General features: G+C 41.0%; 2 protein-coding genes and 1 pseudogene across 3 annotated transcripts; 1 reads left to right on the top strand and 2 right to left on the bottom strand.

Annotated features, from left to right (window-relative positions):
* The first annotated feature begins 742 nt into the window (after nucleotides 1-742).
* rbm28 (RNA binding motif protein 28) lies at nucleotides 743-41,158 on the top strand. Of its 2 annotated transcripts, none has more exons than XM_072562812.1 (19): nucleotides 743-909; nucleotides 14,074-14,217; nucleotides 14,635-14,729; nucleotides 18,205-18,280; nucleotides 18,814-18,906; nucleotides 19,079-19,150; nucleotides 19,755-19,905; nucleotides 21,450-21,595; nucleotides 21,746-21,824; nucleotides 25,231-25,340; nucleotides 26,104-26,177; nucleotides 27,117-27,252; nucleotides 28,043-28,107; nucleotides 28,645-28,800; nucleotides 31,911-32,060; nucleotides 33,782-33,856; nucleotides 36,049-36,272; nucleotides 39,554-39,671; nucleotides 40,340-41,158. In XM_072562812.1, exons 1-19 carry the CDS (start codon nucleotides 753-755, stop codon nucleotides 40,469-40,471), a joined length of 2,253 nt encoding a protein of 750 aa, XP_072418913.1. In that variant the 5' UTR covers nucleotides 743-752; the 3' UTR covers nucleotides 40,472-41,158. The 2 variants fall into 2 exon arrangements, with proteins under 2 accessions (XP_072418913.1, XP_072418914.1); XM_072562813.1 differs by having other exon boundaries at nucleotides 36,052-36,272.
* LOC140467042 (5S ribosomal RNA) lies at nucleotides 24,656-24,774 on the bottom strand (annotated as a pseudogene).
* A 57,052-nt stretch (nucleotides 41,159-98,210) lies between the features above and the next one.
* Nucleotides 98,211-102,421, bottom strand: lepa (leptin a). Its single transcript, XM_072562068.1, has 2 exons — nucleotides 102,287-102,421; nucleotides 98,211-98,588 (listed from the first exon to the last, which is right to left on the bottom strand). Exons 1-2 carry the CDS (start codon nucleotides 102,419-102,421, stop codon nucleotides 98,211-98,213), a joined length of 513 nt encoding a protein of 170 aa, XP_072418169.1.
* Nucleotides 102,422-144,179: the final 41,758 nt, after the last annotated feature.

Here is a 144,179-nt window from a genome sequence, read left to right on the forward strand (position 1 = left end):
TGACCTACTCTTGGGAAATAAGGCAGAACAGGTGACTATTCATTTCTATGAATCTATAAATAACCCTCTATCAAACTCCCTAAAATTGACACATCCAAAATTTGGGAAAATTGAACTCGAAGTTAGAAGATCATAAATTCAAAACCAATCTCATATTTTGAGTACATAATCTGGATTGACACCTCAGTGCAGTACAGAAGGGGCATTGTCAAAGGTGCCTCCTATCCGATGGGCTATTAAAAAGGCTTAGCTAAAGTGGTCATTAACAAGACTAGGTGAATCATATTCAAAAGAGCTTTTCCAACTGACAACTTTTCTTTGAGCTATATTTGTACCTTGATACTAGTGGAGAGGAAAGCATGTGTTCTTTTTTACTGATACGCTTGAGTTTTCTGTAACCAGAAGGAATTGATTTAATACTGCCATTGCTACATTTCTTTAATTACCTGTCAGAGGTAGCCAACAGATAATAGCCTTTCCAGTGACACCTATATCCAAAATCACAGATTATTGAAACGTTAAAAACCAATGAAAGGAAGTTACATGATATGCCAATATAAGTGTAAATAATATAAATTTATTAGTAATAATTAATGCAAAATCGTCTGTCAAAGAATGATCACAAAAACTTATTTCTAAGATCTACTGGGTACACACAGTATATGTAGTTCCCCAGACGTTTGTCTCCAGCCGGACTGTTTACGGTAGCTACTCTGCTCCAATCGGAGCGGATAAACTGTAACACATTAAAGATGGCCGATACCGTGGGAGAAGCGCTGCCGATGGTCAGCGGTCGTTTGACGACTGTGTTTGTACGAAATCTGCCCAAGACTGCGGTTGGTGAGCAACTGGAGAAGATTTACAGCGAGCTGGGCCCGATCAAACACTGCTTTGTGGTGAATGAGAAAGGTGAGGGGAGAGGGAGGAGGGAGGAGGGGGAACACGTGGTGAAGGAACAGCAAGCCGGTACAGGACTCACGAGTCCTGGTGATTTAGCTGAAATCTTCATAATTTCCAGAGTCAATGGAGAGGTGAACTCGGGCTTTGCCAATCGTATGGAAAAGATTTATAGAAACATAAAATGGCCACAATACAGAAGAAGACCATGAGGTTGATGGTGTTTGTGCCAATTCTAAACAAGGAAAAGCTGGGCTAGCTCCATTTCCCTTCGCCCTGCAACTGTTTTCAGGTGAAAGTGAGGGCTGTAGATGCTGGACATCAAAGTCGAAAAGTGTGGCGCTGGAAAAGCACAGCAGAGCCCTGATGAAGAGCATATGCCCTAAACGTCGACTCTCCTGAACCTCGGATGCTGCCTGACTTGCTGTGCTTTCCCAGCGCGACACTTCCCGACTTTTCAAGTGCTGATCTAATTCCTTTATGAAAACCACAATTAAATTTGTCTCAGCCACACATCTGAAGAGTCCATTCAGGTTCTGATAAGTCAGCAGTTGTTCCTCATAATGTCCTGAACTGCTATCGAGGTGAAAACAATAACTGCAGATGCTGGAAACCAGATTCTGGATTAGTGGTGCTGGAAGAGCACAGCAGTTCAGGCAGCATCCAACGAGCAGCGAAATAGACGTTTCGGGCAAAAGCCCTTCATCAGGAATAAAGGCAGTGAGCCTGAAGCATGGAGAGATAAGCGAGAGGAGGGTGGGGGTGGGGAGAAAGTAGCATAGAGTACAATGGGTGATTGGGGGAGGAGATGAAGGTGATAGGTCAGGGAGGGGACGGTGGAGTGGATAGGTGGAAAAGGAGCTAGGCAGGTAGGATAAGTCAAGGGGACAGTGCTGAACTGGAAGTTTGAAACTAGGATGAGGTGGGGGAAGGGGAAATGAGGAAGCTGTTGAAGTCCACATTGATGCCCTGGGGTTGAAGTGTTCCGAGGCGGAAGATGAGGTGTTCTTCCTCCAGGCGTCTGGTGGTGAGGGAGCAGCGGTGAAGGAGGCCCAGGACCTCCATGTCCTCGGCAGCGTGGGAGGGGGAGTTGAAATGTTGGGCCACGGGGCGGTTTGGTTGATTGGTGCGGGTGTCTCGGAGATGTTCCCTAAACCGCTCTGCTAGGAGGCGCCCAGTCTCCCCAATGTAGAGGAGACCACATCGGGAGCAACGGATACAATAAATGATATTAGTGGATGTGTGAGTAAAACTTTGGATGTGGAAGGCTCCTTTAGGGCCTTGGATAGAGGTGAGGGAGGAGGTGTGGGCACAGGTTTTACAGTTCCTGCGGTGGCAGGGGAAAGTGCCAGAATGGGAGGGTGTGTCATAGGGGGTTGTGGACCTGACCAGGTAGTCACGGAGGGAACGTTCTTTGCGGAAGGCGGAAAGGGGTGGGGAGAGAAATATATCCCTGGTGGTGGGGTCTTTTTGGAGGTGGCGGAAATGTCGGCGGATGATTTGGTTTATGCGAAGGTTTGTAGGGAGGAAGAACGCCTCATCTTCCGCCTTGGAACACTTCAACCCCAGGGCATCAATGTGGACTTCAACAGCTTCCTCATTTCCCCTTCCCCCACCTCATCCTAGTTTCAAACTTCCAGTTCAGCCCTGTCCCCTTGACTTGTCCGGACTTGTCCGACCTGCCTAGCTCCTTTTCCACCTATCCACTCCACCGTCCCCTCCCTGACCTATCACCTTCATCTCCTCCCCCAATCACCCATTGTACTCTATGCTACTCTCTCTCCACGCTTCAGGCTCACTGCCTTTATTCCTGATGAAGGGCTTTTGCCCGAAACGTCGATTTCGCTGCTCCTTGGATGCTGCCTGAACTGCTGTGCTCTTCCAGTACCACTAATCCTGAACTGCTATCTCCCATTCCACAAATGGGAATAGTTTATCTGTTTTTTTCTGTAACCTGTTTATATACCTCATTATTTTGAACAGCTCTTCGACTTTGGTTGTGTCAGCTTTGCAGAAGAGCATTTGTGTTCTTCTGAAAAGTGGTTTACAATGTGATCATGGACAGATAATCTGTTTTGTGTCTGAAGATCATTGAGGAGTGGATACTGGCCAGGACAGTTGAGTTAACACTTATGCTCTTCAAATTGTCAAAAGTCGCATGACACTGAGTTATAGTCCAACAGGTTTATTTGAAATCACAAGCTTTCATAGCACTGCCCTTTTGACACCAAATCAAAGCGCAACGCTCCTAAAGCTTGTGATTTCAAATAAACCTGTTGGACTATAAACTGGTGTTGTGTGTCTTTTGACCCTTCCACCCCAGTCCAGCACTGGCAGCTCCACATCATGGCTTCAAAAATGCACAGTGGGATCTTTTGGATCCACCTGAACAGTTAGATAAGGCCTTGGTTTAACTCATCTGAAAGACTGCCTCAGTGCTCCCTCAGTATTGTAGCAGAATGTCATGTTTAATATTTTTTTGCTCGTGACCTCCATCAAATCTCAACCTTTTCTCCTGTGAGGAGAACAACCTCCGCTTTTCAATCTATCTGTGTAACTGCATTCTCTCATCTCTGGAATTGCTCTTGTAAATCTTTTCCATACCCTCTCTAAAACCTTCATATTCCTTCCAAAGGTGAAATGCCCATATTTGACAAAATACGCCAATTGAGATTGAACATGTATTTTGTAAAGGCTTATCATCATGTTCTTGATTTTGTAATGTACGCCTCAACTTACAAAGCCCAGGATCCCATGTGTCTTTTAAACTACCTTTTCAACAGCTCTTTTCAATTTGTGAGCATTTACTTCTCTGTTCTTGAACCTTCTTTAGAATTGTACCTTTTATTTCAAATCACCTTGCCTCAATCTTCATACAAATATATAATTGGATGCTTTTCTACAATAAAATTCTATAGTATTTCTGTCACATCTCACAACTTGTCTCTGTCCTTTTGAAAGTTTTAAGTATATTCCTTCACAGCCCATAATGTTTTTGAGTTTTGGTTATCTACAGAGTTTGACATTATGGCCTTTACACCCAAATTTAGATGATTGCTATCTATCAAGAAAAGGTTTGTCCTCCTATCAGTGCCTGAGAAGCACCAGTGTTTACCTTCCTCCAGTCTGAAAACCACAGTTCACCGCTACTGTTACCTATCACTAACTTTGTATTTCTGCTGTCACTGAATTTTTATTACAGGCTTCAACTTTGCTGGCAAGTCTAATATATGACACTTTATGGATTACTTCTTGAAGTGCATATACACCACATCAATCACATGAACCTTATCAACACTCTGTTATATCATGAAAAATAAAATCAAGTTGGGTAAACTCAATTTTAAAAATCCAGATTATCATTTCTAAAAGTTTTCCCACCACTTAAATTAAGATGACTAGTCTATAAAATCTTGGATTTATCCATAAAAGCTTGTTCAAAATAAGGTGTAATGTCTGTAATTTTCCAGTGTTCTAGCACACACAATTTTAGTAGCATCTTCCTTCATGGGAATTTAGTAATTCAACCATGCCCTTTGTCTTTATGTATAACCTGCTGGTCCCTCATCATCCCACATCTCTTGCTACCCTTTTAAATTTACAAAAGGTTTTGCATTCTTTAATATTACTTCCCAGTATCTTGTATTCTCTCTTTGCCTCCTTTTGTCCTTCTCTAAGCTTTCTTCTTTCAGTCTGGTTCTACTTTGTATTATTAATCTGGTATTTGTCACTTGTTGTATTAAACTGGTATCAGTCGTTTCCTATTCATAGAGATGAACAAGGAGCAGAGCTAAGCTAGTTGTAACCCGAAAACCCACATTTCCCACCTACCTCTGATAATGTTTCACCGCCGAACAAAACTATATCCATCTCTGCTTTAAAAATATTCAAAGATGCTGCATCCACTGTCTTTTCCAGAACAGAGGTCCAAAACTTACTGCCCTTTGTGAAAAATTGCCTCATTTCTGATCTAAACACTTTTTAAAAAAAAAACAAGAGCCCCTAATTCTACATTTTCCCAATAGAGGAAACATTCTTTCCGGATCCAACCAGTCAAGCCATCTCTGGATCTTATGTTTTAATCAGGTTGTCATGTTCTCTTCCAGACTCCAATAGATACATATATCCTGTACAAACTTTCCTCACAAGGCAATCTACACATTTCTGTTAAACTTTTTTTAAACTGCTCTTAATGTATTTACATCCTTAATTAAGGTAACCAATAATATTCACAATACTCATTGGTGTCACCTGTGCCATTTTATAACTGAAGTGTAATCTCCCTATTTTTATATCCAATTTTCCATTGCAATAAATAATTCTATTAGCTTTCCTAATTATCCACTGTAACTGGTTTTGTAATTCATGTACTTGATGAAGTGGATCACTCTGCATTTTAGAGCTCTGTGATTTCTCACCATTTAAATAATATGCTTTTTAATTCCTATGAAAGGGAAAATTTAATTTCTTTGTTATTTGTTCATATCACTGGTGAGATTGCAGTTCTTACACATCCCTGTTTCCCAGGTGAAGGTAGTGGTGAGCCGCCTTCTTGAACTGTTGCAATACTTGCATTGATGTAAGAAAGAGAATTCTAGGATTTTGGTCGAGTGACAGTGAAGGATTAGTGATATTGTTCCAAGTCAGGATATCATGAAGGAGAGCTTGCAGGTGCTGGTGTTCTCGATTATCTATGTCTCCTGCGAGGAAGCGAACAGGATTGGAAAAGAGAGAAAGGGCAGCAAGTTCTGGCAAGCCAAAGGACAAGCCTCAGTTAACCTTGTGGACAGAGACCATTGTATTGCTCCCCAGTATTTTCCCCTCCACCCGTAACAATTTTTTTTTGTCATGTATGGGAGGGGTAGTTTCACAACATAGTTAGGTTTTTAAGAGTTGTATGACAATCGTTTTTAGTTGTTTATCAGAAGTTTCAATTTTTCTTTGCAATAAGTGGTAATCCTAGTTAAGTATAGAAATCTGCATTTTCTGTTCGCCTGGGTTTAAAAAGACAGATAAATTGAAAATCTTTTACATACAGTACTTTGATAAAATCTTTTTAAGTTTTGTGATGAGTCCAGAAACGGCAGAGCTTGATTTTCAGCACAGTTTGTCATCATTGTCATCCTGTTCCCCCTTCAGTCGAAGCAAAAGGCTCAGAGATAGAGTAGTTTTACCTTCCTTTATACTAGTCCCTGGAGGGAAAGAGAAAATGATCACCCATGTGTTCAGGGACATGGATTCCCGGTCTTCTCTTGAACAATGTTTATTTTTTAATGAAATGGTGTCCAGTAGTCATTTTACAGGGAAGAGCACCCAGATATGGCAACATACATTTAATTGGGTGATTGTTATAATCAGTGAGTGTCAATACTAGAGATTAAGCCTTCTGCTCTTATACAATGAATGTTCTTAACCTTGTTAATTAGCTTCACATAATTGGTACTTTTCCCCATGATAATTGATCTTACATACTGAATGTGTCCAATATTGTTTAATGGCTATACATAATGATTGCTTTTCCACCTCGTTAACCTATTACTCTTGCCTCCAGCACCCCATTGTTAACTGTAAGTTCTTATTGGATCTGACTCATGCTCAGCTGAACATCTTGTTTCACAAACCTCAAAATTTAACTCTTTCCCAACCTGCTCATTTCCTATACACATTCTCAAGTACCCCAATGACATGTGGCGCGCTCTTGTGTCTTTTAGATGCTGGATGGGCACTGAGAAGTTGGAAGTGAATTTCTCACCACATTATTGCTAGCATATTATCTGCTGTTGTAGTATGAATATAACTGGTCCATTTCTGATTAATGATAACTTCTTATTAATGTTGATAGTGTGAGTGGGTGATGGTAATGTTGTTGAATGTCAAAGGCTGATGGTTAGATTCTCTTGTTGGCAATGGCCATTGCCTGGCGCTTACGTGGCACATTTGTTACATGCCACTTATCGGCTCAAGCTTGGATGTTGTCCAAGATATGCTGCATATGGACCGAGACAATTTCGGTTTGTGAGGAGTTGCATGTAGTGCTGAACATTCTGCTATCTCTCTGTCTCTGTCTCTCTCTCTCTCTCATTGAGTGTATTTAAGACAGCTGGGTTATGGGGACAAGGCAGGACAATGGCGATGAAAAACATATCGCCCACGATCAAATGGCAGAGCAGACACGATAAACGAATGGCCTATTTCTGCTCCTATGGTCTTTTATCACTTTATTGATTATGTAAAATGGACTGAAAGGGTGGTAATTGACCAGATTGAATTTATCCTGCCTTTTGGGCATAGCGACATTTCTGGGCATTGTTCCACATTGTTGGGTAAATGTCAGTGTGGTCGCTGTACCAGAAAAGCTTTGACAGGGCACAGCTCGTTGTGGAGCATGTCTTCAGTACTTTTGCTAAAATGTTGTCAGTTCTTATTGTCTTTGCAGTAATCAGTAGCTTCAGTCTGACATATGTCCTGCTGGGAGCCTGAGGAGTAGGCTGACATGGCTTATCTACTTGGCACATCTAGGTGAAGGTGGATGTGAATACTTTAGCCTGGTCTTTTGCACTAATATGATCAACTCCCCCATCGTTGAGAATGGGGATATTTGTGGAGTCTTCACAGCATTTATTTTTCATTCGCCACTGGATGAGGCAGTCTGTAGGTTTAGATCTGATCCATTAGTTATGGGACCATTTAGCCCTGTCAGTTGTGTGCTGTTTCTAGTGTTTAGTGTCCAAGTAGTCCTGTTTTAGGTTATCATCTCAGTTTTTTTTGTTAGGTAAAATGCTGCTCCTCACATAATCTCCTGCAGTCTTCCAGTTCTGTGCGCAGACCTCGACGGCCCATGTAGCTATAAGAAGATTTGAAGGAACATTGATTATGCTTCAATTGCCATGTCTTTGCCAACTCACTTCACTTATCCATATCTTTTTGCCACCTGCCTATGTCCTCTTTACAACTTAATTTTCTATCTATCTTTGTGTCATCAGCAAATTTGGCAAACCATTCTTTCTGTCCTTTCATCCATGTCATTTATATAAATTGTAAACCGTTCAGATGCTAATGCTGCAAATAGTACTCACTACATCTTGCCAACCTGAAAAGAACCATTTATGCCTACTCTCTACTTTCTGTTAGCCAGCCAGTCGTCTTTCTATGACAACATGCTACCTCCTGCAAAATTAGCTCCTGTTTTCCATAGTAACTGTTGACGTGGCACTTCATCAAATGCGTCCTAGAATTCTTAGGTACAGTAGATCCACTGGTTCCCCTTTATCCACAACTCATGTTACTTCTTCAATGAATTCCAGTAGATCGGTTAAACATTTCCATTTCACAAAATCATGGTGACTCTACCTGAATACATTGAACTTACTTAAATGCTAGACTTTTATTTCTTTCATAATATTTGCTCATATCTTCCTTTTGGCAAATGTTAAATGAACTGGCATGTAGTTTCCTGTTTTCTCACTCCCTCCGTTTTTGACTAACGGAATTACATTTGCTATCTTCTAATCTATTGGGACCTTCTCTGAATTGAAGGAGTTTTGGAAATTTAAACCCAACACATCAACTATTTCACCTGCCATATTTTTAAGACCCTAGGATAAGGTTCACTGGGACATGAGACTTGTCAATTTGCAGCTCTAACAATTTACTCAATGCCACTTCTCCAGTAATTGTAATTTACTTGAATTCCTCCCTCACATTTCCTGATTTATAACTACTTCTCAAATGTTACATGTAGTGAAGACTGCCATTTCTTTATTTTCCATTACCAATTATACAAATTTTCTTTTTAAAGGACCAATGCTCACTTGGTTATTTCTTTCTTTTTAGAGTCATAGAGATGTACAGCATGGAAACAGACTCTTCAGTCAAACTCGTCCATGCCGACCAGATATTCCAGCCAATCTAGTCCCACCTGTCAGCACCTGGACCACATCCCTCCAAGCCCTTCCTATTCATATACCCATCTAGATGCCTTTTAAATGTTGCAATTGAACCAGCCTCCACCACTTCCTGTGGCAGCTAATTCCATACATGTACCACCCTCTGTGTGAAAATTTTGCCCCATAGGTCTCTTTTATGTCTTTCCCCTCTCACCCTAAATCTATGCCCTCTTGTTCTGGAATCCCCACCTCAGGAAAAGACTTTGTCTATTTATCCTATCCATGCACCTCATGGTTTTATAAACCTCTGTAGTCACCCCTCAGCCTCCAACGCTCCAGGAAAAACAGCCCCAGCCTGTTCAGCCTCTCCCTATAGCTCAAATCCTCCGATTCTGGCAACATCCTTGTAAATCTTTTCTGAACCCTTTCAAGTTTCAGTCAAGATTAGAGTAGTGCAGGAAAAGCAGAGCAGGTCAGGCAGCAACCGAGGAGCAGGAAAATAGACTTTTCAGGCAAAGGCCCTTCATCAGGAATGAGGCTGGGAGCCTCAGATGTGGAGAGACATATGGGATGAAGGTGGGGCTGGGGGTAGATAGCTGAGAGTGCAGTAGATGGATGGAGGTGGGTAAAGGTGAAAGGTTCGAGAGGAGGATGGAGCAGATAGGTGGGAAGGAAGATTGACAGGTGGGACAGGTCATGAGATCGGTGCTGAGCTGGAAGGTTGGAACCTCGGGTAAGGGGGATGGAGGGGAAATGAGGAAACTGGTGAAGTCCACATTGATGCCATGGGGCTGAAGGGTTCTAAGGTGGAAGAAGAGGCCCCAATGTAGAGGAGACCGCATTGGGAGCAACGGATACAGTAAATGACGTGTGAAAGTACAGGTGAAGCTTTGATAGATGTGGAAGACTCCTTTGGGGACCTTGGATGGTGAGGGGTGAGGTGTGCGCGCAATTTCTGAAATTCCTACGGTGGCAGGGGAAAGTGCCAGGAGGGGAGGGTGGGTTGTTAGGGAGCATGAACCTGACCAGGTAGTTCCGGAGGGAACTGTCTTTATGGAAAGCTGATAGGCGTGGGGAGGGAAATATATCTCCGGTGGTGGGGTTCATTTGTAGGTAGCGGAACTGTTGGCTGATGATGCGATGTATACAGAGGTTGGTAAGGTGGAAGGTGAGGACCAGAGGGATTCTGTCCTTGTTGTGGGTGGACAGGTAGTGTTTGAAAGGAGGTGCAGGGCGTGGATGAGATGCATTGGAGGGCATCTTCAACCACGTGGAACAGGAAATTGCAGTCTTTAAAGCAGGAGGCATCTGGTGTGTTCTTTGGTGGAACTGGTCCTCCTGGGAGCAGATACAGCAGCGGTGGAGCAATTGGGAATAGGGGACAGCATTTTTGCCTGAGGCAGGGTGGGAGGAGGTGTAATCCAGGTAGCTGTGGGAGTTGGTGGGTTAGTAGAAAATGTCAGTGTTTAGTCGGTCACCATTGATGGAAATGGAGAGGTCCAGGAAGGGGAGAGAGGTGTCAGAGATGGTTCAAGTGAATTTCAGGTCAGGGTGGAATGTGTTGGTGAGGTTAATGAACTGTTCAACCTCCTCGTGGGAGCAAGAGGTTGTGCCGATGCAGTCGTCAATGTAGCGGAGCAAAAGGTGGGGAGTGGTGCCGGTGTAACTCCAGAAGATAGAATGTTCTATATAGCCGACAAAGAGACAGGCATAGCTGGGCTGATGTGGATGCCCATGGCTACCCCTTTCGTCTGGAGGAAGTGGGAGGATTCAAAAGAGAAATTGTTGAGGGAGCGGAACAGTTCAGCCAAACCTTTCAAGTATCACAACATCTTTCCGAAAGGAAGGAGACCAAAATTACATACAATATTCCAAAACTGGCCTAACCAATGTCCTGAATAGCTGCAACGTGACCTCCCAACTCCTGTGCTCAATGCACTCACCAATAAAGGAAAGCATACCAAACGCTGCCTTCAGTATCCTATCTATCTATCTGTGACTTCACTTTCAAGGAGCTAAAGGAGTTATGAGCCTGCACTCTAAGGTCTCTTTGTTCAGCAAAACTCTGTAGGGCCTTACCATTAAGTGTATAAGTCCTGCTAAGATTTGCTGTCCCAAAATGGAGCAACTCACATTTATCTAAATTAAATTCCATCTGCCACTTCTCAACCCATTGGCCCATCTGATCAAGATCCCGTTGTAATCTGAGGCAACCTCTTAGCTGTCGACTACACTCCAATTTTGGTGTCATTTGCAAACTTACTAACTGTACCTCTTATGCTCGCATCCAAATCATTTATGTAAATGACAAAAAGTAGTGGACCCAGCACCACTCCACTGGTCACAGGCCTCCAGTCTGAAAAACAACCCTCCACCACCACCCTCTGTCTTCTACCTTTGAGCCAGTTCTGTATCCAAATGGCTAGTTCTCCCTGTATTCCATGAGATCTAACCTTGCTAACCAGTTTCCCATGGGGAACCTTGTCGAATGCCTTACTGAAGTCCATATAGATCAGGTCCACTGCTCTGCCCTCATCAATCCTCTTTGTTACTTCTTAAAAAAACTCAATCAAGTTTGTGAGGCATGATTTCCCATGCATAAAGCCATATTGATTATTCCTAATCAGTCCTTGCCTTTCCAAATATATGTACATCCTGTCCCTCAGGATTCCCTCCAGCAACTTGCCCACCAACAACGTTAGGCTCACTGATCTATAGTTCCCTGGCTTGTCCTTACTATCCACCTTAAACAGTGGCACCATGTTAGCCAACCTCCAGGCTTTCTTTTTAAAATATTTGTAGAAATTCTTACCTTGTGTTTTTTTTGTATTTCAGGCAAGTTTCTTTCTGTATTCTAATTTTTCCTTCCTTATTAATTTTTTTTTAGTAAATGTTTTGCTGGTTTTTATATTATGTCAATCTCCTGATCCATGGGTGGTGGGTCTGCTGCTTGGAATGCATCTATTCTGAAATATCCAGTTAAACATCTGCTACAGCATCTCTCTTGATCTATCCTTTAATCTGATTTTTTCCCATTTAATTTTAGCCAGTTCTGCTTTAATGCCCTCCTATTTAAGTTTTAAAACATTTGCTGTCCCTAAACACAAAGTAAATGAAAAGACTTCAAGCATTTAATGCAGATATGTTTGTCGTCAATCAAATTGATTGGCAGCATTTCCCACATGCTGCAAATGTGATACCTCGTCTTTTCCCTGGGGTTGGGTTAATTACTTAATTATTTTATTCAAATATATTTATTTATGTATTTGTATATTTTGTCAAACTTGCCACAAGTTGCAATACGAATTTGAACCTTGGGAATAGAATAGAGCGTAGTCACTTAGCAGATTATCATCAAGTAACTAGCTTCTTATGTAGCAGACTAATGAGCAATTCTTGGAGACTGAAGAAGCAAAAACAAAAGAGCACCTAACTCCCTCAGTTACACATCGCCCAACGTAAGTGAAACATTACGTAGAAGTTACAGCAAGGAGAAATTGGCCACCTTGTTGTTGTACCACACAGACGTGTACCTGTATTAGTTTCCCTTTTGACCAGCTTGTTCTTAATTTTCAATGCAAAGGGTAATGCACTTGACCTATAACAAACCCTCTTCGTGCTACTGCTGAAAGATTAGATTAGATTAGATTAGATTCCCTTCAGCGTGGAAACAGGCCCTCCAGCCAGAAGGATGGTAAGGACAAGCCAGGGAACTATCAAGCTGTGAGCCCGACGTCGGTGGTGTGCAAGTTGTTGGAGGGAATCCTGAGGGATAGGATGTACGTGTATTTGGAAAGGCAAGGACTGATTAGGGATAGTCAACATGGCTTTGTGCGTGGGAAATCATGTCTCAACCTTGATTGGGTTTTTTGAAGAAGTAACAAAGAGGGTTGATGAGGGCAGAGCAGTAGGTGTGATCTGTGTGGACTTCAGTAATGCATTCGGCAAGGTTCCTCATGGGAGACTGATTGATTAGCAAGGCTAGATCTCATGGAATACAGGGAGAACTAGCCATTTGGATACAGAACTGGCTCAAAGGTAGAAGACAGAGGGTGGTGGTGGAGGGTTGTTTTTCGGATTGGAGGCCTGTGACCAGTGGAGTGCCACAAGGATCAGTGCTGGGTCCTCAATCTTTGTCATTTACATAAATGATTTGGATGTGAGCATAAGATGCACAGTTAGTAAGTTTGCAGATGACAGCAAATTTGGAGGTGTAGTGGACAGCGAAGAGAGTTACCTCAGATTACAACAGGATCTGGACCAGATGGGCCAATGGGCTGAGAAGTGGCAGATGGAGTTTAATTCAGATAAATGCGAGGTGCTGCATTTTGGGAAAGCAAATCTTAGCAGGACTTATACACTTAATGGTAAGGTCGTAGGGAGTGTTGCTGAACAAAGAGACCTTGGAGTGTAGGTTCATAGCTCCTTGAAAGTGGAGTCGCAGGTAGATAGGGTAGTGAAGAAGGCGTTTGGTATGCTTTCCTTTATTGGTCAGAGTATTGAGTACAGGAGTTGGGAGGTCATGTTGCAGCTGTACAGGGCATTGGTTAGGCCACTGTTTGAATATTGCGTGCAATGCTGGTGTCCTTCCTATTGAAACTTGAAAGGGTTCAGAAAAGATTTACATGATGTTGCTAGGGTTGGACGATTGGAGCTATAGGGAGAAGCTGAACAGGCTGGGGCTGTTTTCCTTGGAGCGTCGGAGGCTGAGGGATGACCTTATAGGGGTTTACAAAATTATGAAGGGCATGGATAGGATAAATAGGCAAAGTCTTTTCCCTGGGGTTGGGGAGTCCAGAACTAGAGGGCATAGGTTTAGGGTGAGAGGGGAAAGACATAAAAGAGACCTAAGGGGCAACTTTTTCACGCAGAGGGTGGTATGTGTATGGAATGGCTGCCAGACGAAGTGGTAGAGGCTGGTACTGTTTCAACACTTTAAGAGGCATTTGAATGGGTATATGAATAGGAAGAGTTTGGAGGGATATGTGCCAGGTGCTGGCAGGTGGGACTAGATTGGGTTGGGATATCTGGTCGGCATGGACGGGTTGGACTGAAGGGTCTGTTTCCATGCTGTACATCTCTATGACTCTATGACTCTAAGCTGGAAAGATAGAATTAAAATTACTTTCCTGCAATTTCAAGCAGAAAGTTGTTGATGGTAGAATAGTGGACTTCCAATGCACTGTTATTGGATGTGACCATTACCCAGTGCTGTGTAGCAGTGTTGTCCTTCGTTTTGGTTCAGTTCAGTGAAGAACAGTGATTTGATTCCTTTTTCCTTTTCCCCCAGGGAGTCAGACTTGTCGTGGTTTTGGGTATGTGACCTTCTCACTTCCGGCAGATGCGCAGAAAGCTTTGAAAGAAGTGAAATTCTATGATGGCCAGAAACTCTCTGTTTCTCTCGCTAAGAAGAAGCTTTTGGGAAAGAAAGCTGGTGAGTGTTCCAGTATGTTAACACATAGAGCTCTGCTCTTTGCAGACAGAGTGAATGTGTACACACACTGCGCCTGTTTCAAATTGACAATATAGGTGACACCATTCTCAGGTACATTCCTCAGGTCGATGCCTTGACCATCAGAGTCAATCTGTCTGATTTAAATTTAACCAAAGACTGTCAATTAACAGTCAGTCGTCATTTAACTTAAGCATTCTCCATAATCATGCATATATCAATCAGAGTCCCATTGCCAACCAATCAACACTTTCTTCTCTGTAAAATGTTGTTTCCCTTTACATTGGTGTTCTTGCAACTGTCCCAATGAGTGGAAGAAAAAAAATTATCACCATGTCTTTTTTTCAGCAATATTCAAGTTTTGTGTTACCAAATGACCATTTTACATTTCCTTTGCAGTCCCCAAGGAAGCTTCTAAAGCCAATACAAAACAACAAGCACAGAAGAAATTGCAGAGGAAAGCAAGACTCATAGTTCGAAACCTGAGTTTTAAGGTACTGAGTCAACATTCATTCAATTTAATTTCATGCTACTTTCACTTTATTGTTTACACAGAAAATTCCATATGGGGGCTTTGTTGAGTGCATTGTTCATTTGGTCAGCAATTACATATAAATAAGAAAACTCAATCATAAAAATTAACTTTAATTAAAAATGTATTAAAACTATTCTAATACGACTAGATTAATCAGTCAGTGTGTCCACCTTGAGTACATATCCTTGTCAGCTTCTGAAAAAAGTCCTTATGCAGAAGAGACAAATTATTTTGGGAGCCAGTTTGTCCTGCATTTGAGGGGATGTAACTCATTCTCTGAATCTATCCAATAATAATTAGAGAGACAAGGGATGATTTTCACCAAGTATGAGACTGTTTACTTTAGTGTAATTATTTTAAAAGGAATGTCAGCTCATCAAATACCTTTCTTGCTTTGTTTAATAATTTCTGTATCCTCAATATTGGTTGTTATATTGATTGGTCAGCTCTGGAATGCCTTGCACATCTCTTTGTACACATACATGGTAGTGGAATGTTAAAAGTTCTTGTTTCCCAAAGTTATTTTAAAAAAAACTCCTTGAAGACTCTGTGCCGTGGTTTTTCAGTGTTGTGCATGGAAGTTTGTCTCTGAAAATGAATCCTGCAATAAACATCTCTGGTGTCACCTATGAGTCAGTTTTCATAGTGAATTTACATTGTGAACCTGCCTATGATTTTGAGAAGTGGTGACATTAAATACATAGCCCTATGTCTGCTCTTAGTTTCTATTGAATCTGTTCTGTTATTCCATATGATCGTGGTTGATCCTCTATTTCAATGTCATATTCTCGCTTTCTCCTCATACTCTTGATGCCTTTTAAAATCTAAAACAATTATTTATTTCTCTCTTGAATATACTTAGTGACTTGGCCTCTACAGCCTTCTTTGTTAGAGAATTCTACAGGTCGACAACCCTTTGAGTAAGAACTGTTTATCCTGATGAAGGGCTTATGCTCGAAACGTCGATTGTCCTGCTCCTCGGATGCTGCCTTATCTGCTGTGCTTTTCCAGCATCCCACACTCGACCTTGTATGACTGCAGCAAGACATGCCTGCATCTAACTTAAAATCTCTGTTTTATTTTCTTGCAGTGAAGGCCAATGTCATATTTGACTTCCAATAGCTTGCTGAACTTGTCTGTCTACTTTCATTGCTGAAAATGTGTTGCTGGAAAAGCGCAGCAGGTCAGGCAGCATCCAAAGAGCAGGAGAATTGACGTTTCGGGCATGAGCCCTTCTCCTGAAGAAGGGCTCATCCCCGAAACGTCGATTCTCCTGCTGCTTGGATGCTACCTGACCTGCTGCACTTTTCCAGCAACACATTTTCAGCTCTGATCTCCAGCATCTGCAGTCCTCACTTTCTCCTGTCTACTTTCATTGACTGGTGTGCAAGGATATCCATTTCCCTTTGTACATCCACATTTCCCAATCTAACACATTTTAACTAATGCTCTCCCTTTTTCTTTTTCACATTGTAAGTCTGTAATGTAATATAGTAAAATGAAATGTTAGATTTAAAATAAATAAACTCGTTGATCCGAAGTCTATTTATAGTTGGGTGGATTGAATCAAACATTCAGTGAAATGCATGAGAATTGGGGGATACATTCCACTGATTAGACACATACCTGTTCTAAAGGATTAATGCCGGCAAATAGCATCTCAGCTCTAGCGTATTGCTGCAAGATTGCCTTGTGATATTGTCCTGGAACCAAATATCTTGAGGTGCTTTGTCAATGACCTTCCTTCCATCATAAACCATGAAGTGGAGATGCTCACATCTCATTGTGCAATGTTTAGTCTCATTCGTATCTCCTATAATAACAAAGGTATCTGTGATGACGGTGCACACAAACTTGGACAGCATTAGGTTTGGACTGATAAGTGGCAGGTAGCAAGCAGGAATGACTCTCTCCAACGAGAAAGAATCTAACCATCTCCCTTGACATTCAATGACATTATTATTGCTGAATCCCTCACCATTGACATCCTCGGGGTTATAATTGACCAGAAACTGCATTGGCCAAGACACTATACTGTGACTTTATGATGGTTGAGACTCTGAATTCTGTAACAAATAACTCACTTAAGCTCTATGCCATCCACAAGGCACAAGTCAAGGGTATGATAAATTACTCTCCAGTTGCCTAGATTAGTGCATCTCCAATAACAATTAAGCTTCAATACCATTCAGGTGTTTGATTGGCATCTTAACATTCATTCTCTCCACAGCAGTGAGTATCACACACTAGATACACTGCAGCATCTCTCTATGCTTCCTACATCAGCACCTTCCAAGCATGCAACTTCCACCATCAAGAATAACAAGGTCAGCTAGCTCATAGGAACACTATCACCTGTAGATTTCCCTCCCAAGTGGTACATCATCTTTCACTGTTGTTGGATCACCATCCTGGAATTCCACCCTGCAGCATAAGGGTTGGAGAAAATCAAGAAGGTGACTTGTCACTGCCATCACTAGGGAAATTAGGAAGGTGCAATGAATACTAGTGATTTCAGTAATTCCTTGAAAGAATATATTTTGAAAATGTTGAAACCGCTTAACTGATCATGCAGTATCTGAACTGTAAAGTAATATTTGGGTTGAATTAGCTGTGAGCTAGTTTGCACTTTCCTTCACTCTTTGTGGTCCCATCCAGTGGGACTTTGCTCTGCTTTCTGTGACTTCTGGAAACCGGACAGGGTGGTCTTTGTGATGTGAAGGGTTTGAAGTTGGAAGCTCAGTTCAGTTAAATTGGTCTGCAACACTGCGAATGACTGCAACACTGACCATAGATAGTATATGTATGGGGAAGTGAATAAAATACAACGGCAAGTTACTGGCGTTTTTGGCAGGCACTAAACGATGGTTTTAAGTGATGGTTTCAGTCGTGTTAATGTTTGAGTGAAAGTCCTTTCACCTAGGTGGTGATGTCCAGCAGGCTAGGGGCAGTGGACAGCTGAAGAGAAGTCATGGAGGAAACTAGTGTGGTCTACCTCGCTAAAGACTATGAGAGGATGAGCAGAGATGATGCTCTGATCACAGTCACAGAAGTTACCATTTATCATATTTGTTTAAGTCTGTTTGAGTGCTGAACCTGAGATTCAAATATAGTCGTGGCAAACATGTGATGGGGAAAGGCATGAATTTAAAAGATTGAAGGATTTTGCAGAGGAAAGTGAGGTCAGAGATGGGGTTAGTAACATAAATAGAAGCAAGAATCAGTCTTATGGTAATTTACAAGAACAAAGGAATTGAGAATGAGATCTTTAGAAGAGTGTGTTGATTTTCAGATTATTTCAGAAGGAATTATTTCAGTATTGTTATTGAAACGATCATCTCAATATCTCCACAACCTCTGTCCAAATATTTCCCTCTTTTCAAATGTGGCCCAATACCTTTGAAAATGTAACTAATGGTTACTTTTCTTTTCAGTGTTCAGAAGATGACCTGAAGGCACTTTTCTCACAATATGGGACTGTACTGGAGGTTCACATCCCTCGGAAAGAAGGTTGGTGATAAGAGGGAGAACCATCTAATTCAGGAAGCTTGTTACTGGTCTCAACCTCCCAGCGAGACATCTAATCCAGTCTGGACTGGACTATTTGTCTGGGCTTGCAGTGTTCCAGTCAGTTACAACATGTACAGACACGGAAACGACGAGAAACTTAGAGAAGTTATAGAATAAAGGGTGAAATCATAATCAAATGAATAATTCTATGAGAAAATTGGAAAGGATTCTAATGATGTGTGAAATTTCAGGGATTGCCAGCAGACTTGCTTCGGTTCTATCATTGCCCCACCTTTGCACTCAAAACTGACTCAATGGTGAAGCATATGGGTGTCTCCATATCATGTTAGTGGCACTGTCTCCTGTATCAGTGTAAATCTTATGTGAATTCTCTCTACATTCCAAATGTATGATTTTGTTTATACTGCACAGAGATCAGATAATTTCTGTTCATTAAAGCAATGCCATATTTGATGGAATGTTTCAAATTCAAGCATCACATTTCTGAATGGCCTGTGTATTTTTTTTCTCAGATGGGAAAATGCGAGGATTTGCATTCGTTCAACTGAAGAACCTTCTGGAAGCTGGGAAAGCCTTGAAGGGAATGAACCTGAAGAAAATTAAGGGTAATGAAAGAATTTAACAGCTACTGTATTGTGGAGTAGAGGTAGGGATTGGGAGGTGTGGTATGTGGTGGTATGGCAAGCTTCACAAATGGGAGGTTATGCCTCAAGGGAGGAAAGGCTGAAAGGAGCAGCCATACTAATCCGATTGTATCTGATATCCTTTTTTGTTCAGGTCGTCCTGTAGCAGTGGACTGGGCAGTGGCCAAGGACAAGTACAACGCAGCAGTGAATCTCGAGAGTGCAGGTAACTGGAAAAGCCAAGTTATTGCAAAATCTGAAGGTTTCAATCAGTGAGCTTGCGTAAGGAGAGATTGCCCTTGAATTTTTGCTTCTTTGCTGATTTCCTTGCAGTTTGTTGCCCATCTATACTAAAAAGCTTTGATTTATATAAGCACATTTTAATAGTAACATTTCCAGGTACTTTAAGAGGACAGTTGTCAAAAAAAAGCACTAAATCACATTACCTGGAAATTAGGTCAGAAACCTTGACACAAGGACAGAAATAATATGTTTAAAGAGGGCAGGAGATGGAGAGGTTTAGGGAGAAAATTGCAGAATGTAAGGCTCAGGGATTTGAAGGATTGAATACCGGTGGTACAGTGAAGAAAACTGGGGATGAGCAAGCAACAGAAATATGAGGGTAGAGATCCAAGAAAGTTATAGGGAGATGAATGGTGAAAGCAAGAATGAAATTTTAAAAACTTGAGCTTATACCTGACCTGGAGCCGGTGCTGATAATCGAGCAAAGGACATGATGGGTAAGTGGGATTTGGTACAGAGTTAGGATGTCACTTCCTGTGAATGTATGTCCCTGTTGGAATTTACAACAATATAATCATTAATGGCAGGAGCTGAGGATAAGGATGATCTTCAGGCTGCAGATAAAAACAACGAAAGTCAAGAAGTGGCAGATAGTAAGGACCATGTGGACGAAGCAGAAAAAGAACCTGCGAAGGAATTGAATGTAATGCTGCAGCGGGATGTGGTGTCCAAAAAGAGGTAATGGAGCATAATGTCAATCCTCTCTCCATAGATTGATGCTGTGAGCTGCTTGAGAGTGGTTTCGTCCAGGTGCAGCTGGAAGTCAGGAAGTTGCAGCCCCTTCAGAAGGCACTGACCTATGACATAGATCATCTCACCTGGTTCTAACACACAGGCACTGAGCAACAGAAAGCTTGTCATCTGTAGAGGGGAGCATCACAGCTACATGTCCCCTATTGGAGTTCCACACTCACATTCCAGGATGCATTGAACATTAGAGATAGTGGAAGTCCTTATTTCCTCCTCTCTCCTCCACCAGCATGAGTTCTGCCAGCAATGTGATATGAGTGCTGCATATACTTATAGGATTCAATAAGATCACTTCTCTAACGGTATAGACCTAACTCGCTTAACTTTTCCTCATTACCTTTCCCCATCATTGCAGGAATCTGTTATCTGAACCTTCTCTGGACAGCTTCAAACACAATTCTATCCTTTCTCAAGTAAGGAATCAAAAGCTGTACATAGTACTCCACATGTGGGCTCACTAAGGCCCTGTACACCTGTAACAACACTTCTCTGCTTTTATACTTATTCCTTTTGCAATAAAGGTCAGAAGTACAATTGCCTTCCTAATAACATGTGGTATCTGCAAACTGAGTTTCTGTGATTCAAGCACTTCAATCCCTTGCATTTACCTTCCTAATTTGTTGATCTACTAAAAGCCTTAAACTTAGTAAATAATTTGTTAGTGTAGTGCTAGAGAAAATACTTTTGCTTGTGGAAACCCACAGCAAACATACAGGAATCAACTTGAATGAAAATAAACAGACAACTGCCATTTGATCCATCATGCCTTTTTGGAGCAATCCAATTGTCTTCATCTATTCTTTCTGGAACTCACTACCACAAGAAGCAAAGGAGTGATGGGGCAAATAATGTATTTGTATTCAAAGAAAGCTAGATATGTGCATGACAGAAAGTAACTGGACAATGTACTGATAAGAGTTGGGTAAAATATGATGGGAAGAAACTTCGAATCAACACTAATTTAGATTGTTTTATAGCGTTTACAGCACAGAAACATGGCATTCATCTCAAACAGAGTCCAGAATTCTAGGTAAATTGAGATAGGCTTCATGGACCTGAATTGTACATAATTTAACTATATAAGATTAATTGTTGATCTAACTAGAATCTAGTCTCTTTATATTCCTTGTCTGATCAAATCTCTGATGTTAGACTTCAACGCAGGACCTTCTAAATCCAGGGTGAGCAATGAATGATATTACGCTATAACGATTCTTGATGCTTACTCTTGGATCATCTGATCTACAGGACTCTTAGATGGATCTACTTCACCTATAATCTTCAAAATGCAAGCAGGCCTTTATGCCCCACTATTGAGTGTCATTGTTTAGGTCCTGTACGAGTCATTGGTTTGCTTGGATTGAAATTTGTTTCCTTCTCATTCTCATCTGTGATGCTGATCTCGGGCAGATTCCAAATTTATGTCTGTGATGCTCAGAGTTAAATCTGACTTGAATGCCTTTGCATTTCAGATCAACAACGAAGGAGGAGGAGGTTGTGATTGAAGCTTCAGAAGATGAAGCTGATGATGATGATGATGATGATGATGATGATGATGATGATGATATGTCAGATGAAGAATTGTCAAACGAGGAAGTATCAGAGGATGATGAGCAGGGTGAGCAATGAGTCAAAACTCCATGCAAAACATTTGTAAAATATTGGAGGAATTTGGTACCTTTACAGATAGTTGAGGGCAGGCAGATTGCTTTGAGCTTGTACTCTAAGGGACATGTGATTATCAGACACTTCCATCTTTTTCCTTCAGATGAAAAGCCGACGAAACAAGCGTTGAGAAAGCCCAGTCTCCCAGTGGATGTTCATGAAGGACGGACAGTCTTCATCAGGTCAGATCAGAAATCTTTCTTATGGAAGTTATGTGGGAAGGTGGGCAATCTAAACACAGCAGTATTCTATTGAACTCTAGCTCGCTGCTGGTGGAATGCAGCAAAGCAAACATTCAAACAGCTTTTCTGCACTTTCCTAGTCAATAACAGAGTACCAAGAATGAAACTGATTTCCAAGGAACATTTATGCAGCTGAATGTATCTTTTGATTTCTGGGCTGAAAGAGTGGTGAGGAATACTGGTACATCCAGTTCCCTGGGCAGTGAATGGACTCTGAAGTAAAAGGTGTCATTTAAGTTGCTGCTATTCCTCCAACCTGGGTCTCAGAAGGGCAGACTTCCCTTCTTCGAACTTTGGTCCCTTGTGATAGGTGTGTAAAATTCAGATATTGTTTGTTAGGTGTGTGAAATAACTGCATGGAGTCCAATATCCTAACACCAAATAGCCCTATATTTGTACCTGCACCGTACACTAGCTGTAACCAGCCAGCTCTGATTCAGTCCCTGAAGTCAGGAGATTCTTGAATCCCCTGTTTATTTTTCTTTCTTTCTTTTCTTTTTTTTAAAAATTTTTTTTCTTTTTTTTTAAAACCCCCACACTACTGCCTAACTGTGGTAGTGCTTATTTTTTCCCCCAGCACCCATGTTGAGTGTGTGTGCAGGTGTGAGACACCGTGAAAGACACAAGGTGCACAAATCTTTATTCGGTTTCCACCACCAGGAAGAAAGGAAACACCCGAGTGGCCAGTGACAAGCAGTGCCCTTCACATCAAAGGGCAATGCTGCGTGATCAGAGAGTGAAGGGGCGGGCAGGGATTAAATCAAATTAGAGTTGGAGGGGAAAATAATGCACTCCACTCCCTGCGGCACCCACCTCTCCCTGAACAACTCCAGGGTGTTGGTGGACACCGCGTGCTCCTTCTCCAAGGACACCCGGGCTCTAATGTAACCGCGGAAGACGGGTAGGCAGTCGGCCCTAACAACCCCCTCCACTGCCTGGACCTGTTTATGGCCAGTTTGGCCAGGCCCAGGAGCAGACCCACGAGGAGGTCTTCAGACCTGCCCTCCCTCCCTCCTCCGTACCGAGTGCCCAAATATCAGGAGCGTGGGACTGGAGTGTAACCAAAAGCAGAGGAGGAAACTTTTAAGAAAATCAAAAAGGGAGTGCAAACGCCCGCACCCAATATATACATGGACCATGGACTCCACAGCTCCACAGAACAAGCAGTCCGTAAACCACCACAGTTGCAGGGGACCGCTGCATGCAGCACCCTCCACCCCAGATCCCCGAGAGAAAAGGGGAGAACTCCTGTGTAGAGAGCCCCCCACTGGGGATCCCCACTGCCCGGTGGCAAATAGGCACGCCATGGCATGTCCGGACGGTGGATGAGGGAGAAGAGGTGGACGGTGTGAAACAGCAGTCGATACAGGGCCCGCCTTTTTACGTCCTTAAAAGGAACAAAATTAAAATTCCAGAGACGGCTCAGGTTGTGGGGCACAGGCTCCCGGAGGATAGCCTACTGCTGAAAATGTGTTGCTGGAAAAGCGCATCAGGTCAGGCAGCATCCAAGGAGCGGGAGAATCGACGTTTCGGGCGTGAGCCCTTCTTCAGGAATGAGGAGAGTGTGCCAAGCAGGCTAAGATAAAAGGTAGGGAGGAGGGACTTGGGGGAGGGGCGTTGGGAATGCGATAGGGCGAAGGAGGTTAAGGTGAGGGTGATAGGCCGGAGTGGGGGTGGGGGCGGAGAGGTCAGGAAGAAGATTGCAGGTTAGGAAGGTGGTGCTGGGTTGGAGAGTTGGGACTGAGACAAGGTGGGGGGAGGGGAAATGAGGAAACTGGAGAAATCTCCAATCACCACCAGGATAGAACCCATCTGGTCCTCACCACCATCCCACCAACCTCCATATACATCAAATCATCCGTCGTCATTTCCGCCACCTCCAAACGGACCCCACCTCCAGGGATATATTTCCCTCCCCTCCCCTATCAGCATTCCGAAAAGACCACTCCCTCTGTTACTCCCTTTGTCAGGTCCACACCCCCCACCAACCCAACCTCCACTCCTAGCACCTTCCCCTGCAACCGCAAGAAATGCAAAACTTGCACCCACACCTGCCCCCTTAATTCCCTCCAAGGCCCCAAGGGATCCTTCCATATCCGCCACAAATTCACCTACACCTCCACACACATCATTTACTGCATCCGCTGCACCCGATGTGGCCTCCTCTATATTGGGGAGACGGGCTGCCTACTTGCGGAACGTTTCAGAGAACACCTCTGGGACACCCGGACCAACCAACCCAACCGCCCCGTGGCTCAACACTTCAACTCCCCCTCCCACTCCACCAAGGGCATGCAGGTCCTTGGATTCCTCCATCACCAGACCATAGCAACACGACGGCTGGAGGAAGAGCGCCTCATCTTCCGCCTAGGAACCCTCTAAGGGATGAACTCAGATTTCTCCAGTTTCCTCATTTCCCCTCCTCCCACCTTGTGTCAGTCCCAACCCTCGAACTCAACACCACCTTCCTAACCTGCAATCTTCTTCCTGACCTCTCCGCTCCGCCCCCCCACCCCCACTCCGGCCTATCACCCTCCCCTTAACCTCCTTCGCCCTATCGCATTTCCAACGCCCCTCCCCCAAGTCCCTCCTCTCTACCTTTTATCTTAGCCTGCTTGGCACACTCTCCTCATTTCTGAAGAAGGGCTCATGCCCGAAACGTTGATTCTCCTGCTCCTTGGATGCTGCTTGACCTGCTGCGCTTTTCCAGCAATACATTTTCAGCTCTGATCTCCAGCATCTGCAGTCCTCACTTTCTCCTCGAAGATGATAGCCTACTGAACCAGGTATTCCCAGGTGATCTCCCGTCCAAGTACTAACCAGGCCTGAGTCTGCTTAGCTTCCAAGATCAGATGGGATCGGGCGTTTTCAGATTAGTATGGCCGTAGGCAATCCCCTGTTTATGTCTGTCAGCCAAGGCTCCCTGATTGGCCCTGGTTAACAACTTGAATCAAGGTTCTCATAGTTAATAATTCACTGAGTATTCTTTAGACTAAGCCCATGTCCCAAGCTCTGGTATTTCCTTATGGAGCAAGTTGGTCTCTCCTGTCCAGTTTTTTTTTATTGTTATGTATGCAGCTTATTCTCGAGGCTCCTGAGGAATGTGTCTAGTGCTCAATCCATGGTTCATGAGTAGAAACCTCAATCTTTCAATCTTCATATTCCTGTAGAGTGTCTGGTCATTTGATGTCTGTGTTGAGCTGTGCCTACTCACTAGCACCATCCCTGGACAAAATTTCTTCTGCGCACATACATTAATTCAGGCTTTACCATTTATCTGTTGCCTCTATACACTTGCTTGGTTTACCTTATGACTTAAGGCTTATCTCTTTAATTCCTCCTCCAGGAACTTGTCCTTTGACACTGAGGAAGAACCTTTGGGAGAGATGTTGGAGCAGTTTGGAGACCTGAAATACACTTGTGTAGTCAGGCACCATGACACAGAACACTCCAAGGGTGAGATGACCAAAAACTGCATAGCTTCTTTCTTAAAAAAAAATCCAGTGTAGTGGGTAGAAGTAGATGTCCGATTCATAAGGGATGTGTAGTTGGTGTAAAGAATGCACAACCCAGCTTTAGTTGCTGCCCTGCAATGTGTTAGTTGATTGTAGGTGGTAAAGGAAGGTGAAGTAATGTTATTATTAGCCTCAGTGATTCTGGGTTAAGGAAAAGAAAATCATTCAGCCTGATTGATCACCTCAATCCTGCTAAATTAGGGTGCACAACATCAAAATGAAGTGGCCTGCTCAGATTCTACATGAGGAATGTGCACTTGAATGTGCAGAATGTTCTGGATGTTCGTATAACTAATACCTGAAAAAAAACAGCATCTGTTGCAGTGCAGCGACCTCTCCTATCTCATTGGAGCGACTGTTTAGCTATTTGCTAAATTTTCTGCAGTGGGACTTAAACCCACAATCTTTCATTTCAGTGGAATGCACCCTATCTACTGGACTTTGATTAGTACTATGCAGAGAAAATTTAGTCCTGTCAAGGTAGAATAATGCAAGTATTAGGCTGGTTATCCCTAGTTTTGGATTTTGCCAATGATGGCCAATAACTATACAATGGGAAGATAAGTTGATGGCCATATGCAGAGCATAACTGGTACTGAGTATCCATGAGCTGTGTGTATGGTTCCCTAGTCAAGGGAGGGAAATGAATATATGCTGTTTGACTGTTTTATGTCTTATACCTTCTCGATTCCCGTTCTTTACAGGTTGTGCCTTTGCCCAGTTTATGACAAAAGAGTCAGCGCAGAAGTGTGTGGAGGCAGCAGAGAGCCAGTGTGAGGTGAGGAACTCATGCTTTTAGACAAAGTGTTGTATGCTCATTAGTCCAACCAGTAAAATTAAGACTCAATACACATCTCTGATTTTATTTCATTCCCTCCCATAATTTTAAAGCTGGGGATTGCCAATACACCCAACTTCCCTCCCTCTGTTCATTGCAAAGTTTTAAAATGAATGTTTTGATCTTTACTTCTTGATTTATAGCATCTATTTTTTATGTATTGATGATATCCTGTGCTGCGTTGATGATATACTCTAGTTTTCATTAGAAGTTGAAGAGAGTTGGCCCATTTACTATTCCTGTATCAATCCCATTGAGCAACTGTTCTACTAAGCCGGTTTGTTGATTCAGTCAAGTGGTCGAGATTGCTGGAAGGACGTACTTGTGCACAACTTAAGATTTTTAAAATATGGCATTTTTATTATTGCTTGAATTTTGGTTTTGTAACTCTTTTACAGTAATGGAGTAACTTATCTTAGCTGCCTGCACTACTTCCTCCCCTGAACCTATCTACCAGCTATAGTTCAGTGTTGTATCATGGCCTCCTGCTCCTATCCCTATCAGTCCTTTTTTTTTTCTCTCGCTCTCATTCTCTCTCTTCCTGTCCCCCATTGCTCCCCCATTCCTATGTAATATCTATTTTTTCAACTATGCCTTACTATCTGTGGGTCATTTATGAAGTTCATCACAACCCTTACAACTTGGGAGTGCCGGCTAAGCTTCCAATCTGTTCACGACCACTTTTCCCACCACAAGAAAACCTTTCCTTTTTGCTCATCCATTTGGGTAATTTCCTGTTCACTGATCATTTCCTGATCATTCCTGTCCACTGTCTGGATTCTTCCTATTGTCAACAATTTGAGGCTCTAGACTCTTATCACTGTTGGCATTCCATGGTTTTGCACATGGAAGTCTTGACAAAAAACATTTGTCTTTTAGGATGGAGGACTCCAGCTAGATGGGAGGAAACTGATTGTGACCCTGGCAGTTAGTCGTGAAGAGGCCAAGAAATTCTCCCAGAAGTCGTTGAGAAAACCACCTGGAACACGGAACCTGTACCTGGCTCGAGAAGGCTGTAAGTATTTTGGGGAAAGATATTGAGTGGATTCCTATTCCTTGTGCAGTTTAGCTTTGTGTGTAAGTTATCATGTAAATGTTGGTCTGTGACTAGGTGGGAAGAAGAGTCAGATGGCCATGGCACAAGTCCTACTTTAGAGACCTGAGCACACAGTTATGACTGACATTCCTAATGCAGTATTGAAAGACGATATCTTTTGAATGAGACATTAAACTACAGCTCCTTCTGCCCTTTCCAATGGATGCCGTCGATGATCCTCAGCACAACTTTAGAACATGTGCAGTAGGGTTCTTCCCAGTGTCCCAGACAAACAACATTAATAAAACATTATCATTTGGCTCTTATCTCCTTATGGGAGCTTGCTGTAGCTGCTACATTTTCAACATTTTAAAAATGTACTTAATTGGTTGTGAAATGCTTTGAGATATTCTAAGGTTAGGAAAAGTGCTAAATTGATTTGAGTCCTTTCTTTCTTAAATGACAAACTTTTTCCAGATTTTGGTTGCCTTTTATGTATCATACAAACCCACATGGGTAGTGCTGTAAGCAATTGAAGGTAAAGTGGAATATATGCACAGTGCAATATTAGAATATGGAGTGCATGTCTGCAAGGAGTTGTTGATGACCATTCGAGAAATGTGAAAGAAAAATTCAAAACCTTTAATGAAGTAGGATTAGCGATCTTCTTCAATATAGGACATTCTACATGTGACTGTTCTAGTTATGCCTCTGTCTCTCCAGTAATGGGACTGAATTTTAGAGGTTTACCCTTTATCATTCCTTTCAGTGATTCGAGCCGGGATGAAATCGGCAGAGGGCATGAGTGCCACAGACATGACTAAGAGAACACGAGTGAGTTGTCTGTTCATCTTTCAGAATATAAATACAATGCATATCTCCGTCTTCTCTAATACATTTACCTGTTCTCTGTTTTTCTCCTTTTTCTGATTTTTTGCTGGAGGTTTGTAAAGAACAGTTTCATCTCTGGTTTTTAAGCAAGATTTATTGTTTAGAACAGGCCATATCAGCAATTTAACACTTTTATATAGTGCACCATTCCATCATGTGTCAATTTCTTTCAATACTGATGAAGGATATCTTCTACTGTGGAAGTTTATAAGAGGTATGGTGAACAAATAAGACCAATTTATCCACTTTACATTGTGAGTTTGAAACAGCTTACGCAAATAAGCTGACAGGTTAGCAAGTTCAAGAGGATATTAGATAGATTTTTGCTGGTCAAAGGCCATTGTTATACTTGTGCACTGTACCCTGTCAGGCACTGTACTCGATCCTCTTAGCCACCAAAAACTATACTTCTTCAGTGCAAAGCGTACTGTGATAATAGATGATTCGGATCCCAGTTAATTACTGTCGTCTTGTATTTAGTTTGCGGAGCTGAAGCGTCAAAAGCTGAAGGATATGAATATCTTTGTCTCAAAAACAAGGCTGTGTGTACACAACATTCCAAAGTCGTTGACTGACCAGCAGCTCCGAAAGCTCTGTTTAGAGGCTGCAGGCACAAAGGATGCACGCTTAAAGGAGGTAAGACTGGTGCTGGAAGTGGAATCCGGAGGGGGGGGGGGGGAGAGATTTCATTAAATATGATGGGGCTACCCCATCTCTGCTCTAGGCAAAGATTATGATGGGATAAGCTGTGAATGCACATCAACATCTCTCCACTGGGCTGTTTCTATCTGAGGAAGGTCTCTAAGTATTTTGTTAATGTTAGTGGATCTTTCAGTGACCTTACTTGCAGTATGAAACATTACCTTATTTTGGTTATAGGTTTGTTCGCTAAGCTGGCAGGTTCGTTTTCAGATGTTTCGTTGCCCTACTAGGTAACATCATCAGTGAGTGTCTGGATGAAGCACTGGTGGAATGGCCTACTTTCTATTTATGTGTTTGGGTTTCCTTGGGTTGGTGATATCATTCCTGTGGTGACATCATTTCATGTTCTTTTTCTCGGGGGTGGTAAATGGGATCCAAGTCAATGTGTTTGTCGATAGAGTTCCGGTTGGAATGCCATGCTTCTCGGAATTCTTATACTGTCTCTGTTTGGCTGGTCCCAGAATGAATGTGTTGTCCCTGTCAAAGTGGTGTCCTTCCTCATCTGTATGTAAGAATACTAGTGAGAGTGGGTCATGTCATTTTGTGGCTAAAAGACATGACCCACTCTCACTAGTATCCTTACATACAGATGAGGAAGGACACCACTTCGACAGGGACAACACATCCATCCTAGGACCAGCCAGACTCACACAAGAATTCCTAGAAGCATGGCATTCCAACTGGAACTCTTATCAGCAAACGCATTGACTTGGATCCCATTTATCAACTACTGAGAAAAAGAACAGGAAATGATGTCACCACAGGAAATGAACAACACCAGCCCAAGGAAACCTAAACATATAAATAGAAAGCAGGCCCTACCAACTGTGCTTTATCACTGATGATGTTACCTAGGAGGGTGAAAAAGCATCTGAAAACGAACCTTCCAACTCAGCAGGCAAACCTACATCCAGAACCTCAACCTGAGCTACAAATCTTCTCAAAATCTTCTCAAAACTTACTAAGCATTGCAACAGTAGAATGTTCTATTCTTTCTTATATAATTGCTTATGTGATGGGCTAGACTACTATCTATTGTCCATCCCTAGTTGCCCAGAAAGCAATTAAGATTCAACCACATTGCTACGGGTCTGATGTCACATGTAGACCAGACCAGGTCAGAATGGCAGATTTTATTCCGTAAAGCACTTTATTGGACCAAATAGATTTTTACAACAATTGACAGCGGTTACACAATCACCACTCAGCTAGCTTTTATTCCAGTTCCAAATTTCACCACCTGCCATGGTCAGTACAAACCTATTTCTCCAGAACACTACCCTGGGTTTCCAGATTGCTAGTTCAGTGACACTACACTACACGTGTATCCCCCTAGCTGCTGGAATGACAACAACATCTCTTTAAAAACCATCAAATTTAATTTGATTAACTAATCACAGAGGTTGATCATCTGGAGTGTATTGTTATTGTTTTGTGTGATTAGGAGGGTATTAAATGATTGATAGATTATTGTAAGTCAGAATCCAGAGACAGTTTCCAAAAATTCTAGCTTCTGTATAAATATTTTCTGGTTTTTGAGATACATTTATTTTGAAAGATTATCTGCATATGTAGGCAGTTGCATCAGTTTGCAATATATGTTACACCTTTGGGACCTCCTGAAGTTGATGTGTTGGTTTTAATTTTCCAAAACTCAGTAGATTATGGGAAGGTTCTGTTAGATTAAAAAATAGCTAATGTAGCTCCTTTATTCCAAATGTGAGGGAGACAGAAAGCAAGGAGCTACAAATTTATTAGCTTCACATCTCTAATAGGGAAAGGTTAAAAGATTTTATTAAAGATGTTATAACAGGCCACTTGTGCAAGTTCGATGTAATCAGACACAGCCAACCCTATTTTGTTGAAGGGAAAATCATGTTTAATTTATTGCAGTTCTTTTGAAGAAGTAATTTATGCTATATCTGTATATATAGGAAACCGGTGTATTGTATTTAGACTTCCAGAAGACATTTGATAAAGTGGCACATCAAAGATTATTATGGGAAATAAATGCTCATGGTTGTAGGAAGTTACATCTTAACATGAATAGAAGATTAGCTTGCTAATAGAAAGCAGAGTCGATCTTTTACAAGCTGGCAGGATGTCACAAGTGGTGTGTACCATAGGGGTTGGTGCTGGGGTCCCAACTCTTCACAGTTTATATAAATGATTTGGATGAAGGGACTAGAGATAAGCTAAATTTGCTGTTGACACAAAGATGGGGAGGAAAGTGAGATGTGAAGAGGACATAAAGAGCCTATAGAGGGAGATAGACTGGTTAAGTGAATGGGCAAAGAGCTGGAAAATGGGTTACAATGAGGAAAAGTATGCAATTGTCTATTTTTGCAGAAAGAATTAAAAAAATTCTAAATTGTGAGATGATCTAGGTGCTCTCATGCATGAATCACAAAAGGTTTGTATACAGATACAGCAAGTAATCCAGAAAGCTAATTGAATATTATAGTTTATTGTGAGAGGAATTGAATGCAAGAATAGGGTGTTAATGTTTCAATTACACTGTGCAGTGTTATGCAGAGGGTTGTCTCTCAGAGGAAATGAGAAGTGGCAGTCAGATCTTGGCACTAAGAATGACTCTTATGTTAAGTCGAGTTTGTCAAGATTCCGGATGGTAACAAATATTAGGCAAAAATGTAATCAAAGCATTAGCTTTCAAGAAGCTTCTTATAAGAGAGGTTGAGAGAGGAATTCTAGAGTTCACAGCCTTGGCACCTGAAGGCATGGACGTCAGGGGTCTGTTGATGGCAAACAATTGTAAAAGGCCAAAATTGGATGAATGCAGACATGTTGATGGGTTACAGTAAATTACAGAGATGATGTGGCCAGAGGCCTGAGTGGATTTTAAAAACCTGGATGAATTTGGAAGTTAACGCATTGCTGATGTGTTACTGGACTGGGAGCTGGTTCAACGATTAGTTTGGGGGATGGGGTTGATTGATAAATGGAATGTGATGTAAATGAAGAATCATTTGAAATAGCTGCTGTCTGTAGTTTGCTTACAACTGTCTTTCACGTCTTTTCTTCAGTGTCGGATCATGCGGAACTTGCAGACGGCAAAGGCAGAAAAAAGTGGGTGCTCTCTGGGCTATGGCTTTGTAGAGTTCACAGAGCATAGTCACTCCTTGATAGCCCTGCGCTGTCTGAATAATAACCCAGACATTTTTGGGCCAGAGAAGGTAAGTGAACTCAAGCATGGCATGCCAATGTAACGAATCTCAGTGCTTTGCAATGGATGGAAATGCTGGCCATTGTTTTTTGTTCGGTATCCTCTGTCTGCACCAGCATGAAGTAGCTTTATGTTCAGGAACTTCACCCCCTCCTGCCAAACAATAACAAAATGCAGATTATATTCATATGATTTTGGATAATGTAGCTGGTTAGCAATGAACCTTGTACAACGTGGGCCTTCATCCTTGCAATGGTCTACTGAGATGACTGCAGCATCAATATAGCAAGTCAAACTGCTGAAGGTTATCCAGCACAACAACAACTTGTTTCATTGTTTAGTATGCTCTGAACTGCTGACAAGGAACCTGAAACAAACAGGTGGAAAAAGAAATATGGAATGTAAATTGTGCATTTCACTTTATGATCTTTCACTTAAATTGTGCATTTACTTTATGATCTTCCCTTCTTTAATCCACCTCTCCTGAAGGCACAGGCTGTGAATTATAAAGTGGGAATCTGTTTCTATTGCACTTATATTTATCACATATGCAACCCAGAATAATGGTGTGAAAGTCTTTCCCAACTGGTTGTGTGAAATAGACATGGGTAGTCATGTTCTGGATCTCAGATAAAAGATAATGTATATTGATGCTGGAGCACTTTATTGGCCTTAGTTAGAAAGATACCATTAGGGAGCAATGTTGAGTCTAAGGTGCCATGTTTGGTCAGAGTAGAGTTTGCTTTACCTGACCTGTCACCTCATATTGAGTGTTTTTATTCCAGAACAGTGAAATTGCTCACTGTCAAGACGGCCAGATCTACTAGCAAAACATAGCATTGGAGGAGAAAGGTCTCAAAAATGGGTATGCAGCACTTTGGTGTGCTGTTGGATGTTTTGGGTGCATGTAGATCCTTGGCCTGGATGATAGTGTGTAGAATTAATACAACGCCTTGCAGAGGAGAAAAGAAATATTCTCTTGGCCCCGTTGAAATTTGCAAGAATTTTATTTGTGGAAGGTGCAGAAACCTGATTTCCCCTGGTGGTCCTGTGTTCTACACAATAAGCCAAGCTGCCAGCTTGCTGCGTTTGATAATGTCAGGCTGGGTATCTCTGGTTAGGAAGTGAATTCTCACTCTTGATCATATGCGGTGACAACTGGCCTCAATACCCCAAAATATCCTGTCAACATTCAACATCTTGATGAAGGTTTTTTGGTGGAGCATATAGGGAGAAACGGTAAAGAGGTTGCACACTTAAAACAATTCCGAAAAGATCTCGAAAGCTCATGAGAATGTTTTCCTACAATCAGTTGTTAAGAGCTCATATATGCTAAATACAAGAGCAATAAAAACAGATTCCCACTTTATAAATCAGAGCCTGTGCCTTCAGGAGAGGTGGATTAAAGAAGGGACGATCATAAAGTAAATGCACAATTTAAGTGAAAGATAATTTTACTTTACCTCTTTCTTTTTCCACCTGTTTGTTTCTGGTTCCTTGTCAGCAGTACAGAGCATACTAAACAATGAAACAAGAAGTTGTGCTGGATGATCTTCAGCAGCTTGTCTTGCTATATTGATGCTGGAGTCATCTCAGCCATTATGGATGCTGGAGTTAATCAGTCCGTTGCAAGGACTGATTCTAGATGTGTGGCATTTAATATTGTACCTGCACAATATTTATTATGATTCTTGCGTTTTTCCCCCTCACCCCACCTTGTTCCTGAAACAGAGGCCGATCGTGGAATTCTCATTGGAAGATCGGCAGAAACTGAAAATCAGAGAGATGCGCAGGCAGCGCAGTCTGGTAAGGGTGTCTCTTACAGTGGTGCAATTTACCCATCAGTTGTGGACAGTTCTAACACCAAAAAGGAGAAATAGTCTTGGGGGTTGGGATGTTATGTGGGAATATGCTCTCGCCGTTCACCGTAAGGACAAGTTGACAAATTGTTGGTCTTTGATGTGCCTAGAATTATTCCAAGTTGTGTTGCCATTCTTCCAGAAAAAGTTGGAATGCAAAAGGAGGCCATTTGGCCCATTGTGTCTGTGCTGGTTGTCTGGAAGAAAGCTAAGCAAAGGCTATGGGCTTTGCCAAAAGTTCCAGCAATTTTAATGAAGCCTTGTGCTCCAGAATTTGCCGCTTCCCTAACCAAGTTCTTCAGTGTAGTAAGAACACTGTCATTAATCTGGCAATGTAAAACAAATTTGCCAGGCTATCTCCAATTTACAAAAGACAAATCCAACCCAGCCAAATACCATGGCAACCGTCTACTCTCGATCATCAATAAAGTTATGGAAGGTATCCTCAATAGTGCTATCACATGTCACCTGCTTGGCAACAACCTGCATGCTGACACCCAGTTTGGCTTTATCCAGGGTGACTCAGCTCCTGAACTCATTACAGACATGATTTAAACATGGAAGAGAGATGAATTCCAGATGTGAGGTGAGAGTGACAGCCCTTTACATCAAAGTTGCATTTGACTGAGTGTGGCAACAAGGAACCCTAGCAAAACTGGAATCGATGGGTATCAGGGAGCAAACTTTGTGCTGGTTGGAATTACCCCTGACAGATGGAACAATGGTCTTGGTTGGTGGAGGTCAGTCATCTCAGCTGCAGGACATCTCTGCAAGAATTCCTCAGGGTAGTGTCCTTGGCATGACCATCTTCGTCAATTACCTTCCCCACTTCTGACCTTATGATGAACGGATGTTCACTGATGGTGAACATTGTGCAGTTATCATCCGCAGCTCCTTAGATACTGAAGCAATCCATGTTCAAATACAGAAAATCTGGATAATATCTGGGCTTGGGCTGACAAGTGGCAAGTCACATTCATGCCACACAAACGCCTGGCAATGACCATCTCTAACAAAAGACTATTTAATCACCGCCCTTTGACATTCAGTGGTGTTACTATCACTGAATCATCCATTATCAATATCCGAGGGGTTACCATTGACCAGAAATTCAACTGGACTCACCACATAAATACAAGAGCAGGTCAGAGGCTAGGAATACTGAGGCGAGTACTCGCCTAACTCCCCAAAGCCTGTCCACAATCTACACGTCACAAGTCAGGAGTTTGGTGGAATACATCCCCTTGTCTGGATGGGTGAAGCTTAACAACACAATGTGGCTTGATTGAAACAGCATTCATTCTCCCCACCACCTACTCCCAGTAGCAGCTCTGTGTGCTATCTACAAGATGTGCAAATTTACAAATGACTCTCAGATAGTACCTTCCAAACCTATAACCACCTAGAAGGACAAAAGCAGCAGATGGTGGAACCCCACCATCCTCAAGCTCCCCACCCCACAAAAAAATCCATTCGCTATCCTCACTTGGAAATATATTACGTTCTTTCACTGTTGCTGGGTCTGAACCCAGGAATTCGCTCCCTAAGGGCATTGTGGGTCAGCCTGTAGCACATGGACAGCAGCAATTCATAAGGAAACTCACCAGCATCTTCTCCAGGGCAAATAGAGACAGGCAATAAATGCTGGTCAGCCAACGACACCCACGTCCCACAAGTGAGTTAAAAACTCACTCTGTTCTTAATCCCAAATCTATAAAAATGTTTCCTTTAAGAATATTCACCTAATTTTCTTTTGAAAGTTATTACTGAATTTGATTTAGAGCATCAATCCCTCTTCAGTTGTTTCCATGGGACAAGTAATTGGTTTTTGGCAATAGAGTGTTTGAGATACACTGAGGATATGCTGATATGTTATGTAAATGCAAGGTATTTCTTGCTTAAAGTTCACAGTAATTTTTTTCCTGCCTAGGCCTTGAAGAAAAGTGCCAAGCGTTGGACTGCTGATGCCATATTTACACATTAAATATGAACTCACTCTCTCTCTAAGTATAAATGCTGTTGTATCTTGATTCAGCCAGTGGAAGGTGCTGTCACACTGCAGTTACTCAGTTGGAGTTTCCAGCAGCTGCAGTGGTGGAGTGCAATTGTATAAGTCTTTTATGGTTTGTCTTTTGGCAGCAGATGCAGCAGCATAAAGCGGGAGCAAGAAAGCCTGTGCAGACTGGGAAATGCAGTACACATTCAAGCACCCAAGAGCAGACCACCCTGCAAACTATTCCAAAGAGTGACAAACAGTGGTCTGGATTTTGTACCACACCTGAAGTTGAGGAGGTGGAGCTGGCCAATGGCAAGAAACGAAAGAAGGTGCTCCCTCTGCCTTCTCACCAAGGCCCTAAAATTCGGTATGAATTTATCATGCAATGGTGCTGTCGATCTTGTAGCTCAAAAGGAAGCTATTTAGTTTGTTGTTCCTGTGCTGAATCTTTTAAAAGAACTATCCAAATTGAGTTCCACAGCCTGTAATTCTGGTGCCTTAATATATATGTCCAATTGCTTTGTAAAGTTCCTACCCTGTTGGGTGGAACATTCCAAATTTTAAGACTTCTGTCTATGGAGGCGAGTGGAAAATCCTCCTCATTTGATCTCTACTCATATTTTTGTCAATTATTTTTACAAATTCTCAAGCTCCTTGCTAGAGAAATGAGTTTCTGAGTACTTGCCACATCCAAAGTACTACCTGGTTTCCCATACACAAAGCCATGTTGACTATCCCTAATCAGTCCTTGCCTTTCCAAGTACATGTAAATCCTGTCCCTCAGGATTCCCTCCAACAACTTGCCCACCATCTATGTCAGACTCACCTGTTTATAGTTCCCTGGCTTGTCCTTACCACGTGTCTTAAACAGTGGCACCATGTTAGTCAACCTCCAGTCTTCTGGCACCTCATTTGTGACTATCGATGATACAAATATTTCAGCTAAGGGCCCTGCAATCACAGAGCTAGCTTCCCACAGAGTTCTAGGATACACCCAATCAGGTCCTGGGGATTTATCCGCCTTTATGCATTTCAAGGCATCCATCACCATCACCTCTGTAATATGGACATTTTTCAAAATGTCACTATCTATTTTCCCTGCATTCTATATCTTCCATCTCCTTCTCCACAGTAAACACTGATGCAAAATACTGATTGAGTATCTCCCCCATCTCCTGTGGTTCTACACATAGACTGCCTTGCTGATCTTTGAGGGGTCCTATTCTCTCCCTAGTTACCTTTTTTGTTCTTAATATATTTGTGGAATCCTTTTGGATTCTCCTTAACCCTATTTGCCAAAGCTATCTCATGTCCCTTTTTGCCCTCCTGATTTCCCTCTTAAGTATACTCCTACTGCCTTTATGCTCTTCTTGGGATTTATTCAATTTCACCTGTCTCTACTTGACATTTGCTTCCTTTTTCTTAACCAAACCCTCAATTTCTCTTGTCATCCAGCATTCCCTAAACCAACCAGCCTTTCCTTTCACCCTGACAGGAATATACTGTTTCTGGACTCTCCTCTCATTTCTGAAGGTTTCCCATTTTCCAGCCTTCCCTTTACCTGCAAAAATCTGCTCCCAATCGGCTTTTGAAAGTTCTTGCCTAACACCGTCAAAATTAGCCCTCCTCCAATTTAGAGCTTCAACTTTTAGATCTTGTCTATCCTTTTCCATCACTATTTTAAAACTAATAGCTGGCCCCAAAGTGCTTCCCCACTGACACCTCAGTCACCTGCCCTGCTTTATTTCCCAAGAGTAGGTCAAATTTTGCATCTTCTCTCGTAGATACCTCCATATACTGAGTCAGAAAATTTTCTTGTCCACACTTAACAAATTCCTCTCCATCTAAACCCTTAACACTATGACAGTCCCAGTCCAAGTTTGCAAATTTAAAATCCCCTATCATAACCACCCTATTATTTTTGCAGATAATTGAAATCTCCTTACACGTTTGTGCATTGGGTTCTCTGGAAGCAAGGTTCTAGACTCTCATTGAAGCTGATGAGGCCCAGGGAAAGAAAATAGACCTAATGCCTCACCTACGCACATGATCACAGAATCCCTACAGTGTGGAAACAGGCCCTCCTGCCCAACACGTCCACACCAACCCTTTGAAGAATGTCCCACCAAAACCCATTCCCCAACCCTATTACCGTACATTTTACCCCTAACTAACACATCCCTGAACACTGTAGGCAATTTAGTATGGCCAATTCACCTAACCTGCACGTCTTTGGACTGTGAGAGGAAACCAGAACACCCGGAGGAAACCCACGCAGACACTGGGAGAATGTGCAAACTCCATACAGACAGTTGCCCGTGGCTGGAACCGAACCCGGATCCATGGCGCTGTGAGGCAGCAATGCTAACCACTTGAGCTGTATCCCAGTGTGTATCAGATTAATAATCTTTGAAATATCTCGCCTACCGAAACACACACTAATGATTCAAGTATTCCAACTTTCTGCTTCACATCCTCTGCACCTGGCATAAACTTGTGCTCCTCTAAAATACTTCTGTTTTTGTCTCAATGGCAACTAGGGGCGGGCAATAAATGCAAATCCAGATAGCGTAACCCATATCCCACAAGTGAATAAAAGAATAGAAGACCTATTCACCCATCTCTGTATGTTTGATCACTGACCTACACTGCGTATTGGTCAAAAAATGCTTCAGTTATCAAAGCCCTTCAGTACTTTGCCTCTGTGTATATACGGGACAACCTCAGTTATCCAAATTTCAGGTTATCCGAATAAGATCTCAAGTTCCCCATGCTTGGATAAGCTGTGTTATCCAAACATTCAATTATCCCAACAAAATACTCCCCGCCTATGTCGTTCAGATAATAGAGATTACCCTGTACATTCATCCTTTTAAGATTCTCATTTATGCCTACCGCACTAAAACATTTAGTTCCATTGTGCGATTCTGTTCAATTATTTTAGATTATGCTCCAGTAAAGACTCTGGGATCTTTTACTGCAATCAAGGTGCTATAATGTTGTAATATGAAAGAACGGTAATAGCTGGAGCATCTCTTTTGTGGTTAACTTGAATTGTTAGTGATACAGATTCCCTCTAGTGGCCAAGTGGTAGTGCTGCAGCTAATGGCTTGGCTGATGGAATTATTCTGTGTCTAATTTTTTCCCTTCTAATTTGAACAGGAGCCTGTCAATGTTCCCCATTGTTGTTCTAGAATTTCTAAGTTTTGCACATTCCTCCTTGGATGTGTCTGTCTCTATCGCTCCCATTGAGCACTGAATGCTGCCGCAGACTCCAACTTTCTCTGAGCTGGATTGGCACATGGATCTACAAATAGTACAGAGTAGCTGAAAGGAATCTCGCACTTCATCAAAATTGGTTTACGTAGCATGAGCTATCCCACATCTCTTTGATCCCTTCTGCTGGAAGTTATGGGCTGAACTGGGTGGGAATGCCATTTTTCAACTGAAGTTCAGATCAAATCAGTTGGTAACACTGGTGACGATAAACCTTGTTGGTGACCATTGCTGGATGTAAAAATATTGACCTCAGTCAGGGCAGACTTTGACTTCTGCCTGCTCCTTGTTCAGGAGCATGTGTTCCCATTACTGGTAATGACAGTGATTGTCTGTATTAACCTGAAATTTCTGAATCATTTCTTGTTCTAGAAAGCGGGATAAAGGGAAACAGCAGCAACTACTAACCAAGAAGGTGAAAAAGCGACCAAGCCGGGCTGAGAGAAGGAAGATTTCAGTCATGATGAAGCAGTCTTTATCCAAAAAGCAGGTGAGGCACCATAAGAGTGAGGCTGTTGTGCGTTGGAGGAAAGGTTGGGGTTGAGGCTGTGTAAAAAGGGAGAGAGATGGAAAAGTCCAGGGTTGGTTCAGGTCCTACGTTGAGTAAGTTCTATATGTTAGTTCTCTATGTTAGTTCTGTAATTGGCACACAATACCTTGAGATCAAGGAATCGGGAGCTAAATTACCCAGAGTTCATTACTCTGCATCACTCTAATTAGGAATCCATCTGGAAACTGCTCCATCTGTGGATGTTGGGTACACCACAGTCTGGTGAGGCTGTTACGAACTGGTGCTATCAAACATTTTGCTGTTACTCTGTATGCAGTTACCCATTGAAGAGGATTCATTTTGATGAGCTTTAAGGATTAGGGAACTTCCAGGTATTATGAAGTGTTACTATGGTTAGAGTTCTTTAGTAGATGATGGGGAGAAAGTAAGCGGGAGAGTAGGAGGGCAGCACAGGGAATCAGTTGACTTTTCAACTGAGTGAGAGAATGATCTCTGGCTGGGGTCCTCACTGCTGCAAGAACACTATTGTAGTCATTGGTAGAAACCAACCCAGAAATTTGGTGGCTTGTTTATGAAATATTTCTCGGGGCTTTCATGTATTTTCAACTCTCATAAATAAAAACTTTTCTCTATTCAAAATTCTAAAGGATGCAGAGACTAACAAACAGAACAAGGAAGAGAAGAGATTTAACTCCTTGGTCAAGCAGTACAAGAAGAAACTCCTGGGGTCAGTTACAGCCTCCTGCCCCATGAAGAAAAGCAAATGGTTTCAGGATTAGAGTGGGATCAAGGATTCTGCACCCCCACCTCAGACTGACCGCAGGACTGGCCTGGGCCCCACCTCAGACTGACCGCAGCACTGGCCTGGGCCCCACCTCAGACTGACCGCAGCACTGGCCTGGGCCCCACCTCAGACTGACCGCAGGACTGGCCTGGGCCCCACCTCAGACTGCAGGATCAGTCTTGACTGTCATGAGGCATGCATTGTAGACCCTGTGCGTCTTGTATTGCCCAGCGTGGTATTCTGTGGATGTCATGACGTGATCTGCATTGTGGTGTTTGGCATTCTTATTGTTTTCAGGAATTACGGTTCAGTGTGAGGAAGGGCTGATGCTGTTTGAGGAGGTTTACCGGACACTGCAACTCGACGTGGTGGTGGAAGAGTGTGTCTAGAATGGTGATGGCCTGTATGTGAGAGTGGGTGTGTTTATGGACAGTGCATATGTTTGCAGTTGTAGGTGTTTGTGTGTTTTGTATTGTGTTTGCTGGTGATTTCTGCTGTCAAACCTTTGAGAGGGTCAGAGACCAACTACCCTACGTGAAGAGTTGGAAGTTCCTTCGAATTTAAACTTGCTGTGCAGCCAAAACCAACCCTTCAAAATGTTTTGTTCATTTTAAGTTTAACATGTGAATGTGGGAAAGGAATACTTGTAAATATATAAAAGTTTTCATCTGGTTTAATCACAGACCCATTGTAGCAGTAATATGTCAATTCTAGCTCTGTAGCTTTCATTGTTATCTTCTTGAGCGGCTTAGATGCACATTGTCAAATCCCTGAGCCTGATCTGAAGTTTAAATTCACCTTTCTCTTTCACTCTTGTATGTCCATATTTGTGAAATCTGTGTCCTGACTTAAATTTCTCAAACGTTAAGTGCTGGGGGTAAAAGAAGAGCTACTCAAGTTAACTTCACTATGAAGGAGACCATCAAATTGCACTTAACCCACTTTCAGTTGAAATGAAGTTATTTTGTGTCTTATCTACAGATGCTATGCATCTGTCTGTATATCTTCAAAACTGTAGTCTGTCCGATGAGTGTATGGGTAGATTTGTAAACAGTGAATGCATTCTTCCCTAAAATATTGTTACCATTGGGAGTACAAGGGCTGCATTTGCACTACACTTGTACAGTGCTGACTTAAATCTCCTACAACTCCTGGTTTGAATTTGTCAGTCACCAGAACGGAGCAGCAGGGTGAGACTACCTGGAGATAGTTTGGGCCTCCACTCCAGATTTACGTTTCACCAGCTCAGTTCTTTACAAATTTCATATTGCATCATTCCAGCACCAATTTCCTGCCTAAATGCAGAGTCTCATTCTTTGCAAAATATTTGTGTCTTGGTTAGTCAGCCTTTGTTTTAATCCAGAGATTACTCTCTCAAATAAAATAAGAGAAAGTTACTTTCTCCTTTTTCCTCCATCAAGCTCAGCACACACTGTGCTCACTTATGCACCCAGTTATTACAATGTCTTCCTGCTCATCTACTGTCCGAATTCCCCACCCTCCCAACTGACATCCCAACCTTTGCATTTTCCCTCTTTGACGTATCTTGCCTGGCTACACCTACGTGATTTTTTTTTCTTGAGAGTTGATATTCAAAAGCACTCACTGTAATAGGTGAATTTTTAAACCATGTCCCAATTTGTAACTTGAAAAGGTTCTTGTTATTGTAAATCTTGATGCTGGTTATGTCTCTGGACTACACCAAACAGTACTTTTATTTATTTTTCCTGCTTCTTCCCTGGTGCCGAGTGGCTTAAATTGTCACTGTGTAATGATGTTACTCAGATTCTTTCCCATTCCCCTGCTAGACTTCCGTATAAATAAACAACTTAAAATGGAATAGGCCTAATCGTAAGCCTCTTAGTCACAGGCACACACTTGAATTGTGCTAATGTGACTCTTAAAGTTTAAATCTAGAGCACATAGAACGCATTTATAAGAACAAAGCACAGATGGAGAAGCATCCTGTTTAGTTCATTAGTTGCGTAGACTGTACAGTGAGTCCTTTTGTGTACTCCTATTCATTGCATACACTGTGTACAGTACACTCCCTTGTATCCCAGTTTCCTGCACACTGTACAGTCTACTCGAATTTGGATTCTGCCCCCAACCCAGTTCACTTTCTGCAAGGATTCCCCCAGATTGAGCAAATTTAAGGCTTTACCTACACAATCCAAGTAATTCATTCTTGATTGATTGTTTCCTTTCCTCACCAGGTATTTCCCATGTCCTGGTTGCTCACAAGCCATCCTATTCCCTAACCAACCTCACAGATGATCCAGTTAGATCTATGAATGCTACAATTAAAGGGTAAAGAATTCTCCCAGTGTCATAACTAACAATCCTGTACCAAGCGCTACTACAGGAAACAAATTGAGTGATAATTCACTTTGTGATAATTGCAAGTAAAATAGCTACCACTTTGCCTACATATCTACACCATCCTTTTAAAAGGAGCAGTTCTATTGAAATACGTTGAGACATTTCTGATCTAGGCTAAAGTTTATCCCTCCCTCTATCCTTCCTAAACATTACTGGATATTTATACAACTAAGTACTCCTAAACTGTTAAAGGGCAACAAGAAATGGACAGTATTAAAAACTGCATTTAAAATGAACTTTAAAAGTAACATGAAAGGACATGTAATTGAGATAGATCAAACAAAATAATAATTCCTCTTGCATAGAGCAGAATCCCATCAAACACATTAAAGATGTGACATTAAAAAAAACTAAATATCTGGTTAAGATACCTTAGCAAAGTGAGGATTGCAGATGCTGGAGAACAGAGTCAAAAAGTGTGGTGCTGGAAAGGCACAGTGGGACAGGCAGCATCTGAGGAGCAGGGGAGTCAACGTTTCGAGCATTAGCTCTTCATCTCTTCCTGATGAAGAGCTCGTGTTCAAAACACAACTCTCCTGCTCCTTTAGATGCTGCCTGACCAGCTGTGTTTTTCCAGTGCCACACTTTTTGACTCTGGTTAAGATACCTTGATGATTATTGGGGATTTAGGATGCATGGAACAGCAACGATCGTGATTTTTCAACTGAAAAGTGGAAAATAGTAATATTTCCTTATTTTATTCCTTCCATTTTGACCGAGTAGCACTGAAGAGACAGTGATAGAGTTCCATGGCAGGATGGAATGTGGCTTTAGAGGGGTTGCCTGTATTGATGTTGTTATGTATCTGGTCCCCTTATAATTTCAGGCAGTAGAGGTCACAGGTTTTGAAGGTTCTTTTGGCACTCTGACTTGAGCCTCACAGGGTGTGGAAAAAAATCAAGAGATGAATTACTCTTCACAGAATTCAGAATGCCTGACCTGCTGTTACAGTCATGTGTGGTTGGTCCAGTTAGGTTTCTGATCAACGCCTGGTTAGGATATTGATGATGGGAAAACTAATGCTAGTAATGATATGGAGGCATGGTAGATTGGGGAAACCGAACAGAGGCTACGGCAACGGATGAATGGGCAGCGCACAACATTCAACAGACAGGAGTGTTCCCTCCCAGTTGGTCCGCGGCATTCAACTTCGGACCTTCGGGTGACCATCCTCCAAGGCGGACTTCAGGACAGGCAGCAGCGAAAAGTGGCTGAGCGGAGACCGATAGCTAAGTTCAGTACCCATAGGGATGGCCTTGGGTTCATGTCACACTACAGGTGACCCCATTGCACTATATACACACACAGACTCCTACTAAGTGCACACAGACACTCTCTTCTCACAGACACTCACAACACACATGTGAAGAAAGGCTTATGTCCGAAACATGGATTCTTCTGCTCCTCGGATGCTGCCTGGCCTGCTGAGCTTTTCCAGCACCACACTTTTCAACAACACACACACACACATACAAGTTTGTGGGGTGAATTTGTATTTGCAGAGTTACATTGTACTTTGCTCAAAAACCGCATGAATTCATGTAAGATTCTGTTAACTCATTTTTTTTAGATTAGAATCGGTCTAGATATTGTGGCACAGACAGCAGCACAGAGGGGTGCTAATACCCAACACATTGTCTGGGCTGACACCAATTGTTAAAATTCACTTGAGAATGTAACTTTTTAAAAAAGGTTTTGCGATTTACATATGAAAGAAGTGAAACTATCATGGTCATTCTAACAGATGAGAGACTTAACAAACAATCAAGGTATTTTTCAATGTATAATTTCAGTTACATCACACTGTAAACTTCTGCTATAAATTTTGTGTCTTACAATCTTATACTCCACAACCACCTGATGAAGGAGCAGTGCTCCGAAAGCTAGTGCTTCCAATTAAACCTGTTTGACTATAACCTGTAGTTGTGTGATTTTTAAAAATGCTAGTAATGTAATTGAATGCACGGGCAGGTGGTTAAACACGTTCTCTGTTTGGGATGTTCGTTACGTGCCATTGTGTGGTGTAAATGTTAGAGCCATACAAAACATTACACCACAGAAAAAGACTATTCACCCCATTGTGTCTGAGCCAGTTGTAAAAGGGGAAACAAAACTAGTCACCTATTTTTATCCCACTTTCCAGTCCCTGATCCATGGCCTTTCAAGTTACAGAATTTCTGCCTTGACTACAAAAGCAGACAGTAAATTCCAGCCATCCATCTCCCTCTCAGTGAAAACATTTTTCTTCATAAACCACTGAATTCTTCTACCAATGTACCTTAAAACCTTTCCCCCAGTAATCCATCTCTCCACTAGGAGAAACTGACCTTTCCTGTCTTCTATATCTAGGTCCCTCATAATTTTGTGTACTTTAATAAAGTAACGCTTGGCCGCCTCTGTTCGAAATAAAACAACAATAGCCTATCCAAATCGTTCTCATCGCTGTAATTTTCAGGTCCTGACAATAGTGTTGAAAATCACCTTTGTATACTATGGACATGAGAGGAAGTATATCCTTCCCGTAATGTGACCAGAACAGTAGAAACATATTTCAGTTGTGGCTTAACCAGGATTTTATATCATTCCAGTATCTTGACCTTGCTTTTGTGTTCTGTATTCAATCCGATCACAAAATGCATGCCATATAAAAGCATTAGAAATAGAAACACAACCCGGCCATTCAGCCCCTCAAGCCTCCTCTGCCATTTAATAGAATCATGGCTGACGTTCCTCATGTCCACTTTTCTGCCCTTTCCCTGAGCCTTCACTACTAAGCTTTTTACAATATTTATTGTTTTTTTGTTACTGTTGCAGGCTTTCTTTTTCAACTTTAACATACTACATACGCTTCTGGATAGACAAGAAGCTCTAGATTTGGCAGTGGAGAAAGTGAGGACTGCAGATGCTGGAGAAGGGCTGATGCCCGAAACGTCGATTCTCCTGGTCCTTGGATGCTGCCTGACCTGCTGCGCTTTTCCAGCAACACATTTTCAGCTAGATTTGGCAGTACCAACTTTCTTTTTGTGGGAATATGGAAACTGCTTGTAGAATCTCTCTTTTGAATGCTTTCCACTGATTTCCTTCAAGTAGTTGTATCCAGTCTGCATTTTGCCTTCAGCTGTGTAAAATTTGTGTTCCTCTGATTTAGAACTTTTCGTTTAATGTTGAGTCTGGTGAATCTTCATCGGAACCAGACTTGAAGCATTAACTCTGCTTTCTTCCTACAGGTGCTGAATTTTTCCAGCAATTTCTGTTTTTGTTTCAGATTTCCAGCACCTGCAGTTCTTTGCTTTACTTTGGAACTTTTGGCCATGTTCTGTCTTTGCTCTTTTCCATAATGATGCAAAATAGCTTTTATAATCACGCTGTCCAAAATGGTCACCCACTGCTGCTTCATCAACATGTCCAACTTCATTTTCTAAAACTAAATCTAGAATTACATCCCCTTACATTGGGTTTGCCATGTGCTAGCTAATGAAGTTTTATTGGATATCTTTCAAGTATTTTGTGTGCTTCTCACATTGTTCAAATTCCAATTGACATAAGGGTGGTTGAAGTCCACTGTTATTACTTGCCCTATCTTTATTGTGCTCAGAAATATGCCTACATATTTTCTCTCTGTCTCCCTTCCATTATTTGGGAGTACATAGTACACTTGTGGTAGTGTGGCTGACCTTTTTGGTGTATTTCTGATATCAATCCATATAGCCAAATTTTGTACAAAAACAAATTGCTGGAGAGTCTGAGCAGATCTGGCAGCATCTGTGGAAAGAAAGCAGAGTCAACATTTTGGGTTCAGTGATTAAGAGTCAGACCTGCTGAGTTTTTCCAGCATTTTCTGTTTTTGCTTCGGATTTCCAGCATCTCAGGCCTTTGTTTTATTTTAGCCTAATTTAGTGATTCATTTAGTAAGTCATTTCTCACAGCTGTAATTTCCTGAACCAATTATGCTATTGCCCTACTTTTTTAAACTTTGCATCCAGGGATGTTGAGGTGCCAATTTTGCCATCCTTTCAGCGAAGTATCAGGTATAGTCCTGATATCTAGCTGCCACACGTCCTCACCTTGTCAGCTTTATTTGTTATACACCTTGCCTTTTAACGCTTGCCAAATTCCTGTGCTGTACTTTTTTTAACCTTTGCTTTGACTTCAGTTTTTCTTGAGCCCTTCTGTCACGTTCAATCAAATGCTGCCATGTTGTCAACGGCAGTCATGTCTGGGATTTTGTTTGGTTAGTTTGGCTGGCTGGTTTGTGACGCAGAGTAATGCTAACAGTACAGGTTCAATTCCTGTACCAGCTAATGTCCCACAAAAGCCCTGCTTTCTCGACCTTACCTCTCACCTGAAGCCTGATAACCCTCAGTCATCAGTTGACACTCCGTTAGTGAGAGAGAGTACCTATGGTCCTTTAAGTATATGGCGAAATTCAATTGTAGCTTTGTCCATGTTTGGACCAAAGTAGCAATGAGCTGAGTAGGTCTGGTGGAACCTCACCAATATCACCTTTTTTTTTAGAAGATCTCTTTAGTTGTCATCTATTCTTGAGAGCTACACTTGTGTATAAGTCATTTCTGACATCCTACTGATCAAATTCTTTGGGACATCCTGAAATTCTGAAAGTGCTCTGTGAATGTATCATGATTCTGGGTATTATCTTTAGGGGAGAAAGGAACCTTTAGATACGTACAATTGGCTGGGTTGTAGAGTTCATGATGTAGGGCACGATGGAATTAATGAGTAGAATGATCTTTTCTTGACTCCTGCATTGTGCTTCTTGAGACCGAAACAGCACCATTGCCCGAGCAAGATCTTCTGAGCTTTCAGGACAGTCAGGTGAGTGGAGAAAGTTTGCGTGTAAAAATAATGCAAGCAATTAAAGTGAGATGGAAAGTTGCCTCACCTCCCTACAGGGCAGTGAGTTGGAGCCACTCCCTTGGCAGCTGGATCCTGTGATGCACCCTCTCAGTAACCACAAGAGGACACACCTCCTTTCACTTTATTAACACATTCCAGCTATATTAGGTAAATGACATGGCCTTTTAAATCTTACCTACATCATTGTGGGCTCCCCACACAGCCACTAAGTTGTGAATTAATTGCAATAACACTTGTATTAGTTGTTTTCATATCATAATTCAAAAGGAACCACACCCTGGAAAGTTGCCTATGTGATCGTAAGTTTGTCTAAAATGTAAGGACCTGGTCTTTTTATTTTTATTTTGACTTGAGTTTTTGAATATCTCAATTTTTTACTTGGTGGAATTCCCATTGTTTTGAGACAATCTTACTACCAGCACCACCCAGAGGTAACCAGCAAAGGATTATTATTAAAGAAAAAATGCAAAAGTAACGTGTAATCTAGCAAAAAAAATCAAATAAATTGTTAGATCTCCAACAAGCAAAAAAGGAGATTTGCAAAACCAAATGTGAATCCCTTAGGGACTGAGAAATTGTAATGAAGAATAAATAAGTGGTAGAAATGTTAAACGAAATGTTGATCACCAGAATAGAGGACATTTATCAGAAATATGGAGAAATCAAAGATCTAGTGACAGTGAGGAACTAATTCATATGGATAAAGAAGAAGATAATAGGAGCTACAAGCGTTATCCCCACTACTTGGTAGGATCTATGTCCTGGGTTCTACAAAAGGTGGATTGGATGCATTGGTTGTGAACTTGCAAAATACTTTAGATTTTGCAATAGTCCCACTGATTGAAGTGCAATAAATGTAACACCACTATTTGAGAAAGGAAGGAGAGATAGAAAACAGAACTTCAGTTAGTCGACAATTATTAGGAAAAAAATGTTGGAATCCGTTGTTTAAACAGTGACAAGGCAATTAAATTGATTTAATTTAGACAAAGTCAACATAGCTTTTACGAAGGGAAAATTGTTTTATATATTTGAGTTTTTTGAGGACATTACTCACAGGTAGATGAAGGAGAATCCAATATAGTTTTCCTTTTAATTTTCAAAAGAAATTCAATAAGGTGCCACCACAAGTTTTGTTGAATAAGGTAACCCCTAATGATTGGAGGTAATATGTTGCCATAGATAATTTAAAAAACACAGAAAAAGGTATGAGGCAGGTCACTTACAGATTAGCAGACTGTTAATAGTAGGGAGTATAAGGATTTGATGCTTAGACCTCAGTTATTTACAATATATATTAGTGACTTAGATGAATGAGCTAAGTATAGAAAAATAGTATCTTTAAGTGGTGAATGGCTGTAAATTGTTAGTGTTCAGAGGGATTTAGGTATCAAACTCCACAATGAGGGAAATACATGTGAAATATTTATATTTTGTATAAATTAAGTAGATTGGGAGGCAGATTTTGGAAAGGTGCAGAAGTAACAGGGTTGTTGTCATGGGTGACTTAAACTTCCCTAACATTGATTAGAACCTCCTTAGTACAAATAATTGATTTGTCAGGTGCACACAGGAAGCATTTCAGTTTGTAGACAGACTGACTAGGGGAGACCATATTGGATTTGGTGCTTGGCAATGAACCAGGTCAGGTGTAAGATCTCTCAGTGAGAGAACATTTTGGTGATCGTGATCACAACTCCCTGACCTTAGCGAGTATGGTATGGGAAAGTATTTAATTGAGGAGAAGGTTTTACGTTACTATTAAGCAAGAACTGTGGAGCATAAATAGGGAGCAAATATTCTCAGGGAAATGCACAGCAGAAATATGGAGGCTGTTTAGGGAGCACTTGCTGCAAGTACTGGATAGGTTTGTCCCACTGAGGCAAGGAAGGAATGGTAGGCTGAAAGAACCTTCAGTGACAAGGGATATGGAACATCTAGTCAAGAGGAAGAAGGAAGGTTGAGGAAGCAATGATCAGACAGGGCTCTCAAAGTTTACGAGGTAGCCAGGAAGGAACTGAAGAATGGGCTTAGGAGAGCTAGGAGGGGGCATGAGAAAAGCTTTGGCATGTAGGATGAAGGAAAACCCCAAAGCGTTCTACACTTATGTGAGGAATGAAAGAATGGCCAGAGTGAGGGGAGGGCTGATCAGGAATAGTAGAGGGAACTTGTGTCTGGAGTCAGAGGAGGTTGTTAATGAGCGGGATCTTGTCATTTGTGAGGATAGAGTGAAACAGGCTGATATGCTCGAACAAGTTGATGTTAAGAAGGAGGATGTACTGGAAATTTTGAAAAACATGAGGATAGATAAGTCTCCTGGACCAGATGAGATATACCCAAAGTTATTACGGGAAGCGAGGGAAGAGATTTCTGCGCTTTTGGCAATGATCTTTGTGTCTTCACTGTCCAATGGAGTAGTACTAGGTGATTGGAAGGTGGCAAATGCTATTCCCTTGTTCAAGAAAGGGAATAGGGATAACCCTGGAAATTACAGACCTGTCAGTCTTACATCCGTAGTGGGCAAATTATTGGAGAGGATTCTGAGAGACAGGATTTATTATTATTTGTAAAAGCTTAGCTTGATTAGAGATAGTCAACATGGCCTTGTGAGAGGCAGGTCATGCCTCACAAGCCTTACTGAATTCTTTGAGGCTGTGACAAATCACATTGATGAAGGTGGGTGTAGTGTATATGGATTTTAGCAAGGCATTTGATAAGGTTCCCCATAGTAGGCTCATTTAAAGTAAGGAGGCATGGGATACAGGGAAATTTGGCTGTCTGGATACAGAATTGGCAGGCACCTAGAGGACAGGGAGTGGTTTTAGATGGAAAGTGTTCAGCCTGGAGCTCGGTGACCAGTGGTGTCCCACAGGGATCTGTCTGGGACTTTTGCTCCTTTGTGATTTTTATAAAGCAGTTGGATAAGGAACTGAAGGGTGAGTTAGTAAATTTGCTGATGACATGAAAGTTGGTGGAGTTATGGATAGTGTGGAGGACTGTTGTAAATTGCAGCAGGACATTGACAGGATGCAGAACTGGGCTGAGAAATGGCAGATGGCTTTCAACCTGGAAAAGTGTGAAGTGATTCCTATTGGAAAATCGAATTTGAATGCAAATTACAGGGCTAAAGGCAGGATTCTTGGCAGTGTGGAGGAACAGAGGGATCTTGGAGTCCATGTCCATAGATCCCTCAAAGTTGCTATCCGCATTGATAGGTTGTTAAAAAAGTGTGTGGTGTGTAGGTTTCCATCAGCAGGGGGATTGAGGTTAAGAGCCACAGCGTTATGCTGCAGCTGTATAAAGTCCTGGGTAAACCACACTTGGAAAATTGTGTTCAGTTTTGCTTGCCTCATTATAGGAAGGATGTGGGAGCTTTAGAGAGAGTGCAGAGGAGATTTATCAGGATGCTGCCTAGATTGGAGGGCATATCTTATGAAGAAAGGTTGAGGCTTTTCTCATTGAGACGAAGAAGGATGAGAGGTGACTTGATCGAGGTGTACAAGATCATGAGGGGCATAAATCGAGTGGATAGCCAGAGACTTTTCCCCAGGGTGGAAATGGCTATCACAAGGGGGCATAATTTCAATGTGATTAGAGGAAAGTTTAGATTAAGTTAGATTCCCTACAGTATGGAAACAGGCTCTTCAGCCCAACCGACCCTCCTCACTGACCCTCCAAAGAGTAACCCACCCAGACTCATTCCCCTACCCTATATTTACCCCTGACTAAAGCATCTAACACTCTGGGCAATTTAGCATGGCCAATTCACCCAATCTGCACATCTTTGGCCTGAGGAAGGAAACCGAGCACCAGGAGGAAACCCACAAAGTCACGGGGAGCTTGTGCAAAATCCACACAGACAGTCACCAGAGGCTGGAATCAAATCCGGGTCCCTGGTTCTGAGAGGCAGCAGAGCTAACCACTGAGCCACTGTGCCACCCCTCAGATACATGATGAAGTTTGTTTGATCAGCATTATTTCTTTCATGTTGTCCCATAAACTTCCCTATCTCACAACCTTTCTTACCTGTACCAAAAAATCCTTTCTGCCACCATGTTTAGTGGAGATGTCAAAGGTAGGTTCTTCACACAGAGAGTGGTGGGTGTGTGGAATGCACAGACAGCAGTGGTAGTACACTCAAATCCATTAGGGACATTTAATTGACTCTTGGATAGGCACATGAATGATGGTAAAATGTAGGGTATATAGATAGGTTAGTTTGATCTTAGAGTAGGATAAAAGATAACACAACATCGAGGGCTAAAGGGCCTGCCCAGTGCTATACTGTTCTTTGTTTTAATGTTGAGGTTCCTTGAACATTTGTTTGGTTACTGGATAAAGCAAGCAAGTTTTGAGATATGCTGATAATAAATGAATACTTACAATACCTTCACACTCAAGAATGAAAGTCTATATCCCTGGGTCTGTATATGATTCAGAACTCTGGCATTGTCTACGTCCTTTCCTTCCATTAACAAAGCAATTGTGTCAGTGATCATCATTCATTATTTTGCCTAAGTCCAACGCCACCAATTTTCTCCCTCCTTCCCGTAAGATACTGATGCTAAAAGTACCTTTTGATGATGTCACCTCCATTATTTCCATCTGGTAACATTATTGGTCTTGGCACTTCCTCATCAAAGTTGTAATCCCACATTTGTTTATTGAAGAGATTTATCAGAAATTGTTCTTAATCTCACTTTTCAGAAAACCCAAGCCTTTACAACATTGTTCCCTCAGATACACGATGAAGTTTGCTTGATCAGCATCATTTCTTTCATCTTGTCCCATATATTTCTCTATCGCACAAACTTTCTCAAAAAATCCTTTCCCTCACCATGTTTAATTTCTGCTAGCACAGATTGTTTTTCTGTCTTTCAGCCCTATGATCCTTTCCATGGAGGTGCCGGTGTTGGACTGGGGTGGACAAAGTCAAACATCACACAACGCCAGGTCATAATCCAACAGGTTTATTTGGATACAAGCCTTTGGAGCACTGCTCCATTGTCAGGTAGCTGACGAAGGAGCAGGCCTCTGAAAGTTTGTACTTCAAAATAAACCTGTTGGACTATAACCTGGTGTGTGATTTTTTTAACTATAATCCTTTCGATATCTTAACTGTCTCAACCATACACTAAAATCTATCTCTCTTTCATTATACTCTGCAACCTTCCTTTTGATAACCCTTCATTCTTTAACGGCTCTCCATCTCACCTTTTCCCTGAAATCTCTCTATATGTCTCCTCAGTAATCACTCTCTCAAATCTCCACCTTTCTCATATACAAAGTCTTGTTCAAAGCTCCTTATTTTTCTTTGTTACTGATACAATTTTAGGCATTAAGCTTAGATCAATGGTGAGCTAAGGCAGAATGTTTAAGCCTCACTCCAGATATTCAAGCATGTAGTCTCAGCCATCAGAGTGCTGCACTGTCAGAAGTGCTAATTCGAGGTCCCATCTCTCCCGCCATGTAGATGTAAAACATCCTATCACACTAAATGAAGAAAAGCAGGTGTGATCCGATCTCCTGGCCAATATTTATCCCTCAACCAACATTATAACTAAATTATTTTGTCATTATCTCATTGTTGTTTATGGTAACCATGCTGCACATTAATTAACTGCTGTGTTTAATGTACGGTATTCCAAATGACTGCACTGGCTATTAAATGACTTAGAATGCAGAATTCCAAAGAAAACTAATCTCAGTGTTAACTCTGTTCAAATCTGCTGAGTTTGTCTAGCATTTTCTAATTTATCTCAAGTTTCTTATTAGATATATATTTAATTCATCACACCGGATTCTAATCTTTAGTTTCTTGCCCATCAATGACGATTGTAGAACGTTTCACATTTCTCAACTGCAGTATATTCTGTTCATTCAATCAGCAGTCTATAATATTGCAGTTTGATCTTCTTAACTAGTGCTCCTTATTTAGCTCATTCTTTCCTGCTGCTTCAAGCACCAACTTTGGTAGTTTGGATGAATACCTATATTTTATATGTCAGGCTTGACATTAAATTTTGGCAGGATATTTAAAGGTGTAGGGCATTATAATGAAGCTTAATTCTGTCCTAATGACATCTACACATGGGCATTTCATCGTGGCGATGTTTTTTACTGATCACAAATACAATTCAGTGAATACTATTGAATTGTGAGATAATATAAATTTGGCTTTGACACTCATCAAAGGAATAAATCTTTCTATCTAACCCATGCTGACAATTACTGTGATTCCATTCTAACTTGTGCTGTATTTGCACTGGGAGTGTTTTACAGGATAGTGTAGAGGAAGCTGTCCTCTGCATCTAACTTATGCTGTGACTGCCATGGTAATATTCGATGTTACTGTCGGATACAAAAAACACAACTATTTCCATTTGTTTAAGAATGACTGCCCTCATCTTGAACAGATTCCAAATCTCATACTATATTTTCCAGTATCCTTGGATACCGTCATAAGGACACTCCCAACCCCCACCCTGCTAGCAGGGAGACCAGCATATTTAAAAACTCATCACCCAGTCACTGAGTCTCAACGTCAGTATATGCTTTAAGGGATGTTGATTTTCTCATACAGGCACATTAAATCGGTGACTAAAATGTACGGGAGTAAGTCTGTAACTTGTGTTTTGACACTGCTCACAGTTTATTGATGATTAATTCTCCCACTCATGGACTGAAACCTCTGGTCCATGATCCAGAAGATCAAACAGAAGTGAAGCAAGGGCAGTCGTGCAGAATATTCCTCCCGCAGGCAAATATTTTTACAGTTATGTTTGTCTTTGGCAGCTGATCATTTCTGTCCAGGGTGGCTGGAGGCCAGTAAGCACAGGAAGAATTCAATTGCTGGGAGTTTTAACTACTTGCTGTCCGAAACTGGAGGCCAATGCTATAGCTATGTTGCGCTCCACCATGAACTACTTGTGAGCAAGATAAATCTTGCATGAGTAATTAGCTCTAATCTCCTCAAACAGCCCCCACCTCACCCCAATTCGAGCTTCCCTCCTCCACCCTTAGAAATCTTTGAAATTTCTGTGCCTTACTAATTCTGACCTCTTGTACATCCTCAATTTTAACTGCTCGCTGCTGAAACCTTGAACAAATGTTTCCTCTGATTTCCCTTAACTGTGCGTGGCCCATTTATTGCAGAGTAAGGACCCTTTAAAGATTGCTGTGTGACCTCGCATGCGCTCACATTAAAGGGACTGCTTCCTTCTTGCATCCTATTTGTTCTCTAGATGGCAAATCCTGAATTGCTGTCCAACAGCACAGCCACACAGCTTTGGGAACTTTGCACTCAACACTAGAGTTCCCTTCATAAACTTCCCTCTAGCTTCCTATTAAAGTGAGCACTTCTTTCATCATCAGTCCTAACATCTCCTGATGTAACTCTTTTTTTTGGGTAATGTTTTTGTAAAGTATCTTGGGCCTTTTTACTGGGCCTGTTAAAAATATTAAGATAAATACAACAACTTATTGTAGAATCCCCAAATTTAAGACCAATTCACAATCTTTAAGTACACTCAAACATTTTCCATTGTCATATTTGCCCAAGGCATACGTCAGTGGAATGTTTAATTTCAGGATTTTCCATCTGTATATTTTATCTGCCTTTTTAATTAAAACAGTAGTCAGTTTTTATGATGCTTCATTCAGTATTTAAGCACTACTTATCCCACAAATTACACCCCAGGTCACGTTAGATCAAACCAGGGAAATTGCTCATTGGCTTTGACTATAACAAAACAATATTTGGCAGTATGGGAAAGGATAGTGTTTAATACAATACAGTACAGGGTTATTGCACCCAGTGAAAACACAGACGATTTATATTCTGTAGCATAGGCTGAATTTTATCAGAAACTAGCTAAGTGTCAATGTTTGTGGGCTCCGTGGATGATTTCTCACTGTGAGACCTAGGCAGGATTTCTCTCTCTATTTTCCAAATGTTGGGATCTCATGGAATTCCTGGCATTGGCACTGTTCTTAAAGCCCAGCAGTGAATTAAGTTAAGTGCAATCAACCAGGAGCTGTTCTTTACTGTGTATGCAGTGTGAAGGAACCAAAAACAAATACTTTTCTGGGTACATGGGTGGGACGGCTGATACTCCATTGCAAATACAAGTTCACATTCATAAATCTATTGCTACTTTTATTGCTATTTAAGAAACAGATGATGCAGCATATCTGTCCTAGGCCTCATTCCATCTTAGAGACTTGTTTCTGGCAGTGCTACTCTGCCTGTGTAGCCTCACATCATCTAGTCATTCAATATGGATCCAAAACATGCTGGAAAACCTTCAAATGGTTGAAAACATTTACTTTTATTAACAGTGGCTGAAGTGAACAATAAACAAACAGAAGTTGCATTTGTCTCTGAGAATATACAGGAATTGCTTGCCTTTTTGACTAACAATAAATTTACAGTCAATGAATGATCAATGCACCCATCTCTTGTCGACAGGAACCAGCTGTCAATTAAGTCCTACCTGGCTCAGTGTAAGCCTTTAATGATTAGTTGAGGGTCAGAGCACAAAATGACAAGGAAGGAGTACTACGAGCATCCAAATAGATGCAAAGTTAATAACATTAAGCAAGCAAGCAGGAAAACCTGAGGTGCACCTTAGCTGGTGGTCTATGCCTGTGTGAGAAGACAGCAATATTCTCATGAAAGGTGTTGGTTCAAAGTGCACTATTGAAGTGCAGAACTGTATTAAAAATGGATTGGAGATGTGCCATGAAGATGCGGTAGAACTGGAATGTGTCCAATTACAGCATCCGTGGACAGGAAGTGTGGGCGGTCGCTGCCCTTGGAACGTGCCCTGAGATGTTGGTGACTGCTGTCCAAATTGAAGGCCCAGGGAACAAAGTGATGAGCTGGAGTTGGGAGGTAACTGCTTTGGGTTTCATGTTAGGAATTGTTGCTGTCTAGTTTCTATCAATTGGGAAGGAGAATGGGAATCTGTAGGTAAATGAGGTAAAATTAGGTAGTAACAACATGAAAATGGACGCAAATAGATCTCTTACAACTCACCAGTGAGATTTATGTCTCACTCTTCAAAACATGGTGGAAATCCAGAATTTCTGCTCTCAAAATTGAGAATTTCATTGCTGCCAATCTTATCCCATCTTCTAAACTTGCTTGCCAATGCCTGTGTCATTCAGGGGCTGGAAAGATTCCCCACCTTGCAGATGTAGTTCATTTTATTTATTTTGAAAGACTTTATATAATGCATTTTATGATTTCTGGAGATCAAATTGCACATTACAACACATTAATTGCAATCACTGATGATAAGAAGCATGGCAATAAGTTTGCAAAAGCAACATTCCATGAACAGTGAGAATAGCAGCTCAGTGGTTAGCACTGTTGCCTCACAGCGCCAGGGACCTGGGTTCAATTCCAGCCTTTGGCGACTATGGAGTTTGCACATTCTCCTTGTGTCTGTCTGGGTTTTCTCCGAGTCATCCAGTTTCCTCTCACAATCCAAAGATGTGCAGATTAGATGGATTGGCCATGCTAAATTGCTCATAGTGTCTAGGGTTGGCCATGGGAAATGCAGGGATGGGTGGGATGCTCTTTGGAGAGTCAGTGTGGACTAGGGCCAAGCAGGCTGTTTGTACACTGTAGAGATGCTGTGAAACAGTGGTGAACCAAATGAGGAGATAATATCTTTTTTTTCTGTTTGGTATGAGGGAAAGATGTTGGCCAGAACTTCTGTGCTCACCTCCAAAGGCAGATGGAACTTTGATTTATCAAAAAGAGAGCACCTCAGTCAGGTACTCCATCAACACTGTACTGGTGCATCAGGTTGGATTATGTGCTTCAGTTCAAATCCCATTCCTTGAAACCTAGCACCTACTCCGTGGTCAGAATGCTATAACTGAGAAATGACTGACATTATACACAGGCACACATGCATGCAGACACACATATATTTGTTCATTCATTCATTCTTTAACTTTGCACAGAAGTTGTTTAGATTAAGTGAAGACGTAATAAAGTTAGTTTGGAGTGTGCGAAAAATTGGACCAGTACATACACAATATAATTGGTAGTGGGCGGCACGGTGGCACAGTGGTTAGCACTGCTGCCTCACAGCGCCAGGCACCCGGGTTCAATTCCCACCTCAGGCGACTGACTGTGTGGAGTTTGCACATTCTCCCCGTGTCTGCGTGGGTTTCCTCTGGGTACTCCGGTTTCCTCCCACAGTCCAAAGATGTGCAGGTCAGCTGAATTGGCCATGCTAAAATTGCCCATAGTGTTAGGTGTAGGGGTATGAGTGGGTTGCACTTCGTTGGGTCGGTGTGGACTTGTTGGGCTGAAGGGCCTGTTTCCACACTGTAGGTAATCTAATCTAATCTAATTCAATGCCCATTTCCAAGTTAAACAATGAGCCCTTATCTTTATAGCTATTTTGTATTGATAGCTCACTCTTTGACTTGTCTTTTCCAGTTGTTAAATCTAATTGCCAACTTTATAAAGTTGACGATTGACACGTTATAAACTTTATAAAGGGTGGCACAGCGGCTCAGTGGTTAGCACTGCTGCCTTACAGCGCCAGGGACCCAGGTTCAATTCTACCCTTGGATGACTTTCTGGAGTCTGCACATTCTCCCTGCATCTATGTGGGTTTCCTCCAAGTGCTCCAGTTTCCTCTCACAGTCCAAAGATGTGCAGGTTAGCTGAATTGGCTATGCAAAACTGCCCACAGTGTTCAGGTATGTGTAGGTTAGGTGCATTAGTCAGGAGTAAATATAGGCAGGGGGAATGGGTCTGGGTGGGGCTACTCTTTGGAGGGTCGGTGTGGACTTGTCGGGCCAAATAGCCTGTCTCCACACTGTACGGATTCTATGATAAAGTGTAACATCTGCTGTCCCTATTTCAATGAGGATTACTTAGTTAAACTTGTCACATGATAATTCCATAGATGAGCCAAGATGTTTATATGTCAAATTGGTCAAATTGTTTTTGAAAATCTTGATTGCCATTTTCCATCAGTAACTGACATTTCAAATATCCAAAGACAATTGAATATTTTAGGAAGATCCAACTGTACAATTTTAAGAATAACAAATATATTTAGAGAGTATCAGTTGACACCCCAAAACACCCTCAATAAGCATGAGTAAATGTGTATGTGCAGTACCTGCACCAGTACAGCCATTCACTCATATTTATTGTGTTCATTTGGGTGCAGCCACTTTATTTACTGTCAGAATGTTTTATAAAATGTGCAAGTGCAGAACATTCTACCTGCACAGCGATAACATTTCAGGGTGTCAGGAGACGTAGCCTTGTATTCATCAATTGTATAATCACTTATTTATTTTGTCTTTTAATGTTGCCATTAAAGTTTTACTTGGAAGCTAAGACCATTCCCAAAAGTATTAACTTGAATTTAATATTCCTGCCTGTAGCTCATGGGAACCTAAGCTAGGCACCAATTCTGAGTCCTGAATCTTGCATGGCTTTTTATGTATTTTGAAAAGGTATGGTGTAGTGATTAGAACCAGGGTGATCTCATTGACTACGAGATCATTGATTTGTCAAGGTAAACAACCCCAAGCAGGAAAGCCCCGGCTGACCGATATAGAGTCTCCTCAGTTTAAGGGATTGACTCTATGTGGTTGGGCCATAGTTAGTGTGTCACTGCCGCTGGTCTCTGAGGAGAGAAAGAGAGAGAGCAAGAGAGCGAGAGAAAGAGGGAAAGATGGCTTGTAGCACCAAATTCTGTTTGTAAAGCATTGCCAGTCAATCAGAATTTTATGACATTTTCCTATTCTTAGGAACTATCATATTCTGTTCATCATTTAAGCCTCTCTTAACACATTTGTCCTTACAACCTTTAGCTATGTTCCTAACCAGATATTGTACATCTTTTTTTTCTTTGAAGTGTGATGTTGGGCATTATTGTGTGATTCAGACAATTTCAAAGATCCAGTATTTTGTCAGAAAATATTCCTTTCAATCTAGTTTTACTGGACACTTGTAAATTTGTCCTCATGATCTTTAGTTCTTTGCATAATTTTCATAAATAGAATACAAAAACAAATTTGTATTTCAAGGAACTGGTTTTGGCAGCACAGAGAATGCAAATTTATGACTGCGAATCTGGATAAAGCTCTCTCTTGGCCTCTTGAAGAAACTGTGATGACAGATCAGATTAAAAACAAACATCGGAACACAGACAACGCAAAGGAGGATATGCTTCAAGGACACACTAAGACCTTTGAGCAATGCAGTACCGTATATCCCTTTCATCTTTTGTACGGGATATGTCCCTTTTTAACTTTGACTTTTGTGCCTAAACTTGGCATTGCATATTTGGTCTGTTTTCGTGAGGTTAGTAAATAATAAAATTGCTCTTTCTTTCACTCAAGAAAACCTTGTAATTTGATCCTTACTTACCTCATGCTAAAAAGAATATAAATACTTGATGTGACCAACCAAGGGTTTTAAAAGACAGTTAATTTACTCCTCCTCAACTGGTTGTAATAATCTAATGATTGTTCATACTGGACAGCAGTTGTAGACAATCTAAGGTTACCAACTCTCTAGGAATGTCTGGGAATTTAAAATTAATCTCTTGCTAGTAATGCCTGGGAGAATAGCCAAAGGAGCGCAAGTTTTATTATTATTTTCTTTAAAACTGTTGATTTGTTCTAAAAGTGCTGTAGAAAGATGTTGAAAAGCTATTTGGCTGACTGTCGTGAATTGTATAAAAAAGAATCCATTCACCATACAGTTGTTGTGGGAAGGTGGTGCATTGTAAACAATCAGGCAGCCAATGGTGGGATACAGTGCAGGCTGGTTGGAAGTGGGTGATGGCTTCGATGGAACTTCCAAAAAAACGCTGAAGCATAAATGGCAGCCCTACCAGAGACCAATATTGTGAAATCAATTGTCAGCTGAATATATGTCGACATAATTATTAACCTGCATTAAGCAATGCCTTGCAATTTCTCTTCTGCTTAGCTGGCAGAATCAAATTTGTAATCTGTAATTGTTGGTGCTCTGCTGTCGGTTTATGGGGTGCTTGCTTCACAACTAAAGAAATTGTTCAGCCTTGGAAAATGAAGACCCTTGTGGAAGTGTGTTAAGTATTACAAATAGATAGCAAAGGTAAGCTCAAAGCAAATATGTTGAGAATATAAAAGCATCAAAATGAGGAGCTGGAGTAAGGCATTCAGCTCCTTAAGCCAGCTTGCGATTCAGTGAAATCATAGCTCATCTTCAATTTCAACACCATTTTCCTGGACTTTCCTTGTATCTCTTGATATTATTTAATATGTAGAAATCTCTGAATCTTGAGGATCAGAAAGCTGCGAAGGACAAATTTAGGGCCAGTAAAAGGAAGTATCCCTTTAAACAAAATGTGATCAATAGCTAAAACTAGTTACTAGCAAGGTTCAATGCCAGGACACGGCTTATTTCAGAAACTCAAAGATATTGTAATGGAGAAATGATCAGATTGGGATTCTTCAACAATGGAATAAATTGAGTTAAAGGCTTTTTTCTTCATCCTGAATGACTGTGTGATCAAGACTCTGTTCACTGTTCTAGTCAAATGGAGATAATATCTTCTTTGATGTAAAATTTATGGTACTGGATATCAAGCATAGGTCATCAAATAGTGAGAAGGACAAAGTGGCAAGTTGCAGAAAACATCACTAATTGGAGAACAGTGATAATGAGGCATTTAATGTATCCTAACAGTGGAGTGGGATATTATTAGTGTAAAGAGCAAAGCAAGGAAGGAATTCATTATAAAGTTGATCGATGTGTTTCTAGCTGAGGAATGAAGAGGTTCTGGTGAATGAAATAGGGCAGGGTGCTTCAGTGTATGTTCATTTTAAAAAAATTAATGAAGCATAAAATACTTAACATAGGGGAAGAATGATGTCAGTGAATTCAAAAAGCATTTGCTCAGGTGGATTAGAATCAAACAACTGATAGACAAAACAAAAATTGAGTAATGGACAAACTTCAAAAAGAGGAATTTGTGGAAAGAGTGAATTCATTCTCAAGGGTAAAGGAAAAACATTGGTTAACTAAAGATACTAAGAATAAAATAGGACAGAAATAGGAGGTTTATGACAATTAGAAGTTCATGATACAATAAAGAACCAAACTGAACATGGGAAGTTTAGATGACATCTGATAAAGGAAATTAAAAATGTGATGTGCAAATTTAAGAATGGATTAGAAGCTAACTTAAAAAAGAACATGGAAGACTTGTTTTGTAAACACATAAATAGTAAAAGGGTGGGTCAAATAGGGACCAAAAAGTCAATTTTCTTATATAGACAGAGGGCATAACTGAAATAGGAAATGTGTATCTTACAACTGCTTTCATCGAGAGAATGTTACTGCCAATATTGCAGTAAAGAAGGAAGCAGTAGCAATACTCAAGGGGATACAAATTGGTAAAAAGGATTAACCTAAAAGGATTGTAATCCACAAAGTAAAAACATCATTTGTTTCAGATGAAGTGCACCTTCAGTTAGTCAAGATAAAAATTGCAGACGTGTTGGCCACAATAAGACCATAAGACATAGGAGTGGAAGTAAGGCCATTCGGCCCATCGAGTGCACTCCGCCATTCAATCATGGCTGATGCGCATTTCAGCTCCACTTGCCAGCGTTCTCCCCATAGCCCTTAATTCCTCTAGACAACAAGAACCTATCAATCTCGGCCTTGAAGACATTTAGCGTCCCGGCTTCCACTGCACTCCGTGGCAATGAATTCCACAGGCCCACCACTCTCTGGCTGAAGAAATGTCTCCGCATTTCCGTTCTGAAATGACCCCCTCTAATTCTAAGGCTGTGTCCACGGGTCCTAGTCTCCTCGCCTAACAGAAACAATTTTCTAGCATCCACCTTTTCAAAGCCATGTATTATTTTGTACGTCTCTATTAGATCTCCCCTTAATCTTCTAAACTCCAACGAATACAATCCCAGTATCCTCAGCCGTTCCTCATATGCTAGACCTGTCATTCCAGGGATCATCCGTGTGAATCTCCGCTGGACACGTTCCAGTGCCAGTATGTCCTTCCTGAGGTGTGGGGACCAAAACTGGACACAGTACTCCAAATGGGGCCTAACCAGAGCTTTATAAAGTCTTAGTAGTACATCTCTGCTTTTATATTCCAACCCTCTTGAGATAAGAGACAACATTGCATTCGCTTTCTTAATCACAGACTCAACCTGCATGTTTACCTTTAGAGAATCCTCGACTAGCACTCCCAGATCCCTTTGTGCTTTGGCTTTATTAAGTTTCTCACCATTTAGAAAGTAGTCCATTCCTATATTCTTTTTGCCAAAGTGCAAGACCTCGCACTTGCTCACATTAAATTCCATCAGCCATTTCCTGGACCACTCTCCCAACCTGTCTAGATCCTTCTGTAGCCTCCCCACTTCCTGAGTACTACCTGCCTGTCCACCTAACTTTGTATCATCGGCAAACTTCGCTAGAATGCCCCCGGTTCCCTCATCCAAATCATTAATATATAATGCGAACAGCTGTGGCCCCAGCACCGAACCCTGCGGGACACCGCTCGTCACCGGCTGCCATTCTGAAAAAGAACCTTTTATCCCAACTCTCTGCCTTCTGTTAGATAGCCAATCCTCAATCCATCCCAGCAGCTCACCTCGAACACCATGGGCCCTCACCTTGCTCAGCAGTCTCCCGTGTGGCACCTTATCAAAGGCCTTTTGAAAGTCCAGATAGACCACATCCACTGGGTTCCCCTGGTCTAACCTACTTGTTACCTCTTCAAAAAATTCCAACAGGTTTGTCAGGCATGACCTCCCTTTACTAAATCCATGTTGACTTGTTCTAATCAGACTCTGCTCTTCCAAGAATTTAGAAACCTCATCCTTAATGATGGATTCTAGAATTTTACCAACAACCGAGGTTAAGCTGATTGGCCTATAATTTTCCATCTTTTGCCTTGATCCTTTCTTGAACAAGGGGGTTACTACAGCCATCTTCCAATCATCCGGGACCTTTCCTGACTCCAGTGACTCTTGAAAGATCTCAACCAATGCCTCTGCTATTTCCTCAGCAACCTCTCTCAGAACTCTAGGGTGTATCCCATCGGGGCCAGGAGATTTATCAATTTTAAGACTTTTTAACTTTTCTAGCACTATCTCTTTCGTAATGGCAACCATACTCAACTCAGCCCCGTGACACCCTTTAATTTTTGGGATATTACTCATGTCTTCCACTGTGAAAACTGACGCAAAGTACTTGTTAAGTTCTCCTGCTATTTCCTTATCTCCCATCACTAGGCTCCCTGCATCAGTTTGAAGTGGCCCAATGTCTACTTTTGCCTGTCGTTTGTTTCTTATGTACTGAAAGAAACTTTTACTATTATTTCTAATATTACTGGCTAGCCTACCTTCATATTTGATCCTCTCATTTCTTATTACACTCTTTGTTATCCTCTGTTTGCTTTTGTATCCTTCCCAATCTTCTGATCTCCCACTGTTCTTAGCCACTTTATAGGATCTCTCTTTTTCTTTAATACATTTCCTGACTTCCTTTGTCAGCCAAGGTTGTCTAATCCCTCCCCGGTTAATCCCTCTTTTCTTGGGAATGAACCTCTGTACGGTGTCCTCAATTATACCTACAAACTCCTGCCATTTTTGCTCTAGTGTCTTCCCGGTTAGCCTCTGCTTCCAGTCTATTTTAGTCAGTTCCTCTCTCATGCCCTCATAATTACCTTTATTCAACTGTAACACCATTACATCAGATTTTGCCTTCTCCCTTTCAAACTCCAGACTGAACTCTACCATATTATGGTCGCTACTTCCTAAGGGTTCCCTTACTTTAAGATCTTTTATAGAGTCTGGTTCATTGCAAATCTTACAATTCTCCTTGGATATGGAACTGGTACCAGAGAAAAATTACAAATGTCAAAACTTTATTTTGAGAAAAAAAGGATGGATATAAATATGACAACTAAAGGGCTCTATTACCACAGGTGTCGTGTCCTGACCTCTGGGCCAGGAGGCCTGGGTTCAAGGCCTACCTACTCCAGATGTGTGACATAACATGTCTGATCAGGTTGACTGTTATAAAAATAAACTGTGGAGAAATGGCAGGGAGATGATTGTAAACCCAGATTGTATAATGGAAATAGCATTAAACTCTCTCTTAGGATCTCACAGTTCAGGAGCAGTCACGGGTGGGTTTGTAGGACACAGAAGGAAAGACCCCCAACTTCCAATTCAACTTGTCAATTAGTAACCACAAGCATCAACCCTAGGGATTGCGTGCAGAAGACTGGTATTGGAACATCCAATATTTTGATTCGACAAGATGTGTACAGTGAAACAAAATGTCATAGTCATGAGTCAGAAGACCTCATCAATCAGAATTACATGAAAGCAGGAGACAGTTAAATTCTGATGTAGAGCCAAAAATGTTATTAAAACCCAGGCAGACATTGGAATTGTTTTGAGCCAAAACATCTTCCATATAGCAATAAAGAAATGAAGAGATAGTCAGTAAACTTGCTCACTGAAAGATCTTTTTTTCCCAATCTCTACGAGGTCAGTTGGCACCCCTAGCTTATTTTGTCTTCAAGCTGTAGAATCATTCCTGTTCAATGTTTTGAATTTCCATACATAGCCAAAGATGACAGTAAAACAAAGATCTTGTATGCAAATATAATCTCGTACAAACATGCCAAAAGGAGTGGGAGAATCTATTGGCCTAGCTTATCCGGGCATGGTGCCAGGAGCAAATCTGACTCACCTTCTTACTCATATAATCTCTGGGGAGAAGCAAAAATCCTGAGGCCAATTTAGGAAAACCTCTGGAAGTTTCCCATTCAACTCCCTGAGGCCATCCAGCAAAAGAGATGATACTTAGCCATAAATATTTCTCAACCCAACTTTGTGTCTATAAGCTTGAAGCTCGAGAGTGAAAATCTACTCAACTGCTGGAATCTATCTGATGTGGCATAAGACCAGACATCATTCTGGCCACTCTGTTCCTTTATCCAGGATCTCAATACCTCCTACTATGTGTGAGGCTTTGGTGTAGCATTCTTAACTTTGCATTGTACTGTCCTAGTAATAAAATCTTAAAGCCCAATTTGATTTCTCAGCTGGTCACCATTGTTTCTGGAGTTTTAGTGGTTTACCAGCAGTGATCCCCTCGGTCCTTCTCTTGATCTGTATACTCCAGCAGGTGGGTACATGCTTGAGATTTTGAGTCCTTTTTCCTCTCTTAGCTAAATATTTCTACAGTCTTATGCAGCTTTTGTGTGCATTCTTATTAAAATCCATAATGAAGATGATGAATAGCACTGAACTCAAAAATAGAAGTTGGAGAAGCTCAGCAGATCTGGCCACATTTGTGAAGAGCAATCAGAGTTAATACTTCAGGTCCGGTGACTCTTCCCAGAACTAATGGTAGCTAGGAAAGTGTTAATTTATATGCAGGAGATAAGGTGTTGTTGGTGGTGGAGGGTGGGGGTAGGGGGGTAAGATGTAAACTGTAGGCGGGGATAGAGCCCAAAGAGAGAGAAGAACAGTTGGACAGACAATAAGGAGTGGATAACTAGAGAGCAAATAGCTGTTAATGGAGATTGTTAGTGGCTTACAATAGGTAATGTGTAATGGCAGACTATGTGATAACAAGGCCTGGTGTGTGGGGTTGGGGGCTAGGGAATGGGAATGTTCAGGTCCTAAAATTATTGAATTTTATCGATATTGATTCTGCAGGGCGACAAGGCCCCCGAGTGGAAAATGAGGTGTGGCGCTGAACTCAATCAGTATCAAGTAGAGAAACTATCTTAAGAGCTAAACTAAACCATTTCCCATTAATGATTATTTGCTTTGCCTCAGTTGGTAACACAATTTCCTCTGAATCAGTAGTTTGTCGGTTCAGAGGCAGGAATATAAAATTTAAGCTGACACTTGAGTTCAACACTGAAGCAATGTTGAACTGTCAGAGGTGCAGTGTCTCAAAAGAAGTTCCTGCATTATCAGCTTCACATTAAGTGATTTGAAGAAGATCAGAGAACATTTGATATCACAAAAACATGAGTATAAGGTATAGGTGCTTGTCGTGGATGCGATATATTAGTAAGGATACAGGACTGACTAATAATCAGGAAACGGAATTAGTGTAAATGGGTCTTTGTCCAGTTGGCAAACGTGGAATGAAACTGGGATCAATGCTGGTGCCTCAACTATTTATGATCCACACTAATGACTTGGATGAAGTGATCCATATTATTTTGTAGCCAGATTTACTGACAATACAAAGATTGGTACAAAAACAAGTTCCAAGGCTGGGTGCAAAATGTTTGCATAAGAAAATAGCCAAGTGAATAGGCAAAAATGGGCCAGATGCTGTCTCATGTTATAAAATGTAAGGCTGTCCATTTTGGCAGGAAGAATAGAAAAACTGGATATTATTTAAATAAAGAAACTGCAGAATGTTTTGCTACAGCAGTATCTTACACATGAATCACACAATGTCAGCATGTAGATATAGCAAATAATCAGGAAAGCAAACAGAACATTGATCTTTTTTGCAAAGTGTACAAAGTATTAATTGGAATATCTTACTATAACTGTACAGGACATTGGTGAAACCACATCTGGAATATGGTTTACGGTTTTGGTCACCTTACTTAAGAAGTTTCAAGGTAAAGCTGCTGTTGGCCTATCAGACCATAATGTGTCCTGTCATTATAGAGAGATGACTTGTGTGGTGGTGATTTAATCTGAGGGTCACCACAACTCAGATGAGGGGAGATGTTGAGAAGGAACCTCACGCTGATATGGGATTAAACCTACACTGTTGATATCACTCTGCATTACAAATCGGTTATCCAGCCAACCAAGCTAACTGACTGCCAACTTAAGGGATAAGGGCATCTGTGTTGTTAAATTTAATTCGTCTTTTCTGAAGCTGCCATGAAATAAATCATAAGGTAAATTGAAAACGGAAACAGAGCAGGTAAAAATGGACAGAGAAACTGACCCTCCCAGTTTCTAAAGAAACAAAAACAAGTAGGTTTGAAACGACAACATTTGGTCAAACTGACCCTGGTTGAAGGAAAAAAAAACGCGATGCAGGGAAGTAGCAGTTGATGAACAGAATGGTGCAGCACGGGCAGACTGAGGAGGACAGATTCCAGATCCAGAAGCTAAGAGGAAGTCGAAGCTGTTTCTGTTACTGAATGATGGTATTGGTGGGTCCAGCCCATCCCAGACACTGCTAAAAAGATTCTACAGTCTTGTGCCACTCGTAGTGAAGATTGTGTCCATGGAATTCTGATTTTTTGCACATTGAGGTTAGCTGGGATCAAATAAGCTCCTAGAAGGGGAGGAGCTGAAAATTCCTCAGGAAGAAGATCACATTCTGAAAGATTTTGTGACTGAATTTAATCACTCGATTCTGAGTGGACTGTTGAGTTAATTCAGAAGACCTGTCTTAGCTGCCATTTCCTCTGTAATGTCTTTGTTACCAGGCAAAGCCAAAAAAAAATTAGGATCACTACTAGGAATTCTTCCTTGCATTTGGCTACTTGACTAAAGTGTTCGCTTCTATAAGCCATGAGCTGTGTGGATTGTTCCCCAGAATTTTGGATTTCAAGACGTTTCATTGCAGTCCTACATCTGCTTCATGATGATATAACCACATGAGGTTATTCACCTCATCAAGAGTCAAGTGCCCTCTGGCATGAATATTAACTCCTGCATAGATGGAATATACTTAATTCTCAGTCACCACCTTGCCTAACTAAACTGATCGCCATAGACATATGACTGTGCTAGCATTCCTATCTTTAAACCAGAGCTTCATGTTCAAGTCCCACACCAAGACATAATCACCATGGAAAGAATGACAAGACATGGCTGACAGGTTGATTATCAATGTAGAAATTCTATCAACAATTCTCTGGCAGACAGTGAGAGCAGGACAGTTTCCAAATCAGCCAGAACCATGTGGTATCTGTAGCAGAACAACCTTGTCTTATTAAAAGTCTCCAAGCACAGCAACTTGCCATGAACAAACATCTGAGAGATTTCTTCTTCGGCAGGTAGAGGATGATTATCTTTCACACTAGATTGTAGATCCTCAAATGGGTAAAGGTCCAATATTGGATCCACAAACCCTGCTGCAGGGGGAGAGGTGGTATTTGATGAGGCTGGTGAGTGGGAAACTTGGGTTTTTGCAGGCTCCTTCCCCCATTTCTCCATAACATTTTCATCTGGGCCTGTCAGAAATGAAATGAAAAAGAGCACTGGTGCAGTGATGCAATCTTGCTTGGCCTAAGTTAGTTCTCATATTGAGACTGTAGTGGATCCATTGGTGAGGCTTACATGTGGATGAGCCGCAGGTGGAGGATGGAGACGATAGCCAAATTTGAAGAGGACATTCCATATTCTTTCCCAATTGACAGAGCCAAAGACCTCTGTGAGGTCAAAATAAGCCATTCATAGCAATCTGCTACTCTCTGCATTTTTCTTGGACTTGTCTGGCTGTGAAGGTGCCTCTTGATAGACAGAATCCTAGAGTGAGCTGTTTAGCCACTTGGAGGAGGCTTTTGAGAGGGATTCTTGCAATGACCTTTTCTGTGATGACAGCAGGGAAGACCCTCTGCATTTGCCACAATTGGAGTTATTGCCTTCTTGAAGATGATTGTGATTATGGTGCCACAGCATTCCCTAGGCATGTTCTCCTCCTTCCAGATAATAAAGTTGGGGTCATGTACTCACTTCCACCATTTTTCAGTATCGTCACAGGAACTCTGTCTGCACCAGCAGCCTCATTGATTCTCAGATGTCAAATAGCCTTTTCACCTCACGTCAGAAGAGGGTTATGCTGAGGCCATAGTGGGTAAGATGTTGTGGGAGGTTGTTAAGGGGACTCAATCAAGGACTGAGTCTCAGTTGAGGAGATCCATAACATGCTGTTTCCAATGACCTCTGACTGCCTCTTCTTGAAGATTGCCATTCTCTTCTTAGCTGTTAGTTGGGAAGGTCCTTGGACCATAGATGATTTTGAATCCGCTGAAGAATCCATGCAACTGATAGTTGTCAGTGAGTTGCTGGATTTCCTGTGCTCTTTCCACATGTCACCTGTTCTTTACAATCACAGGATTCTTGTTGGACTTTGACATTCATTTGTCTGTGGATGTGCTTCTTTTCCCGTAACATTTGGTGGCACTTTCAGTTCAGGATTGCTTTGCACTTGTGATTTTTTAGTTCCTGCATCTCTAGTTTGCTCTCATCAATGATATTTCCAAATAGAGAAACTAATAATATGTTCGCTGTTTATGATGGATTTAAAAGTACACCAGGCATTCTGGACGTTCTATGGTTTATGATTATCGAGCACCACCAGATTGACTGTGAGGCACCAACTGACTTGGTTTGCCTTTGAAAAGGCCTTGAGTCCACTAACATTGAAAATCCTGCAACAGTACCTCTTTCATGCTGTTGGAGATAGTAGACCTGATTAGGCAATGGTCCAGCAGTCATTACTTCCTGTCATCATAGAATCCCTACAGTGTGGAAGCAGGTCATTTGGCCCATCAAGTTCAGACTGACCCTATCCCTGTTATGCTGCATTTCCCATCACTAATCCACCTAGCCTGCGCATCCCTGAACACTTTGGGCAATTTCCCATGGCCAATCCACTTAACCTGCACATCGTTAGACTGTGGAAGGAAACCAGAGCACCAGAGGAAACCCATGCAGACACGGGGAGAAGTTGCAAACTCCACACAGAGTCACTCCAAAGTTCTAATTGAACATGATCTTCTGGTGCTGTGAGGCAACAGTGTTAACCACTGACCCACCATGCCACTCATCTTGGCATGGGTGGCATCAAATTCCCTGCAATCCCTCACTAGGACAATGAATTAGTCAAGCATGTGCCAATGCCTGGAGCAACAGTATTATCAGGCAGCCTGGTATTTGCCTGTCTGACAAAACAGGGTGTTCACTGTGATCAGACCATGCTCTTAACATTTCATTAGGACTAAGAATCCATTGGTGTTTCCTTTACCTATTCTTTCCTTGTCAATTGCACCTCCCAAATCTGACATTGAAATGAACAAGAAGAATCACCTGATCTCCTTGTGGACAATGGGATAATGACAGATGAAGCATCGACAGAATTCATTGTTAACCTTGTCTATTGCTTCTAAGGTTAGGATTATCACTGACTTATTCTGGTTTAGGATGAGCTGAATGGTCATGAGGTGTTCACTTATACCAAAATGGCACTCACTACTCATTAACTAGTATTTTATGGTGAGACAACCCCACAGAGTCAGTGTTCATCTACTGGCTTAATTTTCCAGAACAAAGTGTGTCCAACCATCTTGGTGTTTGAGTTGACTCACTGTGTCTCACTCACAGTAGTGACACTAATCATAGCACTGTAGTTCCTGGGCTACATGACATTCAAGTCTATTGCTGCTGTCGTTGTCATGAGAATTCTGAAACTTCAGCTCACAAATTGCTTTCTCGGGAGTGTGGGGGTGGGGGGAGGTGACAGGGCAGTGGTGGTGTGGTTGATGCACACTGACGACCACACAGTCCTTATGGAAGACAGTCTTTGTCCAATAGCAAAATGAGCTGAGATAAGTGGAGGTCATACTTCATTACTCCATTGCAACTCCACAGCTAGTAGTTCGTAAATGCTACCATATTATCTTAAAAAATAAGCAAACATGCATTCACATGAACTAATAGCAACAACCACTCTGAGTATCTCCCCCTGTGGTTGAAAGGACTCCTGACCAGGCCTGTTTGATTTCACACATTTCTGCCTTCATTGTTCTTCCTCCATCTATTTATAGATGGGAGGGAATTCAACTATTTTCACTATTAAACTGAGACAAAAACTGACAAAAGTTGAGGAATTCAGAGGAGGAGAGTATTGAGCAATCATTGAACTTTTTCTAAAGAAGTACTGTACCATTTACAAGTACAATTTTTCCATTACCAATCCTACCTACCTCACACCACTTCCAGAACCTTTCAAAATAAATTTGACAATCTAATGTCAAATTAGGATCCATTTTATATGAAGTCTGTACTGGTCAGAAAACATTTACAAGTTATAAATTAATCTTATACACCACCTAGGATAAAGAGGGCAATATTTATTCCATTCATCTATCTGCACTGAAGTTGAACCGAGAGCCAGAGTTAAAGAATAGGGAAGGCAAAACAACTCTGTCATATGAACACTCTGACCTGTGGACAGTCTGGATATCTCTTGAGTGATTTGATTGCTATTGAGTGTAGCTTAATTGGTTGGCAAGAATATTTTTCATTCTTCAACAATCATTGCTACATATATTTCTGCATCAGATTTAATTTAGTGAGTTTTCCTGAAGTGTTCCATTTTGCGGTCAGAATGCAGCAAGGGTAAGAATGGTAATAGTGGAGCCCTAACAAAGGTGAAGCTGGTGAGGAAGACAGGATCCAGGGGAAAAACAAAAGCAGAGGAGATTGACGAAGGAACTCAAGCATTCCAGGGCAAGTGACTGAGATTTGATGATGGCTTGAAGGGAGGGGGATGAGAGTTCAAGTGATCAGAGTTGGATGGTCAATGCAATCGGTGGCGAAGAGTTGGTGGAGTTTGCAAAGTTGAAAAGAGGACAGATGTCAAATTTGGAACAGAGGATGCCATTCAGTCCTTTGAGCTGTTCATGCCATTCAATTCTACCCTGGCTAATGTGAATCTTAACTCCACATACAAGTCTTAGTTTCACATTCTTTAATATTAGCACATAAAGTCATGGAGGTATAGAGTCATACAGCATGGAAAATGGCCAGTTGGTTCAATTTGTCTATGCTGATCAAGTTTTCCAAAACTATCAATCCCAAAGTTTTGAAATGTTCAATTAACCACCACACTGAGCAACTATTTGGCACAGGAGTTCCATTTCCATTCGTGTGAAAAAGTACAAAGAACAAAGAACAACGAAAATTACAGCACAGGAACCAGCCCTTCGACCCTCCAAGCCTGCGCCGATCCAGATCTTCTATCTAAACCTGCCGTCAATTTCCTGAAGATCTGTATCCCTTTGCTCCCTGCCCATTCATATATACCTGTCTAGACACAGCTTAAACGATATTATCGTTCCCGCCTCCACCACCTCCACTGGCAACACATTCCAGGCCCCAACCACCCTCTGCGTAAAGAACTTTCCTCACAACCTGCCCTAAAACTTTCCTGAAAAGTATTTCCTGACACTACCCCGTTGGCAAAAGTGACGACTGCAGGTGCTGGAGATTAGAGCCGAGATTGTGGTGCTGGAAAAGCACAGCAGGTCAGGGAGCATCCAAGGAGCAGGAGAATCGACGGTCCAGCTAAAACCCTTCATCATCCCTGATGAAGGTAGTGAGGTAGTTTTTGCCCGGAATGTTGATTCTCCTGTTCCTCGGATGCTGCCTGACCTGCTGTGCTTTTTCAACACCACACTCACTACCCTGTTGGGCCTATTGTAATTTTTAATACAATGCCCCCTTGTTCCAGGCATTCCCAGCAAAGAAGTTATTGCCTTCCAGCTATTCTTTCAAAATCTTTAATAATCTTAAGCAGCTCAATTAATTCACCAGTTAATCTTCTCAGAGGAATGCAAGTTTCCTTACACAGCTTGCCTCATAAATTTACAAATTAATGCAACAGTTATGTTCTACAACTTAATATCTACTTTTAAAAGAGTGTTTATTAGAAGGCTGAATATAAAAGTTTTCTTTTCAATTGAAGTTTTCAGTGGAAAGTTCATTTTATTTAATGATGAAAACTTTAGCCAATCTACAAACTTTCTTTGACCCCAACTGATGTACACTGCAACAACTCATCAAGCCTTTTTCAACAAGAAACCCGTCAGAACATCAGTATTTGCAATCTCCCTCCAAGCCACACACCATCCTGACTTGGAAATATATCATCACTCCTTCGTAATTCTTGGGTCAAAGTCCCAGAACTCCCTTCCTCAGAGGTTTATGGGTGCAGCTATATCAGATAGGCTGTAGTCTTTCAGGAAGACTCACTACCTTGACTTGGCACTCATAACCCTTGAAAGAAGGGAAAATCTCAATAAAGCTATGTCCAGGCAATCCCTTCAAGCACAAAATCTGTGAAATCGTTCAAGTACCTCAAGTATATGTGTAATTATTGTTATCACTTTCTGTACGTCATTGTATGTAATGAAGGAAGTTGGCTAAGGGATTGGAAGAATTGACCTTTGAGGTGATTAAGCCTTGAGATTGATGTTCATGGTTCACTTTGACTCTCCTGTCACTGTGCTATGCTGTTGTATAAGACAGACATCATTGTGGTTCAGTTAGTGGATCAGAAATGTTGAAATAATTTTTTCTATGACTATGACAGTTAGCGTGAGCTAATACAAAATAGTTAATAATGACTAAAAGGATATCATTCAATTGCATGATTTAAATGACATTCACTAATCATTTGGTATTTATCTTGTGGCTTATAATATGCCATCTACCGCCCTTGGTTGAATAACTAGCTGATTAATCACCTGCGGGCATCTATAATTCCATTTGTAACTCACTGCTGGGATATGAATGGTTTCATTGGTATTCCTGGCTGGATCCTGAGAGGATCCACATTTCCTACTCATCCTCCAGTGTGGTTGCTTTTGATCCCTTTCAATTTTTGCCTACATCACTCCAACATTTTAAAATGCTGTTGTCAACTTGGATATCTATTTTGAATATAAACCTAACTAAATTCTAGGACAAACTAGAGAAACTGATTGATCCTCCACCTCCTGCTCTTATGTCTGCCATTCAAATTGTTTGCTGAATATGTTGTGATCATGAGTGTGAAGATTGCTGCCAATGCAAATGTTACTTTTTACAAAAGTGCCATTTTGTTGTTACAATGGATATGTAGATTAGTTATCCGACTCCAAACGTGTGCAAAAACCTCAGCCAACTAGGCCCTAGTGCCAACTTTGGCACCATACCCATTTTATAGGCAAAGTATTTGCACGTATACACCTAATGTGGCAAGGGCATTCTGCATCAAGTATGCACTGCCCATCATATTGATCAAGGGCCCTCTATGTGTTTAGGGCCCATATCTGAAACAGGAACAAAGACATGTACACATACAAATTGAGAGATAAAAATGAAATTGGCTGAAGATTAGAAAGTAGTGGGGACTTGTTGGAGGAGTTACCTTGGCAGATGGGATAGTGGAAGTACTGAGTTGGTTGAGTAAGAGATCGATTTTGGATTCCTGACTGATTTCACTTTTATATTGTAATTTTTTGAGTTCAGAACCTCAATGCAAACTGGTGAAGTTTGAGGCAGTAGTTAACTTAAGGAGTTAGCTCAGAAACAAAAATGTTATTTTAGTCCAGAGAAGAAGGGAAGTGGAACAATGGCAGTTGAAATTTAACACAGATAAACGGAAAGCCCTTAAAATATGAAGGAAAAGTAACAAAAAGGTTAGGAAGCTATGAAAGACGGATTTTGAAGGCAACCTATGTGTTTCAGTAGATGCAACACTCACTCTGTCAGAGTTCAGAGGAGCAGCAAATATTAAAGTCAATGGGAAATTGATCTATAAGCATTTCAGTGAAATAGAGATCACTGGTTATCGTTAAATTACCTAATGCTCTGTCTAGACAATACCTTTAGTAATCTCAGCTGTAAAGCTGAATTCATCGAAAATATTGCTATTCATATATGGTGGCTCAGTGGTTAGCACTGCTGCCTCACAGCACCAGGGACCCCTGTTCGATCACAGCCTTGGGTGACTGTCTGTGTTGAGTTTGCACATTTCCACGTGCCTGAGTGGGTTTCCTTCAGGTGTTCTGGTTTCCTCCCACAGTCCAAAGATGTGTAGGTTAGCTGAGTTGGCCATGCTAAATTGTCCATAGTGTTCAGGGGTATGTAGGTTAGGTGCATTAGTCAGGGGTAAATGTAGGGGAATGCATTTGGATGGGATATCTTTCAGAGGGTCAGTGTGGACTTGTTGGGCTGAAGGGCCTGTTTCCACACTGTAGGGACTCTGTGATATCCTAGCAAGCAAGTCCCATTCAGACATAGCTCCTGTGCTAGTGGGCCTAATCTGGCAATACTTCAATTTGAACAACCTCACCCTTGATTTGAAATCCCTCTATGGCCTCAACCTTCAACTGTGATTTCTCTAGCCTTATAACTTTCTAGCTTCTACTGCGTTCCCAGTTTTATACATTCCATTGTTGGCAGCTGTACATTTGACTGTCAAGGGTGAAAACTGTGAAACACCCTCTCAAAATCTCCTTAAAGCCTACAAAGCTTTTATTCACCTGTCCCAATATTTCAGTTTCAAATTTTGCCAGGTAACAATTCTACAAATGTTTGACAATCCGCCACTTTAAAGCAACATCATAGAAGCAAGGTTTTGTCTTCGTATTTATTCACAGACTGTTGGTATCAGTTGTACCAAAGGGCTGAAAGATTTGGGGATGTGCAGGAATGTAGAGTTGAAGTTAAAATCAGGTCAACAAAGGTCATATTGAATGGAGGAGTAAGCTCAAAGGACAGAGTAGCTTACTCTTGTTCCTTGTTTGCACATGCATTTGTATGTAGTAATAGAGCATTTGTTGTCCATTCTTAATTTCCTTTGACAAGTTGGTGGTGATCTTCCTTCATGGCCAGTCATGGTAAAGGTACTCTCACAGTGTTGTTAAGGAGGGAATTCCAGGATTTTTACTCGATAAAAGAATGCTAATTTTTTAGCAAGTCAGGATTGGTGTGTGACACCAGCCCCAAATTCTCTTTGTTGGAGAATGATGCTCCCATGCAGCTGCTGCTCTTGACCTTTAAGGTGGTAGAGAGTGTCATTATGTAAAATGCTATCAAAGAAGCCTGAGCAAATTGTCCACCCTGTGCCAATGGTTGAGTGAATGTTTTCATTGGATATCATGTTTATCCAATTCCAGTCCAATTCAAGTGTACAAGTCTTAAATTGAGCTATGATGTCGATCTCTAGTTTTACAAATTATGTTTTATGTTCAATTTGGAAAGAAAGCTTTCCGAAAGGTAATCTACAGGCATACAAAAGTCTGGTAAATGTAAACCGAGAAAATTGCCTCCAACCAACAATGGCAGTGTGATGAGACAACACAGGTGAAATACATGAACTGACATTTAGGACTTATGTCAAGAAATTCACCTTAGCAGTAACATGCTAATTCTTTACAACTTTCAGAAGCAAATGAACAAACTCGCTGAGATGAAGGTTTATCACTTAATATTATTATATGGGAACTTGGATTCTAATGAAGTGGTATGTGGCTTTTCTTTAAAGGAAAAGGTCAGAAAATCATATAGGACAGTGAGCTTAAAGACTGCCTTTCTAAGAAATCATATGACTTATGTTGAATGATTCAATAAGCTAAATGGTACGATAAGTGATATTGACTTGAGCTTTTATGACTTACAGATAGGAAGGACAGGGACCCAGAAGCAGGTTGCAGTTGAGAAGAAAAGATCCATACTGGTAGATTAGCTATTTAATAGCATTCAAAATAGTCAATGCCTTGAATTAATTCATTTCTGTTCAGTGAGAGCAATTGGTGAATAAGTCAGATTAGCTGTGTATCTTGGGAAAATTCTGTAATGGAGAGCACTGCATTTGGTAAAAGTAAAAGTAAAAAGGAAACACTTGTTTCCTTATCAAGTTAAATGAGAAATTAAAGAGTAAAGATGGGAGCGATACTTCACTTGAGTGTCTATAAAGGATTGTGCTGAGAAAAAGAATTGAACATTTTTGCTGTTCATGACAAGATTGTTCCATATTGTCTTATATATAGTTTGTTCTTTTCCCTCTTTTGTACCATGAACATTTTTTCTTTTGTTAAAAGTACATTGATAGCCTTATGCTAATATGTTGAGTGATCAACCATCATACTAACAACATTTCAGAAATAAAACTTGTGGTTTATTGAGACAGGTTTCACTCTGGAATCTGACATTACCGTTAGCTGGGATCATGTCACTACTTAAATGATTGAATAATAAACTGCTGAAAGAAGCCATTTGATTCATAGTCCGGAATAGAGTGGTGCTGGAAAAGCACAGCAGTTCAGGCAGATTTTCCTGCTCCTCGGATGCTGCCTGAACTGCTGTGCTTTTCCAGCGCCACTCTATTCCGGAATCTGGTTTCCAGCATCTGCCGTCATTGTTTTTACCTATTTGATTCATAGTGCCAGTGTATGCAATTTGGTATATCTAGGCAATTCATCCCTTTTTCATCAGCACATGGACTACAGTGGTTCACAAAGGTGACTCAGCACCACCCTCTCAAGGGAAATGAGGGATGGGAAATAAATGCCAACAATATCCACATCCCGCAGAAGAATTAAAAAAAAATTCCCTTGCTTTCTCCCCAGAGTCTTGTAAGTTTTCTTTCACAAGTTCCCTTTTCAACATTACTATTGAATCTGCTTTCAGTGCATTTCCAGGATAACAGCTCATTGTGTAAGAAGTATCTTTCCTCATATCCCCTCTAGTTTTTTTTTTGCTGATAACCTTAAATCTGTTTTTTCTGGGTTCCATTAGAAAAGGTTTCTCCTTATTTACTACTCCAAAAAGGTTCACAATTTTAACATCTCTATCACAGTCTCTGAAAAGCTGTGGCTACAAGATCAAGTCAGAAGCTAGGAATTCTACAGCAAGTAACTCGGTCCCCAAAGTATATCCACCAACTACAGGGCACAAGTCAGAAGTGTGATGAAATGCTCTTCACTTGCCTGGATAAATGCAACTGTAACAATACTCAAGAAGTTTGACAGCATCCAGGAAAAAACAACCCACTTGACCATCACCCCATCTAACGCCTTGAACATTCACTCCCTCTCCTCTCACAGTGGGAGCAGTATGTACCATCCACAAGATTCACTGCAGCAATGCACCAAGGGTCTTTCACATCACCTTCATAACCCATGAATTTACCACTTCAAAGGACAATTGCAGCAGATATATTTGAACACCTGACAATTTCCATCTAAGCCACTCAAGAGCACTATGGGCGCCCCTACACCACATAGACTGCAATGGTTCAATAGGGCAATTCATCACTACCTTCTCCATGACATCACCAATGGGCAATAAATATCAGCCTATCTGCATCCAATCACTGAATTAAAAAGACCTCTTGACCTTCCCTCTTCCCCTAACTTTATCCTTGAGCTGTAGCCAAAACTTTCTCAGTTTGAACAACTTGATGATTTGTATCCAAACTCTCCTGGCTGGAAACTTCACAGACTGGAAATCACTTCTGCTGAGATGACTGATTTCCCTGACCTAAATCAAAAATACTTGATTCTTCTTCTCAGAGAAAATTTGTTCCTTTCTGAAATGAACTGAAATGTTGACATTCATGTATCTAGGTCAAAACTAAACTAATTGCCTTAATGTCTGTCAAATTCTGTCTGTCAAAAATCTAACAGTATAAGCATTTTATCCAATACACTAAAGTGATTCTCTTAGTTACTAACTATAATCATATGCCTTCTTAAAACTGAGCACGTGACTCATTGTCCAAATGATTTTTTGATTTTAATTTTAAAATGGCCTTTTCAGAACTAACTAAAACCCCCTATTTTAAAAATATAAAATATTTTTTTTAGATTAGATTACTTACAGTGTGGAAACAGGCCCTTCGGCCCAACAAGTCCACACCGCCCCACCGAAGTGCAACCCACCCATACCCCTACCCCTTATCTACACTAAGGACAATTTAGGATGGCCAATTCACCTGACCTGCACATCTTTGGATTGTGGGTGGAAACCGGAGCACCCGGAGGAAACCCACGCAGACACGGGGAGAACGTGCAAACTCCACACAGTCAGTCGCCTGAGGCAGGAATTGAACCCGGGTGCCTGGCGCTGTGAGGCAGCAGTGCTAACCACTGTGCCACCGTGCCACCCACTAATATAATATATATTTCATCTCAGAAGGCTTTCAGAAACAGTAATTCAGGACAAAATTATTAGTCATTTAAGGAAATCAGCAAGGATTTATTAAAGGCAAAACATATGTAGCTAATTTGATTGCGTTTTTAATAAAGTAACAAAAAGGGTTCATGAGAGTACTGCACGTGCTGGGGTGTATGTGCACTTCCAAAAGAAATTTGATCAACTGTCACAAAAGAGGTTTGTGAGTAAAGTTGGAATACAAGAAGTGACAGTGGTGGCACAGATAAATATTGGTTAAGTGACAGCAAATGAAGATTATTAGTGTACAGTTATACAGTTATAGAGCTGTACAGCAAGGGAACAGGGCCTTCAGTCCAATTTGTCCATGTCAACTAGATATTCTATGGATTTGCAAGACAAATTCCCAGCTCGGCGAACAGAACCACAACAGATATTCTAAATTAATCAAGTCCCATTTGCCAGCATTTGGCCCATATCCCTCTAAACCCTTCCTATTCATGCACCCATCCAGATGCCTTGTCAATGTTGGAATTCTACCTGCCTCCACTTCCTCTAGCAGCTCATGCCACTCATTCACCACCCTCCACATGAAAAAGGTGCCTTGTAGGTCCCTTTTAAATCTTTCTCCTTGCACCTTAAACCTGTGCCCTCTAATGGACTCCCCTACCCTGGGGAAAAGACCTTGACTATTCACCCTATAATTATGTAAGTTGGCTTGTTGAGCTTGAAGGTTTATTTTCAGACGTTTCATCATCAGAGAGAGTCTCCAGTGAAGTGCTGGTGGTATGTCCTACCTCTCTATTTATTGGTCTTGGTTTCTTAAGGTGGATGATGTCATTTCTGGTTCTTTTTTTCAAGGGAAGTTAGATAGGATCTACGTTGATGTGTTTATTGATGGAGTTCTGGTTGGAATGCCAGGCCTCTAAAAATTCTCATGTGTGTCTTTGTTTCACTTGTCCTAGGATGTGTGTTGTCCCAGTCAAAGTGGTGTCCTTCTTTGTCTGTATGTGTGGAAACTAGTGATAGTGGGCCATGTCTTTTGGTACCCAGTTGCTGTTCATGTATCCTGGCGGCAAGTCTCCTGCTAGTTTGTCTGATGTAGTGTTTTTCACAGTTCTTGCATGGTATCTTGTAAATAATGTTACTTACTTATTGTCAACCTGAGCTACAAATCTTCTCAAAAATCGCTATTCACCATATCTATGAGAAAATAACCACAGCCTATTCAGCCTCTCCCTATAACTCAAGCCCTCCAATCCTGGCAAAATCCTTGTCAATCTTTTCTGAACTCTTTCAAGTTTCACAATATCCTTCCAAAGCAGGGAGACCAGAATTGAACGCAGTATTCCAAAAGTGGCCTAAACAATGTCCTCAACATGACTTCCCAACTCAGTTCACTGACCAAGAAAGGTAAGTATACAATGCCTTCTTCACTATCCTGTCTACCTATAGCTCTACTTTCAAGGAACAATGAACCTGTAATCCAATGTCTCCTTGCTCAACAACACCCCCCATGATCATACCATTAAATGTATAAGCCCTGATTTGCCTTTCTAAAATGCAGCACCTCACATTTACTTAAACTAAATTCCATCTGCCACTCCTCAGCCCATCAAATCATCTGATCAGGGTCCTGTTGTACTCTGAGGTAACCTTCTTGGTCGAATTTTTGATGAGAGAATGTGTGTGCAGTGTTAGTCAGCTCAGATATCTGGTTTGTGATTCAGAGTGACAGGAACAGAATGTGTTCACTTCCCACACTGGCTGAGGTTGATTGTGATGAAGGACTGTCCTTCCCACACTCTACCCTTGCATGAGGTGTGGTAACCCTTAGGTTAAGCCATCAGCAGTTATCTCACTCTAATGAGAAAGTAGCCCTATGGTCTAGTAGTGCCATGGTGACTTTTGCCTACTTTTAGTTAGGATCTGGAATGCACTGCCTGAGAGTGGGGTTGTGATAGATTCAATTGAGGCTTTCAAAAGAGAATTGGACAAGTCCCTAATTAGAAAATATTTGTAGGGGAAGTGGGGCTAGTTGTGTTGCTCATACAGAAAGTAGCATGGGCATGTTAGGCTGAATAGCCTTCTGTTCTATAATCATTTTTCAAATATTCTTCTAAACTGATCACAGACTTGGATCCATACATTTTTAGAGTTTCTTGTTCCTTCGCACATTTGAAGTTGTATCATTTAGATCATATCGCCTTTCCTAATTATTTTTCTCTCAAAGCATTTTATTCACATGTTTCTGTATTGATTTTCACCCAGAAAGGATCATCTCATTTTACCAAACCTTCCATGTCCTCTAAAATCTGCCAATATTCTTCTCGATGTTTACTGTTTTTTTGGGGTTTAGTACTACCTGCAAACTTTGAATTTATGCTCTAAAATCCTAAGTCTAGGTCATTAATATTTTATATCAATAAATTATATAATAATACAGTCCGATATCCTTAATTGAAAATGGGATGTAACTGAATTGGAAGTAGTTCATTGAATGCTCCTTTGACTTAATCCTGAGGTGAAGAGCTTGTCTTATGAAGAAAAGTTGAACAGGATGGGCCTTTATCTGTTAGAGTTTCGAAGAATGAGAGGCAATTTCATTGAAGTACACAAAATCTGGGACTTTGATGATGTGAATACTGAGATGGGGAGAACGCAATATGTTTCTTCCTGCAAAGACACCAGAACTAGGGGACACAGTTCAAAAATAAAAGGTGTCCTTTTTAATATATAGTTGAGAGGGTTTTTTTTCGCTCAGAAGTTATTAGCCCCTGGAATCCTCATCATGGGTTAGATAGAGACAAGCGCATCAAGTGTTATGGCAGGCAGACAGCAAAGTGGAGTTAATGTCTTAATTACAAATACCATGTACTTATCAGAGCAAGTATGAAGGGCTGCAAAATGGCTTTTTAATGCTCCTAACTGCGATATTCCATATTCCTATAAATGCATATCAAGTAGAATCAATTTCATGACCATATCATTACCGTCCTCTTAACCTCACAGGCTTCAACTTTGCTGGCCAATCAATTAAAATGGGAAAATCAATGTGACTATGACCAGGAGAGGGAAAGTGGGTCTAATTGGATAATTTGTTCAAAGACAGAGTCAATGGGATCAATGACCCCTTTCTATACTCAGTGTTCCTGTAATAGGTGAATAAATGAATGAAGACAAAAAACTTAGAATTATCTAAGGACAGTTGGATGAAGTAGATGCATTGACTAGATGGCCTTTCTCATCCTCATCTATAATTGATTCCTAAGGCATGCCTACAATGCAGAATATTGGCTCTAGAATATAGTTAGTCCAGTTGAACGTTATAATTTGAGAGACTGGAGTATCTCTTGCGAAGCTTTTGATTGAAAGGAACTATCTTCCTCAAAATACTGTTGAAGTTGAGGGGTCAACTGAAGATTTCTGAACTGAGATTAATAATGTTTTGTTTTGTCAGGTTGTTAAACAAAATGAAGCCTAGGTGGATGAATAGAATTAGGACACAGATCAGCTATAATCAAGTTGAATTTTGGAGTAGGTTTAAGAGGTTAAATTGGTTCTTCTTCTGCTAATGGACTAATCTACCTCGTGGGACCACAGCATCAGAATAAGGAATTTTACCTGTGAGAAGGGAGGGGTTAAAATTGTAGACTGTCTCGTACGTCAGTAATAGCGTAATTCAAGGATGTTCCATTGCTTTATACACATTTTTCCCAATATCCTAATCCCTAATTTGTCTTGCCCAAGACACTCAGTCTTGTTAATATAAAAGTAATATCCAAAGAGTATTTCCCTTTACTGTTTTTTTAAGAAATATTGACGTAGGTCAATTGCAGCCAATTGACTCAGTTTCCTCAGACCTCCCGAAACTGTGTGAACTCTGCACTTTGTGTTCCCTCAACCAGGAATGTTGGCAAGTAATCGGAATGTTGCTCAATCTGTGAAGTTGTAGGTTCGGCTGACTATCCCTTGCATTTGCCAAAACCTATGAACCTAGGTTTCAGACTTTACTGGGAAAGGGACCAACAGGACATTACAAACACGCTTCCTCTCTTGCAGTGGGACCATTGAGAGAACACAGATTACAAAATAACTCAAAGACATCAACACAAAGGGGAATCATTTGAAAACTTTCCTAAATACTCGTGTTTCATTTGGAAAACCGTTTAGTGTGAATAGAATATTTTTCATGCATTGTGCAGCTAAAAGGTTTGGTTGAAACACTTTAGGTGCATTAAGTGCATATGTATATAATGATTTTATAGATTCATAAAAAGTTTACGGCACAATGAAATGCTACTTAGCACATCATGCCTGCACTGGTAGAGAAACAAGCTACCCAACATGATCCCACTTCCAGAATTTGATCCTTAGCCCTGCAGGTTATAGCACATGTGGTACATATCCAGACACCTTTACATGAGTTGAAGGTTTCTGCTTCACCAACTTTTTCACTCAGTGCAGGATCAGCCCAGATCCCTTCCACCCTCTGGTTGAAAATATTTTTTTCTCACTTCTCTCTAATCTAGAATTTGTATTAGTTGAGCTCAACGTCAAAGAAGTAATATTTTGTATCATCATCACTTGGGTCAGCAATGACACAAGTTAAATACAATGAAATTTTTTTTTAAACTGTCTCATATTCAGATCAGGAACAGCCTAACTTAGATATAGACAAAAACTCTATACAGCCCAGCAAATTACTCCCAGGACAAATACAACTCAAGGATGTTAATAAAGATTTGAAGATTGAGATTTCCCGTCACCATTTCGAATTAGACTATTGGGGTTTGTTTCTGACACAGTTAACATTGTGGAACTGATTTGGAGATGAAAAGTGAGGGTATTGCTGATGAAATGAATGTTCTTGGCTCAGGCTAAATTTTACAAAAGTTATCTTGGCTTTTGAGCACAGCATTAGTTTTCTCTCTAGTTTCCCTCTGATCTCCCTTACCCTGACTCTGTCCAAGCTCACCTTGCCCATGAAACACATTTCCTTTAATATTCTTACTAAAAGGAGACTAAATGGGTTGGTTCAATCCAAATAAAACCAGAAGCTGCCAGACAAACACAGCAGCTCTGTCAGCACCTGTAGAGCGATAAACAAAGTTAAGATTTGATATGACTCTCCTTTAGAACTTATTTTGTTTCTCTGTCCATATATGCTGCTAGACCTGTGGAGTTTCTCCAACAATGTCTGTTTTATTTCAGACTTCCAGCGTCGCAGTATTTTGTTTTAATTTGGGTTAAGTCCAAAATCAGACACAATCAACTGAGCCCTAGTTCTTTGCTTCCTATAATGGACTCTATCTATTAATTTAATCTCCTTGCATAATTTATGTAAACCTTATACTATTATGGGGAATTGGTTTAGCTTGGTTGGCTGGATTAGATTAGATTAGATTACTTTACAGTGTGGAAACAGGCCCTTCGGCCCAACAAGTCCACACCGCCCCGCTGAAGCGCAACCCACCCATACCCCTACATCTACCCCTTACCTAACACTACGGGCAATTTAGCATGGCCAATTCACCTGGCCTGCACATCTTTGGAGTGTGGGAGCAAACCGGAGCACCCGGAGAAAACCGGAGCAGACGCGGGGAGAATGTGCAAACTCCACACAGAGAGTCGCCTGAGGCGGGAATTGAACCCGGGTCTCTGGCGCTGTGAGGCAGCAGTGCCAACCACTGTGCCACCATGCCGCCCACGATACTAAACTTCCTGATAAGTTGAGAAACCTTGGAGCCACATCTCAATGGCTCCTTGGTGACGCACAATTTGTTTTTGTGAGGATTGTTGGTTTACAGTGTAGTATGATACCAACAGCATGGGTTCAACTCCCGTCACTGGTTTAAGATTACCATGAAGGACTCTCCTTCTTAACCTCTTCCCTTGCGTGAGGCCTGGTGTCCCTCAGGTTAAATCATGACTAGTCACTTTTCTCCCTAAAGAGAAAGCAGCCCCTATGGTCTGGTAAGACTATGGTGACACAATGATACTTTCATGATCTCCAAGCCGACATCAGTGTTTCAAAGAATAGATGTTTTTAAAATAAAAAATATAATTCTAACTAATATTTACCATTGATTTATAATGTGTTATGCAAGTAAGTTTTATTAGATTCATAAGTGTTCACAGATCAAAACTGAAGATATTAGCAATAGTTTATGCATTTGGGAAAGGCAGCTGTTACAATACCACTTTTCACCAGCAAAGGGCAATATTGAGCTAAGTAACTCTTTCTCTTGGTCATTTGCTCACTTGTGTAAAGAGCACTCGTTTTCAGATGGGGGTAGATAGCAGAACTGCAGGTTTGGTCACCTTTCACCCCCTAGGTCCTATTTTACTGTGCTGTAATTTGGTGACAAGTCTGCTAATAAACTGGAACAGATTTGAGAGGCGTCATGAAAAACAAGAAACAAGCAACCGAAAGAAATGCGAAATGCTGGAAATTAGAAACGAAACCAGAAATTGTTGGAAAAACTCAAGAAAATCAGTGGAGAGAAAACAGAGTTAACATTTAAGATCCAGTGACTCTTCTTAAGTACTGATGGTAGCTAGGAAATTGCTGGGGTGCTTATGCAGAAGATGGGGTGAGGGGAGATGGATAGTTGGAGATAGAAAAGAGAGAGAACACTAGTTGGACCAGTTCTGGGCTGCACACTTTAGGAGAGGCCTTGAAGGCTTTAGTGAAGATATCTGTTCAAGTCATACCAGGGTTGGAAGGCTTCTGTCATGTAGAGATATTGGAGATGCAGGGATTATAAAGGTCAGCCTGAGAGAATGAATAGCTGCTAATGGGGTTAGCTGTTAGTGGCTGATAATGAGTTGTGTGTGATAGCAATCCTTATGATGCCAAGACGTGGTGTGTGGGGACTAGGCTAAGGACATGTAAGAGGGGGTCAAGCCCTAAAATGTTTGAACTCCATATTGAGCCCATAAGACTGCAGAGAGTTTTCAAGCAGTGAATAAGACATCCATAATCAAGACTCTAATGATATAACTTTTAAAAGTTTGTTGCCTTGATATTTCTCCTTTTCACTCAAATTGGAAAACCAAGAAACTGATTTGCAGCTGTTGCGTGCAATTGCAATTAGGCTCCTCTCTGATTATTTTCACTATCAGACTTCTAACTGACACTGTGAAGAAATGTCACTTACTGGAGATTTGAATGGTTGCAATGCACATTTAAGTAAGACATCTCCTTCAGATGGAGGGAAAGGGAGAGAATCTGAATTTGAGTCAACATCTTCAGGACAGGAGTGAGAAAAATTAATTTAAAAAGATTATATCAGATGGAAAGTTCTTTGGATTGGATCCATGATCCACACAATTATGAACAAATATTCCAGTTACTAGGCTACATGATTCCTTGTCATGAATAATAACCGCCAGTTATTTACAGCAAGTTGCAACATCTCCAAGTTGAATGATGAATGAGATGTGCCCACTCACATGTAAGACAAGCCCTCGATTCCAATTAGTGGTCAGATCAGAATGTAACGATAATCTATAATATGATGATGACTAATTCAGTAGATAATTAACAATTTTCTTTGAACTAAATTTCATTTGATACAACTCGCAGAGCCAGACTAGCGTATAGTTGAATGTGAAGTAATTATATAAAGTAAATGCATTAAAATGATCAGGTGCTTGTGCAGAACTATGAACATGATCAGATCAGTATTTTAGGTCCAATACTCTAAATCATGGAATCAAGTGGCTATTCAGTTCATCGTTCCTGTACCAGACCTTTGAAAGTGCAATTTGATTTGTCTCACACCCCTACTCTTTTTCCCATAGCCTTCCGTGTTTTCCAGGTGTTTGTCCATTTCCTATTTGAAAGTTGTTGCAAAACCTACTTTTACCTCTTCTGGCAGTACAATCCAGTTCACATCTGGATACAGATTGCTTGTGTTAAATAGTTCTCCCCACCTTAACTCTAATTCCCTTGCCAATTATCTTAAATATGTGGTTTTTGCTCATACCAACTTCCTACCACTGGAACAAGTAGCTCCCTGCCTATGTCAGATTTTTTAAACTTCTAATATTAAATCCCTTCTGAGTGTTTTCCGCTCTGAAGGCAATAATCCCTGCATCTCCAATATCTCCACATGACAGAAGCCTATCAACCCTGGTATGACTTGAACAGATCTCTTCACTAAAGCCTTCAAGGCCTCTCCTAAAGTGTGCAGCCCAGAACTGGTCACAATATTCCGACTGGAGGCTAGCCAGTGATTGCACCGGGCGCTAATAAGATCAAACTACTAACACACTCCAGTGGGCAATCAGTGGCTAATTCAATGTTCTTGTCAATTTCAGACTCTAGAAAGTTACTTTTTATTTCAAAGACTGGAAGAACAGGTATGAAGCACTTATAAAAACTAAAAGAACTGTGGATGCTGTAAATCAGAAACAAAAACGGAGTTCGATGCAAACATTCAGTGGGTCTGGCAGCATCTGTGAAGAGAAAGCAAAGTTAATATTTCAGGTACAGTGACCCTTCCTCAGAACCCTGAATGAAGCATTGATTCTTTCCATTGATCAGAGCAATCATGTCTAATCCGTGACCTAATTACTTACCACAAATGCCTTAAATGATTAACAATTACCTATCACTCTCTATTTTAAATTAACAATTGGTCGAGCACAAATTGCCATTTTAGTATTTTCCAGAAGTGAGTTCCAAAATTTTATACCTTTTGTGGAAGTATTTACTGAAAACTCTGGCTGTAACTTTCAAGCCGTAGCGACTCGGCTAAACTCCAACCAACAGAAATAATATATCTTCATCAAGCCTATCAGTTTCCTGAATATCTTGAAAATTTAGATCAAATTCAATGGACAATTAAACAACCAATAGGAGGAAGAGTGTCCACAAATAACCTCATTTTCAATGATGGGGATGCCCAACTCATTAGTTCAGTGGACAATGCTGAAGCATTTGCATATATCTTCAGCAAGGTGTGCTAAATGAGTAATCAATTTTGACCCCATCCTAAGATGCCCAGCAGCACAGGTGCCAGTCTTCACTCCATGTGCTTCATTCCAAGAAATAGCTGAAGACACTGGATACAGCAAAAATCTTAGACCGAGAAAACATTGCACAATAGCACTGGAGGCTCATGCTCCAAAAGTAGCCAAACTGTTCCAGGACAGTCAAAGGATGACATCGATGCAACAATGTAGAAAATTACCTTGGTATGTCCTGTCCACATGAAAAGAGCAGGACTAATATAACAAGGTCAATTACCAATCCATTAGTCCATTCTCCATCAACTGTAAAATGATTGAGGAATGCAGAGGGTGGTACGTGTATGGAATGAGCTGCCAGAGGATGTGGTGGAGGCTGGTACAATTGCAACATTTAAGAGGCATTTGGATGGGTATGAATAGGAAGGGTTTGGAGGAATATGAGCCGGGTGCTGACAGGTGGGACTAGATTGGATTGGGATGTCTGGTCGACATGGACGGGTTGGACCGAAGGGTTTGTTTCCATGCTGTATATCTCTATGACTCTATAAGTTGTCAACAGTGCTGTCAAAAGGCTTTGCAAAGGAATAACCCACTGACTGATGCTCAATTTGGGTTCCACCAGGGCCACTCACCTCCTGACTTCATTACAGCCTTGATCCAAACATGGAGAAAACAGCTGAGCTCCAGAGCTAAGGTGGGATAGACTCTCCTTGACATTAAAGATGTATTTTATACTGGGTTTGACATTGAGGAACCCTAGCAAAACTGAGGTTGATGGGAATGGGGGAAAACACTTCACTGATTAACGTCATTCTTTGCACAAAGACAATTGGTTGTGGCTGTTGGAAGTCGATCATCTCAGTTTAAGGACATCTCTGCAGGAGTTCCTCAAGGTAATGTCTTAGGCCCAGCCACCTTTAGCTGCTTCATCCTTCAGGGAGAAAGTAAGGACTGCAGATGCTGAAGGTCAGAGTCAAAAGTATGGCGCTGGAAAAGCACAGCTCCTCAGATGCTGCCTGACCAGCTGTGCTTTTCCAGCACCACACTTTGTGACTCTGCTTCATCCTTCACCTTCCTTTCATCAGGAGGTCAGAAGTGGGGGTGACCGCTGATGAATATGAAATGTTCCACCCTATTCATAACTTCACAGAAACTTAAGCAGTCCATATCCATATGCAGAAAGAACTGAACAACATCCAAGCTTGGGATGATAGCTGACACCAGGTTTGGTGTAGAACTGGAGTTGCTGGGTAACTGCTCAGACTTCCATGTCATGAATTCTTGGTGTCTAGTTTCATCATGGTGGGTGGTAAAATAGGAGGTTGCATAATAATAATGCGAGGTGTGCAGTTAATGAGGCTTCCAACAAGCGATAATTCTCCTTAATAGTCATCTTGCTACTGCCTAATGAGAATGTCATTTCAATGTCCAGACTGCTGTTTAAAAATGCATCAAATTAGGACTTTACTTATCACAGTATTCCCCCAGATTTCTCACTTCAGTCCACACTGTTCAGGGCCTTATTGAAACGCTGATCAAGAGGCCAAGAGGCTCAAGTTCTTTACACTGCATAAAGCTTTCATGTAATGACCTTAGAATATACAGTGAGCTAATATTTTCTCCACACTGCAAATGCAAAATATACAGAACTATGCCAGTATTTTCCTGATGGTCAACTAGTTGTTTCTGCAACACTGACTTCAACGGACATTGTGAATTGAAAAAAACCTCTTTTCCTGATCAACCCATTCAGAGATGCTATTACACACTCCTGGAACAGGTGGGACTTGAATCAACCCTGCTTGGGTCAGGAGGAGGGGCACTACCACTGCACCACAAGAGGGTCCAGATACTGTGCAATCTTAATCCTACACAGCAGACTCTGAGATAACTTCTCAGGAAATGGAAGATTTAAAAGTATCCATTTACATTGGAGAATTCAGAGCGTTCTGCAGCCATTAGTTGTTAGCCTGGAAACATTAAACAATTAATAACATAGCAAAACTCCTGGGGAACTATTTCACTGACCCCCAACTTCCTATTCACCAGCCCCCAACTACAACTCGTTGAGGAGGCGACACAACATTTAGCACTGCTGCTCAGAGCACCAGGGTCTCAGGTTCAATATCAGCCTTGGGTGACTGTCTGTGTGGAGTTTGCACGTTCTCCCCATGTCTGTGTGGGTTTCCTCGGGTGCTCCGGTTTCCTCCCATAGTCCAAAGATGTGCAGGTCAGGTGAATTGGTCATGCTAAATTGCCCATAGTGTTAGGTGCATTAGTCAGAGGGAAATGGGTCTGGGTGGGTTACTCTTTGGAGGGTCAGTGTGGACTTGTTGGGCCAAAGGGCCTATTTCCACATTGTAGGTAATCTAATCTAAATTCTTACATCTTTTGGAGACTTACATATCTCCTTCCACACCCCAAGACCTGACATTCCCCCCCAACACCCTCATCCCTCACCCCTCTAACCCCTTGCCTGACATTTCACACCCCTTTGTCTGAAACACCACCCACCCCTCACCCCATTAGACCAGATTCTCTCCAGACCCCTGCTAAACACTCAAATCATGGGCAGTGCCCTACCCAAGTCTAACCTCACACTTGGCACACATCCTACATACTCACCTGTTCACTGTCAAAGTAGTTGTCTGTATTGTTGGGTATTTGAAACAGACCATATGGCAGATACTGCTGTGAGAAAGGGGTACAGTTTGTTCTATCCTTCTGAGGGACAGGATGTACATGTATTTGGAAAGGCAAGGACTAATTAGGGGTAGACAGCCTGGACTTGTGCGTGGGAAATCATGTCTCACAAACTTGATTGAATTTTTTGAAGAAGTAACAAAGAGGATTGATGAGGGCAGAGCGGTGGACGTGATCTTTGTGGATTTCATTAAGGCGTTTGACAAGGTTCCCTATTGGAGATTGGTTAGCAAGGTTAGATCTCATGGAGTACAGGGATAATTGGCCATTTGGATACAGGACTGGCTCAAAGGTAGAAGACAGAGGGTGGTGGTGGAGGGTTGTTTTTCAGACTGGAGGCCTGTGACCAGTGGAGTGCCACAAGGATCGGTGCTGTGTCCACTGCTTTTTGTCATTTATATAAATGATTTAGATGTGATCAGAGGAGTATAGATGACTCCAAAATTGGAGGTGTCATGGACAACGAAGAAAGTTACCTCAGAGTACAACAGGATCTTGATCAGATAGGCCAATGGGCTGAGGAGTGGCAGATGGAGTTTAATTTAGATAAATGCGAGGTGCTACATTTTGGAAAAGCAAATCTTAGCAGAACATATACACTTAATAGTAAGGTTCTAGGGAGTGTTGCTAAAGAAAGAGACTTTGAAGTGCAAGTTCACAGCTCCTTGAAAGTGGAGTTGCAGGTAGATAGGATAGTGAAGAAGGCATTTGGTATGCTTTCCTTTATTGGTCAGAGTATTGAGTATAGGAGTTGGGGAGGTCATGTGCGGCTGTGTAGGACATTGGTTAGGCCCCTTTTGGAATATTGGAAGTATGTTGTGAAACTTGAAAGGGTATAGACGTTATTTTAAAGGATGTTGCCAGGGTTGGAGGATTTGAGCTATCGGGAGAGGCTGAATAGGCTGGGGCTGTTTTCCCTGGAGCATTAGAGGATGAGGGATGATCTTATAGAGGTTTATAAAATCACGAGGGGCATGCTTGGGGTAAATAGATAAGGTATTTTCCCTGGGGTGGGGGACTCCAGAACTAGAGGGCATAGGTTTAGGGTGAGAGGGAAAGGTATAAAAGGGACCCTAGGGGCAACTTTTTCACACAAAGGGTGGTGCATTTATGGAATGAGCTGCCACAGGAAATGATAGAGGTTGGTACAATTACAGCATTTAAAAGGCATCTGGATGGGTGGTTGAATAAGAAGGGTTTAGAGGGATATGGGCTAAGTGCTGGCAAATGGGTCTAGATTGGGTTGGGATATCTGGTCAGCATGGACAGGTTGGACTGAAGGGTCTATTTCTGTGCTGTACATCTCTATGACTATGATTCTATGATTGCTTGCATTGACTACCTGCAGATTGGGCAAATTTTGAGCAAATTATAATGTTTCTGCAAATGCAAATTCACCCCATAGATACATATTGTGTGTGCGTCCATGAGAGAGAGAGTTTGTGTGTGTGTTTGCGTGGTAAAATATGTGTGTGAGTGAGATGGAGTATACGCTTGTGAGTCAGTGTGAGTGTGGGGGGTGTATGAGTGTGTCTGCGTGAGTGTGTGAGAATGTGTGTGTACGTGTGCTTGTGGGTGTGTGTGAGAGAGTCTATAATGTAGTGGGGTCACCTGTAGTGTGACATGAATCCCAAGTCTCAGTTGAGGCCATCCTCATTGGTTCCGAACTTGGCTATCAGCCTCTGCTCGGCCACTCTGCATTGTTGCATATCCCAAAGTCCACCTTGGAGGATAGTCACCCAAAGATCCGAGGCCGAATGTCCCTGACCGTTGAAATGTTCACCGAACATGCTTGTCTGGCGATTATTGCACAACAGAAGATGGAAACTAGGCTGTGCGTTTCTTTGGAATCCGTGATCACAATCACCAGCCAGAAGTTAGGAGCTTGTTGGTTTTAAAAAAAAAAGGAGCGAAAAGGACTGTGATTACCATGCCTCTGAAAATCCGGCCCAGAATGTATGCAGGAAAACAAAATCCAAAAATACCCCAACTATCCAGCTGCCCAATTTATTTTGCACAATTTTATATTAAAGCCTGCTCTATCTAAAGCTAGAAACTTAGCATCAATTTCATGTGCTCCTTAACAAACTCTCCAGTGATTTCAATCATATAATGGTCACTTTCAGATTATTTTACATTTGTAACAATGTGTGACAATGCAGACTACACAAGTTGTATATGAACCAATAGATATACCCAGAGAGGTGTTGGTGCTCGTGGGGAACAAAATGATTTTGATCCTTTGGTTCCCAATGTGCTCAGGTGAAACTATATGGGCTGGAATTGACTGTTAATGTGAGACTGTGTGGTCTGCCCTCTTCCACTCTCACTCTCTCAACATCAAGAACCAAGTGGCTGGAGCTCAGGCAGCAGCTGCCAAACAGGAAGACAGTCAGTTTGAGTTCGTGCGGGACAGAGCAGTGATTCAGTGTTTAAGGAGAGTACACCTCCGAAAAGCTAAACATTGCTGCCTTCACTAACACTGCCCGCTGCTGCATGTATTCTTTCTCCATTTGCAGCCCTTCCCTCTTGCTCGTTTGTGGCTTCCTGGTGTAAACCGTTCCCAACGTTTTCCCTGTCTGTGGGACTACCAGAATATTGAGAGGACAATTCAAAATTGCAATCAATCTTCTCATTAAATACAAAAATAGAAATTGTTGGAGAAACTCTGCAGGTCTGACAGCACCGATGCAGCGAAAGTAGAGTTGTACGTGGACAGTCTGGACAGGAACTCAAGGCACTGTTGGTAAGTTTGTAGGTGACACAAAGATAGTTGGAGTAACAGGCAATGTTGAGGAAGCAGGGAAGCTGCAGGAGGTCTTGGATAGGCAGGGGAGAGCAGGCAAAGAAGTGGCGATAGAGCATAATGTGGGAAAATGTCAGGTTACGCACTTTATTAGAAAGAATAGGGGCTTGGACTATTTTCTCAACAGGAAAGACTTGAGAAATCCAAAGCACAAAAGGACATAGGAGACCTAGCCAAGGATTTTCTTAAGGTTAGCATGCCGTTTCAGTTGATAGTTAGGAAGGCAAATGCAATATTGGCATTTATTTTGAAGGGACTAGAATCCAAGAGCAAGGATGTACTGCTGAGGCTGTATCAAATGGGCAAATGGGCTGAGGAGTGGCAGGTGGAGTTTAATTTGGATAAATTTGAGGTATTACATTTTGGTAGTGCAAATGGGGGCAGGACATAAGGATCTGGGGATTGTTGCCGAATAAAGAGACCTTGGAAGCTCCTTGAAAGTGGAGTCACAGGTAGACAGAGTAGTGAAGAAGGTGTTTGGTACACTTGCCTTTATTGGTCAGTGCATTGAGTATAGGAGTTGGGAAGCCGTGTTGTGGTTATACAGAATATTGGTTAGGCCACTTTTAGAACACTGTGCTCGGTTCTGGTCTGCATGCTTTAGGAAAGATGCTGTGAAATTTGAAAGGGTGCAGAAAAGACTTACAAGGATGTTCCCTGGGTTGGAGGGCTTGAGCTACAGAGAGAGGCTGAATAGGTTCTATGTCTATATGACTTTAAGACTCTGGTCAGATTGTATTTGGTATGTTATAAGCAGTTTTGGGCCCTGTATCTAAGGATGGACGTGCTGACCTTGGTAGGGTTCCAGAGATTTGCAAGAATAATATCGGGGATAAAGGACTTGTCATATAAGGAGCAGTGCAGAGCTCTGGGTCTGTAATTGATAGAGTTTAGGAGGATGGAGTTGGTTCATTGAAACTTACAGAATGCTGAGGGTCCTGAATAGAGTGGATGTACAGAAAATGTTTCCACTAGTTCTTTGGTCTCTGTATTTATGTGTAATCTTTAACTTACAGTTTTTCAACATGTGCAGAGGCTAGAAATTCTTGATTGTTCCCTTGAAAGTAGACAAATATAAGGAGACATTTAAGAATGGTATTCAAAATTATGAAGGGTTTTGATCAAGTTAGGGCGGACCTTCTTTAGAAGGTCAGTAACCAGTGAACAAAGATACAAGCTAATTAGGAAAAAAGAAAGTGAGGACTGCAGATGCTGGAGATCAGAGTTGAAAAGTGAGACTCTGGCAAAGCACAGCAGGTCAGACAGCATCCAAGGAGTAGGAGAGTTGACATTTTGGACATAAGCCCTTCATCACGAATGTTCCTGATGAAGGTCTTATGCTGGAAACTTCAACTCTCCTGCTCCTCAGATGCTGCTTGACCCGCTGTGCTTTTTCCAGCACTACACTTTTCGTCACTAATTAGGAAAAGAACCGGAGTAAGACGAAGACAGTTATTTTTCACAACCAGTTGTTTGGGCATGAAATGTACTGTCTGAAAAGGTGATGGAAGTAAATTCAGTTTTAACTTTGCAAGGAATTTGAATTTGAAAGTGAAAAGTGAGATTTCCAGGATTGCACAGAACAAACCAGAATGGAATTTATTCGGTTAGATTTTCAAACGTTGGCATGGAACTGATGCTGAATGGTTTCCTTTGTTCTGCAATTCGATAATTATTTAAAATTGTAGGAAATACTTTAGTGCAGAGCTGACTTGATATGTACTAGCAGTCAGGTACTTCTGGGTCCCATTACCAGAATGAAAAAATGGACAGGGCTGTGTGGGTTGGACAAGATTTAAGATCCCTCAATGTGATTTGAATATGGTAGGCATAAATGAAATATATAAATAAGACAGCAATATTTAAATATTAAAGTAATGCATTTATTTTTAATAAGTTAGAAATACAAGCATCAATCTTAAAATCTACATTATTATAAATAAGTTACATTTTTCCCAATATAGAAGCAACACAGTTCACTTGTTCTTTTAAATCCTGTTTCAATTCAATTAGGTAATATGTATGCATCTAAAGGTCCACTGTACATATTTAATAAATACAGAGTGCGAACAGAGAATAAGCAATAAGAGAAAAGGGAAACCACAGGTTTCAGAGCAGGATAATGATGGGTGGTTTTAGACTTTCAGTCTTACAAATAAATATGGATTTTATTAGAGCAACAGTAGGAGTCAAGCTTGATCTGTATTGGAGAACTTCATGCAATAAGTAGGTTTCAAATGTACAGCACCGGTAAGACTGTGAGACTGTGTCACTATGTTACACACAGCAATGAATTACTGTTTGGCTCCAATCCTTGGCAATGAACAACTCTAATGAAGAATGGAGCTAAGGCACTTGGTTGGGTGACTGCAAAGGAAACTTTGTTTTACATGGAATCTTAGAAAAATAGAACTCAGAAATGTTTCATCTGGCAGCTTAGGCCATGTTACACCTGATCAGTTGATGTTTAATACTAATAGTGGATGTAAAAGGTAGAAACACTATTTAGTTATTGCCTTGAGAAAGGATTTCCTGACAAAGAAATGGTATTGCTTCTAAATCTTGTCTATATTGTAACGTATACCTGCTGTAAATAAATAAATAAGTTACCAAAACTGGTGTGTGAAATATCAAGAACCATCAATGTTTTTCCTCTGGCTGCATACTTCCAAAGGATTGACTGACAAAGAAATGGTATCACTGTGAAATCTTTCCTACCGTGAAGTCTACTTGCTGTAAATAAATAAATAAGTTACTAGACCTGGTGTTTTAAACATTAAAGAGACATCAATGCACTTTCTATAGCTGCATAATTTCAGTTTAACAGGAAATCTCTGGTATATTACCAAATTGCATATTGTATCAGTGATAGCATTTGAAAATACTTCACTGGAAGTGAAGTGCTTTCAGATGTCCTGAGGTTGTGCAATGTTCCATTTAGATCAACAATTAGATCAGATTCCCTACAGAATGGAAACAGGCCCTTCAGCCCAACAAGTCCACACCGACCCTCCAAAGAGCAACCCACCCAGACCTAGTCCCCTACCCTACATTTACTCCTGACTAATGGACCTAACGCTATGGGCAATTTAGCATGGCCAATTCACCTGACCTGCACATCTTTGGACTGTGGGAGGAAACCGGAGCACCCGGAGGAAACCCACGCAGACATGGGGAGAATGTGCAAACTCTACAATTGCCACCCCAAAAGACTTGCAATTGCATCATGTCATTACCTTAGTAAAAAATCTCCCAAAGTGACAAAATTTGACATTGACCCTCTGAAGGAAATATTAGGGCAGGTGACAAGCATCTTAATAAAGGATGAATTTTAAAACTGAATTAAAGGAGGACAGAGGGAAAAAATAAAAAGATTTGGAGAGCGAATTCCAGAGCTGAGGACCTATGGAAAAAGAAGATCCATTCTCCAATGGTGATGTGATGAAAACCACAGATGTGTGAATGATCATAATTGGAGAAATGCAGAAATCTGAGAACGTTGGAACACTGGAAGAGATCACAAAGGTAAGGACAGGTGAAGTTACAGACGGATTTGAATACAGGACTGAAAACTTTAACGTTGAGATGTTGCCAGATTGGGAGAATTAGATGCCAGCAACCACAAGGGTGCTAAATGAATGGGTCTTGGATGAAGTTCAGATTCAGGCAGCAGAGTTTTGGATGAGTTTAAGTTTACAGCTGAGGGCTAGGTAGGCAAATTAGAATCAATGGAATATATGTAATTTAAACATATTTCTATATTTTTGATCTCTGGCAGTGGAAGGTGGTAATCAATGGATTGAACAAACTTTTCTCTGTTTCTGCTACTATTTCCAGGTATGTTTAGTGAGATTAACATATCTCTGAGATCCAATTATAACAGTCCTATTGCTGGGTAAAGATTATGGTATTAGTTTATATGCAGCTAAGAAAATGCCATGTCTCTTTAATATACGTTGTTGTTGATGCATTTTTCAAATGCTCTTATTATGCATCCACTGGACCTGTTCATAGATTAAGAAGCCCTGCAGCTCTTGGGGTTATCCAAAGTCCTGAGAAGCCTAATCAGGTATTTTTGGAGCCTGTCCAGAATCACATGTCTAATGGTAAAAACAAAAGCAGAATTCTTCTGGAGAAACCTCTTCAGGCGATGTGCCTTCTCACATCTAGAGACGGAGCAGCCGTACGAAGTGGCCAAAGACCTGACCAGGACTTTGAGGTTCTTCACGTCAGTTTGGATCTGCAGTGTGTTATCCATCTGGAGTGTGTCCAGACTCTCAATGAAGCAGCCCAGTGCCTCATCCACAGTCCCAAGGTTCTCTAGGTTATTCCCTTTGAGTGGCTCCGGAATGAGGTCTAATCCACTGAAAATGAGGCTTGGTGCTGGCTTGAACTGAAAAAAAAACATATGTGATTTTATCTATCAATACTATCAATTTAAAAAAACTATCTGTCTACCAGTATCATGTAAGCACTTACTTGTCTATCAATTATCTACCACGTTAAAAACTGTCATAACTTTGCATTTGGGTTAATGTTACAAATGACACAGGTACAGGAAGTTTTAAGCTTTCATATTGCAGCAACCAATTTGTCGAACATGATACACACTTCATAAATCATCATTAACTCTGAACAAATGACCATTTTTTCTAAATATTGAGGAATCACATCCTTTGTAATTCTAGTATTTTCCCGACTACTGATTTCAAGCTAACATATCTGTAGTTCCCGGTGAGCAAAGATTCAATGGATTATCACCAGGGATGGCAGGACTCTCCACTGAGGAGAGATTGTTTCAACTTGAAGAATGAGAAGTGATCTGATTGAAATGTATAAATTTCTGACAGGGCTGGACAGACTAGATGCAGGGTGTAAGTTTTCCCTGGTTTGAGAGTCCAGGAGCAGGGGACATAATCTTGGGATATGGAGTAAAATATTTCTGTCCCATTAATGTTTCCTTACAACCCTTTCTTTTAACTACTGCTAATTTCTTTTACTTCTACATTTTCACTAGATCCTTGGACTGTAACTATTTCAAGGATTCATCCTATGTCTTCCTCTATGAAGATAGACACAAAGTACCTATATAGCTTCTTTGCCATTTCTCTATTGCCTATTATACATTCTCCTGTTGCTGGATGTAATTGACACAGGTTTGCCTTTGCTAATCTTTTCCTTTTTACAAATTTACAGATGCTTTTACAATTCAATTTTATATTTCTTTCTATTTTACATTCATATCCTATTCTGTTAGTATCAACTTTTGGTCATCCTTTGCTGAATTGTAAAATTTTCCCATACTCAGGCTTGCAACTTCTTGTGATAATTTTTGTGAGTCTTCTCCTCTGATCTGAACCTATCTTTAACTTCCCTTGTTAGCTATGAATATCTCATTTTTTCCATTCTGTATTTTTGTCTTAAAGGAATGTATAATTGTTGAAAGCAAAACTCAAACTCTTTAAATATTAGCCATTGCTTATCTGCCAACAAGATCCAATCTACCATACTTTGGAGACGCCTGTCTTGGACTGAAGTGTACAAAGTTAAAAATCACACAACACCAGGTTATAGTCCGACAGTGCTCCTAAAGCTATTGCTTCCAAATAATTCTGTTGGACTATAACCTGGTGTTGTGTGATTTTTAACAATCTACCATAGCCCTCCTTAACTTCCTCCTCATAATTGCCCTTGATTAGATTTTAGACCTTAGTTCCAAATTGAACTCATCTTTTTGAAACTGAATGGAAAATTATATAACAGTATGGTCACTCAAGATCTTTTTTACAAGATTATTAATTAGTCTGTTGTGACTTTAATTCTTCATCTAACTCCTGCCCTGGCCCGAGTCTCCATGCACTGCTCAAAGACCAGCAGTTCAACCTTCCTCCTGACGTTTCCTGTCCTAGTATTGAACTTTCTTCACCCAACGTTCCCACAATTGCAAACCGAGCAGGCGTCAGCAAGCGTTGCCCCAGTGTAAGGTGTGTCCCTTCCCTAGCCCAGAGGAACTTGCGCAGTGTAACTAACCCTATCGCTGTCCCAAGCCAACTCAGGGACGAATGCACAATAAGGCATTGCCGACCCTCGGGATTCTGCCTCATGAGTTACAGGCTGGAGAAAATTGAAAGATTTAATGTTCTTGCCTCGCGAGTTAGTTTGTGTTATTTTAACGAGCAATTGCACGGTTCGGAAAAGACGGAGAGAGGAGTTTAGTCGACGCTGGTGCTCCGATACCAACGTGTTAATCAGTGCCGTGTGTGATCTCACATCTAAACTTCCCAGTCTCAATTTCTATAGGAAAGGGAATTCCTTCCGTCACAATAAAACTTCCATCACTTCGGTTTAAATTGTTTTCTAGCTTTTCACGTATAATTCCTACCGAACCTTTGTTTTCATTTCCCGGGTTTGCCTCTTTATTTTTAAGTTGGAATGCGATTTTTAAAAATTCAGATTTTTGTTTCACTCAACACGGTTGAATCTACTCTAAACGGTTACGCTATAGTTTCGTCCGTTCTTGCTATTTTCGCTTCGTCAATCGGATTGAGTTTCAGCTGAGCTTCTGAAGTTAGCTCGGGCGACCTGGAAATAGCCCTCATGCAGGAATTCGCTGACTAAACCGACAGTTACCTGCACATGTCAAATATATGAATATTGTTTCAAGATCGTTTCAGCGAAAGATTTACCTGAAATTGACGGAAGCTTGTAATTACAGGGGTAAATTCCCAGGATGGAAAATACCTTGATATGGACAATGAGCGATTTCTAATTCCAACTCGTTCTTCATTTATTATTGCGGCCTCTTTATTATTCTCCCTCTTTTCTCCTGTATCTTTCCTGTTCCCTGTTCATTTTCCCTCTGTTTTCTGTTACTTTCAATAACTTTGCGCAAAACTTCCTTACACCATCTCTCTCTCTCTCTCGTTTTCTCAGGACGATCTGTTATTTTACTGAGGTTTCCGCAGAAGATGTTTTAATTATTGAAGATGCAGATTTATGTGGTTTACATGCAGTAACCGGAACATTGAGGGCCGCCAGGCTAATCCTTCCAAGTGAGATTGCTGGAGTTTTTTCTGCACCGACATGAAACGTTTACCGTTTAGACGTTTCTGTGGTTCATGTTGAAAAGGAACGGAAAGGCGAAACTTGGGTGAAGATCTCGGTAAGTCACTGGGTGAATCCCTGGGTGAATCATTGGATAAACATCTGGGGGAATCTCTGGGTAAACATCTGGGTGAATCTCTGGTGAACATATGGATGGATTTCTGGGTAAACATCTGTGTGAATCTCTGGGTAAACATCTGTGTGAATCTCTGGTGAACATCTGGGTGAATATTTGGGTAAACATCGGGATGAATCCCTCGGTAAACATTGGGGTGAATCCCTGAGTAAACATCTGTGTGAATCTCTGGGTAAACATCTGGGTGAATCCCTGGTTGATCATCTGGATGGATCTCTGGGTAAACATCTGTGTGATTCCTTGGGTAAACCACTGGGTTAATCTCTGGTGAACATCTGGGTGAATCCCTGGGTAAACATCTGGGTGAATCTCTGTGTAAACATCGGGGTGAATCCCTGGTTGAACATCTGGGTGAGTGCCTGGTTGAATCATCCATTGAACAGCTAGGTACACAGTTGGGTGGATACCTGAGTGAATTTCTCGGCGAATGACTGAGAGCTGCAACTTTAAGCATAATTTTGAAGTTTCTCAGATGATTTCATTACCCTGTCTGCTCATTTCCTTCTATCCCTTTTCCCACGTCTGCTTAATTTGCCGATCACACTGATTCTTGCGGGTGTTATAGACAGCCGGCACTAATGGAAGTGCAGGGAACCACTCCGGAATCCTGGCCAACAGTCCTGCCCCAACTGACAGCGGTACAAACAAATGAACCTGAAGACGGTGGGTGCCGCCTACATACCACTCATTTGAAAGTTGTGTAGCTGTCATGGAAGTAGTTGTATTTCACCAGCGCCTCGTAACTTTCCTTGCAATCCCAGTCACTGTGTTCCTATCCCTGTGCCAAACTTCCCTTTCCCCCCACCCCCACCCAGCAGGATGTGGCTCGGAGAGTGGAAATGTTGCCATACCTGATTGTTGGCCTCCTGAATGCGGCTGATGACGGTCCGGGCCAAGAGACGGGTGTCTCTGATCAGTCTGTCAGTGGCGGTGGGACGTCCTGAGCACAGTGGAGCCAATAACCACAGAATGGTCCACGCGGACATGGCGAAATTCTTCATCCTGAAGAATTGGTCAGACGATGGGCGAATCGGGAGAAGAAAGTTGAATTTAGAACAAATGCAGGTATGTACGCCGTTTATTCATTGTCAGAGAGTGAAACATGAATATTATTGGAGAGATGCCTCCCCAAACCCTCACTGCACTGGCCAAGGCCCTTCACTCACCTGGAGGGAAGAGAATCCGTCCCTGAAGAGAGTCCAATTCTTTAAAGTGACACCTCTCTTTCTGACGCAGCTTGCTGTCCCATGGCACCATTCTGTGCCCATGCCTCCCTCAACACAGGGTAGTTCCCCAATGGTTCCTCAGAGTCCTGTCGTGCCTGGTCAGGACGCATCACATTGCTCTGACTGGGGGCTAAGGGCAGGGGATTGAATCACACAGCTGGGGCAACGCTGCATTAAAATGAAGTGGCGAGGGGAGTGGGGCGAGACTTGGTTTCTACCTCACTGGGTGCAACACGATGGTCACCGAGACGAATGAGAATGTGTCAGTGACATATTCCCACTTCACAGCCATATTTCACTCTCAACTTCCCGAAAGAGGAGGATCAAGACATTGAAAGGTTCGTTGAAAAAGAAAAGATTGGAAAACGAGGCAGGGTGTTCGGGAGACACGGTGAAGGGGAACAGAAACGGGGAGAGAAGGGTTATGGAGGAAGAGACTGAAAAAGACTGAGCATGGCAGAGGAATAGAACAGGACAGGGTGACGGACGGGGCAGAGAGATGAAATGAGAGAGAATGGAAAACAATAATCCCGAAATGAGAGAGAAATTGAGGAGAACTTAGCAGAAAGACAATGAGGTCGATAGCGAAAAAAAAACAAGAAAACAAACAAAAAGGGAATAAAATGAGTGAGGGCGAAAAGTTAAGAAAGCAAAAGAGAGTTTGAGTGAGGAAAAACTAAAAGGGAAAATAAAAAAGTTCATGTTTGCAAAAGAAGACTAAAAGCATAAATATGACAAAAAAGGGAAGTCTGCGGGAAATAGGTGAGAGGTCCAAATAGAGAGACAAAAAATAATAAAAAGTAGTTTCAAAAATGTTTAATATAAATTCCCCTTCTCAGCCCTGGTCCCGGGCGGAGTTGAACTCAGTGACAACACTGATAGGGCAGGAACCTGGTGCATTTACAGCTGCAAGGGTAGCAGGATTCTACAACAAGAATCATGTGCTGTTTGAGTAAATCCTACTTATGTAAATGAACATCAACAACTTAGAGAAAAAAAAAGCCTGTCTCTACATCTCACTTCCCTTTCCGAATACCAAACTGCCCACAGCCCGTCTCTGATCGGGAATCTCTGACTCCCTCCCTCCCCAGTCACAGGCTCCGAGTTTTCTTACCTGTTCACTGGCTCGCCGCCCGACTCTTCACTCTGACCCCGTGGAGCCGCTCCTTCTTATATTGGGAGTTCCATTGCACAATGTGTGTGTGTGATTCATAGAATTTTTAGCATTTTGGAAACCCAACCTTACCCCAGTTATTCCCGACCTGGAAAAACTTCATCTTTAATTAGATGAGCAATATCAAGGGTTTGCAGAAAACGCTTGTAAGACAAGAGAGAGAGAAAGTTAAAATCAAATCTTGGAGTTGGGCCGAATTGTCGATGTCATACAGCAGCTACAAAATTACTGAAGATTTCAAACATTAAACAGACATTTTTAAAGAAAAACCAAGTTGTGGTAATCAAGAAGATGGTTTTGAGAAGGATAGGCTTTACTTTGCTAAGTTTTATTAAAGTTTTCTCACGGTTGATATATTGCGGCATTTATATGTTTTTTTTATTTGCAACTGGTTTCAAGATAACTTGTCAGATTGACTTAGTCCATAGTATATTCCCATAGAATAGTTTAAACACTACCCAGAACCTTGAGTACAAGGCTGACTCTATTGTGCTAACCTGAGGAGGTGATGTAGTGGACAGCGAAGAGGGTTACCTCAGATTACAACAGGATCTGGACCAGATGGGCCAATGGGCTGAGAAGTGGCAGATGGAGTTTAATTCAGATAAATGCAAGGTGCTGCATTTTGGGAAAGCAAATCTTAGCAGGACTTATACACTTAATGGTAAGGTCCTAGGGAGTGTTGCTGAACAAAGAGATCTTGGATTGCAGGTTCATAGCGCCTTGAAAGTGGTCACAGGAGGATAGGAAAGTGAAGAAGGCGTTTGGTATGCTTGGGAGTTGGGAGGTCATGTTGTGGCTGTACAGGACATTGCTTAGGCCACTGTTGGAATATTGCGTGAAGTTCTGGTCTCCTTCCTATCGGAAAGATGTTGTGAAACTTGAAAGGGTTCAGAAAGGATTTACAAGGATGTTGCCAGGGTTAGAGGATTTGAGCTATAGGGAGAAGCTGAACAGGCTGGGGCTGTTTTCCCTGGAGCGTCAGAGGCTGAGGGGAGACCTTATAGAGGTTTACAAAATTATGAGTGGCATGGATAGGATAAATAGACAAAGTCTTTTCCCTGGGGTCGGGGAGTCCAGAACTAGAGGGCATTGGTTTAGGGTGAGAGGGGAAAGATATAAAAGAGACCTAAGGGGCAACTTTTTGATGCAGCAGGTGGTACGTGTATGGAATGGTGGAGGAGGTGGTGGAGGCTGGTACAATTGCAACATTTAAGAGGCATTTGGATGGGTATATGAATAGGAAGGGTTTGGAGGGATATGGGCTGTGTGCTGGCAGGTGGGACTAGATTGGGTTGGGATATCTGGTCAGCATGGACGGGTTGGACCGAAGGGGCTGTTTCCATGCTGTACATCTCTATGACTCTATGACTCTAAGGGCTGCAGTGTCTAGGGAAAAAAATTGAAAATAAGACGAGGTTACAAGTGGCAAAGAAATGCTGAATGACAATGAGAAAAGGTAAATCAAAAGTATTTGCGTTTCTATATTGCATTTCACACAGTGTATCTAAAGGCACTTTGCAGACAGAGAAGGACTTTTAAAGTGTAGCCACATGCTCACTACAGGCTCACACAACTGCAATGAAATAACCTTCAGACAAATTGGTGTCTCCCTACATTCTTGATCCCTATCTCCACTACCCCCAACCACCCGTTCCTCATCCACCTGCTGCTCCTCTGCTTCGTCTGAAGCACAGAATTACTCTTCACATGGATGCTGACAACACAATGGCAAACCTCACTACCACCTCTCTTGATTTCTCCACTGTTACTGAGATAAGACTGCTTATCTGACTTTCAGGACTGGATGTGCAGAAGTTTCCTTCTCTTTGGGAAGACAAATTGTATTGTTTTCTGTCCCTGCTCCAAATTCATATTTGACCTGACGTACACTTCCAATCGCATACACATGCTATCACTGAGACCATTTATTTATACTTTTGTAACAGCTCACCAGTGCTGAAACCCAGAATCATGCCTTTGTTAGCTCTAACTTTGAGAGGGTATAGGTTTAGGGTGAGAGGGGAAAGATATAAAAGAGACCTAAGGGGCAACTTTTTCACGCAGAGGGTGATCAGTGTATGGAATGAGCTGCCAGAGCAAGTGGTGGAGGCTGGTACAATTTCAACAATTAAGAGGCATTTGGATGGGTATATGAATAGGAAAGGTTTGGAGGGATATGGGCCAGGTGCTGGGAGGTGGGACTAGATTGGGTTGGGATATCTGGTTGGTATGGACGGGTTGGACCAAAGGGTCTGTTTCCATGCTGTACATCTCTATGAATCTATGACTCTATTCTAATACATTCCTGCTTAATTTGTCATGTTTACCCTCTGTAAACTTGAAGTCACCAGAGTTTTGTGGCCTTTGCCTTAACTTATAACAAGTCAGTTTGAAGACAATAGCAGTGGAAGGGTGTTTTTTGACTGGAGGTGTGTGACGAGTGGTGTTCTGAAGTGATCAGTGTTGGGATTCCTGTTATGAGGAGACTGCAAATGGTCTGATTAGTAAGTATGTGGAAAACACAAGGGTTGAGAAAGCTGCTGATAGTGCGGAGGATTGCCAGAGGATACCGCAGAATACATATAGTCTGGACAATTGGGCAGAGAAATGGCAGGTGGAATTTAATCCTGACAAATGTGAAGTGAATTGTTTTGGAAGGTCTGATGTAGGAGGGAAGTATTGAGTAAATGGCAGAATCCTTTGAAGCATTAACATAAAGAGGGATCTAGGCATACAGGTCCACGGTTCACAGAAAGTGGCAACACAAGTTGGCAAGATGGTCATGAAAGCAGATAGCATGCTTGCCTTCATTAGTCAGGGCATAGAGTATAAAAATTAGTAAGCTTTTTTCAGCTGTATAGAACTTTAGTTAAATCACATTTGCAATGTTATACACAGTTCTGGTCCCCACACTACCAGCAGAATATGAAGACTTTGGCAAGGGTGCAAGAAAAGATTTCCAGAATGTTGCCTGGTTCAGAAGGCATTATCTATGAGGAGAGATTGGATGAACTCAGTTTGTTTTCACTTGAACATTGGAGGCTGAGGGATGGCCTGATAAAGGCTTACAAAATTATGAGTGGCATGAATAGAATGTATAGTGGAGTCTTTTTCCCATGTCAGAAATGTCAATTACTAGGAGACATAGGTTTAAGGTAAAAGGGGAAGAGTTCAAAGAGGATGTGAGAGGTAAGTTTTTTTTACACAGAGGGTGGTAAGTGCCTGGAATGTGCTGCCAGAGAAGGTGGTAGAAACAGATTCAAGAACAACATTTTAAGAGGCATCTTGACAGATGCATGAATAGGCAAGGAAGAGAGGGATACAAACCATGTGGGTCAAAAGGTTTTTAGTTTTGAAAAGGCATCATGTGTTCACACAGTCTTAAAACTTTCATCCTAGATTTCAAATGCTTCCATTACCTTTCCATCCATTTTCTAATCTCATCTAGTTCCACAACCCTTTGAGTTATCACAATTTATCTAATTCTAGTCACTGTAGCACCCTTGATTTCAGTTACACTATTACCATTATTGGTGACTCTGCTTTCAGTGGTCCAAGTATTATGATTTAGACTTCCCTCGTGAAACCTCTTGACCTTTTTACCTCACTTTTCTCCTTTAGAGACTGTCCTAAAAATTTACACCTTTGACCACTTCCTTTCATCATCTAACATGTTATGTGCCTCAATTTGTCTCATCATCATGGGAAGTGCTTTAGGACATTATATTATGTTAAAGACACAATTTAAATATGAATTAGTGTTATTGCAATGCATGCTTTTATAAAACTGATGTTGGTTGAAGGCATGCATTGACCAGGACAATTTTCTTCAAACAATACCATTGAATCTTTTACATACACCTGGTAGTGGTGATGGTGGTGGTGAGGGGAGGTGCAGACAAAGCCTTTGTTTAATGTTATGCAAAAGACAGCACTTATACCAATGCACTACTCCTTCAGTGCATCACCATAATGCCAGTCTGCATTACATGCCCTGCAGTGGGTCTAGAACAACATCCTTCCAACTCAGAGACAAGTGTGTTGTGTGTTGTGTTATTTCAAGGTAGAAATAATAAAGTATTTAAACAAGGATAGCAACAATATTAGATTCCTAACAGGAGAAGCTAGTCAATTTTTAGCAATGATTTAACTATGGAAAGGCATTTAATCATTAGCTTGCATCCAACATTATAGTTAAGTATAAGAGAGTTAAGAGAAATTTGACAGTGGTTGAGAGTGACATGAGTGATATTACGATAAAGTGAAGGAATATTTTAGGTAAATTAGATGAAAAGAAGATAAATCATCAGGGCACAACAGGATATATCCTGAGATCCTGAGAATGGAAACAAAGGAGGTTTCTGAGACCCTGGACATTATATATTAAAGGCATTGCTGAGTCTGATTGTGCTGCAGTATTTGAGAGTATTCATTTTAATTCAAGAAACTGAATTTTCCAAATAATAGCACGCTGGTTAATTGAATATTTGTGATGGAGAGAAGTTTGGTAAGGGGTTAGTTTACCAGGTATCCATGTAAAAAGAAAATAGCCATGATCCTATTGAATGGTGAAGGAGACTCAAAGGGCTGAATGGCCTACTACTGTTCCTAATTCTTATGGACTCCTTATAGAGCGTTCTTCTTAAGAAGGATAACAAACCTGAAAGACTTCCGTGAGGAATTTTCAGACACGATGAATGGACAACTTGTAATGTATGGAGTGTACTTGAGAATACCTCCCCACATCCAATCACTCTGTAAACTGTCCTTAACTCCTATTACATTTTCCACCTTTCTCACCAATTTCTAATCTAGTTTTCTATCACCACCCAATCTTAATTTCATGTCTTTATTCTACCGCAGTAATGTTCTACTTTGTCAGATTTCCTAGGGTCCACATACACTGCTTCACCATAAACACAAGATTAATGCAACAGAGTTAGAACAGAGGGTAGGATAAATGTTTTTCAAGAGATATGAGGCTCTGAAAATCACTTCCCGGCTAATGGTTGAAGCAGCAATACTTAGAATTCAATGAAATAAGTGAATAAAGGAAACAGATAAGACGTGATATGAGAACAAACATATAAATGTAATTGGGACTCCTTGATTGAATTGAGGATAAATTCAAACATTTGGCACTTCCTTACATCTCAAAATCTGTCTCCTGTTTCTGAGGGACAAGACTACTGTGTAGGAGAATACTCTCCACTTATCCAGGTGAGTGCAGCTTCAACTCAAGAAGATCAATACCACCCATGTCAAAGCTACCTGATTGATTGACACTCCTACAGATCAACTTAGACATTCATTTCTTGCTGTCACTAACATACATTAATAATAGTATATACCACTTACAAGGTGCACTGCTGGGGTCCTTCAACAGTATCTTCCAGCCCAAAAGTTTCTAGCATCTAGAAGAGCAAAGGGCATAGGTATTGTGCACAGAACTGATATCAATGCTCCAGATGCTATCAAACCAGAGCTCTGGACAATTGCAACATCACTTCAATTTCAATGTATTACAGCCCCCTTGATATGAGGAGAACACTTCATGATTTTTTAAAAGCCATCCCCTTTATTTCCCCCACACCCACCTCCAATCCTGAAGAAAGTTTTTTTTTAAATTTTATTCATTGGGATGAGGATGTCACTAGCAGGGCAGCATTTATTGCCCATCCCTAATTGCCCAGAGGGCAGTTCAGAGTCAACCACATTGCTGTGGGTTTGGAGTCACATGTAGGCCAGACCAGGTAAGAATTGCAGTTTCCTTCCCGGAAGGACATTAGTGAGCCAGATGGGTTTTTCTAACAATTGACAATGGATTTATGGTCATCCTTAGACTCTCAATTCCAGATGTTGTTGAATTCGAATTGTACCATCTGCTGTGGTGGGATTCCAACCCTGGTCTCCAGAACATGACCTGGGTCTCTGGATTAACAGTGAGCTGCACCTCCCTTCATTACACCCTGAAAGTCTGTACCCAAACGTCGATTTCTCCACCTCCTGACGCTGCCTGACTTGCTGGGTTCTTCCAGCTTCCTGCCCATTTCTAACTTTTAGAATTTTTCTTGCACTTGGGCCAGCAATTCCCTGTTCATTTACAGTTCCCAGCTTCCTATCATTTAGAAAGTTTTTCTTAAGGCCCAGAGCGATTGACGTGAGAGTTTGCAATATTGAACTCCATCTGTCACAGCCGCGTCCATTCGGTTAATCATTGAGACACGTTGAAAGGAAATGGTGGGAAATGCGTAAACCCGCATATTTGGTCTCTGTGGAGTTGACAGCATCTCTTTAATGATCTCTTCATAATCCTCACCCATGTGCTCATGGAGTTCCCGGAAACATCCTTCTCCAAACATTCAGCCGGAACGGCTTCTTTGGGAACCATTTCCAGGAGATCAGGCAGTAAAATCCATGATTTGAAAACATTAACAAAACAAATATTGCTGGCTCATAAATCTGGTTGCAACTATGGTTGGACGTATTTCTCGAGGTCCCCTGACATCTCTCCAAATTCCAATTGCCTGCCCCTAAAATTACACGGCCGCTTGGATGACACTTGATTTTCAGTCAAAGGGTACTCTCCCCCAGTCACTCATTAACAACTATGTTCAAATGAAATACTTTAAAAGACTACGTTTATTTCTCGTGACTTTTTCTCCTCGTGTTTCTCCCAAGGCAACAGAGGGTGGTTGGCAAGCATTATTCTGAATTCCAGAGAGTTACTCCCTTCATAGTTCTGAACCCCGAGTGCGAGCTCACAAAAATGTACTTCGTGATGTACTGTTTGAAGCAAATCCTAAAACAGTTTGTCAGTTTCTAATCAATATCGTGGTCCTTTATTAAACGTTTTGTTTTCCTTTCTGTTTGGCACGTCGCGTCCAATCATTTGTTAAATAAATACAATCGTTAAGATGCTACACTGGTCACCTGACGAAGGAGCAGCGCTCCCAAAGCTTGTGCTTTCAAATAAACCTGTTGGATTGTAATTTAGTATTCTGTAATCTTTAACAGCAGTAGCTAACAGTGTTAATCCCTCCATAGAAAATTCCCTGTTTTAAAATGGATCGCTACTAAGTGTTTGCTAATCTGAAACAGTGTGATTCCAATTTAAATATGCCTAAATATTGTAGATTAACTGGTATATTATGGGAATAACTTATACGAAGGTATACCATACACAGTGGATGTAACAGTACCGCTATTTGTGTCACCATGTTGTTACACTGTGTTGAATCTGAATATTTTCCTGTTACTTGCCACTTGGGTTCAATACTTGTTGAAAGAGTTGGCACTGGGACTCATGGATCGTACAGTGTTAAATGAAGTGAATTTGACTGAGTGAATTTTACTTGCTATGTGCTGTTCCTGAACAGAAGCTGATACTGAGAGATATATGTGCTGTATAGTACCAGATTCAAGTGAATTATTCCATTTACCCACTGTGTACTGCACTAGGATAAGAGATCTCACCGGAACGAATGCAGGCTGTATAGCACCAGGTAGGAATGAATTTTACCTGGCCTGTGTGTACACATGCAGGAGTTGACACTTGAGTTACACTCAAGCCGTACGGTACCAGATGCGAACAAGTGGTCCTTTGGGGGAGCTGACTGTGAGACTCACAAGAATCGTTTAGCACTAGACAGGATTGAATCATTCTCGTTGACCCATTTAGTACTGTACATGGATGGCCATCACATGAGCTGTATACTCCAGACAGGAATGAATCATCCCTTTTACATTTTGTGTACTGTGTATGTACAGGAATTGCCACATGTGCGGTGTAGAAGGAGCACAGAGGATTTAATGAATCCTACTGCCGTCACCGGATTTTAAGTTCGGTAACGCTGTCATTAAGGATCATCATCCTCAATATCCGCGCAGGAAGTGAGTGAGAACGGTTTTGCAAAGATCGTCTTACAGCTTGTATTAATTTCAACAGGACATTGTAAGACCTAACACAGTAAAATTAGTCACACTGTAAAATACGAATGAATCCAAATGAATCCATGCTGCAGCTTTGACCGTTTCCCACACTGGACTTCAGCACAGGAAATGCACAATTGTAACTGTAAATCTTCACTCTGCAAATTGAATCAAATTCGAAGACAGCGCTTCCAAACGGATTTATTGCCCTGGCGTCAATTTCTTTGACGCACTTTATTGAATTATTTGCATTAAAGCACAATAATGGCTTGGTTTTAGAGCCTAACCTACAGAGGTAACATTTTCCCTTCGTTGGAGACAATGAGAGTTTGGAATACTCTTTTTCACCATTGTTTGCAAGGGCAAAGGGTTCAATGTTTTAAAGACATTCCACCCATTCCGGTCAATAGCGCTGATCGTGACGTCCGACAATCTCTGCATTGCTCAGATTGAAAAACAAGATGGAAATAAATTTCAAACACAAAAGGAAGCACCCGGGCTGGAGACTCTCTGCTCTCTTTAATCTGTCACTCACAGCCGCATGGGCGGGAGAGGGGGGGGAAATCCCTGACGTCACTCAGCCTGTTACCATGGAGACTCCGGGCTGGCGTCTGGAAATAACAAAAGGGGTGGTTCCGGGAGAGGCGCCTGTCAATCAGCCCAGCACCGCGACCATTCAAAAGGCTTTCGTACATTCTGCTTTCGTTTTAAAACATCACCCGAGTACAATCGCAGTGAGAATTTTTAATATAAGAAATCGTTCATGAAGAGCAAGATAGATGTTTTGCACCTTGCGTAATTCAGCTTCATTACATTATTAATTGATTTATAATAATCAATTAGTGATCGGTTAATGGACTGATATACAACATTACGTAGAGATTTTGATAGGTTAAATGAATCGTCAAAATGTTGGCGAATGGAGGCAATTATGTGGTCACCCACGTAGGACCAAATAAGGACAGAACGGGGTTCTTTGTAAATGAGAAAATACAAGAACAGACACTTTGGAAGAGGGAGAGAGCTAGCCCTCCATTTATATAAGTCTTTAACATGTTTTGAACAGATACAAAAACATACGAAGACATTTATGGGAGGCCTAGGTAATGCTAGCTTTTATAACTGGAGGCCTAGAATATTAGCATGTAAGTATCATGTTTCAGGTTCACAAAACTATAATTGGACTACATCTACCAGCAGTAAATTCTTAATTTAAGAATAATGTACTTGTTTTGGAGGGGGCACTGTGTAGATTTATCAATATGATAGCCAGATTCCAAGAGTTCTATTATAAACAGAGATTACACAAACTAGGATGAAATTCCTTGGACTGCAGAAGATTAAGAGACAACTTGATTGAAATTCCAAGATATTAAGATGCTAAGAGAGGATAGATATTTAGCTGATCTGGAAGTCTTAGACGAGGAAGGATAGTCCAAACATTAGACTCAGATCTTTCTAGAGTGAAACTAAGAAACACTTCACATATAAAAGGATGTAGAAATCTGGAACTCCCTTCTACAAGTATAATTGATGCAAGATCAATTATAAATTTTAAATGTGAGATTGAGGGATTTTTATCATCGTAATGGATAAGGGGCAAAGGCAGATGTATGGAGTTAACTTGAATCCATTAAGATCTTACAGAATAATGAGTAAGCTTTTGGGGCTAAATGGCCATCTCTTGTTCCAATGTTATTTTGGAGGGAAGAAAGATGACTTTCAATTCCAACCAATTTCCCTCACAGATGGGAGAAAATTAGAACAGTTATGAATTGGGATGGGTATAAACAGGGGTGGGTGTAATTTGGCACAGGTGTAAATTGAGATAATGTCCCAGACCTAGTTTTGTCCTCAGTAAATTTTCATCGAGAACCAAGTAAAAGCAATAATGGGAAAAAAGTGGAAGCTGTTGATAATTGATACATTTTATTTAGCATTATAGAACAAGGAATGAATACAGTACAGCACTTTCAAAACACTAAAATGCACACTGTTGTTAAATTACAACTTTGTCAACATTATACTCCTACTTTTGCAGTACAGCCCAGCAGAGGTTGTAAAATAAACTGCTCAAGCCAGTGCCTGATGATGAGATGCTTACAGCCTCTGCCTTCTGATTTTGAAACCCCTTTCGCTCCATCCAAAGTCTGCTGTCACCACACTTGTTCAGGGGCACTCATAGTTACTGGAAAGTGGAACAGCATGTAGGGTAATGAGTGAGAAGGAGTCAACAAGTAAGAAGTGAGCAAAGGCCCCACTTTTATGCTTCATCTCTATCCTAGGTCAATGACACCTCATTTTGCAGATCAGCCTGGTGGAAATCAGTGATGTTTTGGAAAGTCAAATATAATATCATTCCTGATGAAGGAATTTTGCCTTCTCCCACCTCTCCTAGGATGCTACCTTACCTGCTATGCATTTCCAGTGCCATACTTTCTGACTCAATCTCCAGCATCTTCAGTCCTTACTTTCTCCCATATTATCAGACATCCTATTTATATAAGGAGCATATATCTCTATATGGTTATTGCCATGGTCTACGTAGACTCATTTGACAGTCTGCCTTGAAGTGTCTAGAAGATAGTGATATCTGCAGATACTGGAGAAGTCAGAGTCAATAAAGTGTGGTGCTGGAAGAAACACAGCAGGTCAGGCAGCATCTGAGGAGCAAGAGAGTCGATGTTTCAACTCTCTTGACCTGACCTACCGGTCCATTTCCTTCCCAACTATCTGCTGCACACTTTCCACTGACCTATCACAATCACATCCTACCTTTGCCCACCAATCGCCATCCCATCTACCTTTCCCTTCCCCCATTTATTTCTCACTCCCTTCCTCCTCCCCAACTCTGATGAGGTGTTATGCTCAAAACATCACCTCTCTTGCTATTCAGTCTTCCTTGAAGCTCCATGTGAGCAGACATTCTCTCAATTCCCTGTTTAAATTAGAATACTTACAGTGTGGAAACAGGCCCTTTGGCCCAACAAGTCCACACTGATCCTCCGAAGAGCAACCCATCCAGATCCATTCCCCTACACTTACCCCTTCACCTAACACTACAGGCAATTTAGCATAGCCAATTCATCTAACCTGCACATTTTTGGACTGTGGGAGGAAACCGGAGAACCCGGAAGCAACCCACGCAGACACGGGGAGAATGTGCAAACTCCACACAGACAGTTGCCTGAGGCGGGAATTAAACCCAGGTCTCTGGCGCTGTGAGGCAGCAGTGCTAACCACTGTGCCACCGTGCCATCCACAAATCAATTGATCCATTAATTGTTATGGAGAATATGCATGGCATGTCTGATAGTACTTGTCTATTTTGCTGATGTATCTTTAATGTTCTCTTTGTCGACAATGACCTCTGGGATTCAGCCTTTGTGTGCAGCTAAGAGGATCTCAGAGAGGATTGTGCTTCTCCCTGAATACCCCACCCCCACACCACTGGCAAGGGCTCTCTGCAGCTCTTCCTGCTATCAGTGATCAGGTGCATCTTCAGTTGTGAGCTGTGAACCACCAGGTAACACCCAACTACCTTTCTAACTGGACCCTTTCAATTGCTGGTCTATCCAATGTGTGTGCTCGCAGGAAGAATGAGTCCATTTGATGAATTGTCCACACGGATGTCCACCAAAATTTGCTACATGGACAAAAGCCCTGGAAAATAAAACAAATAGAAATAATTTAATTGTGACAGAATCAGTTTTTTGCCTATCACCATACTCAGTCTTCATATCCCCATCTTTGAAGATACAGAATCAGCATAAGTATTTCTGTCATATTTTTGCCATCATGACCATGCATACAAGTCCCTCCATCTCTGATGAGAGAGACATGAATTTACATAATTTATCTCTAATGGTTCCTCCTTTGCAATGGTGAGCTATATGATTCATTGGGAGGTACATTCAGACTTCTTCACTCTCGCTGTTGTGAAGCACGATGGAGCTTAGTGCACAGGATATATTTGACTCATCAAATGTACTTAAGTTTCCTTACCTGTCTAGGCCATTAAAGCAATTATAATTCTATTAGTCTTAAAATAGTTAGGGAAAAGGATAAGCCTTCCATATAAGTTAAAGATTTTAACTGAAGTAAGGGAAATGTTAATGGTATGAGACAAGAGCTGTCAAAAGTTGATTGGAGTAGTCTGTTCACAGGTAAAAGAATGTCTGACAAGTGGGAGGCTTTCAAGAGTGTGATGTTAAGAGTTCAGAGGCATTATGGCCCTGTTAGCGTGAACGGTAAACTGGTAGGATTAAGGAACAATGGATGAATAAAGATATTGAGGGTCTAGTCAAGAATAAAAGAGAATCTTATTTTAGATATAGACAACTTGGTTCAATTGAATCTCTTAATCAATATAAAGAGTGTAGGGACATTCTTATAAAAGAAATCGAGAAGGCAAGGAAGGGATATGAGATCACATTGGCAGATAAGGTTAAGGATAATCCAAAGAGATCCTACAGGTGCATTAAGAGCAAAAGGGTAAGTAGAGAGAGAAGGTAGGGCCTCTTAAAGGTCAAGGAGGCCGTCTTTGTCTTGAACCCCATGAGATGGGAGAGAAACCAATTTAATATTTTGTGTCATTTTTACTGTGGAGAAAGAAGTGGGGGCTAGAGAATGCAGAGAGATAAAGTTTGATGTTTTAAAAACAGTTCACACTACAGAAGAGGAAGTTTGGGAGGTCTTGGAGAATATAAAGGTGGATAAATCTCCGGGCCTTGACGTAATATATCCCAGAATGTTGTGGGAAGTAGGGGTGGAAATTGCGAGACTCCTCGCAGAAATATTTGCATCTATAACTACAGGTGAGGTGACTGATGACTGGAGGGTGGCTAATGTTGTACCTTCGTTTAAGAAAGGTTGTAAGGAGAAATCAGGAAATTTATAGACCTCTGAATCTGATTTCAGTTGTGGGTAAATTGTTGGAGGTGATTTTAAAAGATAGGATTTATGAACATTTAGAGAGGCAAACATTGATTAAAGATAGCATAGTTTTGTGCGAGGAAAAGTCATGTTTCACAAACTTTATTGAGTTTTTTTGAGCAAGTTACCAAAAAGATTGTTGAGGGTAGAGCAGTAAACATTATTTACTTGGACTTTAGTAAAGCCTTCGACAAAGTTCTGCATGGTAGACTAATCAGTAAAATTAGGTCACATGGTGTTCAGTGTGTGCTTGCCAATTGGATACATAATTGGCTTAACGGCAGAGATAGAGAGTGACGATGAAGGGTTGCTTTGCGAACTGGAGACCTGTAACCAGTAGTGTTCTGCAGGGATCGGTTCTGGGTCCTCTTTTGCTTGTCATTGATGTAAATGATTTGGATGAGAATATAGAAGGCATGGTTAGTAAGTTTGTGGATGACACCAAAATTGGTGGCATAGTGGACAATGAAGAATATTTTCTAAGATTACAAAGGGATCTTGATCAAATGGGTCAATGGGCTGCGAAATGGCAGATGGAGTTCAATCTGGATAACAAAAAAGTATTGCATTTTGTTGCAACAAACAAGGGCTCATACAATTGATGTTAGGGCCTTAGAACTGTGTTCTAGAACTGAGGGGGACCTTGGGGTTCAGATACATACTTCTTTGAAGTTTGCATAACATAAAGACAGGGTCATTAATAAGACATTTAGCATGCTTGCCTTCATTGCTCAGTCCTTTGAATGTAGGAATTAGGATGTCATGTTGAGGTTGTACAGGACATTGGTAATGCCTCTTCTGAAATGCTGTGTCCTGTTCTGGTTGCCCAGTTGTAATAGAGGGTTCAGAAGAGATTTATCAGGATGTTGCCAGGTATGGAAGATTTGAATTATAAACAAACTGAGATTCAAAGATAGGCTGGGATATTTTTCACTGGAGCATAGGAGGTTGAGAGGTGACCTTATAGAGGTTTATAAAATAACTAGGGGTATAGATAGAGTTAATGATAGTTGCCTTTTCCCGAGGGTGTGGGATTTCAAGACTAAAGGGCACATTTTTAAGCTGAGAGGAGAGAGCTTTAAAAAAGGCACGAAAGGCAAAACTTTACACAGAGGGCATGTGTGGAATGAACTTTCTGAGGAAGTGGTGGATGTGGGTACAATTACAGCATTTAAAAGGTATTTGGATAAGTACATGAATAGGAATGGTTTGGAGGGATATGGGCCAGAAGCCGGCATGCTGGACTAGTTTAGTTTGGAATTATGTTTGGTATGGACTGGTTGGATTGAAGGGTCTGTTTCCTTGCTGTATGACTCAATAACAATGACTCTATGTCCAATGACTGGGCACCACCAATGTTGCACCCCAGCACTTAAGATGGAGGCCTTTTCAGATTAATATCAGACTAATATTTCTGAACAGATTAAGTGGGTGAAAGGTGTCAGCAAGTGTGAGAGCTGACTGATACCCAGTACCATTACTGGAAAAGAGTGTGTGAGGAGAATGTGAAAGGGCACTTGTGGGTTAAACTTGTTGTTTTCCTGCAATTGTGAAGCTTGCCAATGTTTGTTATCTGGACCTGCACTTGAAGGTTGATCTCTTGGACAGAGCAGTGAAGCCTCCTATGCTTTCTAACCTCTGCTCTAGGTCTGGCAAGCATTTGAAATTAAAATTCTCATCTGTGTGTTCGAATCCCTCCATGGCCCAATGCCTCCCTTTTTCTGTAACCTCCATCAATCTGACCACCTTCCAAGCTATCTGCACTCCTCCAATTTGGGGCTTTGGCAAATTCTTGATTTTAATTGCACCATCATTCGTAACTGTACTTTCAGTGATCTTAGAAGCTAAGTTTTAGAGTTCCCTCCTTCTTCTTCTCCACCCTTCTACCTCCCAAACATCTTTAATCAATTCTTTGGTCACCTGAACTACTATCTCCTTAGGTGTCAAGGTAGCCTTGATCATTCTCCAGTGAAGCATCTCAGGGAGTTTTACAATGTTAAAGGTGCTATATAAATGCAAATTGTTATTTTGACTGTGCAGTACTGGTGAAACCAACAGCCACCAAGGAGACAACATATTCCAGAGAGGAAATGACAAAACTGAGAGTTTAAACTATACAAAAGACATGTCATTCTATGCTGTTTGAAATTTATTATCTGTACGATGCAGTTTTATTGAAAGTGCTTTCTCAACTTTGCTTGGAGAGAACTACAAAGGATCTGATCTGTCCTCAACAGCCTCATTTACCAGAAAGCCAATGGCACGGTCATTGACAAGGCAAAGTTGAGGATTCAGAGAATTTACCTTTGCCTGAAAAGAGCTCAGAGAGTCTGCTGTTGAAACATAAGCTTCTTTACAAAGTCAAAAGAAAGTGGGTTTCATTGACCTCCATTGATGTTCAATGAATCACAGCAACTATCTGTGGTGAACTAATCTCCTGGGGAGGCCATTGTTTCTTAGTCGGTGGATGAGTCGTAAATTTCAAGGTCACCAAGGAATGAGGCACATGTTTCCAAGTTCTTGAAACAACAAAAAAAGTCAACGGGGCATTTAAGGAGACGGAATTCCTTTAATTGTCAATTCACAGCCCAAACTGAAGCCCAAAGAGAATCATTTTACTTTTCAATTTTCTGTCAAAATTTACAAATCTTGTTATGGCCAGTGCAATGCAAATGACTGTCAGGAGGAGTAGGATATCCAGTCAAATGTTACATTCAGCTGAGACTACGTGATTGGGCAATGTAGGTGAAGTGGGGTGTGGTGATAATGTTACACAGTTAATAATCTCAGTTTAAAGGTGTTTAAATCCCACTACAGCTGAAAAAAAAACTGAGCTGATATCAGTAAAAATATGAAAAAAACCTGCCAGATTGCCATAAAAGGCCAACTTGTTCACTCGTGTTCTTTATTAAAGGGAAGCTTTCATGCTTATCTAGTTTGGCTCGACAGCACAAATGACTCCAGTCCCACATCCAATGTGGTTGAATGTGGTATCTTCGTAAGTGACCGTGCAAACCATTCATTCATAGAAGGGCAACTTAATTCAGCCTGGCCTGTGAAACAAGAACGAATAAAGCGATAGAAGTATTTATAATAAACTTCTTTTGATATAGCTGCATAACTAAGTGACTCATCGGTGTATATTTGTATATGGGATGTTTGTGACAGTTATTGTGGCAGTGCATGAACTCAGGATCATGGAAAAAATGGTGATGCATCTGAGACTGATTTTAACTTTGGACAAATAGAAAGCCAAGCAATTGAAAAGTCATTCTTTGCTCCAGAAATGTCCACTCCCCACTGCCATGGGCTTTTTGCCACACTCCCTGTGTCTCCTTTCAGTTCTGTTGAGAGGGGTGGTGATGTTAGGATCAGCTTCCAGAAGTGTTTTGAGCTTGTAAAGGGAGGGGATTGCTGAAATGTGGAGTTGGGAAAGATAAGCTTTCAAGTAGGGCCTCCATGGGCACTTCATCCCCTCCTGGCCGCGCAGGGGAAGTTGTGTTTGGGACTCCCCTAGCCACGGGGAAAGTGAGGACTGTAGATGCTGGAGATCAGAGCTGAAAAATGTGTTGCTGGAAAAATGTGTTGCTGCAGCAGATCAGGCAGCATCTCCACGCACATCATTTACTGCATCTGCTGCAACCGATGTGGCCTCCTCTACATTGGGGAGACAGGCCGCCTACTTGCGGAACGTTTCAGGGAACACCTCTGGGACACTTGCACCAACCAACCCAACCACCCTGTGGCTGAACACTTTAAATCCCCCTCCCACTCCGCCAAGGACATGCAGGTCCTTGGCCTCCTCCATCGCCAGACCATGGCAACACAACGCCTGGAGGAAGAGTGCCTCATCTTCCGCCTAGGAACCCTCCAACCACAAGGGATGAATGCAGATTTCTCCAGCTTCCTCATTTCCCCTCCCCCCACCTTATCTCAGTCCCAACCCTCGGATTCAGCACCGCCTTCTTGACCTGCAATCTTCTTCCCAACCTGCCCCCCCCACCCCCTCCCCTTCTCCACCCTATCACCCTCACCTTAACCTACTTCCACCTATCGCATTCCCAACGCCCCTGCCCCAAGTCCCTCCTACCTACTTTTTATCTTAGCCTGCTTGGCACACCTTCCTCATTCCTGAAAGAAGGGCTTCTGCCTGAAACATCAACTCCCCTAGCCACACCTCCTTTTCTATTCTTGTCTGCACCTGACACAAAAGTTGCCGCAGCTGCTCAGCTTATCCAGTTAAAACTAAAAAGATCCTGAAATTGACTTTAGAATGTGTGACCTTGTTGCATACACAATAAAGCTGGTTAGATCTTAATACCCTGGAGTTCTGATGCCATTCCAAAGGTTGAGTACACCCTGTGAAATCTGATTGACAGATAGATAGGATTAAACACTCTCCTTGAGTCAACTAACTCCTTCAAAGAAGAGAGTCATTAATATCTGGTTATAATGACAGATCATATTAGGTGGGGACAATAGTGGATCCAAGAATTTATTGATACTGAATGAGGACCAGCGGATTAATCCATTACCTCTATCTCTTGAGACCAGAATTCTCTCTATCGTGGCTCAACTAACTTTACTTCAATTCATTCTGGGGCTTGTGAATTGTTGACAAGACTGAGATTCGTCATGGCCCTGAGAAGGTGGTAGTAGACTTTAGGCCTTCCTCTTGAACTTCGAGCTGCACAGCCACTTCATAGGGTCAACTATGTTGGTGTAAGACTGGAGTCACAAATAGGCCTAGAACGGGTAAGGGTGGCAGGTTTTTGAACATGGGTTAGAGTGCTTTTCCAGTTCCACAAGGATGCTATAGGCTCCCCAGATACTAGAAAGCATTATCGGCATTTAACTATAATCTAGCAGCTTTTTAGCCAATTTTAATTGTTATTACTATCTGATATTTTATCTTTGATTCAAAATTATTTTTTGATTTTTTTTCAGCTTTATTTGAATCCTCAGTAGAACTGGTGAGATTTGGAATCATGTTTTGCTGATTATTAGCCCAGGTCTCTGGATATCTAGTCCAATAAAATACCCATCAAAGTACACCCTGGCCCCAATCAAGATGGTACAAATGTGATGTTGTTTTATGTCCTACTTGAACGATCCTATCCCATCTTGGGGGGAGTCAGAACAAAGGCATGTCCTTCAAATTATACTAAGTATGTTCTTATGTGATGTTGGAAACTATACCTTCATACTAAATGCAGTGGAGTTTTGAATTTTGAATTCCTGAATTTCAATGGTCATCTCTCTAATGTAGGAGCAGCCCTATGGTCTGGTAGGATAATGACAACTTTATTTGATCTATATCCACAGAATATTGATCTAAGTTTCTGGTTTGCTAGTTTAGTGACATTACCATTACATTTCCTTTTGTCTTTCTTTTGTGTAATAAATTTCTAATTATTTTTGTTAAAGGTACAATGAGAGCCACTTGTTACTATGTTCAGTGACTGACCCCCGTAATAAACAACAGCAAAAGTAAATGTTATGTACTATGAAGATGAGTGTCACCCGGAGATCTGACATACCCAATATCACCATCAGCTTGAATCCTAACAAATAGGGTCTCTTTGTGGGATTGAATTTCATTGAATTTAAGAAATGTCTATGAATCTTCATGGAGGTCCTAAGCATAGATGAAGATTTTGTTGTGAACTATGTTACAAGGTTTAGCTTTTCAAAAAAGCTTTGTCTGTTACTAAGACTTTTCAGAGAGGAGAAGATGTTACAGTAGGTTATATTAAATTCTTAAGTAAAGCTAAACTGAAAGATTTAGCAGACAAACTGAAGGTAGACATAAACACAGGATCTTGTAAGGGTGAAATACAGTGTTTAGAATTCAAATGAGAGAAACCAAAAATGATTGAGCACTGCCAGAATTAGCTAATATTCAGCTTGAAATATATATATTATAAAAAATTATGATTTGGGGAAAAGTAAAGAGAAAAGGAAATGAAAAATGAATTGGAAGTAAAAAACAGAAATGGAAAATGAAAGAAAAAAGAGATTGACATTAGAAAGCTTGAATTGAGAAGACAGGAGAATGAAAAGGAGAATGAATCAGCAAGGCGGCCTGTATGTGGAGTCGCAGAAAATGGGGGAGATACTAAATGAGTATTTTGCATCAGTATTTACTGTGGAAAAGGATATGGAAGATATAGAATATAGGAAAATAGATGGTGAAGTCTTGAAAAATGTCCACATTACAGAGGAGGAAGTGCTGGATATATTGAAATGCATAAAGGTGGATAAATCCCCAGGACTTGATCAGGTGTATCCTAGAACTCTGTGGGAAGCTAGGGAAGTGATTGCTGGGCCTCTTGCTGAGATATTTGTATCATCGATAGTCACAGGTGTAGTGCTGGAAGACTGGAGGTTAGCTAACGTGGTGCCACTGTTTAAGAAGGGTGGTAAGGACAAGCCAGGGAACTATAGACCGGTGAGCCTGACCTCAGTGGTGGGCAAGTTGTTGCAGGGAATCCTGAGGGACAGGATGTATAGGTATTTGGAAAGGTAAGGACTGATTATGGATAGTCAACATGGCTTTGTGCATGGGAAATCATGTCTCACAAATTTGATTGAGTTTTTTGAAGAAGTGACAAAGAGGATTGATGAGGGCAGAGTGGTAGATGTGATCTATATGGACTTCAGTAAGGCATTTGACAAGGTTCCCCATGAGAGACTGGTTAGCAAAGTTAGATCTCACGGAATACAGGGAGAAATAGCCATTTGGATACAGAACTGGCTCTGGAGGGTTGTTTTTCAGACTGGAGGCCTGTGACCAGTGGAGTGCCACAAGGATCGGTGCTGGGCCCACTTCTTTTTGTCATTTACATAAATGATTTGGATGTGAGCATAAGAGGTATAGTTAGGAACTTTGAACCTGCACTCCAAGATCTCTGTTCAGCAACACTCCCCAGGACCTTGCCATTAAGTGTATAAGTCCTGCTAAGATTTGCCTTTCTAAAATGCAGCACCCCACATTTATTAAATTAAATTCCAACTGCTGCTCCATTGGCCCATCTGATCAAGTACTCTGAGGAAACCTTCTTCGCTGTCCACTACACCTCCAAGTTTGGTGTCATCTACAAACTTACTAACCATATCTCCTATGTCCACATCCAAATCATTTATATAAATGACATTGGACCCAGCACCAATCCTTGTGCCACACTGCTGGTCACAGGCCTCCAGTCTGAAAGGCAATCCTACACCGCCACCCTCTGTCTTCTACCTTCAAGCCAATTCTGTAACCAAATGGTTAGTTCTCCATGCATTCCAGGTTATCCAACCTTGCTAACCAGTCTATCATAAGGAACCTTGTTGAACGCCTTACTGAAGTCCATGTAGATCAAGTCCACCTTTCTGCCTTTCTGCCCTCATCAATTGTCTTTGCTACCTCTTCAAAAAGTTCAATTAAGTTAGTGAGACGCAATTTCCCATGCATAAAGCCATGTTGACAATCCCTAATCAGTCCTTGTCTTTCTAAACACATGTAAATCCTGGCCCTCAGGATTCCCTCCAACAACGTATCCACTACCAATGTCAGCAATGGACACAGCAGTCACTTCCCTAGCTTCCCACAAAGTTCTAGGGTACATCTGACCACTTTTATGGGATTTATCCACTTTTAAGCATTTTGAACTAGCCATCGTCTCCCCCTCTGTAATGTAGACACTTTTCAGGATGTCACTATTCATTTTCCTATATTCTATGTCTTCTATATCCTTTTCCACAGTAAACATTAATTTGAGAGAAAATGTTTGAGCATATGTGGGAAATATCATGATTATGGAAGGATTGTGAAATAGATTTCAGCTAACATTAAAGACTTATTGAGATGAGCTGCAGTTCTGTTGAATACCTGTGATATCCCACACAGTCACAAGTGGGGAAATGTATCACATAGGAATCACAAAGGAAATTGATGCAGTAGGAAGCCTGTGAATGAGAAATGTATTAGTTTTAGGTGAAAAACAGAGGATTTGAAAATAATAAAGAAGAAAGGCTGGAATCTGAAAGTGGTATAAAGGAAATAATAGGATTCCATTATAATAGAATTGGATGCACTAAAGCTAATTACGAGAAGGTAAGTGGGAGACCTATTGTAGTAGTATGATGTCTAAGGAATCATTTGAATTGTGTGTATCAGGAAAGAAATTTGTTTTAGAACTATACCAGCAAGAGAGATAGAATATGTTTCCTCAATCCCTGCTAGGAGTAGGAGATGGCTCAGGTCAGCCAAGGAAATTTGCCTTGATCAGTGCGGAAAAGAATCAGACAGTTGGAGGTACTGATTATCTTATTTCAAAGAGAGAGGTATTTCCTTATTCTTATAATCAAGGAGATAAACCAGAAAAGTTATTGAAAGTCACTGGAGCAGGTGTCTGGAAGATGATACAATTGTTCTCCAGAGGAGTAATGAGAGGGAAATATTAATTGAAGGTGCACACAAAGGTTAAAAACTGATCCTATTACATAGAATTGGAATAAAGACTAACCTAATAAGTAGAGAAATTGTAGCTAGTGTAACAATTAATCCTAATTAAAGGATTTGAGTTTATCTTGGGAAATAACTTGGCTGGTTCAAAGGTATTGGCCTGGATTATTTCCTGTCTGTGTTGTGATGAGACCTCAGATCTGCAGAATTATACTAGAATTATATTCATTCAAAAGGAAGACAATGTAGAAGTTCAATTATCTGACAGTATTTAGAAAGAAAACTTAAATGAAAAGAGGAAGGTATTGAGAATATGACTGCTATATTTAGGCCATTTTCTTAATTAGAAATGCATCAGACAGTAAGCTGAGAGACCTGTGTCAAAAAGCCTACTCAGAAATTGAATCAGAACAAACACCTGAGTGTAATTATTTAAAAGATAAAATGTTTTTGAGGAGAGACAGATTGTCTCAAATATCAGGTGATGAGGAATGGGCCTTAGTTCATCAGGTAATCTCTCCATCTTAGTGTCATTGGAGATTTTATTAGTGGCTCATGAAAATCCAATGGCAGGTCTTGAAGCATTAGGAAACTAAAATATATTGGAGTAATTTGAGAATGAATCAAGATTGAAAATTCTAAAGTTGACTATCCAGTAATAAAAATGGAAAATATAGAGGCTCTTAGACAAATTAGATGAAATCCAATACTTTATCCCAAAAAACTATCAATCTTTGGTCATACATGATATTAAAGTGTGGGATTCATTCCTCATACAACACATCCTTACAGAGTCAACTTAGAGATGATAGCTGAAGTGAAGGAAAAGAGTAAGTTTATGATGGTCAATGACAGTATTGAATCAAATCACAGAGGGTGGAGCTTACTTACTGTGGATGGTGCCAAAACCAGATAGAACGGAACAATTGTATATCGATTATTGCATGGTTAATGTATCAAATGCTGATTCATATCCAGTTACACAATTGGAGAAATGTATTTATGAAATTGGATAAGCATGGTTTGTTACAAAAATGTATTTGTTAAGAGATATTGTTAAGTTTCACTGACTGATACTGTCAAAGAAATATCAATTCTTGCAACCTTGAATGGACATTATCAGTGCAAAGTTTATTCAGTGTGAAAAATGTAAAAAGTTTTCAATGACTACCCTAAAGATCACTGAAGAAATAATCAACTATTTGCATGTATTGATGACTTGGGTATATTTAGCCAAACATGGAAGGGACATTTGCAACACTTGTATAGACTGTTTGTTCAAAGTTACAAAAGATTTGGTCATGAACTTGGCTAAAAGTGAACTTACCAAAGCAAAAATGATTTATTTGGATCATATTGTGAAGCAAAATCAAGAGCTATCTTCAATTTTCCAGTGCTCAAGTTGACTTGAGTGGACTTCCTCAAAATTCCTCAGAATTTAAAGAATTCAACACTGTTGTGATTCCTTTGACAGGTTTATTGGAGAAAGAATAAAAACATAATCAGGAAGTAAATATCGGGTGCCCTTGACAGCATTAGTTTCAGCAGCACCCAAATTAGACGAAGCCTTTTAAACTGACAGCAGCAACAATGACACTGGGATTAATGTTGCTATATCACTAGGAGGCAAGATGGAGATTGAATGGCCAGTTAGTAATTTTTCACATAAACTGAATATATGCCAACAGAAATGTTTGCATACTGTGAAAAGATATTCTGAGTTTGGTATTAGTTCTACAACATTTTGAAGACCACATATTCAACAACTCTGCAGAGTCTGTTTATACGAATCGCAACCCTTTGTCTATTTTTGAAAAATGTCATACCAAAGTTCCAATATTCTTTTGTGGGAGTTTAATATCACAAACATACAACTTAGAATAATTCATGTAGCCAGAAGGGACAATATCATAACAATGATTTATCAAGAGTAAAAATGAATGGAAACAAATCTCTTCATCAGAATGGACTTATGTAGAATATAATTGTTATGAAAAATTCTTGTATATTTAATGCAAATATATTGTAATGGCTGAAGTATAACCTGTATTAAAAATTGATATGATGATAAGAAAATGTAACAGAAAAATTAAAATGCTTTTTCAAGATACCTTTGCATTATGTTTCTGTGGAAGTGCAATGAAATTCATGATATATTATGATTTGAATATTTGTGTTCTGAAAGGGAAGAATAATGGATAGCTCAAGTGTGATTGTTATTTCTGTATTGTGTTTTAGGATGGGGGCAGACATGCTTTTCTTATTGACTTTAGAGTTTGAGTTGTACACAGCATATTTTTTATTTTTGATTGTGGACCAAAAGGGAGAAGGACTAGTTTTAGAATCAAAAACTGGGAATGATTGTGCTTATGACAACAAATTACTGAAACTCATTGTGAGTTGTGGTGACAGTGTTGCTATGAAAGCAGTGGGGAGGTATAATAAAACAGCACAACACTGGTGTGATCTAAGTGAAGTGGGATTTGGCTGACAACAAATTGCTGATTGGATTGTGCAATTGTGACTAGTGGATAAAAAAGACTTCAGCCCAAAAGCAACTCTCTGACTGGTTTGTAAGTGCTGAACAGCTTATGTGTATGTGAATGATACAGTGGCAATAGGTTTTCCAGACTGGAAGAAGCAAGGTCTGTCTCTGTAACTCTCAGCAGGTAACAGTCAGTTATGTCATGCCATCATTTGCTGCAAGCTGTTGCCACTAGTCAGTGAAACAGAATCAGTAGAAAGTGAGGATTGCAGATGCTGGAGATCAGAGTCAAAAAGTGTGGTGCTGGAAAGGCACAGTCGGTCAGGCAGCATCTGAGGAGCAGGACAGTTGATGTTTCGAGCATAAGCTCTTCATCATTCCTGAACCATTCATGTGTAAGTCACCTTTGTCTTCAATAAAAAAAATGAGAATCTGGAAGGAAGGACTTTAGAGAATAGAAGATCTTGGGAAGAAAGAAACAACATCTTATTGAAGCCTAAGGATTGGTACTATTGAACTGTGTTTCTCTTTTTTTTCTCCTCTATCCAGAACATAATTTTTGTTTGTTTGTCTGTATCTGTCTGCATGTGTATTTAAAAAGGGCACTAGAATTTTAAATAATAGAGTTATATATTGATAGTTCACAATTGTGTATATATTTATTTATTTAAAATAAATATGAGCTTTTGGTGAGTACTGAAGCAGAGAAGTGTTTTCAGTTAACCTGATTCTATCAGGCAGGCAAATTAAGGATTTTGCTTACTTGGATTAAATCATTAACTTTTATGTCAATCACGGGAGAATGGGGCTTGAGAATCAGTATGCGTTCCTAACTGGGTCATAACAGTGTGGTGTCAGGGTGTTTGGAATTTTTGCTTGTTTACATGCATTTTAATGAGGTGATGAATTTCTTGAGGTGAACAGTTTAGTGCATTAGGAAAAAAAAGTAGAAGAAAAATAAACTATTCTTGCCGAGGAACAGGTGTTCCAATATTGTTGAAAGACCTAAGCATTCAAAAATAGTCAGTGATTATGTAGGCTACAATCAGAAAAAACACATTGGTAGCAGAAAAGCTGCTCTTAACCTAGCAGTTTCCATACAGTCTCGGCTGAAAAGAAGTCCTGTGTGATTTAAAAGTCAGTACAAAAAGCTCCAGTGCAGAAATTTGTTGAAGAGATGAGGTTAAGAGTCATATGTTCAATAATAAGTGATTAAAGGTAGCAACTTGTTTGAGAGGCTTAGGAAGGGACAATAACTGAAGAAAGTCGCATCCAGTGAATGCAGATCATTGCACGAAAGAAACTGATTACAGTTTTCCCAAATGAAAATGATTTAAAATTGTGACAGCTTGATCCTTCACCTGATTTGAGTGCCTGTAATGTTGTTGTGGGTTAAAGGATTGAATCTTTTTTTCTGATGATTGTAATAAGTTCATTTCAAATCATTCTTAAACAGTATAACATTGTTGTTTCTCTTTTATGTAAAAAACTTTGACTTATTTTGTTAAAAATACATTGACAGCCTCTTGTAAGTATGTTCAGTGATTAACCATCATGATAAATGTAAGCAAAACAAAATTCAAGGTCTGTCAGGCCAGGTCTCCCTCTGGATCTGACTTGTTCAGTACTACCATTTGCTGGAATTAAAAGATGTGATCTACAGAAGATAAATGTAGCAAAAGATAATTGTAAATGAGAATTGTTTTGAAATAGTAAACTCATTAATAGCCCCTTAACAAATGTATTTCATTTCAGCATGTATCCTTTAACTTGGCCATGGATGAGTTGACAAGATAGTGTAACGGCAAAAGATGTCGTAATTTGGCATGGAGGATGCTAGAGTTAAAGGGGGTAGATAGATGACATAGATTTTCATTGAGGGGGCATGGAAAGTGTGTGGTTGGGTGTGAGGGTGCAGGCTTTGTTTTTGTTTTAGCCTTTATTTCTATATCTTGGACAAAATGCCACTTCACTGAGACAAGCTTTCTGCCCAGCTCATTTCCTTCGCTAGCAGCCTCTGAACCCTTTTCTGGGTTGACCACCAAAGCTCCCAGAAAACCTGCTCCCAACAACTCCCCCAACATGAAATTCTGAAGTTCTCCTGGGTCAAATATGGGAATTGTCCTGTGTCTGTGCTCCTAACTTGGGAGAGAAATTTGGGCTGAGAGGTTTGTGCTTAATCTTGCTGCACTCCACAAAGGTTAGGTCTTATAAAGTATTACCCTTTGATGAGTTTAACAATCTTCAAGAGCATTGCTCTGAGTCCCCTGCACTTCTCCAACATCCCTCCCAGCTGAATTATTCCTTTACTGTGGTCTGGCTGTCTAGTCTGAGCTTCCACAGAACCTGTCTGTGGTTGGCAGTTACGTGAAAGAAATGAATTCATTCGATATTCCACTCCTTGACTCTCAGCACTGGCTGCAACAGGAAAAGTAGTCACCATTTCAAAGGAAAACTCAGGAAAAGCAGATGTTTTCTTACTTAAGTCACTCTTTACATTCCTCAACTTATACAACTAACTCAACATCATCTATTGCTTTTAGCTTGGTCAGTTATCCAAAGCAGGAGCCAGTTCAAGTATCCTGCTCTGATACTTCAAGTATGTTCAGTGTGAAAAGGAGAGATTCACCCCAATTTAGCATGATACAGGTCACACATGATCCACTGTCAGCTCCTGTATGGGTAAAGTATATGGAGAAGATAAAAGGAAACAATTCAACTCTGTCTAGCACAGCACTGCTTGTGTAAGTTTTAGTGTCAACCTTTGTATGTGAGAAGTGTACTTTAAGTAAAGAGGAGTGATTCACTACTGTCTGGTGGTGTATGGTTCGTTAATGTCTCAGTGTCAGGCCCTCTATGTGTGGACGATCCTTTAGACAAAAGGGAGTGATTCATTTCAGCAGATATTTTATGGTTCATATGCATCTCTCAGTTTCTGTATGTTTTACAATGTGTGAAAGAGGATGTTTCATTCTCAACCAGTTGAAGACAATGAGATCTGCATTGTCTTCTATGTACAACACAATAACAAAGAACAAAAAACAAAGAAAATTTACAGCCTAGGAACAGGCCCTTCGGCCCTCCAAGCCTGAGCCGATCCAAATCTATTGTCTAAACCTATCGCCCAATTCCTAAGCATCTGTATCCCTCTGCTCCCCACCTACTCATGCATTTATCCAGACGCATCTTAAATGAATCTACCGTGCCTGCCTCTGCTGGCAACGCGTTCCAGACACCCACCACCCTCTATGTAAAGTACTTGCAGCATGTATCCCCCTTAAACCTTTCATCTCTCACCTTGACCTCTCGTTATTGAATCCTTCATCCTGGGAAAAAGCTTATCTCTATCTACCCTGTCTATACCCTTCATGATTTTGTAGACCTTAATCTCCTTTTTTCTAGTGAAAACAAACCTAACCTGCTCAACCTCTCTTCACAGCTAGCACCTTCCATATCAGGCAACATCCTCGTAAACCTTCTCTGCACCCTCTCCAAAGCGTCCACATCCTTTTGGTAATGTGGCGACCTGAACTGTAACTCTAAATGTGGCCGAACCAATGTCTTGTACAATTTTAACATGACCTGCCAGCTCTTATACTCAATACCCCGTCCATTGAAGGTAAGCATACCATATGCTTTCTTGACCACTCTATTCACCTGAGCAGCAACCTTCAGGGTACAATGGACCAGCACTCCCAGATCTCTCTGCCCATCAACCTTTCCCAAGACTCTCCCGTTCATTCGCTCTAGAATTAGACTTGCCTAAATGCATCACCTCACATTTTTCTGGATTGAAAACCACCTGCCACTTTTCCGCCCAACTCTCCAGTCTATCTATATTCTCTTGTATTCTTTGACAGTCCCTTATGCTTTCTGCTACTCCGCCAATCTTCATGTCATCTGCAAACTTACTGATCAGACCAACAGTGCCCTCTTCCAGATCAGTTATGTATATGTATAACCACAGTTTGTATTATATTGCACCTTTAATCATCAAGTAATTAAAATTCAAGGTCTTTCATAAGAAGGTTAGCAAAAAAAATGCAACCACATAAAGAGATCTTGCAAGATGATTATTCTGGGCACTCCCTAATTTTGAGCCTACATTTACAGCACACACTTCAGCAACTTACCAAGACTCCTTGCAATGGTGCAAACTCTATCACCTACAAGAACAAGGGCAGCAGATGTTGTCACCACCAAGTTTCCAATCAATTGCAATCTACTGTAATATGGAACAATAACGCTAGTCCTTCAGTGCCACTATGTCAGAACAATGGAGCTCTGTAGGTAGGCCTACAAAACATTACCTGCTATGGTTCAAAAGGTGGTTTGCTAACACCTTTATCAATGACAATTAGGGATGAACAATACTTCTTGGTGATTTGCTGTGACCAGCAAGGATCAGTGCTGGGTCCACTGCTTTTCGTCATTTATATAAATGATTTTGATGTCAATATAAGAGCCACGGTTAGTACGTTTGCAGATGACACCAAAATAGGTGGTGCAGTGGAAAGTGAAGAAGATTATCTCAGAGTACAACAGGACCTTGATCAGATGGGACAATAGGCTGAGGAGTAGCAAATGGAGTTTATTTTAATAAGTGTGAGGTTTTGCATTTTGCTAAGGTAAACCAGGGCAGGACTTATAAGGTAAATGGTAGGGACCTGGAGAGTGTTGCTGGATAAAGAAACCTAGGGATGCAGGTGCATAATTCCTTGAAAGTGGAGTCTTGGGTAGAACAGAGTGGTGAAGAAGGTGTTTGCCTTCATTGGTCAGAACATTGAATATTGGAGTTGGGGTGTCACGTTGTGGTTGTATAGGATATTGGTAAAGCCATTTTTGGAAAACTGCATACAATTTTGATCGCCCGTCTATAGGAATGATGTTGTTAAACTTGAGACGGCGCAGAAAAGATTTACAAGGATGTTGCAGTGACTGGAGGGTTTGAGTTATAGGAAGAGACTGAATAGGCTGAGGCTTTTTTTTTCCCTAGATCATTGGAGACCGAGGGGTGAACTAATGGAGGTTTATAAAATCATGGGGGGAACAGATAGAATGAATAGCCAGGGTAATTTTCCTCCAAAACTGGGGGAGTCCAAAACCACTGGGCACATGTTTAAAGAGTGAGAAAAAAGATTTTAGAAAGCCCTGAGGGGTAACTTTTTCAGACAGAGGGTGGTGCGTGTATGGAACGAGCTGCAAGAGGAAGTGGTGGAGTCTGGTACAATTACAGCATTTAAAAGGCCTCTGGATGGGTAAATGAATAGGAAGTGTTTGGAGGGATTTGGGCCAAATGCTGCCAAATGGAAGTAGATTAATTTAGGATGCCTGGTTGGAGCAGATCAGTTGGACCAAAGGGCTGAATAACTCAATAACTCTATGATTGTATGGTATGCCCTAAGTATGTGCATTCTCAATTATAATTGGCCATGTCTTCATTGTTAATGTCCTGGGATCCGGAATACCTCCTCAACCTTAGGGTGTCAATTTGACCTGTGGTAAATGCAAGCAGATTCTTAAGGAAATCAGGTCCCAGTGATAGGCTTAGGGAGCAGGTTGATAAATGGATTTACTGCCTCCACATTGGGAACTCAATTTGCTGCAGACCTCTCCAGAGTGCTTTTCTGTGAAAAACATCAATATATACTTCTTTTAAAAGATGTCTTGCAGTTAATTGCTTTCAGTAAAAAGGTTAATAATAGGTGTTTTTAATTAAAATGAAGTTATATGTTAACTCTGGTTTTCAATGAAGGGGTTAATAGTTTTTTTTAAGAGTAAAGTTATGTTTTCCATTACGTTACATTATAAAAGGAGTGAAGGACTGGAGTTTCCCCAAAGTTGAGGTTGCTGAGATAGAGTAAAAGAGAGGGGTCGTATGAGTATGGATATGCCGATTGAAATAAATAACTGGGAAAGGAAGATCACAGAAAAAGTCCTGTTCTGCTCTCAACTGGATGAGAGTGCCTTTACTGTACCATGGCTTTTCATAATCTATTTCACAATGTTAACACAACATATTCTGATCCAAAATAATTGAACACACTTCCTAATTCAGCAAACATTCCCATTCAGACAGAGATGTTATTTGATTCAGTCTGTTCTCTGGGCCTATTTAAAAATCCCATGAAGACAATTTCTGAAGTACTCCATAATTTCCCTTCCTCAGTTTTGCACATTGTTATTGGCTTGAGTTTTGTGCAGTTTTATACAGAATGGAGCTCAGAGATGTGCCAAAACAAAAATCAGGTTATAAATGCCTTGGTTAGACATTTAATATTAAATAAGGCAATAATGTTATAAACCAATCCTTGTTCAGACATTATATTCCATACCATCCAGACCTCAGACCACAACAGATAATGATTTGTCATACAGGAAGGTGAAAGTTGCAAATTGGTGCAGAATCTTTAAGTCTTGTTCACACACATTATCTTGCTGTGGGATGAGAGGGAGCTTTAAAGATGAAAGTCCAAGGATTCATCAGTATCTTTCATTCTACCGTTCAGCCTGATGCAAATCAGCTGCAGTCGATAGCTATCACAATAAAAACTAATGTTTACTGGACTCCTGACACTGTGACTATAGAACAGAGAGATGTTTCTCTGTGTATGACTAAATCAATTTTTAAAAATCTTTATAATCAGGGAAACTCTTTGTACCTTCTGACTCAGGATCATTTCATTTCACACAATGTGCAGACAAAATGCTATTCCTTTGATAAAGTGTGTGTGAGTTTAAAGAAATTCTCCAGGATAGAACCCTATTTTGAACATGTGGGATAGAGAAAACAGGACCACCATCTAATGAATTCCCTCAGAACAGAAAACACACAAAAGGCCCAAACCATTGTTTCTTTAGAATCAATTTCAACCCCATCTTCTGTTCACATATTCTTCAATCTGTTGCTCCACATTAAGCTTGTTCTTAAACAGACCCATGCTTGATTGAAAAATAACTGGAAAAGGTATTAATTGTTGATCTTCAGAGGTCATTGTGATGTAGGGATCTCTTCATGAAGAAACAGTCAGGTAACAGTAAGTCAAGGGATCTGATCTTTTACAGTTATATGGTTATGTAGCAAGGATGTCTATCTCCCCTTCTCAGTTTTCATACCATTCTAAACATCCTGAGATGTTCTACTGATTTCCATTTTAAACATGTAATCTCAGAATGGTGTGTGATGGTTAAGAAAACATACAAGATATTTTTCTTTATTAGTTAAGGTACAACATGTAAGAACAAGAATATTAGGCTAGAACTGTACGAAAGTTGAACTGTTACTCAAGTACATCACATTTTCGAACAAAAGCTTGGACATACCCTTGGAATTCGGTATCCCAGATGGTTAGAGACCAACAGCTGGAAAGTGGGATTAGGTGGTTTCTTTATTCTCAGACATCAAAGGAAATGGAACCAAGCCAAGTAGATGGATTTAAAACAGATATCAGCCAGCCTGAATGAACTGAAACAGACTCAAGGGGCTGAAAGGTCTCCTTCTGTTCCTATATTCCTTCCTAAATATCCATGATTATCTGTGTTTTCTATTTATTTCTGTCTCATATCTCTGAGAAATACTTGGAACTCATAGCTTGCTTTCCCCCCATAGTTTGCACTTTCTTAATGATGTGGACTTATTTCTGAAAAGTGAGCCATCCAGAGGATTTTTCCATCTAGGTTTGTTCAGTGTTTCTTGGTGGTTAAATGAAAGGTGAACCGAATTCTTGATACGAACATTGTTCAAGATGAAGAAAGAACATTACAGAATATAGTCACAGAGGTAGCCAGTCAGCAATGAGCTACAATATTCCACATTGAAACTCAATGATTTCCACAAATCTGGGATAGCAGTCAAAGCCTTCAAATATGGGATTCTCAGTGGAAAAACTTATGACAGAGTCCAAAAGAATATTCCATAAATCACAAGGTTAGGGATCTTAGCAGGTTGAAGATAACATTGAATCATCATAAGGATCATGCTTTGAAGGGCCAGGTACCTTATTTTGGGAATGTGAAAAACTCAGAATAGTATCTCTAAGTGATAGGGACAATAATATCTGAGGAGGTCTCATTAAAATCTCATGGAAATGTAATGTCCCTCCATGATTTTTCTTCATTACGTAGTAACCTGTGCAATTATATAATATGAGTGCATATGCCTCTTGTGATAAAAAAGTTTGCTCTATCTTTATCCCTTTTCCCTTCCCATTGGCTACTGATCTCCCATTTCAACTTTCCTTCCCTCCTGAAATCTCCTTCACCTCCATGTTCCTTTACTTCAATAGGGAAAACCTACTTGTGGAAAAAGAAATGATTTATTTTGCTCTGAATGGGTGTTGACATTCTGCCTCTTCTGAATCCTTTATTAAGATGCCAATTACATTTGCTGGCTGTGTAGAGTGATGCCTCATTGCAGACTGTATCCCACGCAAATACTTTTTGGGGTAAGGGCTTCCTGATTGTCAGACAAAGGAACAGCAAGCCCAGACCGCAAAAAGATTCAAGAGAGAAAACTTGAGCTGGTTTCACCTTCAGCTCCTCAGTGATGAAAGTTCTGTTGATCAGACTGTGGAGAACAAAAACGAAACATGAGTTAGTTCCCTTTTCATTGTCACTTTTGTTACCTTTGTGTTGTAGTCATTGACATTCTGAAAGCTTGTATTTAAGGTCACGGAAAACTCTCTTATCTCGGTTCCCCTTCTTTAAGTGTGACTGTGCACAGTAAGTGACTGTAAGATCTTTGACCACAGAGGGGCATCTCAACAGAACCCAAGTCTGTCCTCACCAAATACTTTTTAACAAGTGATGCTAATCAGTGATTGGGAGATTGCTGATTAGTTTCCTTCCAATGCAAGAGGGTATAATAACGTCATTGTGAGCTCAACTAGCAAGTCTGGACTAATGGATTGCAATTTTATTTCTGAATTAGAACATTATGGGGTTGGGTATCACTCAAGTCGCCCTATTATATGAAGGATTTTATTAAATTGGAGTGGGTTCAGAAATGATTTACCAGGATGTTGCCAGGAATGGAAGGTTTGACATATAAAGAAAGGCTGAATAGGCTGGGACATTTTTCACTTGAGTGTAGGAGATTGAGCGGTTACCTTATCGAGGTTTATAAAATCATGAGGGGCATAGAAAAGGTGAAAAGCAGAAGTCTTTTCTCTAAGGTGGGGGAGTTCAAAACTAGGGGCATTTTTTTTTAAGGTGAGAGGAGAAAGATTTAAAAATGACATGAAGGGCAACATTTTTACACAGAGTGAAATGTGTGAGATGAACTGCAAGAGGCAGTGGTGGATACAGGTACAGTTGTAACATTTAAAAGTCATTTGGAAATGAATAGGAAAAGTTTGGAGGGATAGGGGACAAATGCAGGCAAATTTAGTTTTGGAACATGGTCAGCTGGACTAGTTGGACCGAAAAGTCACACAGCATGGAAACAGACCCTATCAGTCTAAGTGTCTTGAACACCAAAATCAAGGTTCTAGATTAGAGTGGTGCTGGAAAAGCACTGCAGGTCAGGCAGCATCTGAGGAGCAGGAAAATGAACCTTCTTCAGGCATAGATAAAAGGCTTTTGCCTGAAACGTTGATTTTCCTGCTCCTCGGATGCTGCCTGACCTGCTGTGCTTTTACAGCACCATTCTAGACTCTAATCTAGATTCTGGTTTCCAGCATCTGCAGTCCTTGTTTTTACCAAATCAAGGTTGACATTCCAGGTCAATACTGAGAGAGTGTTGTGTTGTGAGTGATACCACATTTTCAATGAAATACAAAACAGAGACATGACTCCTATCTTAGATGTAAAAGATCCTGTAGGCACTATCTGAAGAAGTCCATGCAATGGTGAAGGTGTTCCTAAGGCATTTATATCCATAAAACCAACACCTAAAATAAATAATCTGGTTCTTTTTCTCATTGCTGTTTTGGAGGTTGTGCTGTGTGTAAACAGATTAGTATATTTTCTACTTATAGGTGGGATGCTATAAAGGGGGCAGCATGGTGGCTCAGTGATTAGCACTGCTGCCTCACAGTGCTAGGGACTCGGGTTCAATTCCCCTCTCAGGCAACTGTCTGTGTGGAATTTGCACATTCTCCCCACGCTTGTGTGGGTTTCGCTCCGGTTTCCTCCCACGGTCTAAAGATGTGCAGGTTAGGTGGATTAGCTATGGGAAATGCAGGGTTAAGGGGATAGGGTGGATCTCTTTGGTGGGTCAGTGTGGAATTGATGGGCTGAATGGCCTGTTTCCATACTGTAGGGATTCTTTGAATCTATGAATTTTAGTTCCAGTCTCTTACGAGAAGCAACTGATTCAGTTATCACTGATTGTAACAAAAGGCCTGACCCAAGCCTGATGGGGCAAAATTGGTTGAACAAAGATTCACCTTGATTGGCTCAACATTTTTGATTAGAAAATGGCAACCTGAGTGAAGTCCTGTTTAAATACCCGGATATTTTCTAAGAAGGTCCAGGGACTATGAAAGGAGCCAAGGCCACCTTGGGTGTTGACTAAGAAGCAATTCCCTGATTCTGCAAGACCCACCCAATGCCATGTGCCTTACTGGAAAAAGTAGAGGCAGAAATCAAAAGGCTGGAAAGCGAAAGAATCATCAAATCAGTCGTTTACAGAATGGACTGCACTGGTCACACTGATTGTGAAGTCCAACAAATTGGTTCGCTTTTGTGAGGATTTTAAACAAATGGTAAACAGCTTTTCATAGCTCACAAGTGAATTTATATGCAAAGCTGGCATTATGGGGGGGGGGAGTTATGCTGTCTTTCGTGAGGCTGGATGTGAGCCATGAGTACTGGCAATTGCAGTTAGATGAGGATTCCCAGCAGTACACTACAATTAATATCCATAAGGGTTTGTACCAATATATGAGACTCCCATTTGGGATATCATCAGCCTGTGAAATTTTTCAGTGGACAATGGAAAACATTTTGCAAGGCCTACCCAGGCCACTATTTATCTTGATGGCGTGCTAGATTAGATTCACTACAGACCCTTCGGCCCAACTAGTCCACACCAACCCTCCGAAGAGTAACCCACCCAGACACATTCCCCTTGACTAATGCATATAACTCTATGAGCAATTTAGCATGACCAATTCACCTAACCTGCACATCTTTGTGACTGTGGGGAGAAACCCACACAGACACGGGGAGAATGTGCAAACTCCGTATAGACAGTTGCCCAAGGCTGGAATTGAACCCAGGTCCCTGGAGCTGTGAGGCAGCAGTGCTAACCACTGAGCCACTGTGCCGCTTTGTGCTAATAACAGGAAAGACCAATAAGGAGCACTTTTAGAACTTGGACATAGTCTTTAGATGTTTCTCCCTTAGAAAGGAAAAATGAATGTTCAGGGCACCCCAAGTGACAAATCTAGAGTAAAAGAGCTGACAAGATTAGATTATACCCATTGGAAGAGTCTGTAATGCTTCTAAATTTTCTGGGCGCACTGCCAGTCACAGCTGACAATATCAGACTTTGGATGCAGAAAGATCTGGTCCTGGCAAGACTGAAACAGCTGGTGGTGATGGGGGAAAGCAAAAGGGTTGTCACAACCAGAACTGAAACTGTTTTGGACCTGCACAGACCAGATCACAGGAGAGGACGGCATATTATTATGGGGAGCAAGGGTGATTGTCCCCCTGAATTCTACCAGGGTCATCCAGAAGTTTCAAAAATGAAGATGTTGGCGAGAAGTTATGTCTGGTGGCCAGGATTGGATGCAAACTTTGCTATGTTGGTGAGGCAGTGTCCAATGTGCCAACAAGGACAGAAATTACCATCAGCAGTTCCCGGATCCATGGGAATGGCCAGGTAAACCCTGGACTCAGTTACACATTGACTATGGAGGTCCTTTCATGGGCTCAATATCTTCGTCATTGTGGCGGCCACATAGTATTTGGACATGCACTGCATTCATTCATCAAACATGGGGACAACAATAGAAAAACTGCACTCATCTTTTGCATTTCAAGGATTCCTGCAAGTGTTGGTCACAGAAAATGGGCCATCATTTTCCAGCAGGGAATTTGAGTATGTGGTAAAGCTGAATGTCATTCAACGTATAAGGACTGCTCCATACCATCTATCATCCAATGGTCTTGCAGAAAGAACAATCCAAAATTGCTTAAAGAAACAGCCTACAACTTCATTCAATACTAAACTGTCTGGTTTGTATTTATTTATAGGACCACTTCTCATGCAATTTAGGGATACCTCCAGCAGAGTTGCTAATGGGGAAAGCATTCTGTACCAGGTTAAAAATCTGATCTTCCTGGACCTGGGGGGGCAGGGGGGGGTGCGCAGAAACTCAGGAAGGAAACTGCAGGGGATGAGCACAATTGAAATGTGGAGGTTGTTCAAGGAGCAGCTACTGTGTGTCCTTGATAAGTATGTACCTGTCAGGCAGGGAGGAAGTGGATGAGCGAGGGAACCGTGGTTTACTAAAGAAGCTGAATCTCTTGTCAAGAGGAAGGAGGGGCTTGTATGAAGATGAGACATGAAGGCTCAGTTAGGGTGATTAAGAGTTACAAGTTAGCCAGAAAGGACCTAAAGAGAGAGCTAATATGAGCCAGGAGGGGACATGAGACGTCATTGGCAGGGAGGATCAAGGAAAACCCTAAAGCTTTCTATCGGTATATCAGGAATAAATGAATGACTAGAGTAAGGTTAGGATCAGTCAAGAACAGTAGTGGGAAGTTGTGCAGGGAGTCCGAGGAGATAGGAGAGGCGCTAAAAGATTATTTTTTGGCAGTATTCACACAGGAAAAAGACAATGTTGTTGAGGACAATACTGCGATTCAGGCTATTAGACTAGATGGGACTGAGGTTCATAAGGAGGAGGTGTTAGCAATTCTGGAAAGTGTAAAAATAGATAAGTCCCCTTGGCCAGATGGGATTCATCCTAGGATTCCCTGGGAAGCTAAGAGAAGAGATTGTAGAGCCTTTGGCTTTGATCTTTATGTAGCCATTGTCTACAGGAATAATGCCAGAAGAATGGAGGGTAGCAAATGTTGTCCCCTTGTTCAAGAAGGAGAATAGAGACAACTCTGGTAATTATAGACCTCTGAGCCTTACATCAGTTGTGGGTAAAGTGTTGGAAAGGATTTTGAGAGATAGGATTTATAATCATGTAGAAAGGAATAATTTTAAATGGGGATAGTCAACACGATTTTGTGAAGGGTTGGTCGTGCCTCTTAAACCTTACTGAGCTCTTTGAGAAGGTGATCAAATAGGTGGATGAGAGTAAAGTGATGCATGTGGTATATATGGATTTCAGTAAAGTGTTTGGTAAGGTTCCCAAGGTGGACTATAGCAGAAAGTACAGAGGCATGGGATTGAGAGTGATTTAGTGTCTGATCAGAAATTGGCTAGCTGTGAGAAGACAGTGAGTGGTGGTTGATGGGAAATGTTCATCCTGGAGTTCAGTTACTAGTGGTTTACCGCAAGGATCTGTTTTGAGACCACTGCTGTTTGCCATTTTTATATATGGCTTGGATGAGGGTGTAGAAGGATGGGTTAGTAAATTTGCAGATGACGCTCAGGTTGGTGGAGTTGTAGACTGCACAGAAGGATGTTGCAGGTTACAGAGGGACATAGATGAGCTACAGAACTGGGCTGAGAGGTGGCAAATGGCATTTAACGTTGAAAAGTGTGAGGTGATTCACTTTGGAAGGAGTAACAGGAATACAGAGTTTTGGGCTATTGGTAAGGTTCTTTGTTGTATGGATGAGCAAAGGTTGGTAGGGTTGTTAGGAAGGCATACGGTGTGTTAGCATTTATTGGTAGAAGAACTGAGTTTCACAACCATGAGATCATGTTGCAGCTGTACAAAACTCTGGTGCGGCCGCACTTGGAATATTGCATACAGTTCTGGTCACCAAATTAAAGAAAGGATGTGGAAGCATTGGAAAGGATGCAGAGGAGATTTACCAAGATGTTGCCTGGTATGGAGGGAAGGTCTTACGAGGAAAGGCTGTGGGACTTGAGGCTGCTTTCATGAAGAGAGAAGAAGGTTGAGAGGTGACTTAATAGAGACATACAAGATGCTCAGAGGATTAGATAGGGTGGACAGCGAGAGCCTTTTTCCTTGGATGGTGATGGCAAGCATGAGGAGACATAGCTTTATATTGAAGGATAATAGACATAGGACAGATGTCAGAGGTAGGTTCTTTACTCAGAGAGTAGTAAGGGCAGTAGTAATGGAATGCACTGCCTGCAACAGTAGTAGACTCACCAACTTTAAGGACATTTAAATGGTCATTGGATAAACATATGGATGATAATGAAATAATGTAGGTTAGATGAGGCTTAGATTGGTTTCACAGATTGGTGCAACATTGAGGGCCTAAGGGCCTGTACTGCGCTATAGTGTTCTATGTTCTATGTTCTATGTTCTAGAACCCATGAGTTCTCCCTCTCCATCAAATATTGAAGAAACCTCAGAAGCTGAGACAGACAGAGCAGATGTCACTGCCTTGACTACTTTCGCTGCTTGAAGAAGAGAATTAATTTTTTCTGAGACATTTCAGCGCAAGAGGTGGGCTACAGTGTGTTCCGCGCCACCTGTATCAGAGGCAGAGTTGGAGGAACCTGACTCGGTGCTAATATGCACCAGGAGGAGCTCAAAAAAACGGTCTGTGTCCTCAGACTCAGTGGGAGAGGGATGTAAGTGATCATAATGTGATTAGGGCTGTTAATTGGGTCCAATCAGGGACCCCTAGATCAGTGTCAGTAAAGGGGTAACTTAGAGACACAATACTGGCCTCTGTGGTGTTATTTCAGGAGGAAGTGCAAGAGTTTATGGGAGGGATTGCAGAGAATGAGGTATTGGTGATCAAAGGCACAACTGCCAATGCACAAGAGACAAGGAGATTGCAGACATGAGGGTGAAGGAGCAACCATGTGTGAGTTTAGATTTGTGGATAGCATTTTAAATTGTGAGGTGTTGACAAATGAGTGTCAGTGGAGGTTGGGAAGGACTGGGGTAGTGGGTAAGCAGGTTGTGGTAGGGTATAGAATTCAGTTGGCAGATGATTAGGTGAGCTACAGTTTATTGAAGATTCAGAATAGGTGGCCAGCCAGCTCAATATTTCAGTCATGATGCTTGGAGATAAATTGTCAATGGATTATAGCTGGACAGAGCTAGACATTGTTCGTAGGTAATGCTTTTGATAGAGAGAATAGGAGGTTAGAAACTCAACTTAAAGTTGATTAGGATGTGAGGTTGTGAACAATTTGATTCAGGCCATATCAGTGAAGGAATCTTTGAGCAGAATTTATGGTGGAGCCAAAGACAATCATTTCACTCTTCCCAATGTTTAGTTGAACGAAGCTACAATTTATCCAGGATTGGATGTGAGACAAACAGTTTTAGTGCAGTGGCAGTGGATGGCTTGAAAGAAATGGTAAGAATGGTAGATCTGGGTGTCACCAACAAAAATTAGATACTGACATTATAATGTTTAGGTGCTCTCATCAAAGATGTGTGAAAAAAACAAATAGAAAAATATTAAGAGGGAGTAAGATGAGAGGAGTACGGATATACTTAGAATAAGCTCTGGAACAGATTAAACTGAAAGACACCTTCAATACAATGTGCAGTTCCTCATACTGCCCTTAGAAATCATCTTCATTAAGATGCTCAAGTTTATAAAGGGAACTTGAACCCACAATCTTGAGACTCAGAGGCACAAATGTGAGTATTGAGCCAAAGTACAATGCGGAGCTGACAATTCAGTGACATAATGGGGACTAATCATTTCCTTCTGTGCTGCAGTTTCCATGATTCTAAGAACAGAAAACTTACCTGTTTCTTTCATTAATCCTTGGATCTGTTCACCCTTTAGCGAAATCATAAATTGATCCAATTCCATTTTGAATGCTTCACCTGGTTCACTGGTGAACACTCCATTCAGGAATCACCTGGGTGCTATTCCATAATGTAGTTCATTGCCTCTTTAACTGGCAATCCTCCACTAACTGGTTATCCATTCCTGGTTTTGAAAGAAACATTGCCAATGAGTAATCTGATTAATTTTTGAGAAGCATCAAATCATTTAAATCTGAAATTCATTCATGACTTAAGCCCTTGACAAACAAATGAAGAGGTTTTCCTAATCCTTTCTGAGGATTATTCTACCCCTTTAAGAATTTGAATCACATCCTTCTCATACATTTTCTTTGTGAAAGTGTATTTTGTTTCCATAGCTTCACCTCAAAGTTCAAATAACCCAAAGGCTGGGATTACATTTACTGAATCATAGAGTAAATTCAATGATGCTTTGTTTCTGACATGAAACATGTCTGTAGGAATTTGGTTTAAAGATGTGCTCTTAATATTTCAGGGTGACATTGACTGGAAAACCCACAACCCCAATGAACAAAGCTCCATGAAAGATTATCACTGTCACTGAATTTACAAATGGTCCATTGCCTAGATCCCATTGAATGGGCTGAATGGCCTTTATCTGCATCACAACAGCTCTCTGACTGTCACCCATTTTTATTTCAAGGATCAGT

Source organism: Chiloscyllium punctatum, chromosome 44, assembly GCF_047496795.1.
Source record: "Chiloscyllium punctatum isolate Juve2018m chromosome 44, sChiPun1.3, whole genome shotgun sequence".
In the NCBI taxonomy this organism is placed as follows: Eukaryota; Metazoa; Chordata; class Chondrichthyes; order Orectolobiformes; family Hemiscylliidae; genus Chiloscyllium; species Chiloscyllium punctatum.

Excerpts from the sequence above, each read along its gene's own strand:
- rbm28 (XM_072562812.1), top strand. The coding sequence starts at position 753 with ATGGCCGATACCGTGGGAGAAGCGCTGCCGATGGTCAGCGGTCGTTTG. Across the intron at positions 910-14,073 it reads CTTTGTGGTGAATGAGAAAG|GGAGTCAGACTTGTCGTGGT; the intron begins GTGAGGGGAGAG and ends CTTTTCCCCCAG. Across the intron at positions 28,108-28,644 it reads ACATGACTAAGAGAACACGA|TTTGCGGAGCTGAAGCGTCA; the intron begins GTGAGTTGTCTG and ends TCTTGTATTTAG.
- lepa (XM_072562068.1), bottom strand. The coding sequence starts at position 102,421 with ATGTCCGCGTGGACCATTCTGTGGTTATTGGCTCCACTGTGCTCAGGA. Across the intron at positions 98,589-102,286 it reads TTCAGGAGGCCAACAATCAG|TTCAAGCCAGCACCAAGCCT; the intron begins GTATGGCAACAT and ends TTTTTTTTTCAG.